The sequence below is a fragment of the Meles meles genome, chromosome 5 (genome assembly GCF_922984935.1).
Source record: "Meles meles chromosome 5, mMelMel3.1 paternal haplotype, whole genome shotgun sequence".
NCBI classification, from domain to species: domain Eukaryota; kingdom Metazoa; phylum Chordata; class Mammalia; order Carnivora; family Mustelidae; genus Meles; species Meles meles.
In genome coordinates, this window is record NC_060070.1 from 24,398,939 (window position 1) to 24,543,117 (window position 144,179).

General features: G+C 44.1%; 2 protein-coding genes and 1 non-coding gene across 3 annotated transcripts; 1 reads left to right on the forward strand and 2 right to left on the reverse strand.

Moving 5' to 3' along the window:
- Nucleotides 1–1,968: 1,968 nt before the first annotated feature.
- Nucleotides 1,969–45,610, forward strand: SNX3 (sorting nexin 3). The gene is made up of 4 exons (XM_046006186.1): nucleotides 1,969–2,406; nucleotides 37,295–37,390; nucleotides 43,995–44,119; nucleotides 45,462–45,610. The coding sequence occupies exons 1-4, from the start codon at nucleotides 2,245–2,247 to the stop codon at nucleotides 45,565–45,567; spliced, it is 489 nt and encodes a 162-aa protein (XP_045862142.1). The 5' UTR covers nucleotides 1,969–2,244; the 3' UTR covers nucleotides 45,568–45,610.
- LOC123942854 lies at nucleotides 7,481–7,584 on the reverse strand. The gene has a single exon (XR_006818491.1). It is a non-coding gene; the product is annotated as a U6 spliceosomal RNA (small nuclear RNA).
- An 18,522-nt stretch (nucleotides 45,611–64,132) lies between the features above and the next one.
- NR2E1 (nuclear receptor subfamily 2 group E member 1) lies at nucleotides 64,133–85,017 on the reverse strand. The gene is made up of 9 exons (XM_046005617.1): nucleotides 84,314–85,017; nucleotides 79,481–79,626; nucleotides 76,195–76,282; nucleotides 74,445–74,680; nucleotides 72,991–73,137; nucleotides 70,718–70,814; nucleotides 70,180–70,329; nucleotides 69,819–69,924; nucleotides 64,133–65,642 (listed from the first exon to the last, which is right to left on the reverse strand). The coding sequence occupies exons 1-9, from the start codon at nucleotides 84,336–84,338 to the stop codon at nucleotides 65,480–65,482; spliced, it is 1,158 nt and encodes a 385-aa protein (XP_045861573.1). The 5' UTR covers nucleotides 84,339–85,017; the 3' UTR covers nucleotides 64,133–65,479.
- Nucleotides 85,018–144,179: the final 59,162 nt, after the last annotated feature.

The following is a 144,179-nucleotide window of genomic DNA, read 5'->3' on the forward strand; positions in this document are numbered from 1 at the left end:
GGATCACTATGTTTGTATCTTTAGGGTAAATACCCAGTAGTGCAATTGCTGGGTCATAGGGTAGTTCTATTTTCAACATTTTGAGGAACCTCCATGTTGTTTTCCAGAGTGGTTGCACCAGCTTGCATTCCCACCAACAGTGGAGGAGGGTTCCCCTTTCTCCACATCCTCGCCAGCATCTGTCATTTCCTGACTTGTTAATTTTAGCCATTCTGACTGGTGTGAGGGGCTATCTCATTGTTGTTTTGATTTGTATTTCCCTGATGCCGAGTGATGTGGAGCACTTTTTCATGTGTCTGTTGGCCATCTGGATGTCTTCTTTGCAGAAATGTCTGTTCACATCCTCTGCCCATTTCTTGATTGGATTGTTTGTTCTTTGGGTGTTGAGTTTACTAAGTTCCTTATAGATTTTGGATACTAGCCCTTTATCTGATATGTCGTTTGCAAATATCTTCTCCCATTCTGTCAGTTGTCTTTTAGTTTTGTGAACTGTTTCCTTTGCTGTGCAAAAGCTTTTGATCTTGATGAAATCCCAATAGTTCATTTTTGCCCTTGCTTCCCTTGCCTTTGCCGATGTTCCTAGTAAGATGTTGCTGCGGCTGAGGTCGAAGAGGTTGCTGCCTGTGTTCTCCACAAGGATTTTGATTACCCTTACTCTTTGAAAGATACTCAAAGAAGGCTTCTTTGACCGCCCTGTCTAATGAGCTTGTCTCATTCTCTATCACATTATTCTAGCTTTATTTCCTTATAGCACCAATCATATTATTTATTGACTTACTATGTCTCCCCAAGGACTTGATAGCCGACCTGATTCAGAGAATTTCCATATCTTATTTTCCCTTAACTCACTAGTATCTACTCTTAACTCGCTAGTATCTACAGTTGAAAAATACCTACTAGACCTTCAACAAATATTTGTTGAATCAATGACTGTTGATTTTTCGGAAAATAGTCTATATCATATTTAAGAAATTAAATAAATTTCTTTATTCCAACTGTTCTTAGTGTTATTAGGAATGTTTTTTAATGACCTGGGCAATTTTTCAACTTAAGGGTCAGATTATTCAAAGTGAAATTTCTGAAACTCAATATACTTTTAAAAATGCAGACATAGTTGCAGAACTATGCCATAAACAGAGATAACCCTCTAAGCTGGGATAGAAACATCCGTCTACCTCAAAGTTCGAAATCTGCGTTTGCTACAGATGAACTACCATCCACTGGGTTTTTTCCAGGTCCCCCCCCCCCCCCCGCCAATTCTTAGAAAGTCTTATCTGAATTTAAAATGCTGTATAAATATGTTTACCACTTTTTTTTTTTAACTTACTGGAACTTTGTGGGAAATGAGGGGAGAAAGTTGCAGTTTACCCAAACATAGGTCATTAAGGGCAGGTTTCAGCCCACTTAACTACGTTATTTTGTTTTCGAGAGCCCAACAGTCTCCAAATGGTTTGACCGTAGTGCTGTGATCTGGCAAGGTCTTTGTCTGTATTCCACTCTCCTACTTAATCACCTTCCATTTATCAATCCAGATACGCTTCTGGTCAAACTGTCATGATGATGTCAAAATCGGAATGTGAGGCATGTTAATGGTTATCTAGAAAGGCGTTGTCCAGTGGTTCACGGTAAGAAGAGTGGTAGGTTGACACAGAGTTAGCAGCAGTTTCGTTTCGATGGCGGGAGTTTGGTTTCGACTGCGGGCAAATCCCCCAAACCTAGCCGTTTAACTTTTGTTCTCGCAGCCTCCTAGACCGCGAAGATCATTTCCGTGCTTCCTCCCACCGCTCCAGGCCCAGGCGGCTGCAGAGAAACAGGAAGCGTCCACCTCCCGACCTACCTAGGTCCGGCCGCACCTCGGCCGCAGCCAGGCAGCGACGCGCTCGCCCGGTGCATTGTGGGCACTGTAGTCTGGCCGGAACCAGTTCACGACTACAAGTCCCGTGACCGCCATTGCCCCGCGGCCGCCTAGCCTTCAGTACCCCCTCCGCGGCCTCTGTTGGGACTCCCCCGCCCAGGGCGCGGCGTCCCGGCGAGTCAGCTGTTTCTCGCCGGGAACAAGAGGCGGAAGCCGGAGAGACGCAGGGAGGAGCTTTGCGTGCGGGGTGAACGTCCGTCCTACGTGCTCGTTCGCTTCGCGACCGCTGTGCGCGAGCCCGGTGTCCCCGCGGCGGGCAGCAGCGGCGGCGTCGGTGGAACGCGAAGGGGGCGGAGGGAGTCCGCGGCGGCGGCTGCTGCAATAGAGAAATGGCGGAGACCGTGGCGGACACCCGGCGGCTGATCACCAAGCCGCAGAACCTGAATGATGCCTACGGGCCGCCCAGCAACTTCCTCGAGATCGATGTGAGCAACCCGCAGACGGTGGGGGTCGGCCGGGGCCGCTTCACCACCTACGAAATCAGGGTCAAGGTGAGGCTGTCTTTTTCCGCTTCGGAGAGACCCCTCCCGCCGTCCGTGGTCTCCCCTAGCCAACCCACGAGTGGTCCCCTCCAGTGGCTACAGCCGCCCAGGCCGGGAGCCCCGGGCTGACTCGGTCGGGCAGCCTTGTCCCCGGGCGGGGTCTTGGGCCAGGGCCCCGCTTCCTCTAGGGCTTAGAAGGGGTCTGCAGAGTGAGCTGAGCCCAGCCTTGGTATGTGGAGAAGGTGCTCGAAGAAGAGGGCGTGGGTTGAGCGCCGCTTGCCCCTCAAGCAGCTGATCTGGGAATGACATTTGAGTTGGAAAGGTGTAGATCTTTCGAGAACACAGTGTTTCATCGGGAGGGGAGCTAGATGTGACTGAGAGAGGGGGTTTGCGCAAAGTTGAAGTTTTCCCAGCCTTCTTGAGCTGGAGACTTTTCCTAAAGGTGGCCGAGCCAAGCTGGTTGGTTGTTCCAGGCCTTTCCCGAGCTACCAAACTGACCAGGTTGTACACTTCTCGGAGCAAAATCTAGTGGGTGTTCATAAAAGCCTGACGAATTTGGTAGGGTTGAGCCTGGAGAGAGCGGTGATAGACCTTAGCCTTCTGGGCCACCATCGTGCTAAAGGCTGAGGTGTGGCGAGTGTTGTCTACCTCACAATCCAAAACTACAACTGCTTTTAAGAAAGCCTATTCACTTAGGGATCTTGCTCTCTTAATTTCGAGATTTGCACTTAACTGAATGAAGGAATCAGCTGAAGTAGAGAAACACACTTATTTCGTAACTAGTATTTGATAGCAATAAGTAATTCAGATGATTTGAAAGATGTTAATTGAAAAGTGTTTCACTTTCACTGTAGTTCAGGATTAAAGAACTTTCTTATGTATGAAAGTATCTTTAAAGGTTAATGACATGAAATGAATCTAGCTGTTAAAAACGGCAACAAATTTTACTAAAAATTAAGTTTAAGAATTTCACTTTACAGTAATCGAAATTTACATAGCAAGTTACTATTAATATTTAAGTGGAGTAATTTCTCATTAACTTGTGCATTTTTTTGTGCATATGGTTAAAAAACAACCTATAATTTGCCATCTTCACCATTTTTAAGTGTACAGTTCAGTACTAAGTATATTCATATTGTGAAATTTGTGCATTTAAAAAATATGTGTTGCTAAAAGAACTTTAATAATCAGACTTTAAAATGCGAAACTAAAGTTTATGTTCCAAGTCACCCTAGGGTCCCTACGGATTTGTAAACTGTGAGCCATAAGCAGTTTTGTGAAAAAATCCAGGCTCCGGTATACTTTAAGGAAGTATTTTACCACACAAGCCTAGTGAAAGAGTAAGGCCCCCCCCCCTTTTTTTTTAACTTTTGGAATGATTTTAAAATATATGGCAGAATGTTCACTAAAAAGAACTTCCTCTTTTACCCTAATTCACCACCATTTTTCCTTTTTTGTGCTAAAACAGAAGTTGGTATTCCTGTTTCTAAACTTCCATAGCTAGTACTTCCTGTCATACAACTGAAGCAGAATCTTCTGCTTCCACTTCCTCCATTTAATAACTTCGTGTTTATCTTGCTGAGTGCATTGTATTAAATGCATTGTATTATAATTTGATTATTTAAAAAAACACATCTGATACTTGATTACTGCATAGCTGATGGGACACTTTAAAAATAGTGTTTATTGGGGCGCCTGGGTGGCTCAGTGGGTTAACGCCTCTGCCTTCGGCTCAGGTCATGATCCCAGGGTTCTGGGATCGAGCCCCGCATCGGGCTCTCTGCTCTGCGGACAGCCTGCTTCCTCCTCTCTCTCTCTGCCTGCCTCTCTGCCTACTTGTGATCTCTGTCTGTCAAATAAATAAATAAAATCTTTAAAAAAAAAAAAATAGTGTTTATGGTATGATCATTTACATTTTTAAGAATAATCCTTTTTAAGAGTGGTTAATAAGTTAGAGAATTAACAAAGAGTACACCTGCATTGGTTTGTATTATATAAAACAATTTTTTGTATGTGTTAATGATGTTATTAGTCATAAATGCAGGTATCCTAAAAAAATGTAATTGAGTTTCTAATGGTTGTGAAATGCCATTGGAGTTTTTCTTAATATGTGACGTGTTAACTTAAAATTCAGAACACCTTATAGTAAGACAGTAGGTCTTATTTAAGTAGTATATGATTTTTTAGAGTAATTACAGTCTTGTGTTAAAGTAAAATGGCCAGCAAGATGAATAGTTAAGTCATTTTGTAATTTAATTTATTACTACTTTCTAAACTGTTGCTTCTCTCCCTAGCCCCTGTTGCCTGCCCTTTGCTCCTGAATTGCCATGTGGAGTTTGGGACCTTAAACTATCTTATAGTTACTTTCTAATTCTGGTCTTGAGAAAAGTGTTCAATTTTATAGAATCTGATTGAAATTACTCTAATTCACAGAGTAATTTAATCTAGATAGTGGTACTTTAGAATGGAGGTTTCCCAGTCTCCATTTATCTTTCGGTTTGAGGGTAGTGTTTAAGACTATTAGGATCACTTGATTAGTATCTCTGGGCTTTTGAAAATAATTGGTACAGTGTTAATGTTTTTAAAAATTGTTCTAATGGGTAGGTACAGCAGAGAGCACCATAATGATGAAAGGTTTAGGAAAGCTCGGGGTTCTAAAGGTTTAGAACTATTTTGGCATATTAAAGAGAAGCTTAAAGGAGAAACTCAGTCACTAGTTTTGAAGTTTGTACCATAATGTCACCTTAACTTTCTGGGGGATTTTAAGTTAGTTCAGATCTACTGTTGTAACTAGAGACAGTTGTTTCAAACAAGAGGGAAGTTAAGGATCTTTCTTGAGCTCTGAGTTCAATGAGTAGATTATAAGCAGAGTAAGGTCCACAAACTAAACTCCATTTTCCTTCTGTAAAATAGGTATGCTAGCAATAGCATGCACTCATAAGACTAAATGAGATAATGTATGTAAATCTCTTTAGCATTGACTGGTACACATACTAAGCTTTCAAAAGTTACCTCTTTCTAAAAATAGATCGGTTCTAATTTAAAAGGCAGTGATCAACTAACTACACTTTCTGTGTTACTGTGCAGTTGAGTTACTAAAATTGTTAGATTTTCTTGGCATGGAAGTATACTTTCATTGCGGCAGATGTAGTATAAGAGAAGCCATCTTGTTCAAGGAGCTTTTTTGTTTGTTTGAAGTTTTTATTATTTTCTGTGATTCCATGTAGAAAGTAGTGATGTCGTTTGGAAGGTGGTAAATTTCATATTAAGCCCCGAAATATTTAATAGCATACTTCATATTTTAAGGTTGCACGTTTCCTGTGATTATAATAGTATTCTTACAGTTTTATTGAGATATGGTTGATATACAATGTATTAAAGCTGTACAGCAAAATGATTTTTTATGTGCATATATTTTGAAATGATTACCACAACAAGATTAGCTAACATTCAACTCCTCGCATAGTTACAGAAGTAGCCTTTTAAAATTGAGGCTTATTAAAATACAAAGCTGAATACTAAAGTTTAATCAACATTTTTTTTTTAAGATTTTATTTATTTATTTGCTGGAGAGAGAGAGCATGAGCAGGTGGAGGAGCAGAGGGAGAAAGGAAAGGGAGAAGCAGACTTTCTGCTGAGCAGAGAGCCGTATGTGGGACTTGATCCCAGGATCCTGGGATCATGACCAGAGTGAAAGGCAGACGCATAACAGACTGAGCCACCATGCCTTTTTTTTTTTTTTAAGATTTTATATATTTATTTTAGAGAGAGTGCATCGGGGGGCGGGGTGAGGGGCAGAGAGAGAAGAGAAACTCAGGTAGTCTCCACGCTTATTCTGGAGCCTGAATCAGGACCGGAGCCGAAACCAAGAGTGGATGCTTAACTGACTGCGCCACCCAGGCCCCGCAAGTCTGATAAACATTTGGACAAGAAAGATGGTTAGTAAAAATAGCATTTTAACAGTTTTCCATTCTAAACCTGTATTGGTGATTTTATTCTGTGTGAGTCCTCTCATTTTAAATTGGAAGTTATTAATATTGGGATTGGAAACTAAGAAATAAATTCTTAGGGGTGCCTGGGTGGCTCAGCGGGTTAAGGCCTCTGCCTTCGGCTCAGATCATGATCTCAGGGTCCTGGGATGGAGCCCCGCAACGGGCTCTCTGCTGGGCGGGGAGCCTGATTGCTCCTCTCTCTGTCTGCCTGCCTCTCTGCCTACTTGTGATTTCTCTCTCTGTCAAATAAATAAAATAATAAAATCTTAAAAAAAACACAAATTCTTAGACTTGCTATCAGTATTTATAAGAATGTTTTAGTAAAGGGCCCAGATATATTTTTTTAATGATATTTTAAACAATCAAGGTATTTTATGCCAAAGGACATCGGCAGAATCTCTGTAGCTTTATCAGCTGGCCGTGAGATGTCTGATACACATCTTTGCTGGTGGCTACGGCTGGCTTCCGGGGATCTCCATGAAGGATGGGCATGTCACTAGCTTTCAAGGTTCTTACCTAATCCATGCCTTAAGATGGGGGAAGGAGGCAGTGACAGTTAAAAAGTAGTCCTGCTATATTGGGCTACTAGGGACTGTTCTATATTGTTCATTTTAGTACTTTAGGGAACCAAAGCACAGACAGTTGTCTCTCACCCAAAGTAAATTATCTGACTAGTGTCACAGCCGGGGTTAGATTTGAAGTAGTCTGGTCCTGGTTCAGAATTGCTTCACAGCTGCAGTTCATTTAATTTAAAACAGGACATTAAAACCTTTGTTGTCTGCAGCCTCGTTTGGGGGCACCCTCGGGTGTCTGAACATGGAAAGGAAATCCCAGGGTTGGTACTCTTGAGACCTGAGTTGAGTCTTCAGTAATGCACAGCGGGTAAGACGCATCCAGGAGAGGCGAGCAGCTGCAGAGAGCTTGCTGTTAAATTCTGTGCTCTGATGAGACCTGGAGAGAACTCGTTGACTGGCTGGCCGGTGATGTTATAAAAGGCAAGCTTTTTTTTCTGTGTGTGTTGAAGCTGAAGAGGGGACTTAGCACTTCAGTGCTTCTTCTATTCAAGGCGCTGTGCTATATATATGTGTCTGTAAAATATGGAGCGTTTCATGAATTTGCGTGTCATCCTTGCGCAGGGGCCATGCTCGTCTCTGTATCGTTCCAATTTTAGTGTATGTGCCGCTGAAGCGAGCACTGCTGTATATATATCACACAGTCTTTGAGGTAACTGAAGAGACTAGGGAATATTCCTGTTTTGCTGATGTAAAAGCTGGGGTCCCTGTTGATCTGATCCTCATCTTTCGTCCCTTCCTCATTCTTGCTTTGTGTTCCAGGCCTGTTGAGCTGCTTGTACCTCCTGAATAAGCTGAATTCTCTCTTATCCAGGCCTCTTGTGTCTACATACTTCCTCCGCCATTAAAAGCCATCTTCCTGGGGCGCCCGGCTAGCTCGGTTGGTGAAGCGTGTGACTCTTGATCTTGGGGTTGTGAGTTTGAGCCCCACATTGGGTGTAGAGATTACTTTTAAAAATAAAGTTATTTATTTATCTTTAAAGATTTTTCTTTATTTGTCAGAGTGAGAGAGCACAAGCAGGGGGGAATGGCAGGCTGTACCATAGGCACAGGGGTAACTGGCCGACCCAGGTACCCCCTTGCTATCATCTTTTTGGAGATTTTGCTGATCCTTGGAATTTAGATGGGATTTCCTTCCTGGGTAACCTTGTAGCCCTATAAGGATTAAATTTATTTGCTTATTTGTGGCTTCCTTTAGTTCTTGTATCTTCCACCATAAGCTCCTAGAGGACAGGGACTGTCATAATCACCCTTATTCAACACCTGGCACTGCACTTCCACGTAGTGGACATTATGAATAATGACGTTTAGGAAGGTTAAGTAACTTGCCCAAAGTCATGGGTATTAAATGGCAAAACTGGGATTTGATCTACATTCTGACCTTCAGAGCCTGTATTGAACATTCTCCTGGGGAGCTTTTGAAACCATTGTCTTCTTTCATTGGGCAGAAGTGGGATTTGGGAGATGGTAGTTTCTTTATTTATTTTTAAGATTTTATTTATTTTATTTTGAGAGAATGAATGATGGAGAGAGCATGAGCCGGGGGAGAGGAAGAGGGAGAAGCATACTCCTCACTGAACAGGGAGCCCAGCTAGAGTGCTTCTTAAACTGTCATTTCCTGAGGTGCCTGGGTGGCTCAGTGGGTTAAGCTTCTGCCTTCTGCTCAGGTCATGATCCCAGGGTTCCCGAGATTGAGCCCTGTGTCAGGCTCCCTGCTCTGCAAGGAGTCTGCTTCTCCCTCTCCCTCTGCCTCTCTGCCTGGCTCTTGCTCTCTCCCTTCCACTCTCTCTCTCTTTGTCAAATAAATAAATAAAATCTTAAAAAAAAAAAAAAAGGCACCCTAGCAAGGACACTTTACTGATACACAGGAAGGCTCATTCCTGGTTGCACCATGTTCTCTGTCTCTGAGAAGTATGAAAAAAATATATGGAACCACAGTGGTTGGTTGGTAGATGTGATTTAGAAAGGCAAATTCTAAGTAAATAAATAGAAACAGGTCAACCAACCAGAACAAAAAAGCAGATCCTGATAGAGATCTGAGAGTGGAGAGGAAAACCAATGACATTTGCCAAAGATAGAAAACTTTTTGGAGGGCAGGCAATTTAGATACTAGCTGAAAGTGTAACAACCTATATAGCTTAGCTTTTTCAGAAGAAGGGGAGGTCTTGGCTGTATCCAGCCAAGACAGTTGTTTTTGCCACTTGTACTGTGTCCCCATGTAAGAATCAGGGAGGTAATCCAGGAGTTAGGAAAATATAAAATATATATCCATCTAAGAAAGAAATTATTATTATTATTATTATTATTTTGAGTGTGCACATGAGCCCAGGTGGGGAGGCAGAGAGACAGTCTTTTTTTTTTTTTTTTTAAGAATTTGTGTACTTATTTGTCACAGAGAGCACAAGTAGTGGGAGAGCCAGGGTCCTTGCCAAGCAAGGAGCTTGATGTGGAACTTGATCTCAGGGCTGTGGGACCATGATCCAAGCCGAAGGCAGATGCTTAACTGATTGAGCCACCCAGGTGTCCTGGGAGAGAGAGAATCTTAATTAAGCAGGCTCCATACCAGGGTGGAGCCCAATGTGGGGCTCATCTCACAACCCTGAGATCATGACCTGAGCTGAAATCTCCAGTTGGATACTTAACTGACTTAGCCACCCAGGTGCCCAAGAAAGAAATTCTTATATTTTGTTAGTATTGCCACACCGTACCTTTAAAGTAGAAAAGTTTAACTTTCAGCAGTTTTGGTGATTCTTTGCAATGGAAATTTTCCTGTCTTGACCTTCATAAACATGCTTACCAAAAAAGAAAAAAAAGTTTGAACTGTTATTTTTATGTACTTCGATGATTTACCATATTGTGCTGCTTTCATGTAAGCAGAACCAGCAATTTTTTGAACATCAGAAAAGAGAGATGGTGTCCAAGAAACGCAACACTATAATCTCAGTACGGCTATTTACTGATTTTATAGTTAATGACTTAATGCGTTCAACCAGAGTTTTACATTCTTAAAGAAATATTTAGAACCTGGGAATTTTGACATGGTAGTAAAATGTGACGGATGATGTAACTTTCAAGAAAGGTGGTATCAGGATACAGTTTGGGCTGTTCTCACAGAGTCTTCAACAATAGAGTGTTTATTTTTTCACATGACAGGTTTCAGAGGCAATCTTGAGCTGTTATCCTGGCTTGACTGTCAGCTCCCAGCATCACATCCATCTTCTAGCCAAGGGGAAAATGTATTCCTGCCTCATTGCCCTTTTCCTCAAAATGAAGCTGGGAATTTAGTCACATCTTCAGCCATGTGAAGAAAGGAAGAACAGACACTGTTCTTTCTTTGCTTTACCACAATAAAGAAGTAATTGGGATCAGCCCTTCTAGGGTGTGGCTTTAGCAACATTCTGATCATCTCTCTTAATTCTTTACTTTTTTGCTGATGTCTGATTTCAGAGTTTAGAGGAAGGTGGGTAAGAAAATTGAGTTCTCATTAGTTCTGACAATCTTTTTTTAAAAGATTTTTTGTTTATTTTATTAGCATGAGTGGGAGGGGCAGTGGGAGAGGGAGAAGCAGACTCCCCAATGAGCAGGAAGCCAGGGATCCCAGAACCCCAACCTGAGCCAAACGGAGATGCTTAACCAACTGAGCTACCCAGGTGCCCTAGTTTTGACAATCTTAAATGTGAATGAGTTTTGATTTCTTCCTGAGAATTTTGATAAGTTAAGAAAGACTATTGTAAAGACACGGCATATCTGATAAGAGGTATACCATGGGATTGTGGTTGGATTAGAGGTGTTGAAAATACATGATTAATCTTTTTTTGTTTTCCGTCCATGGCTCTTTAAAACTATGGGGGCAGTTTTACTTGGGACCAGCATTTTAGTTGATAGTATTGAATGATAGAGTATACAGTTTGAGGTACCAGAATAAGTGAGATCATTGTCTCTTATCAGAAAATCACAGTATAAGACTTGAGATAATTTTCATAAAATTATTTTGTGTCTAGCAGTATCAGAATGGGCACTTCCTTATTCTTTGCTCTCTAGACTTTGATTTTATCACTGATGTAACATCTCTGTTTGCTTGGATTTCCTTAAATTATTTCTACACTTGCCACCTATAGATTGCTTGCTTTCTGTTTTTTCCCCACTCCTGCCTTGGGGGATAGTAAATTTGGGAATTCTCTCCATACAGAGGAAGAGAGGAGTCTCAAAGCTCCTCTCCTTACATCCATTTCTTTGCATCTCACTCCTCTTTTGCCTTGACATTATTCATTATCTTGAAGTGGAAACAGAAGTAGATAAAAGTTTTGTTGGCTAGGCATATATTATGTATTGTCAGGCCTTTATTTAAGTTTATACTCAGGGGTGCCTGGGTAGCTCAGTTCATTGAGCATCTGACCCTTGGTTTCAGCTTAGGTTGTGGGATAGAGCTCTGTGTCTGCTCTGTGCTCAGCACAGTCTGCTGGAGATTTTCTCCCTCTCTCCCTTAAGCTTTCACTTGTGTGAGTGTGCACACACTGTCTCTTTCTCTTAAATAAATAAATGTATTTATAGCCAGAGATGCCTCCCATATTGTATAACTTGAGAACTTTTTTCTTAAGATTTATTTATTTATTTGGAAAGAGAGCACAGAGCAGGGCAAAGGGCAGAGGGAGAGAGAGAGAGACGAAAGAAAGACTTGGAGTCGACTCCCTACTGAGTGTGGAGCTGGACATGGGGCCTGCCCTGAGATCATGACCTGAGCTAAAATCAAGATTCAGAAGCCCAACCTATTGAGCCACCCAGGCACCCCACTGAGAACATTATTAAGACACTGGTAGATTTTTTTAAAAAGACACTAATAGATCTAGAGCAGGAGTGAGCAAGCTGTGGGCTTCCCTGTTTTTGTAGTTTTATTGGAAGCCTTCCATAACTTAAGGCAATAAATTTGTGTTTTGAGCTACTAAGTTTGTGATAATTTGTTACAGCAGCAATAGGATATTAATAAGAATGACCATACCCTTTTACTAAAAGTCATTTCCGAGGCACCTGAGTGGCTCAGGTGGTTGAATGTCTGCCTTTGGCTCAGGTCATGATCCCAAGGTCCTGGGATTGAGCTCCATATCCGGCTCCCTGCTCAGTGGGGAGTCTGCTTGTCCTCCTCCATGGTCTTCTGCTCTTGCTTGCTCTCTCTCTCTAAAATAAATCTTTTTTAAAAACTGGGTATAAGAGAAAGAACCATATAATCTTTGATAGGGTTGTTTATCCTTGCTGTTATCTGGTGCTCTTATATGAGAGAGGGCCAACTTCTGAGACTAGACAGATGTAAAATTATGAGTACTTTGTGATGAATACTGTGGATTATTGGCTCTTGGTTAAAATTTAGCTTAGAAAAGGTATAATTCTTTATAATTAGGCCTTTGACCCTCTATAATTCTAGGCAAGCTCTTGGAAGCAATAGTATCTTATATTCATTGCACACATTGGGCGAAAAATACTTTTGAGTTCTGCATCTTGTGATTCTAGGTCTCAAAGTCTAAAATACATTTAAGTATTTCAGGCAATAAATGTATAACTACACAATTTCTTCTGATGTTACAAATTTTTTTTTCCTTGGGTTTCTGTTTTGGAAATAAACCTGCACGTTAGCCTCAGGCATTTATTTATAATGAGCAGGAACAGGCTGTTCTTTTAAAATATCTAGATCCATTTGTGACAAGATAGATTTTAAAAATCCAACCTTACAAGGCTATGAGGTGTATAAACTATATGTATCAAATACGTAAGACACCCAGAATTTCTATATGAAGAAAGTTCAAGAATGTCAAAGCTAAGGAAGCATTGTAGAAGAAGGATTTTAACTATAAAATCTGGTAAAACATTCATAAAATTAAGGATTTATAGGTTGAAGTAGGCTATTAGTTATGAATACCGTTCAGTGGGAGTATGTTCTTTGATTTGCTTTTCTCTAGAACATTTGATAGGCGTTTGTCTAAAACTGTTCTAATACAGTAGCCATTAGCCATAAGAGGCTATTTAATAGATTGAGGCATTAGATAGAAGCTACCAGACATCTATTTCCTTGGAATTAAAGTTGACTCGTTTGACTTGTCTTTAGTTCATTACAAGTGATAATTGGATTTGAATATACAGTACGTGTCATATATATTTTTTATTATTTTTTTAAAGATTTTATTTATTTATTTGACAGAGAGAGATCACAAGTAGACAGAGAGGCAGGCAGAGAGAGAGAGAGGGAAGCAGACTCACCGCTGAGCAGAGAGCCCGATGTGGGACTCGATCCCAGGACCCCGAGACCATGACCTGAGCTGAAGGCAGCGGCTTAACCCACTGAGCCACCCAGGCGCCCAGTACGTGTCATATATAAAGGGACCATTGTATACAGGGCTTTTTCTCTTGAGTTTCTGTAACCTTTTTGCCCCATCTCCCTGTCGTTTCCAGTCATTGGTCACTCAGTCTGTTCACTGCTACCCCTGGGCCAAACTCCCCAGCATGCGCTGACACACACCCTGTTCTCTGCTGATGAAGGTAGAGAAAATTTCTTAATCCAGTCAAAGGTTAGAGACTTACTTTCTTTATAGGATAATTTTAATGTATTGGGAAATTGAGCACAAGTTTGTAAACTATAGTTAAACTGCAGCTTAACCAAAGAGAACTGGGATAAGAGTAAATGGTGCCTTTCAGAGTGTATAGAATCTTAACTTCTCTTCAGTGTTGTACAGGTATGTGTAAAGTAAGTGTGGTTTCAGTAGGTTTCAGTTACAGTTGCCTTCAGGTCTGTTGAGAGCACTGGGCCTTCCGGTGGTATTTAGCTCAGGCCCCTGAAGTAATTTCCTGTTCTCCACAGAAGTTGGATCTCTTACAGGTCTTGCTGTGGCCAGTAGAAGAGGAAATGCTTCCCCAAATCCCTTCCTGCCCCACTTCCTCAAGGGTTCTTAATAAAGGCCTCAGGAAAATCTGCTAGATTAAATGTTAACGACTAAATTCTCCTGTAGGCAAATGAAAAGCAACTCAGTGGAGGACATTAAATTCAGATTGTAAAGCACTTTGATAAATCTCATTTGGGATGCCTGAGTGGCCCAGTCAGTTAAGCGTCTGACTCTTGATCTCAGCTCAGGTCCTGATCTCAGTGTTCCTCAGGGTTCTTATCTTATTTATTTAATATTAGCTGTTGCTATTATTTAATTACTGAGTTGGCTTTAGCTTTCTGTTGCATTATCAAAGAAGAGAAAGAGGCGCCGGACTGGCTCAGTCGCTAGAGCATGTGACTCTTGATCTCAGGATTGTGAGTTTGAGCCCCACGTTGAGTGTAGAGATTACTCTAAAAAAAGAGAAAAGAAAGTACTGATTTTAGTAAAGGATTGGTTTTCTGACATACATGACCAGACTTGTATTTTTTTCTCCCAAACTCTCTAATATATCATTGAAATGTTCTTAAGGAAAAGTCAAAACTCTATAGAATCTCTTATACTATTGCAGAGTATATTATTTACATGTGACAATTGATGGTAGTGATGGTTGTACAACAGTGTGAATGTACTTAATGCTTCAGAATTCTGTACATTTAAAAATGTATACTCTGTGACATATAATGGTAAATTTTATGTGTGTTTTATCACATAAAAATAAAACATGAAAACGAGTGCCTGGGTGACTCTCAGTCGTTAAGTGTCTGGCCTTCAGCTCAGGTCATGATCCCAGGGTCCTGAGATTGAGCCCTGCATCGGACTCCCTGCTTGGTGGGGAGCCTGCTTCTCCCTCTCCCACTCCCCCTGCATGTTTCCTGCTCTTGCTGTCTCCCTCTCTATCAAATAAAGAAAGAAAGAAATCTTAAAAAAAAAAAAAAAAGGAAACAAATAGTGGAGGAGGAGCAGTTGTATAAGTTAATGTAGTGTTTTCTTTGAAGTTACCAAAGCAGGGAAGGAAAGCAGTTTTTCATGACCCCCCCCCTTTTTTTAAGATTTTATTTACTTATTTGACAGAGATCACATGAAGGCAGAGAGGCAGGCAGGCAGAGAAAGAGGGGGAAGCCAGGCTCCCCACTGAGCAGAGAGCCGGTGTGGGGTTCGGGGCTCAATCCCAGGACCCTGAGATCATGGCCTGAGCTGAAGGCAGAGGCCTTAACCCACTGAGCCACCCAGGTGCTCCTCTTCATGACCTTTTAACAAGAATCTTGGTCCTTACCCATTTATCTTGGCTTAAAATCTGTTTTAGAGGTGCTGGGGTGGCTCACTTGGTTAAGCAACTGACTCTTGGTTTCAGCTCAAGTCATGATCGCCAGGTCCTGTTCTATGCTCAGCACAGAGTCTGCTTCAATTCTCTCTCTGGCTTCCTCTTCTCTGCACTCCCCCCCCACCACCACCCCCCCGCCGCCACTGCCCCTGCTCCTTCCCCTACTCTCACAGGCCCTCTCTCGCTCTCTAAAGATAGATAAAATATTTAAAAAAAAAATTTAAGTCTATTTTGTTATTAATATAGTCATTCAAACTTTTTTGTGGTTATTTGCAGGCTATATCATTTTCCATCCTTCACTTTTAACCTGTTTTTGTTTTTGAATGTTAAATGTGTTTCTCGTGGACAGGATATAATGGTAATCTTTTTTTAAAAATCCAGACTGACAATCTCTGTCTTTTGATTGAAATATTTAATAGTTATATGTTTAATGAAACTATTGGAGTGATGGGTTTATTTCTGCCACTTGATACTTTTTTCTTTTTTAAAGCTTTTATTTTAATTCTGGTTAGTTAATGTATACCTTGTTAACGTTAGTTTCAGGTGTGCAATACTGTGATCCAGCAATTCCGTACATCACCCACTGCTCATCACAAGTGCACTTCTTCTTTATTTAATTTAATTTATTTATTTTTAAGATTTACTTATTTTACTACTTAATTTACTACTTAATTTACTACTTAATTAATTTAGAGAGCACGCACAAGAAGAAGGGGCATAGGAAGAGGGAGAAAGAATCTCAAGCAGACTCTGTGCTGAGTGCAGAACCCAACACACGGCTTGATTTCACAATGTGGAAGTCAAGACCTGAGCCAAAAGCAAGAGTCAGACTTTTAGCTGACTGTGCTGCCCAGGTGCCCCCTTTTTTTTATTTATTTATTTATTTATTTATTTATTTATTTATTTATTTTGAGAGAAAGCATGAGCTGGGTGGGAGGGACAGAGGGCAAGGGCAGAGAGAATCTCAGACAGGCTCCATGCCCAGCGCAGGAACAGGTCTTAGAACCCTGAGATCATCACCTGAGCCAAAATCAAGAGTCATATGCTTAACCAACTGAGCCACCCAGGTGCCCCACAAGTGTACTTCTCAATACTTATTTATTATATCTCATTGTTTTTCTGTTCCTCCTTTACCGCTTTTTTAATTAAATAGATGTTTTTAATATACCATTTTAATTCTAAGACCTTTTAAAATTCTTCTTTAAATTATTAGTGTTTGAGCTAGGAATTTACAATCACAGTGTGATTCGCTTTAATGCTAACTTAATTTCAGTAAAATATAGAAACTTTGCTCCAAATATAGCCAGTTCCTCCCCCTTTCTTTGTTTTATATTGTCATGTGTATTATATCTTGACTTAGTACAGGGGTAACAGTAGAGGTTTATAATTGTTTTATGCAGTTGTCTTTTTAATGATCTAAGAGAAGAGAAAAACACATTTATACATTTACTGTGGAATTACCTTTACTACTGCTCTTATTTCTTCATGTGGATCCCAGTAACCATCTGTTGTCATTTCTTTTGAGCCTGAAGGGCTTTCTTTTTTTTCTTAAAGATATTTATTTGAGAGAGAAAGAGATAGTGAGAGACAGCACAAGCAGGAAGGAGAGGGAGAAGCAGGCTGAGCGGGGAACCTGACATGGGGCTTGATCCAAGGATCCTGGGATCATGACCTGAGCCGAAGGTAGTTGCTTAACTGACTGAGCCATCCAAGCACCCCTGAAGGACTTTCTTTAGTGTTTCTTGTAAGGCAGATCTTACTATAAATTCTTGCAGTCTTTGTTCCTCTGGGAACAGTTTATTTCATATATATGTATGTATGTATTAAGTAGGCTCCATGCCCAGTCTGGAGCCCAGTGTGGGGCTTGAACTCACAACCCTAAGATTAAGACCTGAGCTGAGATCAAGAGTTGGACGCTTAACCGACTGAGCCCAAGGTACCCCTTCTCTTTATTTTTGAAGGATAGTTTTCTCTGGATATATTAGTTTTCTATTAGTGCATAAAAAATTATCGTAAATGGGGCGCCTGGGTGGCTCAGTGGGTTAAAGCCTCTGCCTTCGGCTCAGGTCATGATCCCAGGGTCCTGGAATCGAGCCCCACATGGGGCTCTCTGCTCAGCAGGGAGCCTGTTTCCCTTTCTCTCTGTCTGCCTACTTGTGATCTCTGTCAAATAAATAAATAAAATCTTTAAAGAAAAATTATTGTAAATGTAGCACCTTAAAGTACTACCTCACCAAATCTGGGCTTGGCTTAGCTGTGCCCTTTGCTCAGGTCTTAAGATCTACAGTCAAGGTTTGATCTGGGTTGTGGTCTCAGTGAGGTCTGGGATTCTTTCCATGCTTACATGGTGGTTGGGAGAATTCATTTTCTTGTAGCTATAAAATTTATAGTGGCCTTCCTCTTCAGGGCCAGTGGGGAAAAAATCTTGATTTCATGGGAACTGAAGTTCTCTTTTTAATCAGCTCACCTGATTAAGTCAAGTCGAGTCAAACTCTTGAGGAACTCAAAGATGGATTAGGGACTTTATCCGCAAAAGTGCTTCATCTTTGCCATACAGTGTAACTTAATCATGAAAGTGACATCCATCATATTTGTGGGTCTCACCCACACTCTCATGGGAGGTGTGTACCACTCATATGGGAGGGGTGGGAATTGGGACAGGTGCATGTCAGATTTCTGTCTACCACTGAATTTATAGACTTTGTTGTATTTTTTTTCAGCTTTATGGATATTCCAATGCTTCCTAGTTCTACTTAAGGGGAGAAGTCAGCCATTAATCTTGTGTGTCTCCCTATATGTGATGAGTCATTTTTCTGGTTGCCATTTTTAAGATTTCTAGTTGTCTTTGACTTATAATAGTTTGACCATGATGTGTGTAGCTATGGGTGTGTTTATGTTTCTCCTACTTGGAATTCATGGAGCTTCTTGGATGTGTAGTATAAAGATTTTCGTCAAATTTGGGAAGTCTTCAGTCATTATTTATTTATTTTTTCCTTTTATTGTCAGACTCTCATACTTGTGTGTTGGTACCTGTGACAGAGTCTCACAGGTTTCTAAGGCTCTGTTCTAGTTCTTTTTGTTCTTCAGAAGGAACAATTTCTATTGATCTGTCATTTGCTGATTTCTCTTGTCTGCCAGCTCAAATCTGTTGAGCCCCTCCAGTGAATTTTTCATTTCAGTTATTGCATTTTTCTCTCTTTCTTTTTTTATTTTTAAGATTTTACTTTTAAGTAATCTCCACACCCAGCCTGGGACTTGAACTCACAACCCTGAGGACAAGAAAGAGTTGCGAGGTCCACTGACTGAACCAGCCTGGTGCCCCAGTTTTTACACTTTCAACTTCAGAATTCCAACTTGGGTCTTCTTTTTTTTTTTTTAAAGATTTTATTTATTTATTTGACAGAAAGAGAGAGAGAGAGATCACAAGTAGGCAGAGAGAGAAGGCGAAGCAGGCTCCCTGCTGAGCAGAGAGCCTGATGTGGGGCTCGATCTCAGGACCCTGAGATCATGACCTGAGCCAAAGGCAGAGGCTTAACCATCTGAGCCACCCAGGCGCCCCAACTTGGGTCTTCTTTATAATCTTTTTTTGTTGAGGTACTCTGTTCCTTGAGTCATCATACTTTCCTTGAATCCTTTAAGCATGATTTCTTTTAGTTATTTGAGCATATTTATCATGATAGCTTTGAAATCCTTGGAATCCTTGTCAGCTAAGTCCAACAGCTGAGCCTCTTCAGAGTTACTTTCTATTGAAAACAATTTTTTCCCTGAATGTAGAATGCACTCTCTGTTTCTTTGCATGTTTCATAATACTTTTTTGTTAAGGGGAACCTTTTGTTTGAACATTTTAGACAATTTTTTTGGGTTGTTTTTAAATATTTGTGAGCATGAGCAAACACGAACAGAGGAGGGGCAGAGGGAGAAGAAGAAGCAGACTCCCCTCTGAGCACAGAGCCCAACATGGGGCTCAGTCCCAGGACCCTAAGATCATCACCCAAGCAGAAGTCAGACACTTAACCAACTGAACCACCCAGGCGCCCTTTAGATAATGTATTTTAAAGATTTTTTTTTTTTTAAAGATTTTTTTTTTATTTATTTATTTGACAGAGAGAGAGATCACAAGTAGGCAGAGAGGCAGGCAGAGAGAGAGGAGGAAGCAGGCTCCCCGCGGAGCAGAGAGCCCGACGCGGGGCTCCATCCCAGGACGATGAATTCTATCACCTTCTGCCTCTCCTACACAGGACAGGCTCTATTTCTGTATATTTTTTAAGGACATGCCTGCACAAAGTCTGTGGTGTGCTATAGCCATTATCTCTGATTTTTCCCCCCAGTTCTTGTTTTTTAAGCCTAGTTTCCTAAGGGTCACTCTTGGATTAGCATAGCTTAGTGGTTAGCCAGTGACTGAGTCAGAGGTTCTACGTAAGCATGTTGAGCCATTAAGGCCTCTGCCCTTTGACAGTGAATTTGTTTGTAGGTTGGGAATGAAATCAAAGCAAAAGCAATTTACAAGTTCCAGCTTCTGGTTCGTGCCAAGTCTTCTCATGACCATGACTCTTCCGTATCTGTGAAAGACCTTACAGCCAGGGATACATAGATGAGTAGGGTCCTTGCCAGTCTTTCCTAGGCCTGCATGCAGCAGCTTTGTGCAAGCACACAGCCTTTCAGACCACCAGGGATAATTTATTAAGGCCCATAGTGGTTGTGCCATTCTCAGGACATCTCTGCTGAGTTTCTGTCAGGTGTACCCATTTGTTTCTTGCCCTAGTCAGTCGTGGAACCATTGGCTGCGGCAGTTTTGGCCTTCTCCGTTGTTTGCAACCAAGGTCACTATTGTTCTCAACAGTACCCCCTGCATATGGAACTTTTCTGCCATTTTCTCTTAATCACTTACCCCCTCTAGCAGTGATGGCGCTGGTTTTGTCCCACACTGGTGAAACTACCAGTGACGGAGCTAGTGGGTGGTGGTTAAAACACCACAGACTTCCACTCTTATCTGAAGTTCACTGTTTTTTTCTTGAATAGATGCTTTTCGATTTGTTATGTCTTCAGCCAATTTTCAGAATCCTGATAGGGTGGTTTTTGACATGTTTGTCTAGTTTTATCATTGATTTGGGGCGAGGGAGTCAGAGATGTTTTACTTAGCTCTTCACCATTCCAGCAGCTCCCACCCTCACTGTTTTGCATTCTATCTTTTTTTGAGGTTTTCTATTTTGAAGAAGTCTTACTAATATTAGTAGCTTTTAGTAGTTAGCTTTTAATGTTAATTTCTATGTGCTCGGAGCACTCTGTGCAATGTTTAAATGTTTTTACAGGCCTCTTGATCAAATATTACTTAGCTTCTTGCACATAGTAGTTGTTTAGATATTAAGTGCTTAGTGGGGTTTTTAAAGCTTTATTTAACAGCTGCTTTGGGTCAGGTACTGTAACCATAATATGCCTTAGGATCATGAACTTTGAACTTGAAAAAAAAAACTCTCTCTCTCTCTCTCTCTCTCTGCCTATTTGTATGCATGTGACCCTAAGCAAGTTACCTCACTCTGCTTTTTGAGTTTCTTCAGCCATAAAATGAAACTTCAGAGGATAAAATGTGACATGTGGCTATACTGCCCAAAGCAGTCTACACATTAAGTGCAGTCCTTGTCAAAATACCACCAGCATTCTTTACAGAGCTGGAGCAGTTTGTATGGAAGAATTTGTATGGAACTGTGGAAGACTAAACAGCCAAAGCAGTCCCAAAAAAGATAAAACAAAACTGGAGGCATCATGATTCTGGACTTTAAGCTGTGTTACGGAGCTGTCATCATCAAGATAGTATGGTACTGGCACAAAAACAGGCATGTGGATTAGTGGAACAGAATAGAAAACCCAGAAATGAACCCACAGCTATATGGTCAACTAATCTTCGACAAAAGATAGAATATCCAGTGGAAAAAGACAATTCCTTAAACATATGCTGTTAGGAAAACTGGACAGCAACATACAGAAGAATGAAACTAGACCCACTTTCTTACATTAAAATAAATTCAAAATAGATGAAGGACCTAAATATGAGATAGGAAACCATCAAAATTGTGGCGAACACAGGCAGCAACCTCTGATGGCCACAGCGACTTCTTACTAGGCACATCTCCTATAGGGACTTCATCAAGATAGAAAGCTTTTGCACAGTGAAGGTATCAATCAAAACTAAAAGCTATGGGGCACCTGGGTGGCTCAGTGGGTTAAAACCTCTGCCTTCGGCTCAGGTCATGATCCCAGAGTTCTGGGATCGAGCCCCACATCGGGTTCTCTGCTCAGCAGGGAGCCTGCTTCCTCCTCTCTCTCTGCCTACTTGTGATCTCTGTCTGTCAAATAAATAAGATCTTTAAAAAAAATAAAATAAGAAAAACTAAAAGCTAGCCTCCATAGGGAGAAGATATTTGCAGATGACATATCTGATAAAGTATCCAAAATATATAAAGAACTTACCAAACTCAAAACCCCAAAAGACCCGGGACGCCTGGGTGGCTCAGTGGGTTAAGCCGCTGCCTTCGGCTCGGGTCATGATCCCAGGGTCCTGGGATCGAGTCCCGCATGGTCTCCTTGCTCGGCAGGGAGCCTGCTTCTCTCTCCACCTCTGCCTGCCTGTGTGCTCTCTCTCTCTCTCTTTCTCTCTGACAAATAAATAAAATTAAAAAAAAAAAAAACCCCAAAAGACCCAAATAATCCAGTTAAGAAATGGGCAGAAGACATGAGTAGACAGTTTTCCAAAGAAGACATCCTGATGGCTAACAAACATGTGAAAAAATGCTCAACATCATTCATCATCAGGGAAGTACAAATCAAAACCACATTGAGATACCACCTCACACCTGTCAGAATGGCTAAAATTAACAATACAGGAAACAGCTGGTGCTGGCAAAGATGTGAAGAAAGGGGAACCCTCCCGCGCTATTGGGGGGAAAGCAAACTGGTGCAGCCATTCTGGAGAATAGTATGGCGGTTCCTCAAAAGTTAAAAATAGAAACTACAATCTAGTAATTGCACTACTAGGTATTTACCCAAAGGATACAAAAATACTGATTTGAAGGGGTACGTGTACCCCAGTGTTTATAGCAGCATTATCTACAATAGCTAAACTATGGAGAGAGCCCAAATATCCATAGACTGATAAATGGATAGAGAAGTGGTATGCAAACACACACGTAAACATACATACACACTCAAACACATACAATGGAATATTACTTAGCCGTCAAAAAGAATGGACTCTTGCCATTTGCAGTTATGTGGATGGAGCAAGAGTGTATCATGCTAAGCAAAATAAGTCAGAAAAAGACATACTGTGTGATTTCACTCATGTAGAATTTAAAAAACAAAACAGATGAACATATGGGAAGGGGGACAAAAAAAAGAGAAGAAAACCATAGATACTCTAAAGGTAGAGAACAAACTGAGGGTTGATGGAGGGAGGTAGGAGGGGGATGGGCTAAAAGGCGATGGGCATTAAGGAGGGCACTTGTTATGATGAGCAGTAGGTGTTCTATGTAAATGATGAATCACTGATCTGCTCCTGAAACCAATATTGGACTGTATGTTACCTAACTAGAATTTATGTAAAAATTTGAAAAAAATGTGCCATGATATTTGTCCTATAGCCAATAAGTGATAATATGTTTGAAGTAATAAAAATTCCTCTTTAATTATTGAGGTAAATGACAATGTCTTCATTTTAAAGATGATGCAACTCAGAGAAGGAAGGTAACTTTTTTTTTTTTTTTAAGATTTTATTGATTTATTTGATAGAGACAAACACAGCAAGAGAGGGAACAAAAGCAGGGGGAGTGGGAGAAGGAGACGCAGGCTTCCCACTGGGCAGGGATCCCAACGCAGAGCTCGATCTGAGGACCCTGGAATCATGACCTGAGCCGAAGGATAGATGCTTAATGACTGAGCCACCCGGGTGCCCTAAAAGTAATGGATTTTTGTGTGTGTGTGTTTTTTTTTAAAGATTTACTTATTTATCTGAGAGAGAGAAAGAGAGAGAGCTGAGACAGGGCAGAGGAAGAGAAGTAGACTCCCCACTGAGCACAGAGCCTGATGTAGGGCTTGATCCCAGCACCCTGAGATTAGGACCTGAGCAGAAACCGAGAGTTGAAGGCTCAACCTACTGAGCCACCCTGGAGCCTCAGAAAAAATTTTAATGAGTCTTAAAGCCTCTAAGCCTAAAACGTTGTACATACATGTCTGTTACAATAATGCAGTCCCCAGTTTGCGTACCATCTTATAGAAATTTGCCCCATTGTGTTCTAGTATCCTTAATTTCTCTCTCGTTAACCTTGTCTATCCTTGTCTGTATAAAGTCTGCCAATCAGGGCCCATGTCCGTATATTTAGCCAGTGTTTGTGGTGGATTCCCAATTAATACTTTTATTCTGTATAGTTCTTAGCATTCTAAGTAACATCAGTGGCTTATGAGATTCATAATTAATATTTATAAGTGTCATGACTTAAAATATATTTACCACACTTCCAGATAGTTTGGGGGCTAGAGGTGAAGGATCTGGAATGATTTCCTTTTCTTAGAAACTTTACAACTCAGAGGAGAGGGGAAGGGAAGGGAAGTATGAGGAGAAAAGAGGCTAGACTAAGTACTCCGAAGTGAACTTAGATTATGAGGGACAGAACCCAGAATACACTGCTCTGCAGCCCCACCGCAAACACTTAATAGTTAAAGACAGTGTGCTGGCAAGAAATTTTTTAAATATTACTGACTTAATTATTAATGTATTGAAATCTTTGATGACAGGTTATAACTTGTGACCTGTGCTTTTTCCAGCGGTTTATTATGGGGGTTCTTAAGAGAGTTACTTACTGTGTCTAATAAAAGGATTTTGTGTGAGTGATTTGAGTACTTTTGGGTTATAGGAGCAATAATCACTCTTTGTGGGGCTTTATGGAAGGAATGAAGTATTTAAATACACTGCTGCCAGTCTCGTTCATATAGTATTTAATGTCATTGGTGGTCTTATTATAGCTAGTCACTCTCACAAGAAGAGAAGAGACATTATTAACAGAAGCATTACACAGGTCTTAAATAATTAAGACTTGGTAAGTACCCTCTTATTTTCACGTCCCAGGTACTATTTCATACTTTGAAGAAACACGTCGGTTTCATTCTTTTATAATGTAGGTGGCCAGTTATTGCATACTCTATTCTTAGAGATTTATCACGTTAGTGCAGAGAAAGCAACTTAAATTACAGCTTATTTTAAGACCTTGCTTTTGTTTAGAGTAGAAAATTTTCAGTTCATTTTATCACCTGCTTAAATTATGGAAAAACACTTCCATAATTAAATAATCCATAATCAATGAACTGTTTTAGATTTTCTGGGAACCTCGGCTGTTCAGAACATAGGAGGTAATAAGGAAGCAAAAGTCAAGAGCAAAGTGTTAAAAATAAAGAAGTCTATACGCTTACTAAGTACCATGTTTTTATATATGAAATGGTGTCCTCTCAGTGTGCTTTTTGTTGAGCATAATTCTACCAAAGTCAGGTTACTCATTCAGTTATCTGTTACTATGTAATAGACAACCCCAAAAGTTGGTGTCTTAAAACAACTAACATTCACTTTATCACAATTCAGCCGTCTGGTCAGGTCTTAAAAGGAACTGTTTATCTGTGTTTTCTTTGATATCTGCCGGAGCACCTTGACTGGGGCTGGAGGATTTATTTCCAAGATGATTCAGCCATATGGCTGGCTGGCTAGTTGGTGCTGGCACCAACTGGGAGTTCAGCTGGGGCTGTTGATCAGGTCCTGAGTTCTCCTTCATGTGAATAGCTAGACTTCTAACGGAATAGTGTCTGGGTTCCAAGAGAGAATGTCTTTTCATGAACAGATACTCCAAGAGGACAAACCTCAATTCACAAATACTTGGTAATGTACCATTCATCAAAGGTGCTTACATGGCCAAGTCGATAGGGGAAAGGATACAGAAAGCATGATTTACTGCAGGTATCCAAAGTAACCGCCTGCTCCAGTTCCAGACCCCCTCAGTCTAGTGAAGTAGCCTCCTTTGAGGCCATTGTGAAGCATTAGCATTCATAGCCTTTGGCTCAGTAATTTCACCTTCCGGGTTTGTCTTAAGGGAAGTATATAAATTCCCTGGATCTGTATTAATGCTTCATCTAACTCTCTCTTCCATAGCATTTTGCCAAGGGTGAGGTAGCTGGTTAATGCAGGAGTTGGGATTAAAACCAGATTGTCTGGTTCCCGAACTGTGTGCTTAATCATTGTATTGAACCACCTCTCATGTAGATAGCATCTGTCTATGATCCTGTTAATGATACAAATGAGACTCTCCTAACATTTAATAAAAATAGAAGTTGTATATATAGAAGTCTGAAAGGATATGTATCAAAATGAAATATATCTAGAAAGGAATGTATATTACTGTTCTAATTTTTTGAATTGTAAGGATACTTTATATGAGCCTATCATGCAAAGTTAACCTAATGTGTTTTTCATATGTATATATATTTTTTAAGATTTTTAAATTTTTGAGGAAGCTGCACCCAGCTTGGAGCTTGAACTCACCACCCCAGGATTTAGAGTTGCATGTTCCACACACTGAGCCAGCCAGGTGCCCCTTAGATGATTTTATTTCTACTCTACTTCTTTAATCCCTCCCACCCTCCAGCTTCATGCCATGCATAGTTCTTGATGGGGAGATCCTGTTTAGATCCCTGTAGTCCGCATGTGCCTGATACTGCGTATATAGAAGTTTAGAATACACTTACTGAGTAGGTTCTTAACTAATATTCTTCCGCTGGTTTCCCCGTTACAGTTTTACCTACAATGACTTTGCATCCCATTTCCAGTTAGTGTCATAAGAGTTAGTTACAAGTCACTATCCTTGAAGAGGTAAAATATCATGGCCTGTAATTATCTTGGCTAAAGACTAAAAGACTAAAGGCTAAAAGGCTAAATGACGGGGTCATCATGCAGATTCCTTAGCTCCCCTTCCCTGTCTCACAGTAGGTCTAGGGCAGGGGTTCTGGGGCAGTGATTCTCAACCCTGGCTGCCCCTTAAAATTGCTTAAAAACCCCGATGTTCGGGTTCCACCTCAGACTAACGCGAATGAGATTCCGTAGGTTGTGGCACTTGGGATATGTGGAAATGGGGGTGTTTACAAAGCTTGAGACAGTTCTCACCATGAGGCAAGTTAGGAAGATACAGAAAATAGTTTTGCACTTTTAAAATAGTTCACAAAAGGTCACAGACTATTAATAAGCAGTTTTCTTTCAGAAGCCTATATATGGGATGATATAAATGTTCATGAACTATTAGGAACCAGTTTTTCTTTTACAGTAGAATTATTACTGCGGTTTCCTTAAAGGCAAAAACTTTTCATGGGCTCACAAATGAGTCTTGTTGCCAATTCACAAATGAAGAATATGGTCAAAGTAGGAAAAGTATATGGAATTACTTGACTTACGCATTAAAGCAGTCTAGATAATTTCTTCTCCACTGTTTTGGATATTATGCTGTAAAGGATATTTCTTTCAGGTGGTACACCTGAAACTAATATCATACTGGATGTCAGCTATACTTCAATTAAAAAAAAAGGATACTTCTTTTAAAATAATGGGAAATTGTATCACTGGAAAGCCATGTCCTTTTTTTTTTTTAAAGAAAGAAACTAAACTAAATACCTTGGCTTACTGACAATCTACATTTCAAAGGTTCTCTGGACTAAAAAGCTTATTCTTCACTTAAATGACTTCTCCCCAGCCATATTTAGAGTTCATCTAGGTTATAAACCATATCTGCAGTTATTCATGCTGTTCCAGATGGGGTAAAACAAGTATCAAAAGTACTGACGGGGGAGGTAATAGCTTAAGCACGTCTCAGCTTATCCTTTATCTCTAGATGTAGATATTTGGAGAAATGCAGCCGTTTAATGAGAACAGGAGTGAGGCATCCATTTACATCTCTTAGGATTGGTTAAATAGAGTATGGTCTATTGAGTATACTTTTGATGTTGTTGCCAGTCTCTTTTCTCAAATGTATACATGACACTATCAGAAGAAATACTAGAAACACCTAGTAAACATTTTTCTAATATCTATTGTTAAGCTATATTCATGTGATCACATTTTGAGGCTTGGTTTTCTCTTCGGCGATCAGTGATCATCAGGTTACATATAGGGTATCTGTGAGCTGCTGACTTTAATAGGTCAGCCTGTGGAAGCGTGTCAGCCGCAGGTTTTTGGAGAAGTTTCAGTTCAGTTCAGTTCAGTTTTGGAGAAGTTTGGAGAAGTGACAGTTTCCTCTGCTTACATGTGAAGGGAGCACTTATTTTCTAAAATAGTGGTCTGTACCATGGTTTCAAAACTCTGCTCTATAGTGTGTAGTATCTGTTTGGATTTCTGACGATTTTACTCCGTGTCATTAGTAATACCTTCTGGGACATGGCTGGTTTCTCTTTTATATAAATGGTAGGGTTTAAAATTTTTTACATTTGCGTGCGGTTGCAGCAGTGTTGTGTTAGTTTCAGGTGTACGGCTTCATGACTGAGCGTGTCTGTAGGTTATGCCGTGCTCACCGCTAGATAGCAGTCGTGCAGTACAGGCGTACAGACATCACGTTTCATCCCTTCGGAGCTTTGTTTCTGGTATATTATTATAACATAAAAGACAATACTGAATAGCTTTCTTCAAGTTTTTAGTCTTACACTCTTTTCCGAGTTTTCTGAATATACCAGGTTCTTGTATAATTAGTCCGTTACCTTTTCATATGCTCTGCAAAATGCATTTTCCTCTTGCAATTGAAAAAACAAGATACACAGAAGCTTGAGAATCGCCCTGAATTTCTCCTGAGGCAAGTACAAATATTCTCTTGAGGCTTCATTTTAGCCAAATAGACTATCAGTCCTCTTCTGAATCTGATCACTAAGTCAAATTGTGAACCAAATGTCCTTAACATACCTGTATGTTGGCGCTATTGTTTGGTAGTCCAGTAAGCTCATCTCCTCATGGTTAAAGTCAGGCATATAACTTCACCTAAAAATGTGAATTTCTCCAAGAAGCAGAATTCATTTTATGCTCTGACAGTTCTTAAGCTTTAAATTTAGGTGGATAAATTCCAAATGGCACTAAATTTTATTATAACGGCAAGTACAAGAATAAGAAAAAGACTTACTGTAAAGAAGGGAAAAAGGTAACTTTACATTGGAGAAATCTGGCTAACTTAACCTTAATCAGGTGATCGAGTAACAGGACAAACTGACATCATGTCTTTCTGATGTGATGCGCTGAGACAGATTCAGCATCCCAGCCATTAGGAACATTCCTGCTGAAATGCAGGACATGCAGCTGGTTAAGAAGAAACAGACAAACTCGAATGTATAACGTATATCAAATATCTGGCCTTCAGTGTTTAAAATTGTCAGCGTCTTGAATGGCAAAACATCAGGAAGAGTGTTCTAAATTGAAGATCAAAGATACAACAAGGCAGAGCTTGATTCTTAATTGGATTCCAGTTTTTAAAAAGTCTTAAAGGGACGACTGTTAAAGTTGAATACGGACTGTACATCAGTGTTAATGTTCTGTATTTGGTCCTTGTTCTGTGGTAAAATAAGAGAATGTTCTTAGGGAATGCACACCAAAGTGCTTAGTGGTAACGGATTATGGTGTCTGCAGTTTACTCTCAAATGGTTCCGCAGAAATAACTGCTGCAGAAGATTAAGAAAGCAAATGTAGGGGCGCCTGGGTGGCTCAGAGGGTTAAAGCCTCTGCCTTCGGCTCAGGTCATGATCCCAGGGTTCTGGGATCGAGCCCCACATTGGGCTCTCTGCTTGGCGGGGAGCCTGCTTCCCCCCCTCTCTCTGCCTGCCTCTCTGCCTACTTGTGATCTCTGTCAAATAAATAAATAAAATCTTAAAAAAAAAAAAAAAGCAAATGTAACAGTAACAACAGTTGGTTAAAGGTAAAGGAGAGTATTGTAATAGTAGAACTTTTTGCTGATACAAAAGGGGTGATGTAAGAAAAGCAACTTAGACTTTGCAGTTGGGTGCTATGTATGGTTCTAGCATGTTTATATTTAATACCTCATTTCATCATTACAACAGCTCTACGAGATAGGGTTATAAGAACATGGCCTTCAAGAATCACATATCGAATTTATTTCAAAATATTTATCCCTTGAATGATTTCCCAAGCAGTAGAAAAGAAATTATCTGGGCTAGTTCAACTTCTAAATCATTTATTTTTATATACCCTCATACTGTTATCCTCAGTTTATAGACGAGCAAATTTAAAAAATAGATTAACTAGCCCAAGTCATACAGCTAAGTGACTGTGCTGGAATTTGAACCTAGACAGAGACTGAGCTCTTAACCACTGTTGTAATATAGAATATCATAAAGTATGTACTTTTATACTGAATGTGAGATACTGTGAGATTTGACAGACTGAGAAAGAGTAGGGTTACTGACTTTAATTTTCTTTGACTGCAGAAGGAATAGTATGAGTACTATAAAGTTTTGTAAAACAAAATATTAAAATCTTAAATTTGATTAAAATTTCATTTCTTTATTTGAAGCATTGAATGCTTTTATTTATTTTTTTTTAAGATTTTTATTTATTTGAGAGAGTGTGCAGAAGCGGGGTGAGGGCCAGAGGGAGAAGCCAACTCCCCGCTGAGCAGGGAGCCTGATGCAGGGCTTGATCCAAGGACCCTGGGATCATGACCCAAACCAAAAGCAGACGCTCAGCCACTGAGCCACCCAGGTGCCCCTGAATGCTTTTCATTATATTTTCTCTGTTTTTCTATTCTCTGTTTCATGTATTTCCACTCTGATCTTTATTATTTCCTTTCTTCTACTTGTTTTTAGTTTGTTCTTCTAGTTTCTTAAGGTGGAGGATTACTCATTTGAGATATTTCATCTTTTTTAATGTAGACATTTACAGCTGTGGATTTCCATCTGAGCACTGGTTTAGCTACTTGTTGGGTGATTATTTGAACCAGTCATACATGTTATAGTTAATAGTTTCTAAACTTGTGTACTAATCATCTGGGGAACCTTTTTAAAAGGCTCATTCCCAAGGCTCCTGGGTAGCTCAGTCAGTTCAGCATTGGTCTCTTGATTTCAGCTTAGATCATGATCTTGTGGTTGGGGAACCAAACCCTGTGTCCTGCTTCGGCACTCAGTGTGGAGTCTCCTTGTCCTTCTCCCTCCCCTCTGCCTCTCCTTGAACTTGCCCTCTCTCTTTTTCTCTAAAATAATTGAAATCGTGGGGCGCCTGGGTGGCTCAGTCAGTTAGGCATCTGCCTTCGGTGCCAGTCGTGATCCCAGGGCCTTGGGATCGAGCCCTGCATTGGGCTCCCTGCTTTCTGGGGAGCCTGCTTGTCCCTCTGCCTGCCGTTCACCCTGCTTGTGGTCGCATGCGCTCTCTCTGTGAAATAAATAAAATCTTTAAAAAAATAAGTTAAATCTTTGAAAGGTTCATTCCCCTAGAAACTGATCTAGTTGCTCTGAGGCAGGCTTCAAGACTGTTTTTGTTTGTTTGATTATAAAGACTGCCCAGATTGCTACCATCTGAAAACTTAACCAAGCTATACCCTGTTATTTGCTCATATGTTATACTTCCATTTAAGAAATTGTTTCAAGGTACCTAGGTAATTCTGAAGCATAACTGGGTTTAGGAACCACTGATATCTGGGCATATGGGTGGCTCAGTTGGCTAAACGTCTGCCTTCTGCTCAGGTCATGATCCTGGAGTCCCAGGATCGAGCCCCACATTGGGCTCCCTGCTCAGTGGGAGTCTCCCCACTCCCCCGTTCATGTTCTCTCTCTCTCTGTCTCTGAAATAAAAAAAAAAACTTAAAAAAAAAAAAAACTACTGATGTTGATTTTAATAGTGGTAAGATACAGAGTAGCGATTTTGGTTTGTCTCTTTTTCTCTGACTTCTTAACATTGCACCATTTATTTATTTATTTATCTGTCTATTTATTTATTTTAATTATTTTAGAGAGAGTGGTGGGGAGGAGCAGAGGGAGAGTTTTAAGAAAACTCTGCACTGAGCACTGAGCCCCACTAGGGGGCTTGATCTCATGACCGTGAGGTCTTGATCTGAGCTGAAACCAAGAGTTGGATGCTTAACCAACTGAGCCACCCAGGTGCCCCCCAAAAGTGTCAATAAGTAGTGCTGACACATTAACTAGTATTTGGGTTGTAATAATTAAAAAGGTATATTTTGGAATGGTGGGGTGTTGTTGTTGTTGTTGTTGTTTTTAGATTTTATTTATTTATTAGAGAGAGAGATCATGAACAGTGGCAGAGGGAGAAGGAGAAGCTGATTCCTTGCAGAGCAGGGAGCCTGACTCAGGGCTCAATCCCAGGATCCTGGAATCACGACCTGAGCTGAAGGCAGACGCTTAACCAACTGAGCCTCCCAAATTCCCTGATGTATAAAATTGTTTTTACAGACTTAATGAATTCCTGGCAACTTGCTTAGCTTTTAAAGAGGCAGATAATTATAATTCTTTGCTTTTTAAATGTAAAGTTTGGGCCATAGCCCTGACATAGCTTCAAATTATTATTAATACTGGGTTTCTTATATAGATGCTATAGGAATAGTTGATGTGTTTGTAGGAGCCTCTGTCTTTGCTTCAGATTTATAATGAAACAAGTTGTACAACTTTCACAGTTTCAGTAGCACAGGATGCTATTGAAAAGACCAAGGTTGGGTGCCTGGGTGGCTCAGTGGGTTAAGCCTCTGCCTTCAGCTCAGGTCATGATCTCAGGGTACTGGGATCGAGCCCCGCATCGGGCTCTCTGCTCAGCGGGGAGCCTGCTTCCCCCTCTCTCTTTCTCTGCCTGCCTCTCTGCCTACTTGTGATCTCTCTCTCTGTCAAATAAATTTAATTTAATTTAATTAAAAAAAAAGAAAGACCAAGGTTACTCAAACTTACCTTCAGCATTTACTAGTAATAAGTACCTATGCACATAAATGAAGATTATGGCTTAGTTTATGGTTCTTGCCTGATGATGGACTTTATTTTACTTGTCTCTGATGTTACATGTCTCTGATCACTGTTCCTACAAATAAAATACTGTGGTTTTATAGGTAAAATAATAGTAGCTGGCAGAAAATAGTGGCTTCTAGTTTATGCTCAGTCTGAGCACGTTAGAATAAGTATGGGGGAGATACGAATGTCAGGATGAGAGAACACTAAATGTTGCCTTTTGGAAGTTTCAGAGTTTTAGTCATTTAAATAAGTTAACCATATTGAAGTCTGATTTACATTTAATTTCAGAATTCACCACTTTATTTCTCTCTGGATAAGTCTGTAAAGCATTTTTAAATGAAATCTAAAGTAAAATCTACTAGGAACTTTTGCTTTAATTTGCCTCAGTAGTCTGGCTCTTGTGCATTTTCTTCAAGCCGGATAAACCTTAGAAGTGGCTAGAACAGCTGTTCTTTTTTGCTTGTTTGTTTAAGATATAATTGACATGGGGCACCTGCCTGGCTCAGTCAGAAGAGTTAGTGACTCGGTCTCAGAGTTGTTAGTTTGGGCCCCATGTTGGGTGGAAAGTTACCTAACTAAAGAAAACTAAAAAAAAAAATATATATAATAATAATTGACAATTACATTAGTTTCAGAAGTACAGCATAATGAATGATCCCATATTTGCATACTTTGTGAAATGATCACAGTAAGTCTAGTTAACATCTCCTACCATACATAGTCACAAAAAAATTTTCTTTCTTGTGATGAGAACAGAACCAACTTAGGATAGGCACCCGTTCTTAGGCCCCTCATGCACAAACATGGAGCTAATCTGTCCAGTTCTGTGGCAACTTCTCTCTTCTGTTTTTCTATTTCAGAGTTATTTTCCTGTTCAGAGATGTTTATTAAGTCCTGATGCTCACAGAGACACACCTTACTTAGCCAGATACTCAGGGCACAGTTTAACCTTTTCAGTTTTCCCATGACCTACGCTTTAGTGTACTCAGCATGTAGCTCACACTACTTAACTGTTTCCAAGGTCTTCGTACAGTGTGGCTTACTCCATGTGTTAAGAGAATATTGGCCAAATCAGTATCAATTCCCTTATGCTTTAATTACACAAATGGTATATCATAAAATGGTATCATACTGTATGGACTGTTAGGAAACTTTTTTTTAAAGATTTTACTTTTTCATGTAATCTCTGCCCCCAACATGGGACTTGAATTCATTACATTGAGATCAAGAGTCACATACTCAAAAAAAAAGAAAGAAAAAAAAAGGTCACATGCTCTTAAACTCTGTTCAATACATCTCAGGCTTTCTTTCTTTCTTTTTTTTAAGATTTTATTTATTTATTTGACAGACAGAGATCACAAGTAGACAGAGAGGCAGGCAGAGAGAGAGAGGAGGAAGCAGGCTCCCTGCTGAGCAGAGAACCTGATGTGGGGCTTGATCCCAGGACCCTGGGATCACGCCCCCAGCCGAAGGCAGAGGCTTCAACCCACTGAGCCACCCAGGCGCCCCCATCTCAGGCTTTCTGATCAGCCTGTGGCTGAATTTTAGTTTGTAAAAGCTGTATAATGTTTCATTTATGTTTGTAACAGTTTTATTAGATTTTGTTTATTATCACATGGACAATGCTTAAGTAAACTACTGAGATAGAGAATTATGATATAATACTGGTATCTTTTTATATATGTGGAAATATTTGTAGGATTAATTCCTAGTGGAACTGTTGGCTTAGAGGATTATTTTATTATTTTTAGTTTCAGGGGTAGAATTTAATAATTCATCGTTTGCATATAACACCCAGTGCTCATTCCATCAAGGGCCCTCCTTAATGCCCATCCCCCAGTTACCCCATAGTCAACCCTTCTCCCCTCCCGGAGCCCTCCCTCCTTTTGTTTCCTACAGTTAAGAGTCTCTTATGGTTTGCCTCCCTGTCTTCATCTTATTTTTAAGATCTATGCATTTGAAAGAGTGATAGATGTTACCAAAATGCCCTCCTTACAAGTTGCACCAGTCAGCCAGATTTTTCAGGTGTCTGTCCATCCGTCTGTCTCCTCACCATCACGAGGTATTAAAATGTAATACCTGCCAGTCTGATGAAAATGGGATCTTACTGTTTAAACTAGCATTTCTTGTGGGAGTGAAGTTGGTTGAACGTTATTGGCCTTTAGTCTTTCTATGTTCTGCCTCTTTTGTCAGCTTATTCATCTTTTCCTTAATTGTCTCTAAGTTCTTTACATTTTGATACAATTACCCTTTGTTTTATGTTGCAAATATTTATATACAATTTGTTCTTGGTCTTTCAGCTTTGTTTTTGTTTATGGTGTATGGTATTTTTAACCACATAAATTTAAATTTTTTGTATACTTATTCTTTAACCTCCCTAGTATAAGCTTCAAAGGGTTAGGGCTCCATCTCAGTCTTTACATTTCCTCAACTTACCTAGCACTAGCCCTTTTATAAATGTTCCCAAATTGTAAAAATAGTTGAATCCTCCTAAACCTGTAGTAAAAAAAAAAAAAAAAAAGTAATCACCCTCACTCTTCTCTATTTAGAAAAACAAAATGGAGCATTTTATGAGGGTTAAATAAGTTGAAAGTGACTGATCAAGAGTTTATAATCAACAGTGGTTTAACAAAAACACCTCCATGTTTTTTCATTTTTATTTTGATCAAGTTGTGTTGATCAGGAGGAAGTTAACAGGCAACCTTGCCACTCCAAATGTAATGGGTAAGTAATATTAAGAATTACATGATGTGGGGCGCCTGGGTGGCTCAGTGGGTTAAGCCGCTGCCTTCGGCTCAGGTCATGATCTCAGGGTCCTGGGATCGAGTCCCGCATCGGGCACTCTGCTCGGCAGGGAGCCTGCTTCCCTCTCTCTCTCTCTCTGCCTGCCTCTCTGCCTACTTGTGATCTCTCTCGCGCGCGCGCTGTCAAATAAATAAATAAAAAATCTTTAAAAAAAAAAAAAAAGAATTACATGATGTGACTTTATCAAAACTTTAAAGCAGTCCTCATGTAAAGAGAAAGCATAGCCAGCTGAGCAGACTAAATAGAAGAATTTTCTTTAACTGTGACCCCTTTTTATGTATAATCTAAAAATTTACTAGCTAATCGTAGAATGGAACGGACTTTTTCTCCTTCCCACTCCCCTTCTCTTAAAGTGAATCAGATATAATCATGATTGTGTCGAAAGTTCAGAAGGGAAAATGGAAGGTAAAATGAGCTGAATTGGCACTCTTCCCTCAACATTGTACCTGTAAGCTTGATATGTTGTTTCAGAGATTAACTTTATGGACTTCCGTACCCAGAAGTATGAAAATTCGCAGGGAACTCTTTTCACAAGCTTGATCTTAACGTATTGAATAAAGAGAGCAGCTAATCCCTTTTGTAAAGTAATTTGAGAGGAGGGAATTCAAAATGTAAAATCTCACCTGCAGAAAACACTCAATTCTATAAAAGCCTTTCTATCTTTAGACACTTACAAAGACTTAATATTTTAATGCGGAAGGGTGAACTTGGTTAAAAAGCCAATGGGTGAAATTAGAGAGAAATAATCCAGTGCTTTCTTTCTGGGAATTATCATCCTGCTCCCCAGGGGACCTAATTTTATTCCTTGTGGGGAATGAGAATACCCTTCTGTACACAGCAAGCCAGCATCTCTAAATATAAGCTTGACTTTTAGTATAATAAGAGTCTTGTTAGGTGCAGTTTTGCTCTTAGTCATTAATACAATGAACAAATGTTGTGGTTACCTGGGAAAGAAAATCCAAGTGCTTTTAAACCTCTTGTGAGATTTGGTTTCACGCTTGAAACCTATCCAGTGTTAGGCCCAGTGGCATCTGTAGAAGATTCCAAGCTGTAAGGTATACAGCATGGAGAAGTTAATACACTTTGGAAAAAGCTGAAATCTACTACAAAATGGGTTTGAGGCCCTGAATAAAAAACTTTTCTTGTGCTGAATGACAGTTATTTATCAGTGGCATTAAGTTTAACAAATGATCGACATTTTCTGAAGAGTAAGGTTTACATGATGGATGATGTCTCTTCTGGGGACACTTAACTTTTCTTTTCAGCTGTAAAATGGTTTGCTGTTCTACAAGTACAAAGATCAAATTAGAGACAAAGTATAACCCATGAGTATATAGTATTAAATAGCATTTTCAGTATGGTATGGCATTATTTTAGATCATTTCTGTCCCCTATAAACTTTGTGATATTATGTGCACTTTAAATTCTGTTCTTGCTAAAAAAGTCATGGTGGTATACTGCTTCTGCTAATAGTCCTTAATCATGAGTCATTTTAAAGTGGGTTTGGTGGTATATTTTCTCTTTTTCTAGGGATCAGTAAAAGATAATAGAAATCTTTCTTACTACTTTTAGAAGCAGACATAAGTGGTCCTTGCAGTCTTGTAAAGAGCAGTCTCCATTCCAGCGTAACCTCAGAGTTCTGGGCATTATGTTTTCAGTTCTTAAACTTGCCCTCAACCTATAAAGCTGTGGATCTATGAACTTGATCTAATGTGTGTGACTCCTGATTTCCTACTAGTAGTAATAGTGCAGACTTTGTACTCTTCCCCTGCTAGTTTCTCGCATTTTTTTAGAAGACCATTAAGCATTATCCTTTATTCATTTCTTTCATTGTGAAACATCTCATCCAGTCATCACAATAAAATACTTTGTATATCATGTCAAAGTAGTTAAGGTCTCTTCCCTCCTGTGAGCATTGTACGGTACAGTACTGTCTAAACTGGACAGCCATCGGAACGAGCTTTATCCCACCCCTGTCCACTTGACATTTCTACTGCTCACCAAAATAGGAAAAATGCCCTCTATTTATGTAACTGACCTCAGGCAGAATGACCTTCTAAAGCATATATGCAGACGTGCGTTTTTAAAAATTGTACTCCAGCGTAAATAATACACTTGTTTATGTTTAGCCAAGTTGTATTTTGTTAGAGGTAAAATGTCATCTTCATGATTTTCTTAAGGGCTTGCCATATTATCAGTTTGACAAACAGATTCCTCACCCCAGCTGTTTTTGAAGTCCCTATCCCATCCTTCAACTTAGGAATAATTTTTTTTTTTTAATTTCAGACAAATCTGCCCATTTTCAAGCTGAAGGAATCTACCGTTAGAAGAAGATACAGTGACTTTGAATGGCTGCGAAGTGAATTAGAAAGAGAGAGCAAGGTAAGAACTATTTGTAATGGGACTTTAAAGCCAAAGACTCTGAATTTTGATGTTTCAGAAAACTTACCTTGAATGAAGGGAGTAAAAGCAAGTATAATTTCTTTTTTTCTATTCAATTTCCTCTAATTTGTGGGAGATGGGGGAAGGCTGTAATTTTTCCTTAAAACTCATTCTTCCCTTGTCTACTTTAATGGCCCAGTTGAGGCCTTTACTGACTCACGCTTGGCCAACACTTACTTCTCAGAACTCTTGCTTTTACTTCCTTCCTTTCCCTCACCTTCCTCTTCAGTCTTGCCCCCCCCTTCCCTACACCTTCCTAAGTTTCTCTTCCTCAGTACATCTCATATATCGTTGTATTTGCAGTTCTTTTTCTTTTACTGATTCATAATACACTTTTTCTTTTTTTTTTTTTTAAAGACTTTATTTGTTATTTGTCAGAGAGAGAGAGCAAGCACAGGCACAGAACAGTGGGCAGAGAGAGAAGCAGGCTCCCTGCCGAGCAAGGAGCCAGATGTGGGACTCGATCTCCAGGACACTGGGATCATGACCTGAGCCAAAGGCAGCTGCTTAACCAACTGAGCCACCCAGGCGCCCCGTAATACACTTTTTCATCATCACACATGTACATATAGCCAGAGTTTTCATAAACCAGTACTTTCCTGTGATATGTGCTGATATTGTTCAGCTTAGCTTTTCAAATGATGGCCATGGTCTCATTGGTTGCTACATGCAATTTAAAAACACTGCTGTATACCTTGGTAAAGTTATCTTCTCTTAAAATTTAGTGGCTTTGGCTGCAAAAAAAATTAAGGCAAGGCAAGGTCTCATTCTAATGACCCTGATTTCAGCCCGGTGTCAGAAGGACATCAGAAGTTGGTGTGTTGGAGCCCTGAAGCAGGTGAAGGCTAGCTTGTGCTCATTTCTCAAGTGTGTAAGTTGAAATGGAAGGAAAACTTCCTTAACCAGTTACCTGTGGCTGGATAGAAGAGCGATATATTACACAAATCATAGCATTCTATCGAAATGTAAAGCAGAAACGTTGGCTCAAAAGAATATCAAAGAATAAAATATCTATGAATAAAACTAGAAATATAAGACCCATGTAAAGAAAACTTCAAAACTTTACTGAAAGACAAAAGCAGAACTTAATAAATAGGAATGCTACATTCTTGGTTTGGAATATTCACTTTTGAAGATTCATTTATTCTGTAAACATTTGAGAGCTATCCTGGATATCCCCTGACTTACAGATAGATCTGTGAACACTTTAAGTCCTTATAATCAGTTGGGGAAGTCGGGTGGCAATGATGGGAAAGCAGAAAAAATAGTAAGATATCTAGTATGTCAGATGCTCTAAAGAAAACAAAAACTGGGGCACCTGGGTGGCTCAGTGGGTTAAGCCTCTCCCTTGGGCTCAGGTCATGGTCTCAGGGTTCTGGGATCAAGCCCTGCATCCAGCTCGCTGCTCAGCAGGAAGCCTGCTTCCTCCCACCCCACCCCACCCTGCTTCTCTGCCTTCTTGTGATCTCTGTCTGTCAAATAAATAAATATAACCTGTAAAAAAAAAAAAAAAAAAAAGAAAACAAAAACCAAGGGAAGTCGGGAGTGCCAGGAGAGTACTGTTTTTAGAGTTGTCAAAGGAAGGCCTCACTTAGAGGTGACATTTTAGCAGTAGACCTGATCAAAGTAAAGCATTATCTTCTCTGATAGAAATCTTAGTGGGTTGTTTTTTTTTTTTAATAAACTTACAGATTTATATATAAGCTTTATTATCAAAGAGAACACCAAGAAGAGTCAAAAATTATTTTCAGCATGTACGGAGCACCTGCAGACGTCAGAGTTTGTCTTAAGGCTGTAGTAATTAAAACAGTTTGGTATTGCTTTAGAGATAAGCAGATAGATTAGCAGAATGTAATAGAACTTAGGGGCTGACTTGCATGTTTATTGGAAATTTAGTAACAAAAATAACATTGTCAATCAGTAGGGAAAATAATTTATATTCAGTAAATGGGGTTGAAACATTTTGGCTGTCTATTTAGGAATAAAAATTTATAACTCACTATATATAAATTATAGATGGTTTGAAGATCTAAATGTACAAAACAAGTTGGGAACATTTTGGGTAACAAGAAATTATTTATGACCACAGGGAAGAAGTCCCAGCTTTATTGAGATATAATTGACAACACTGTGTAAGCTTAAGGCATGCAACATAATGATTTGTTACATGTATATATTATGAAAGGATGATCACAGTAAGCTTAGTTAATATATCCATCACTTCACATAGTTGTTATTTTTTTTTATTATTATTAACACATAATGTATTATTTGCTTTAGGGGTAGAGGTCTGTGAATCATCACTCTTACACAATTCACAGCACTCACCATAGCACATACCCTCCCCAGTGTCCATAACCATAACCCAATCACCCTATCCCTCCCCCCCCGGGTTTTTTTTGGTGGCGATGAGAACATTTAAGATCTACTGTCTTAGCACCTTCTAAATGTACAGTACAGTATTGTTAACTATAATCACCATGCTCTACATTAGACCCCCAGAACATTTTATAACTGGAAGTTTGTACCCTTTGACCAGCAGCCTGGATTTCCCCCATCCCCCACCGCCTGGCAACCACTAATCTGCTACTCTCTGTTGCTAGGAGTCTGATTTTTTTTTTTTTAAAGATTTTATTTATTTATTTAACAGAGAGAGAGAGATCACAAGTAGGCAGAGAGGCAGGCAGAGAGAGAGGAGGAAGCAGGCTCCCTGCAGAGCAGAGCAGAGAGCCCGATGCGGGGCTCGATCCCAGGACCCTGAGATCATGACCTGAGCCGAAGGCAGCGGCTTAATCCACTGAGCCACCCAGGCGCCCCTAGGAGTCTGATTTTTTTTAGATTCCACACATAAGTGAAATGATGCAGTATTTGTCTGTCTTTGAATGATGGGAAGAAGTGTCTTGATAGGTTTGGGGCTTTGCTTAACATAGCGTGTGGTGCCCCGGAGTGTTTAATAAACATTTGGGGCATGTAGACCTCACTTCTGGAAAAAATAACGGCTTCAATGACATATAATTCACATGCCATGCAGTTCATCCATTTAAAGTAAAATTCATTGGTTCTTAGTATAGTCACAAAGTTGTACAACAATCTTTACGGTCAATTTTAGAACAACTTAGTCATTCCATAAAAGAAGCCCCATGCCCATTAGTAGTCACTACCAATTTCTCCCTCATCCCCTCCTCACCCAGGCCTGTACAACTGCTAATTGACTTTCTGTATGGACTAGCCTGTTCTGGACATTTCATATAAATAGCATAAAGTATGTAGTCTGATGTGTCTGGCTTCTTTCACTGAGGGTGTTTTTAACATTATTCACTCATTCTTTTTTTTTTTTTTCTAGTTCATTTCTTTTTGTTGCCAAATAATATTCTGTTGTATGTATATGCATTTTATTTATTTATTTAATTTATCCTTTCATCAGTTGGTAGACATTCGGGTTGTTTCTACTTTTGACTGTTGGAGATAACGCTGCTGTGAACATCTGGTACAGGGTTTTTTGGACATATGTTTCTGCTTCTCTTGAGTGTATACATACATAGGAGTGGATTTACTGGGTTCTGTGATAACTGTTTAACTCTGATGAACTCCCAGACTGTTTTCCAAAGCAGCTGTACCATTTTTACAGTCCCACCAATGTCTGAGAGTCCTGCTTTTCTCTCTGTTCTTACCAACACTTACCAGTATCTGTCTTTTTTTTCTTTTAAGACTTACTTGACAGAGAGCAAGTATGTGTGCACGCTTTGGGGGCAGGAGGAGAGGGAATCTCAAGCAGAGTTCTGCTGAGTGCAGAGCTCCATGCGGGGCTTAATCCCACAACCCTAAGATCGTGACCTGAGCCCACGGAGACGCCCAGGTGCCTCTACAGCTAGCTGCTTTATTATAGCTGTCCTAGCATGTGTGAGGTGCGGGGTCAGTGTGGTTTTGATTTTCATTTCCCTGAGGGCTGGTGATGTTAATCATCTTTCCGTGTACTTATTGGTCATTTATATATCTTCTGTGGAGAAATACTTTTTTCAGATCCTTTGCCCGCTTAATAGAATGTTTTGTCTTTTTATTATTGAGTTGTATCTAGAAGATATTTTAAAAGTCTTACAAGTTCCTTATCAGACATGTGATTTGCAAAAATCTCCCATTTTATGGATTGTTTTCATATAATTGCTGTCCTTTGAAGGTCAATACTTCACTTTTAGTAATAGGCCAGTTAAGTATCTGAAGGGTGTACTGTGAAAGTTGTACTTAAATTACAGTATTGCTAAAAACAGTTGTTTTCATTTATGTATTAGTACTTTGAACCAAAATGTGGTTTTTGAGGCCAGAAAGTAGGTGATGTTTAGTATACGTTCCTTTATTATGCTGTCCCAAGTATCTTCCTGTCCACTTCTCACCCCACACATACACAAATATCTTTGGATTAATGACTGTTAAATTGGTAAGAATTCTAACGAAATCATTTCAGACTGCTTGCGCAAAAATAATTTGATATTGAAGAGGATCTTTGGAATCTTAGCCAAACAAGCCACTCATGATTTTTGTAGATTATTAATCCTGTTACCTACAACCTCACCATCCATTTCAGTGACAGCTTTGAATATTATGTTAGGAAGAATATATCTCTGCAGATAACACATAGTAATCTTAAGTTTCATGCTAAATTATGCCCTAATTAATGGTAGTTATTTGTTTAGTCTAGTTCTGGCTTTTTTAAACAATAGCTTTATACATACAGGTGTTTTTCCCTGCCCATCAGATAGCCATCGTACTGGAGCTCAGTTAGTGGTCACGATCTCTGCTTCTCAGTTGTATGGTCCCTGCAGGTTTTAACACTCAACTTCACAAATGCTGATATAGGGAGAGAGATTTGAGAATGCTACAGCAGAGTTAGGAAGGTAAATCTTCAGACGTCTTAATCATTGGTCTTCTGGGGAAGAGAGTAGATGGATCTGGGAAGGAATTAGGAAGTTCATGTTGGGCATTTGGTTTTCTGTTCTCTTTTGCTTTTATTTTGTTCTTTGCTATTCTGTATGAAGTTATGTTGATCTTTTTTTTTAAGATTTTATTTACTTATTTGGCAGACAGAGATCACAAGTAGGCAGAGAGGCAGGCAGAGAGAGAGAGGGAAGCAGGCTCCCTGCTGAGCAGAGACCCCCCCCAATGCAGGGCTGGATCCCAGGACCCTGAGATCATGACCTGAGCCGAGGCAGAGGCTTTACCCACTGAGCCACCCAGGCGCCTTGTGTTGATCTTTCTTTTTTCACTCTAGTTCATTTCTTTTTGTTTTAGGATAGAAACTGCATCAAGGGTTTAAAATTTTTAGAATGCATATAATTTTATTACTGGTGTTTACTATTCATATTTCTTCTCGTCTGAATTGTTTCCTTACACCTTTCCTGTTTTGTGTAAGATACGGATCCAGCTAAATGGTTAATCATATAACAGGCCTTGGAGCCTCTGTTTTGTGCCCAGGCTTTCTTAAAATTTTAAGGCCTGAGACGGGATCGTTATTTGAAGGCATTAATAGCTTAAGTTGGTGGTTTTCCACCAAGGACAGTTTTGTCCCCTGGGAGACAGGTGACAATGTCTGAAGACAGCTTTTGTTGTCACAACAAGGGGGTGTTCCTGGGTGCTACCCAGTCTGGTGGGTAGAGGCCTGCGATGCTGTTAAGCATTCTGCAGTGTGCAAGAAAGCCGTCCCCTGCCCACCCCATCCCCAGAGAATGACCTGGTTCAAAATGTTAACAGTGCCATAGTTTGAGAAACCAAACTCACCTGTGAAATAGAGCTTTGTGCTGTTTAACTCAGACAAATATTTGAGCTCCAGGTAATTCCTAGAAGAGAGAGATCAGTATAAGTTGGTCCTAGAGGACAGTTAGGCTTTGAAGGGGAAAATTAGGATATTCCTATGTCAGAAGAAAGAAATGACAGGTCCTTGGGGCGAGAGAGGGTATTGGATGTGGGAGAAAGTTGACATGTTTCTTAGCCTAGAAAATGGTAGAGTGGTGACAGAATTGTTGAGTATTTTATTTTTTAAATGCTGCTCGAACACAAGTAGGAAAGACTATTTGCAGATGTTAGGAGGTGGAAGAAAGAGACCATGGAATTCTTACCTGCCCAGGCTGGAGAGAGTTTGTTACTATGGTAATTGAAAGTTGATTGTGATCTCTGCAGTTTCAACTGTAGGGAGCATTGTCTCCCCTAAGTGGCATCCGGACTGTCTGGAGGCATCACAGCCTTACTGTAGCATTGCTCGAGTGTTCTCTTTGTACACTTGTGCCTGGACAGGTTCAGGGAAAACGATAATTAAGCTACAGGCCATGCCATTGAGGAGCCGTAGTCTGATGGATTATTCTGGGTTTCGGTTATCTTGCCTCCAAACGTTGAATCTTTTTTCAGTGTGTTTTTTACTGATTTTCTTTTCTATTTAAACTGGTGTAACAGTGGAATGGCTGTCCTAGTGAACATATACTTGTCTTCATGTTGTGCTCTATACATTTTCACAACCCGGTCAGCATCTTCAAGAGCTTTCTTTCCTGTGTTTTTTCAGGTTGTAGTTCCCCCGCTCCCTGGAAAAGCGTTTTTGCGTCAGCTTCCTTTTAGAGGAGACGATGGAATATTTGATGATAATTTTATTGAAGAAAGGAAGCAAGGACTGGAGCAGTTTATAAACAAGTGAGTACTTTCTGTACCTCGAGGTTTAAGAGGGAATAGTGTTCTGAGACGACTTCAGGTGAATACTAGTAATTTAGGTATTAAGGTGAATGGTAACACTTCTTTTTGGCCATTTCCTAACTATTTGTGCCATTTGAATACAGTAGAAGTATGTAACAAGTTGAAGATCATGTGATAAATATTAACACACTTGAGTGATTAGAATGAGTAGCTTTGTGTTGACCTAAGTTTTGTATTTGTTTTTCATGGTTAATTTATGCAGATTACATTTAAAATTGCAGCATTTAAAAAATACAGTTTTACTTATGATTCTTTCTCATTTAAGGCATGTTCTAGCATGAACAATAAAACTTAGAGTGTACCTGCAGTCATTTTGTTTGATTGCAGATGGAGCGTGTCTTATGTAAAGGTACACATTTAAAATGTTCATGGCAGAATGTATTTTTTTCAAAATATAAGAACACCTGAGATTTTGGTTTTTAAACTAAAATTTCTAGCTTTTAATTTTACTCCTTTGGAAATACAGCGGTTTTTAAAAACCAAAGTAATAGAGTTATGCCAGGAAAGGGATCGCTGTAATTTTGCATTGGCCTGAAATTTGACCAAATAAAATCAAATGGTGAGGATTATGGTTGTGTGAGCTTACGTACTAACCAGCACTTCAGTTTTTACCTAGAAATAAAGATTGAAGATCTGTGAGTGGCTAAACAGGAGGGGGAGTTGTACAAAGCCTTCAACTTGGACTTAGCTGCTGTAGCATGTCACCTTTGTTGTCTTAGAACATGCTTTCCTTTAGGAGAAGGGAACGCCTGCTGAGGTGGTTTTGTAATTCAGAGATAGAAGTCTGGTCACCCATCTGTATCTTATGTGTAGTCTGCAATGGAAACCTTTAAAGCAAGCCAAAAAGAAAAAACTGGACACTTACGCCTCTTTCTTTGTATTTTGAGCTTTTAGTGAACTTCAGTATATTTCTAATTCTGATCCTGTATCTTTTCCTTCTTTAAAATGTGTTTGTAGAATTAATGACATGTTTTCACCTTTGACATTAAAATTCATTTAGGTTTCTTGTGAATATACCCAGTAACATATAAAGAAGTGAACTGGTTATGTGTTCCAAAAGCAGTGCAGAGCTGGTGATTAAATGTTTTCTAAGTGACCCCAGTGAGTCAAAGGAAAGGAAATATCAACCATTTGCTGAGAGAGCATAGCCTTGTGAGCAGTCCAGAATAACACGTATTATTACTAAATCGTACATGCTTTTTAACCTTAGAAAATGTGTGTTTGACCCCCCAGGCTCGCTTTTGAAAATTACTGGACTAAGTGTGTGTTTTTTAATTCCTAGGGTCGCTGGTCATCCTCTGGCACAGAATGAACGTTGTCTTCACATGTTTTTACAGGATGAAATTATAGATAAAAGCTATACTCCATCTAAAATAAGACATGCCTGAAATTTGGTGAGAAGGGGCAAAAAAAAAAAACCACACACACACACAAAAAACACACAAAAAAACACACCTCTCCGTGACTATTAATGGTTCACACGCACCAGTGAAGAAGTTCTAACTCTCAGCATGCCACACAAAAACTGGTATAACATGCCTTCGGTATACTAACATCCATATGCTCAGTTTGGTTTTGTTTTGTTTTGGCAGTTGACAAGAAGTTAATTTGCTTTAGTGAAAATCCCTCCTTCCAGCCTTTCTATATAAATAGCTCTTCCTTGCTATTTTAATGTGGTCCCCACGATCGCCTCGCAGACCTGTTACTCCAGTATAACCCGCAGTGTCCTAACTAAAGTTACTGACTTGGTCTTATCTGCACAGTTTTTGTGTCCTGTTTGCTTCTGGAATCTGACTAACTAGAATATTTCTCTTATCCTTTTTAATATGTGATGTCCCTTGACCTAATTTATGTGTAGAAGCACTACACCATTGGTTTCCAGTCCCCTGTGTGTAAGGTACACACTTGTGTGCAGAAAGTCTCCCTTCAGGCTTGTAATACCCTTCACGTGGAAGATCAATGAGGGAAATCTTTATATTCTGTATAAAAACAAAATCAAATTTATATACTAAAATCATTTGTCTAAAAATTTAAGTTGTTTTCAAATAAAAAATAAAAAAGCATTTCTGATATGCACTGATTGTGTTGCCTCCGGCTGCTTCCCCCCACTCCCCTTTGGCTTTCCTGCTTAACTCACTGTTGAGAGGGATTATTTACTAATTATATACTTCTCATTCCTGTAACTCCATTCCTCTTAAACAGTGGTGATATCAAATATGCTGCCACCCTTTGAATTGGGGTATTTTCTTTTTTACAACAAAAAAAGTGATGTACTAGAAAAAGCATTCCTCAAAGCTTACTGAGTTGTTATGAAGCACTTTGTGTATTTGAAAAATGCTTTATAATCTCAAGTCATTCTTCTTAAAAGGCCTTTTAAGATAAGTCAGTACTGTGCCTCCTAGTTTTCACAGGAATTTTTTTCCTAGTTTTCTGAGTGACTTGTTTAAACACACTTAGCAAGGGTATAATAACCCTTTTCTTGGTCAGCAGAGTCATGCTTTCTCTTTAATTTGGTTTGGGGTCGTGGCACATTTCATCCTCTTTGGCCAAGGCAGAAGGGCACAGTGTTCTAGCCTGACTTGTGTTAAGTGATAAGAAACCAGAAAGTGAAGGACTCCTTGCTCTCTAACTTGTGTTGTAGCCAGACCATTGCAGTCAGAATGTGGTCTCTAATTTGAGTCTGTACAACATCTGGTGGTTTGGGGGGACCCGTTGTGACCCAGAGTTAAACCCCAAGGTAAGGAAAGTTTGTCCTCCCACTCCAGAGCTGTCTCTGGAAACAGGTCAGTCCATTTGAGAGGAAACCAGCTTAGGTCTGGGCCAAACTAGGATGTCCACCAAGCAGACTGGAAGTCCTAGGAATTAGAGCTGCCCTCTAAGACCTTTTGTTGCTTAAATATATTTCACAATTCCATAAACTGGACATTTCACTTACTATAAGAAGGTACAAAGCTAAACAACAGGTGATTTCAGTGAGCTGGAGAGGTAACACCAAAGGCCGTCGAGTGTTGGTATGCAGAACGGAGCAGTGACAGCTCTGAATTCATTCCTTTCAATCAGGGATGGTTTTGCCCCCAAGGCACATGTCGCACTATCCCAAGACATCTTTGGTCATCACAACTGGGGACCGTTACCAACTGTAGTGGGCGGAAGTTAGAGACGCCGCTGAGCCTCCTACAATGCCCGGGGCGGGCTCCTACATCAGAAAACACCAGGAGTGCAGAGACTTCCACTCACTGGAATTCTTTTGATTTTGGTCATTTATAGGCAAGGAAATAACGTGGCTTCGGAGGGGTGGGACTGGCCTGCTTACTTTTAACCTCTACTATTGCCTAAGGGAGGGCATGCTCTTAGAAAGTTGAAGTTAGGTGAAAAGTTGCTTATTTCAGGTGATACATTTTTGCCTGATGTGGGAAAGTACTTCTCAGGGTTGTGTCAGAGAATTGAAACCATGGTCCCTATTAGAATAACACCTTTGAGTCGCCTAGGTGGCTCAGTTGGTTAGGTGTCCCACTCTTGATTTCAGTTCAGGTGATGGTCTCAGGGCCCTGGGATAGAGCCCCACTTCCAGGCCTCTAGCTCAGCGGGAGTCCGCTAATCCCTCTCCCTGTGCCCCGCCCCCGGCTCGTCATGCGTGCACGTGTGCGTGTCCGTGTGTGTGCGCGTGCACACTCAGTTCTCTGAAGAAAAAAATGAAGTGACACCCTCGAGCCTGTGAAGTAAAAATGCAGGTGCTGTTAACTCCAACCATACAGGAGGAGGTTCTAGAAACCCTTAAGGGTCTTCCTAGAAGTAGAAATTAACCTGGCAGTGAGTTGTGCTACAAGAGCCTCTCAGTAATTGCCTCGTCTCAGCTGTTAGTTGTGAAGCATCAGCATCAGTGATTAAAGCCTCCAGGAACTTACAGTGGTGGAGACCGGATGTAAAATCCTTAGCACAGCGGCATCTGGGACACGTAAAGACTTCGTTATCTGATGGCAGTGCTCGTCACTGAAGCCACCATTAAACCCACGGCTGTTCCTGCATAGGTTTATCCGGTATTTATTTGGCTTCCTTATTGGAGGTTCTGCCATCGTGCCCCTCAGTTGTGGTGATGACCTCTGAGGGGGGACGCAGGGGAGGATCTTTTTATTACATCGTGTGACTTTTGAGCCCCGCCCTCTTGTAGATGACAAGCCCTTGTCCCGCTGCTGCAGCCGGCTCTGTCAGTGTTCGGTTAGGGGAGTGAGGGTAAACACAGCCACTGGAGGGAGGAGGCTGCCGGCCTCTAGACCTTCACAGATACAGTGTGACATCTGGATGGACAGCGTGGCGCGCTGCCGGGCACGTGGGTGGGCTCCTTGGTGGATGCCGGCTGTGACGATTACAGTGTGCCAGTGCTGGGACTGAGAAGTGAGTGAGAAACCATTTTAGGAGGATGAAGTGTAAATTTTCCTTGGTACTTCCTTCGTGATCTCTGTCGGAGAGCATCACTCTCACACATGGGAAGACTGAGGCCGTGCAAGCCTAAGGGACACGCTCACGGTTACCCAGGACGCGATGGCTCTGGATGAAGACTGCAGGGACGTCTGACTCTAAAAGCCGTACGTCGGTGCACTTGCTGCTTTTGAACGGGGCCCGAGACCCGGCAACCAGCCTTCACTTGGTGCTCCGTACATTTACGGAATGAGTAAAAGCATGAGTTTTCAGTAACATTTCCTGTGTCTTCTAGACTGAACATGAATGAGGAATGGATGGGTTTTGTTTTGGTTTTTGGTTAGATTTTTTTAAGTATGGGTATAAAAAACACTTTTGGACATGAATAACTTGCTGATCAGGAGTTTCTTATTTTTCTACACTTAGCTGTGTACCATAATTGCTCCCTAAGACTAAGTCCAAGAATTTTTTTTTTTTTTTTAACTTGCTAGATAATTCTGAAACAGCTTGTTCAGACACTTAGCCAGAAGGCTCTTTGCCTAGAATTTGGTCAGATTCTTTCTTAACCTAGCTACTTAAGTCATTACAAAACAAAGTCAAGAAATCCAAAGAAAGACAAATACCATATGATTTCACTCATCTATGGAATTTAAGAAAACAAACAAAAGGGGAAAAAAAGAGGCAAACCAAGAAACAGACTCTGGACTATAGAGAACAAACTGATGGTTACCAGAGGGGAGGAGGGTGGGAGGATGGGTTAACTAGGGGATGGGGACTAAGGAGGGCACTTGTGATGAGCACCGGGTGTTGTGTGGAAGTGTTGAATCACTATATTGTACACCTGAAACTCCTATTACACTGTATGTTGACTAACTGGAATTGAGTCATTTATTTATTTATTTGGCTACACACCCAACAGGGGCCTTAATAAACTCAGTGACCCTGAGATTAAGCGTGGTGTGCTATATCAACTGAGCCAGCTAGGTGCCCCTAACTGGAATTTTAGTAAAAATTTAAAGAAATCAAAGGAGTCAGGGCTTACCAGATCTTGAGAAGTTACTTTTGTAACTCAATTCATAGTACGTGAAATTTGTGTTATTCCAACTTTGCTAAGAAAATAAGACCCTGGGGCGCCTGAGTGGCTCAGTGGGTTGGGCCTCTCCCTTTGGCTCAGGTCATGATCTCAGTGTCCTGGATCAAGCCCCATATAGGGCTCTCTGCTCAGCAGAGAGCCTGCTTGCCCCCCCCCCCCCCCCCCGCCGCCTGCCTCTCTGCCTACTTGTGATCTCTGTTAAATAAATAAGTAAAATCTTAAAAAAAAAAAAAAAAAAAGACCCTGTTAATTCATTCAACAGCACGAAAAGAAGTTTAGAGGGTGCTGGTTAAAACTCACCAGGTGCTTTCCCCTGTTAGAATGAAGGTCATAAATGGAAGCAATTCAGTAAAATCAAACAGCAACACCAGGCATTGTTTGTGTGCAAAGTGTTAACATAGGCAAGAGGCTAACCATGGCTCCTTTTCTGAAGAAACTCAGCCTTGTTAAGACATCATCATCAGGGGCACCTAGGTGGCTCAGTCGGTTAAGCGACTGCCTTCGGCTCAGGTCATGATCCCAGGGTCCTGGGATCGAGCCCCACATCAGGATCCCTGCTCAGTGGGGAGCCTGCTTGTGCTCTTTCACTCTCTCTGTCAAAATCTTTAAAAAAAAAAAAAATCATCATGAAAGGACTCACTAATAGTCCAGCCAGAGAGAAGATACAGCAAATGTGAGGACAAGAAGGGATCTAGGAGTTCAGATGGAGGCAAGGGAATGGCTATTCAAAATAAAGGGACTTCCGGTTCCAATTCTGATGTGTAAAGAGATGAAAGTTGGCACTCTTGTCCTTACAAGAAAAAGCTGGACAGGAAAGCTGGGGTGGCTCAGTTGGTTAGGCATCTAACTCTCGATTTTGGCTCAGGTCATGATCCCAGCATGGTGAGATCAAGTCCTGCATTGGGCTCTGCGCTGGGAGTGGAGCCTGCTTAAGATTCTCTCCCTCGGGGCACCTGGGTGGCTCAGTTGGTTACGCATCTGCCTTTGGCTCAGGTCATGACCCCAGGATCCTGGGGTGGAGTCCTGAGTCAGGCTTCCTGCTCAGTGGGAAGCCTGCTTCTCCCTCTCCCTCTGCCTGCTGCTCTCCCTCCTTGTGCTCTCTCTCTCCCCCTGTCAAATAAATAAAATACTAAAAAAAAAAAAAGATGGTCTCCCTCTCCCTCTGCCCACAGTGCCCCGCCCCACATGCACGTGTACACTCTTCTCTCTCAGAAAAGCTGGTCACACTGAAATTCCGTGTCTTTCCTTGGACCCACCCATCAGAATTGAGGTTGCAGGGCAAACCATCATCCCAAAATCTGAAGAAAGAGGCTCCTCTAGAATGGACAGTCAAAATCTGCTTACCTGGAGCAGACACGCTGAGCCATGAACTGGCAGGAACACTTAACAGGCCAATACTGGGTTGCGAGTTGAGTGTGGCCCAGCATGAGAGTGAGAAGTTCCTGGAGCCTGCAGTTTTGAGGGGCTTCTGGGCTTTTTACCTGCAGGCACCCCACCAGATACCACAGTGAAGCTCAAGAAGATCTCCTTATGGCTCTGGCAGGGAGAGGAGATGAATAATCGTTGTGAAGTACACCCAGAACCTTCTTTACTACGAAGTCCTACTCTCTGGGGCAAAAGACTTGGCCAGAGCCGGAATCCCTGTCGGGGGAAGGGTGCTCCTTGCCCACCAGCCCCTCTAGCCTTCTTCTCTTACCTAAGGCAGGAGAGATACATACAGTCAACTAGGTTGTCAAGACTTCAAGGAAACAGGTTGGGAATGGGGCTGTCAGAGAAGGGAGGAAGGGGCAGAGGGGCAAGGCTCTACCACTGCGGGCACACTGGTGAGGGTCACAGACCCACTACGACAGGGAGATTGAATCTGTGCCTAAGAACATGCATACACTCCCCCTACTTCACCACCACACCCCAGAGCTCCGGTAGAGCCCGAGTGAGTGCCGCTGACTGCTCTAAGACTATGAGAGTAATGAGGGAAACCCAAAGTTAAGAGAGAGACAAAAGCAGACCTAAAGGAATTTGAAGCCTCTGGTACCTAAAACCACAGCAAAAACCGAACACAACCACTCCCTAGCCGGATTACCATAAATCACAGAGGCCTGCTTACCTCACTTCCTGTTACCCAATGCAGCATGTCTGGCTTTCAGCAAAACTTCACAAGGCATGCCCAAAGGCAGGAAGTCTGGAGAGAGGGAGAGCAGGCATCAGAACCGGAGCCTGACATGGCACAGATTCTGGAACTGTCAGGCAGGGAATTTAAAATAACTATGTTATATTTAAAATAATTATATAATATGTGAAAGTTTTTTTTTTTTTAAGATTTTATTTATTTATTAGACAGAGATCACAAGTAGGCAGAGGCAGGCAGAGAGAGAGGAGGAAGCAGGCTCCCCACCAAGCAGAGAGCCCGATGCAGGGCTCGATCTCAGGAACCTGGGATCATGACCTGAGCGGAAGGCAGCGGCTTTAACCCACTGAGCCACCCAGGTGCCCCTATGTGAAAGGTTTTAATAGAAGAAGACCACATGCAAGAACAGAAGGGGAAACAGAACAGAGCCATAGTCGAGAACTTTCCAAAATTAAAAGATACCAAACCCCAGGTCCAGGAAGCTGAGAGGGTAGCAAGCGGGACCAATTCAAAACAAAACAACCCGTAGGCATATGATTTCCTAATTGCAGAAAATCCCAGACCAACAGGAAAATCTCAAGAGAAGCCTCAGAGTCAAAGGAAAGCTGGCCGGACGGTTTTGAATTGCTTTTCATCTGCAGTCTGGAGGCCAGAGGGGGCGTCGTGGTTTCATCTGGAGTCTGGGTTCGGATGGGGGGGGGGGGGTTGCATGTCTATACTCCGTGTTCTCTAACTGGGATTTAGCGTTTCTTCCCTTGTGAAGGTGGGAGCCAACCAGAGAAGTAGTAGAATACAAGTATGTATGTCCCATGTGTGGCTGCAGATCTTGAAATACACTGGTCACCACTTGAAAATGATTGCAGTTGTTAGACCTGCCCCTGAATCTTGTTCAATGTGTTATAGAGTGGCCCAGATGTTACCTTATCACACGTTTTAAAAAACATGTTAATGGGGCGCCTGGGTGGCTCAGTGAAGCGTTCAACTTTTGGTTTCGGCTCAGGTCCTGATGTCAGGGTCATGAAATGGAGCCCCGCATCTGGCTCCATGCCCACCCGGGAGTCTGCTGGAGATTCTCTCCCTCTGCCCCTCCCCCTGCTCGTGTGTGTGTGTGTGTGTGTGTGTGTGTGCATGAGTGCACACTCTAACAAATAAAAATAAAAATAAAAACCACTTTAATAAATGATTTCAACAAATTCGTTTTCTTCATAATCCGGTGTGTTTTATTTTATGCTTTTATAAACATCCGAGGAGGGAATGTTTGGCACAAATAGGGTCAGGAGGTGGTGATGTCACAACTCCTGACGGCTCCTGTCCCAGAGCAAGCCCTGGACGTGTCCTGAGTCTACACGGAGCCAGGCGACCTCCCTTGCTGGGCGTGTGTAGAGAGGACGAGGGAGATCAAAAGACACCTGACCTACTACTGTCTGTCGTGGGCTAAGGTTCCAGCCTGGGCTTTCATGTGTATTATCTCATTTAACCCGCAAAACAGCCTGTTGTGCGGGTTTTATCCTCATGTTACCAAAGAAGAGCTGAGGCGGTGTGATCGATCAGTCCAAGGTCACCCGGCCAGCAAAAAGTGAAACTGGCATAGAAACCCATGTCCTAATTCAGGGCCATGCTGATCCCGATACGGATTGCATGGGCTGTTGGCCACAAGGGTGGAACCCACGCTAAGCATCCGCCCTGACAGCCCCGGCCTCCAGATCCTGGGGTTGCCAGGGCCGTGGCCTCCACGGCATCCATGCCCTCTCCCCTCTCCAGTGCTCCAGAGTTGCTTTGATACCAGTGTTGTTAGCCCAGAGGCCAACGCAAGCAGAGACTCATTCTCTTGATCTAAAGGAAAGTTAAACAGTGAAGAGAACCCGGTTATAAAACTGGAATGTCCGTCCGCGCTTGGCACATACAAACGTTGCAGCTTTGTCGTTACTTAGCTTCCTCGGTACATTTCCTCTCCTTTCTAGCTAGATTAGACTCTAATCCAGTTGTTTTCATGTTCAGTAAATCCAAACCATGTTTAACCGGTTTATTCATTGGAGAATCTCTGAGGTGAAGAAAGTTTTGTCCTTTCATCTGCGCTGGGGATTTGCTGTCTTCTTTCTGTAAAGGGATTTTCCTGGACCTGTAATCTGAACATTCTGACCCATGGGGAGTTTTCCCCCCCAACTATGAGCAAGTTTGTGAGGCTTGACCCTTTGTGTGCCATGGAGCCGAGACAATGGCCTCTGTGAATGGCTTCTCCCGAGGACAGTGGTCATGGCCGTGAAGAATGTTAACCACCTGGCTGTCACTCCCCATAGCCTCGCTGCCCATGGCCACTAAGGCCACCCCCCACTCACCCTGGCTACATGCTTCAGAAGGGACCCACCATTCCGTGAGAGCGTTCTAGAGAGGTCTGCAGTCCGCAGGCTCTAGAGAGCTGGCAGTCTGACTTAAGCTGAGGTCACTTGGTCTCCCGGACACATCTGTGTTGGTGAAACGGCGGGGCCTCATACGTGTTGTGAGCCGGCAGGATGAACTAGCCCAAATTTCACGGAAGGCAACTTAGCAAGAAGAACACTGCGGGCCCAGGAATTCCACTCAGAGGAATTTATCTCACAGACGTACCTTCTGCTTTGAGAAATGGTATTTATACAATATGGGTATTTTCTTACATAATCTCTGAAAGATTATGAAAGAAAACAGGTACCATTGGCGGCCTGGATGGGGGGCAGACTGGGCAGCCCAAGGGCAGGGGTGAGAGGACAATGTCTCACTATATACTCAGACAAAACCAAACCACTTCTTATTTTGAAATCATTTAGATTTACTGAGTGTTGGTACAGATAACACAGAGTTCCCATATGCACCCTCCCCTGGTTGCCCTCATGTTGACATCTTCTATGACCATGGGATTTTTGCCAACTCTAAGAAACCAGGATTGGTACGTCACTCTTTACTAAACTCAAAACTTTGACTTCTACCAGCTTTTCCACTAATAATCCTCTTTCTGTCCCAGGATCCCATCCAGGAGACCACATGGCACTTAGTGGTCACATCTCTTTAGCCTCTCTGGTCTGTGACACGGATACCCTTTGGAAATTTTTGAGTCTCATGTGACTATTAACTATTCCAAAAAAATAAATACATTTTTTTTAAAAGAAAGAGACATATGGAGTTACAGGATGTTAAACCGGAAGGAATCTCAGGAACAATCCAATCCAAGCCTCTCATTATTCAGACACAGGAAAGGAGTTGTCCAAGGCCCTCTGCTAACAGCAGACCCAGAGCCCAGACCAGAAGGCAAAAGGTGGGGCCAGGAAGTAGTAGAAAGAGGATAAGCTTCAAAGTCACCCACGCTTGGGTTCAAGTCCCAGCTCTATGTCCTTGGACCAGGAGGTATCTTTAAAAAAAAAAAAATCATGTATCTGAGAGAGAGAGGCAGAAGTAGAGGGAGAGAGAGTCCTCAAACAGATTCCCCGATGAGCCCGGAGCCTAACTCGGGGCTCCATCCCAGGACCCTGAGATCATGACCTAAGCCAAAATCAAGAGTTGGGAGCTCATCCAACTGAGCCACCCAGGCGTCCTAGTACGTACTTTCCTGTCTGGATTCTTTCACTCAACATGTTTTCAGATTCAGCTATGTTGTTGCGTGTATCCATAATTTGCTTAAAAAGACCAAACAAATAAACAATAGCTCTTTGAGGAAGTAGTCGTGATTTCTAAGAACTTGTTGAGAAAAGAAAGTATTCTTGATCTCTACTTGTGCAGAAACGTGACACCACGGACCAAACTCTCTTGCCTTCCTGGAAACACTCAAGCACAGTGAGTGGTCAGGCCCCACGCTGCTGGAGGGGGAGCAGTGGGAGAGAACACTGGGTGTTGAGAGCGCCAGAGATACCGAGGGGTTGAGAAGAAATGAAGCTCCTCATAGAGGCTCTGAGTAGATGCATTCCATACTAAGAAGCAGGGAATTGGTCTTTTATATGGATTGCCAAATCCAGCTGGAGAAGCTGTGGAGAACCTGAGCCCTGGGGTCAGCCAGCTGCGGGACCATGGATATGTCGCCCCTGCCTGCTCCTGCATTAGAAGCAAGGGGAACAGAGAGCTCATCTCTAAACTCTGTCAGCTTCTCGCTGTTGCCTCTCTCACCACTCGCACCTCTCAGGGTCCATGCCCTTATGTTTCCTTGGCACTTGTCAAATGGATCAGTAGAACCTATCTCCTCAGGATAATTGACCCCATACGCTCTAGAGTAACACACTGAAGTCTTTATTCAGGACATAATGACTGCTTTCTAAGCACGGCACATGGAACTGGACGTCGCCGTCTAGTAGGGGACTGAAGGTGTGTACAGACCTAACAATTCAAGGCAGAAAATGATGCCTAAAGTAAGGTGTATACACCTTTCAGAATCTGATTCCAGTCTTGTTTCAAACATATCTCCTACCTTCAGCCCCTACCAACACATCCTCCAGCCTCTAAGGCTTTGAACTCAAAATGCCAGTCGAACGGGCATTTGCACACGCTGTTCCAGCTAAACTGCTGTTCCCAGCTGGTCAGCTCCTGATTCACCCCTGCTCATCATTCAGGAGTCAGCGTAACTGTCACCCACTCAGCGAAGGCTTACGTCCCAGGGAAGAGGTTCTTTGGCTCTCATGTCCCCTTAGCAAGGTGGCCATGTCTCCATTCATGATGGCTCTCGTCACTGCGTGTGTTTCCCTTACTAGACCACGGGTGAGCTCCTTGAGGCATGTGTCCCGGCCCTTCTGGTGTAACAGTAGACCCTCAATCAGCCTAACTGGCTGAAGAAATGAATGAGCAATGAATACCATAACCAGTGAGGTGATGGCAGGCATCCCGTTCCCCTCCGCCAATCAAAATTCTTCTTTCGGATGACGGCGCTGGAATGCCAGAGTTGGCCGGGAGTTTGGAGATCTAGTTTCACCTATTTCACAGTTCCAGTGATTCACCCAGTTCCTTAGAGCAAATGGAGGAAACCCAAATGAAACTCCCACTACAATTCAAATTGCAGAATATGCAATTTCTTTAGCTAATCTACAATTCACCTGGTCTTCACAAACTCACACCTGCTGCTTTGACATAAAAACTCACTTTTCAGCTTATCTTGTGGGGGTGATTTCCATAGCCCTTTGGGTGTTTTGCAGTCCTCCAGAGAATGACCCCTTCTCCCTACTTTTCTCCCCAAAAACGTGTCCGCATGTCATGGGGGCTAGTGCAGCAGAAATGTGCTCCCAGTGTCCGGAAGAACAGGGGTCCTTGGGTCAAGCGCCCCTGAACCACTGGTCTCTGGAGCGGTTGCTGCTGAGGGGTCGCCCACCCATGGGGATTTGCACAGAGCATTGCGGCAGCTCTAAGTCGTGGTCTGGGCTCCAGGTTTGGTCCCTGAAGGACAGGGCACCACTTCAGGTCTTGGTGGCTGCTGATCCCCCGGACCTCTGCCACGTTCTCCAGATAGTCGCAGACCCAGGGATCCACCCCGACCCTCCGTGGACTGGTCTGTCACTTTGCTCTGCCACGGCCAGCCCCTAGTTCTTGGGTTAGCTTCCACATAACAGGAAATCTGAGAGACACTGAAAGCTTGGGACCTTGCTTTTCTTTCCACGTGCTGGGGCCGGGTGTAATGGCCAGCCTAGGACGATCGTGGAAGCAGCCTCCGAGTACCAGGGCTCACCAGAATCCAGATGTGGACACAGAAAGCTCCTTCTTTTTTTTTTTTTTTATTTTTTATTTTTTTAAGATTTTTTTTTTTAATTATTTATTTATTTGACAGAGAGAGAGAGATCACAAGTAGGCAGAGAGGCAGGCAGAGAGAGAGGAGGAAGCAGTCTCCCTGCAGAGCAGAGAGCCCGATGCGGGGCTCGATCCCAGGACCCTGAGATCATGACCTGAGCCGAAGGCAGCGGCTTAAACCACTGAGCCACCCAGGCGCCCCACAGAAAGCTCCTTCTTCCCAGGAAGTTATCCTAACTTCTCCATGTCCCTCCCTAGCACCAGGCGAAAGGTCTGGAAGTTGGGACACAGACATGGGCCTGGTTCATTCTGCTTCACCCTCTGGTTTTCCTTCTCCCCTCAGACTCAAGAAACAGGAAGGAAGGAGCTTTTCTTTTAATTCCTCCCTCTACTTCAGCCATCAGGCAGCACGCCCCGTGGCTTGACTGTCATACACCAAAGCAGAGTTTTCTCTAGACCACAGAGCTCAGTAAACTCGGTTCTCTAGCTGCTGCCTTTGAAAAAGGAGAGAATGGGGCACCTGGGTAGCTCCGTCGGTCGTGTCTGACTTGATTTCGACTCAGGTCATGGTCTTAGGGTCATGAGATCGAACCCCATGTCAGGCTTTGCTGGGCGTGGAGCCTGCCTGGGAGTCTCTTTCTCCCTCTCCCTCTGCCCCTCCCCACCCTTCTCCCATGTGCTCTCCATCTCTCTGTCTAAAAAGAAAGAAAGAAAGAAAGAAAGAAAGAAAGAAAGAAAGAAAGAAAGAGAGGAAGGAAGGAAGGAAGGAAGAGAGGAAGGAAGGAAGAAAGAAAGAAAAGAGAAAAAGGAAAGAACGAAAGATTTGGAAAACTCAAAATAGTAAGCCTGGTTTGTTAGGTTATCGTATTGTTGTTTAAACTCATTTTTGAGGGCACCTGGGTGGCTCAGTCATTAAATGTCTGCCTTCAGCTCGGGTCCTGATCCCAGAGCCCTGGGATCGAGCCCCCACATCGGGCTCTCTGCTCAGCGGGAAGCCTGCTTCTCCCTCTCTCACTCTCACTGCTTGTGTTCCCTCTCTCACTGCGTCTCTCTCTGTCAAATAAATAAGTAAAATGTTAAAAAATAAAAATAAAATAAACATTTTTTCAGATCAGAAGCAGAATCCTCCCCCTCCTCCCCAACGTCCTCTCCGTTCATTCTTTTTAGAGCAAATCCCAGTATTTCTCTCAGCCTAATGGATATCTCAGCTAGACAAAGGCAAGGGTGACTTGCCCAGAAAGGTATGCAAACAATGTAGTAAGTCATTTTCAAAATGATTCAAATGCAGAGGTACATGGGTAGGAACCAGAAGAAATAGGCAAACATGGAAATAGTTGTCTAAGGGAGGTGGAATTATAGATGATTTTTGCCCCTCCAGATTTTCCTATATTATCATCTAATAAAAGAAAGTCACTTCCAATGTTGTTATAATGTTTTATTTAAAATAAAAATAACTGGGGCGCCTGGGCGGCTCAGTGGGTTAAAGCCTCTGCCTTCGGCTCAGGTCATGATCCCAGCGTCCTGGGATCAAGCCCCGCATCGGGCTCTCTGCTCAGCGGAGCACCTGCTTCCTCCTCTCTCAGCCTGCCTCTCTGCCGACTTGTGATCTCTGTCTGTCAAGTAAATAAGATCTTTAAATAAAATAAAATAAAAATAAGTGGGGTGCTGGACGCCTGGGTGGCTCAGTCTTTAAGCATCTGCTTTTGGCTCAGATCGTGACCCAGGGTCCTGGGATCGAGCCCCTCATCAGGCTCCCTGCTCAATGGGGAGTCTGGGGAATCTGCTTTTCCCTCTTCCCTCTGCTTGTGTTCCCTTTCTTGCTGTGTCTCTTTCTGTCAAATAAATAAATAAAATAAAATCTTTTTAAAAATAAAAATAAAATAAAATACCCCTGGGGCTAATAATACATTATATGTTAATATAAAAAATTTTTAAATGCAGACAAAAAATAATAAAATAAAATAAAACTAACTACCCTATCACCCCTGGCCCACAATGCACCTCCTGTGTACGTGTGAGATGATCCACCAGGCACTGTGTGCACTTGAAACCAAATCAGCCAAGCCAACTCTCCCAGGAGGGGGAAACGCAGCTACTATCCCCGGGCCACTCTGATCACAAGCCCCCAGCCTGGAGATACTCCAGGCTGGGGAAGGGGGCACAGGTTGTGCACTGCCCCCAGGCTTAGCTGCTGTCTATGGGGTTCCAGAGGATCTCTGAACAAAGGGATTAGGGAGGAGTGGTAGTCTTTAGGCCTGACAGCCTCAACAACCCACTTCTGAACTACAGATAATCTGGACCCACTGCCCTTGCCCAACGTGACTCTGAGTTGCCCGGTGTCTAAAGAATCCATTGCTGTCTCCTAGTCCCGAGTCCTGAAGAGAACCTGTTCCCCTTGCAGTATGGGGTGGGCAAGGGGGTAGCCTGAAGTGTTATGGGCAAGGGCTGGCTTCGTTCTTTTGACATGTAGGGCTGGTGAAGCCGGCGACTGGCCACAAAGAGCTTGGGGAGTCAGTTCAAGGGGGCACGGCCCCTCCCTGCACGCCAGGCCCTCCCCAGCTTCAGCCTCCCCACCGGCCCTGACACTCGCTCTGAATCACAGGCCGCTGCCAATTACAAAAGGACTCTTAACTCTGCTTCGCAGCCCCTTGATTGATAGCACTGGTGAGTGAAATTATAAGCCTTAATGATCACGTTAATTTCTGGGGAAAGGGAAGCGGTCAGAAGAGGTTCTCAATCACAAGCGCCACAATCAGCTGGGTGAGTTCAATGACAGGCCAGAGGAGAGAGGGGAAAGAATTAACTTTTTTTAAAGGTCATCAGCAAGGAGTGGGAGAGTAACCAGGCATCAGATGATCCTGGAGCCTGGACGCGAACCCCCGGCCCGGGGCTCCTGACTGAGGATGGGCCTCGCGACTTCCTCCTTAGCCTGACTCCCAGGCCAATGCCCGGGCCCTGCCCCCAGAGATTCTGCTGTCACCGTGCTTGGGACACGGCTCGGACGCTGACAGCTATGAGAGCGTCTCATGGGATCCTCTGAGCAGCCAAGATGGAGAACGACTTGTCTAAATGAAAGGATCTGGGGGCAAGTTGTTAGGATTGAGCGCATCTGGGGATCCACTTAACCTGACTGGTTCTTGTCACCGAGGGGACTTTCTTCTGCTGGTCTCCTGACCTCACCGGAGGACAAGAATGAGAATAAGTCCCCCGGCTCTCCTGAGAATCAAACCTAGGACTTCAGCCTCCTCAAAGCACTGACCCTACTCACAGTTTCCCAGGAGAGCATTGCAACACCGGGGTAGGTCAGACAGCTGCCCAGGCGATGTGGCAACATCCTGGTTACCACATTAGGAAGACTGCCCTGTGCACGCGGCCGGGGAGCCCAGCTCAGCAGTGGCGAAAATTCTGATGACCCTCCCTGCTGGTCTCTGTACTGGTCAGCAGTCTTCAGAGCAAACAGCTACTTCACATCCCAAAACGAGCTTCACAAATCTAAAAAGATGATTTATGGGGCACCTGGGTGACCCAGTTGGTGAAGCGTCTGCTTCAGCTCAGGTCATCATCCCAGGGTCCTAGGATTGAGTCCCGCATCCGGCTCCTTGCTCAGCAGAGAGCCTGCTTCTCCCCCTGCCTGCTGCTCCCCCTGCCTGTGCTCTCACTCTGACAAATAAACAAATAAAAATCTTAATAAAAAAATAAAAAGATGATTTACAAATACATACGAAATAAAATAAACCATGCGTCCTTTGTGCTAAAGGCACTGGGGTTCATCAAAGAGGGTCATTGTTCTTCAATTTTTCCTAAGTGATTATAAAAAATATTATTGTAAAATGAGTGGCTTGAGATTCTCAGAGCAGCATCTTAGCTCCAGAAAGTGGCTGCCAAGCTGCTTTTACATTATGTTTAAAAAAAAAAATCATTTATCTACTTTCTCTCAACAGGCCTCATGACATGGGTGCGCTCGAATGCTCACTGGAGAGGTCTGGACTGAAAAATCGGGGGACTTGAGCTGGATGGTGGACAGGCTGAGACCTCCTTGGCCAGCCAGGGAAGCAGCATGGCGGAGGCGTGTCCAGCACCAAAACACAGGCGGGCTCTGTATTTTTCTAACAGCTTCTGAAGTGTTCATCAAGCCCGTGTCTGATTAAGCACTTTTAAATTCGGAGCAGTGAAATGGGCCCTCTCGTACCCTCTTGGCAGGAGTACTCGCACATTGATCCAAACTTTTCGGAGAGCCGTTCGGTTGTATGTCCCCAAATTAAAAATGCATATAATCTTTGATGCAGAAAGGCCACTTCTAAGAATTTTTCCTACAGAAATACCCCAAGTCCGTGGATGTAGACATGGAAAGATGGTTCTTTACAGTTTATTATGGTGAAAAACAGCACGTAACTTAAAGTCTGTCAGTGAGGGGTTAGTTGGATCGACAAGTTAATCCATAAAATGGAATGTTAGGCAGATATTAAAAAGAATAAAACAGAACCATGTGTACCCCCACAAGAGAGAGACAAACACACCAGAATAATCTGCGGAAACGCAGAGGGTTTCCATTTTTAAAGATTAAGGACGGCGGGGGCGCCTGGGTGGCTCAGTGGGTCAAAGCCTCTGCCTTCGGCTCAGGTCATGATCTCAGGGTCCTGGGATCGAGCCCCGCATCGGGCTCTCTGCTCCGCGGGGAGCCTGCTTCCTCCTCTCTCTCTGCCTGCCTCTCTGCCTACTTGTGATCTCTCTCTCTGTCAAATAAATAAATAAAATCTTAAAAAAAAAAAAAAAAGATTAAGGACGGCAACCACAGTTCACATCTCTGGTCAAGGGGTTCGGTTTCTAGGCTCCTAAATTAGACTAAAAACCTAAATTCTAAGGGTTTGAAATAATTCGGGAGCCTTATTGATTGAGCTCCTGAACTCACCGGCTGTTCTTTCTCTTCCCTAACATCAAAGGACGACTAAAAGCAATTCGAACACAAAGGTAAGACTGTTCACCTAATTGTCACAGTAAGTAAATAATACTTTTGAAAAGCAACCCTCCCAGATGTAGAAAAACCATCGTTGAGAAAGAGCCCAGAAGACTGGTTTTTGGCTGCAGAAGTCACTTGGCTAGGCCCACCTCCTCTTGTTTGTGTATTCAAATCCCATATGTGGGAATGGTCTAACTTGAACTTGTATATCCGGGGGCCCCTGTGACACAGCCCCCAGCCCCCCAGCCCCCCAGCCCCAGCCCGCAGAGGATACTTGCCTTAAGATCCAGGCAAGCACTAAGGTTCTTAGAGCACCGAAGCCGCAGCCCCCAGAGATCCCCAAATCCCAGAAGAGAGTTTTTAACTCTGGGCTTTTTCAAACATTGAAAGCCAGCTTCGATTCATGCTTATGCCTCAAACAGGCAGTTCCAGTGGGAATGTGTTCTAGGGCAGATCCCACGAAACTTATTCCCTCTTAACTTTACGGAGACAGTTTTCAATGGATTGAAATAGATTCTGTGTTTGTGACGGATTTTAGTACAAGTCGGTGATACCCTTCTGCCCCCCTCCTCAGAAACATCTCAGAAACATTCTAGCATCTTCTTGGTACCTTTCACTAATGCCACACATTCCCAAAGGTAACCACTATTATGGAGTTAGTGTTTATCCTACTCATGTTTAAGTATTTATGATATATTTATATATCTATAAACATAATCTGGTCTTGTTCTGTAGGCTTTAAACTTTACATAAACACCAAGCTCTATGTCTCCTTTGTGATTCACTTCCCACCCACTCACACACTGTAGTTCACAACATGGACCCTTGCTGAATACATTGGTTCCAGTCTACTCGCTTTAAATGCACGCCTTCTATAGAATACTATATATACCGCAAGTTACCTGTTCTCCACTGGTGGACATTCTCCTCTTCAAACACGAGCAGTGTTACAAGGGACGTTCTTGCACATATCTTTAAGTACCTTGCTTTGCTCTAAGCCTCTCTTCTCCTCTCTGTGGACTCGGCACAGGAGTGCCCGGCTGGTTGAACTTCCACACATGCAATCTCTAGGATCAGTTTAGCCAAGAATTGACAGTCTGCTCCAGGCTCTCGCTGGAGCTGTTGCCCAGGGGGACCCCACAGCGCCCTTGGCCTTGGGCACCTCTGATTTCCGCCCCTCGCCACTTGCATTGGGGCCAGTGACCTGAGATTTGCTGAGAACATCTGAACCCACTTCCTACTGCTCCTTCTACATCTTACTCACCGATATAGACCTTCACACTCTATCTTTTTTGATCACTAAATGATTTCAAGTTCCTGGTCAGGACTGAAGAGAGTTAGAGGAATGAGTGAATGAAGACTCTGTTAATCGGCGTCTTTCTTCTTCACACAGCAATTTTTCTAACAGATGCAATTACATTTGAGAGCTGCAGAGAACGGAATCTTATGTTTTATTTCTTTATTCATCATTTTACAAATGGGATTCACTGTAAAAAGGAAATTGCCTTTGTGGTTCAGTTCTCCAGGCTGGGGTGCTCCGAGGTTTAATTTCTACACCAGCTGCCACGGTCACCTCGGAGCTGGGGGCAAGAACCAGCCAGGGAGGGAGGCTAAGAAATCAGGTAGCATTCCTTTAAATCCAATATATTTTTATTCTTTGTAAATACAATGAGTACAACCTTTTAACTTCACAAATCAGTTAATTCACTTTGTACAAGAAAAGTTTTACTCATCCTATGATAGTCCAAGTGCTGAATATTTTTCCTCAGTGCTAGTACCTAAGAAATCAAAATGTGAAAAGTACAGCAGCTATTTTAAAATGGTTGTTTCTACATTTCCATAAGTATAGATTCATACCAAAGGAGCAGCTTATAGTGTAGGACACTGTGTGTGTGTGTGTGTGTGTGTGCGTGTGTGTGTGCATGCGTGTGTTCAAGGCTTTACTAGAAACCGGTTTTCTGAAAGGCATTGAAGAGTCTCAGGCTGTTAGCCATGGATCAATCAAGAAACCTTTTAGCCTTCATCTCCACGTGGTTCCTTCTGGCGTCATGTCTCTGCTCAGCTACTCTCCTGTGACTCGCGGAAACACGAGTTTGGACCCCCATCGCCTTTGGTTTCAGCACTTTGATAACGGGACAGCGATCTCCTTCCGCCTTCACCTCCGCTTTATTTGGTTTTGCTGTTTCATCCATCCTCCGTCAACTTGCGTTCTTTTTAGTAAAGCTCTTCTATTTTTGAGATGTTATCCAAGCTCAAGTCCTGGTGTGAATCTCATTTTCGTCCACCAGTTCCCTGGACAAGGTTGCCCGGCCTATGGTATTGAAGAGAAGAAGGAGGAGGAGAAGGAGGGGAAGAAGAAGGAGAAGAACAAAAGAGAGAGAAAGGAGAGAAAACAAGTCTCACGGCATAAGCTACCTTTCACTTACTAACTCAGTCCTGAAGGCCACTTCATGATGTATTATGATAGAAGAAAAACTTTTGATAAAACTTTTGATTGAAAACCTAACCATTATTTTTAAAATAAATTCTCCAACGTAAAATAGTTCTGAAGGCTGCCGTATGATGTTATACACAGAGCTCTATTTGGTTACCCAACTTCATATGCTAAAAAAGAAAAGAAAGTTCTACGGATGGTTCAGCTTTTGAGAGTTCAGCCCGGTCTTCCAGGTAAGAGGCAGGATGGCATGGCCTGTAGCAACTCCCCCGATCTGGCCCCCCTCCCAGGGCACGGCACCAAGGAGTTCTCTCGGCTCCGGCTCCAGTGGTCCTGTGACGCCCCCTTTCCTTCCCTGCTGCCCTGCCCTGGGGGAGGCAGCAGGTCAAAGCGACTGGAACTGTTTTGCGTCCATTGGCATGTTTTTCTGAAGGCTACACATTCCCAGGTTTATGCTTCCTGAAGGGTCTGTTAGTTGAGGCTTGTTCTCCGTGGGTAGAAGTTGGTCAGACACTGTCCCATCCTGAAAAGCGGGGACTCGTAGCTTAGATATCACTGGATTTGTACATATCTGAAAGCAGTCTTGTAATGGGCACGTTGCCGATGGTTTTTTTGAAAAACACTTCTTCTATGGTTGATGGGCTAATAGAACGTAAAGCTGGCAAAAGCAACAGGAGTTTTCCAAAGCGACAGGGCTGCGTGGGGTATCTGGAAGAGGAGAAGCCATGAAAGCAAGGTAAGGTCCATTCCTTATGGAAATTCATATCCCATACTTGAAGGCACATCCTCTTCCTGGCTGGGCCTCTGCGCTACCCCACCCTCCCTGTAGCAGAGGCCCGCACAGGTGCTACTGGCCCTGCTCTGCAGGGTGAATAGCCAAGGCAAGAAGAGCCTAAATGACGCTGCCCAAATCACGTGGTGACTGTCTCTACATCAGGCAAAGGGCTTACATTTTGTTTGGAGGAAAAGTAATTTTAATTTTTAAAAAAGATTATATTTATTTGAGAGAGAGGGAGGTGAGAAAGAGAGAGAGAGAGCACAAGCAGGGTGAGGGGCAGAGAGAGAAAAACACGCTTCCCGCTGAGCAGGAATTCTGATGCGGGGCTCGATCCTGGGACCCTGGGATCATGACCTGAGCCAAAGGCAGACGCTTAACCTACTGAACCACCCAGGCACCCCGGAAAAATAATTTTAAGAAATGTGATACCGGGCGCCTGGGTGGCTCAGTGGGTTAAGCCGCTGCCTTCGGCTCAGGTCATGATCTCAGGGTCCTGGGATCGAGTCCCACATCAGGCTCTCTGCTCAGCAGGGAGCCTGCTTCCCTCTCTCTCTCTCTGCCTGCCTCCCTATCTACTTGTGATCTCTCTCTGTCAAATAAATAAATAAAATCTTTAAAAAAAAAAAAAAAGAAACGTGATACCAAGTTTACGTCAGATAATACACTGCAGTCTGCCAAGGCAGGAAATCGCCATGCTGCTGAGGATAAAGGGTAGCGCTAACATCCACATTTTCTGAGTCGCAAGGCTCCTTCCTCAGGCTCGTTTCCTCACATAAAATGGTTTCCTTTTCTAAGCCATTCTCCAAATTATTATTCAGGCATTACACTTAGTCACTCTCAGGAATAATTCCGTCCTTATTACACTGCAAATTAAAGACTAAGTTCTGTTGGGTGGTAGTGCCATCCAACTTTCATGTCAATGAAATTGGCATATAATTAAAGATGTGAGAAATTGCTTAACAATTTCCCCTCTTGATGTCCAACATACGTCTGTGCTCAGATGGGCAAGTTCAATTTTCTGCTGCCCTTAGATGCCTGGAACCTCGCCGTGGCCTGGATGCTTCCTCCGTTAATTGTTTGCAATCAGCTACCTATGTATTTCACAAGGAGGGCTCCCTCCTCCACGGCACACCCCCCAGAAGACTGAGCTCCAGGAGCACCGGTCAGTAACCAATCCAGGTTTAACCCGTCCCTGGCCACAGAGGGCTAGAAACTGATAGATAGCAAAATTCATTCATAGGAGCTAGGTAGCTGAACGCTGAGTTTAACTGACCCGTAATGTCAGCCTGCAAATAGAATCCAGGGGAGTCATGGTCCCTGTTGTCTCTTAGCTTTCGGCACCCGGAAATCCCTCTCTTCGACCTGATACTAGGCTGATAATTCTTCCTGGGCCTCTGAGGACCTCATTTGGCTGTTCGGCTGCCCAGCTTCATTATCGCCCATGGACAAGGAATGGAATGGAATGGAACCCCCAGATCCACATCTCCCTTCTACCTGACTCTCTTCAACAGCTCTGCTTCCCCTCCCGGGGTCAGGCCAAGGAGCAAGAACCCTACAGTGGGTGGGAGGCCATGGAAGGCCTAGACAGGCCTCCGCCATGTCTGCAGCCCTCACTCAACATGCTGGAATTTTCCCATGGTGAGGAACGACTGTGGGAAGTAGTAACTTCCAGAAAGGATGGATTTTGGAGAATCCATAGACCATTAAATTTTGACTTTCTGCATGGAGATTATCCACTCACCTACTCACCCGCTTCTTTTATTTCCTAGTTAGGAAGGGGCTGGTTAGTCAACAAAGATGAATTGTCTGTTATATATGGAGTCTTGTACTACCCAGAAACAGTAACAATGTGTGTGTGTGCGTGCACGTGCATGCGTGTGAGGCAGAGAGCGTGCCTAACCACTCAATATTATTTTTTAGAATATCTGTGTCCCTGAGCATAAATAACGGGAAGCTTCCTTTTCAGGCATAAGTGTTCTGTGTCTGTCACAGATCCGTGTGTTTGATCTTCAGTTATAACATAGTTTGTGTGAAATGCCAATTCCTCGCCTTTTCCTTATGTCCTAGATAATTAGAGAAGTGGCCTACAGAGCTGAGTTTGCAATTTTTAACAATTAATGTATAATTAGCTCAGTTTGCAATACTGACTTTTCATTTCAATTTCAGATTTCATTTTTCTAGACAGGAAAGTGCTAGAGGATAATGTTCTCTGGTTGAAGGAGCTAAGAAATGAGACATATGCAGTTTCGCCCTATGTATGACTCTAGGTATTAATATTAATTACAGGGGCGCCTGGGTGGCTCAGTCAGCGGAACATCTGACTCTTGGTTTCAGCTCAGGTCATGATCTCGGATGGAGTATGGGGCCTGCTTGGGATTCTCTCTCTCTCCCCCTCCCCCTTCTCTAAAAAAATTAATTATAGCTATAGCTCATATCATGAACTAAAAATTCCTTGTCAAAGCAAATGTGTTCCTTCAATGAATCATCTCCTTGTTGTGAGGCTGGGGAGAAGTAGTATATTTGCCATTTTCCTAAAGTAGACTTTTATTAATTTGTGGTTGAACTCTCTCAGGTCACCCTAGAAGAAACTTCTGGTGGGCCCTGCCCTTCAGACTCCCCTTCCTGGACTCTGGCACCTCCCACAGCACCTCTGCTGGCTCTCCTCGCAGCCCTTCTCCCCTGCTGAAGGCCTGCCATTCGAGGCTCAGCTTACATGTCGTCTTCTTTTCCTCACCGACTAGAATTCGTCTCTCCCACTGCCCACTTTGCTTTTTCTCTCTTCTCTGGTCTGAACTGAGGGAACACTTCTGTCTACTGCATGGAGGGATAAGTGGGAAGTGTCTTGTTCTTTCTGGTGTCCCACCATGCTCACCAGGAGCCCTGCATGGAGCGAGTACTCAGCAAAGGCTTGACTGAATCAGGAAGTGGATGTCACATTCTTGTCAGCGTGATGTTCTTTCCACCTTAATGACTCTAAATGTCGGAGTCAGTCATGATATACAAGTTAGTTTGTAGTGGGCAAAAAGTGCCCAAATTACGGACTGCTCCATTTTATAATTTTGAACAACGATGAAGTGTTTACCGTACATTCGGAAATTTAACACGTATTTATAATTTTTAAAAAACAGCACTTTAATTTGAAAGACATGTACCCAGGCACTGTCACTCAACAGAGTTTCAGGGATATTCCATGGACAGGAACAGGTTTATTCGTTAGTTTTCAAAGGAGGATTTATGACAGAAATAAGCAGCTTCGTAGCAGAAGCTCTGTTCCCCCCAGTGAATACAACTGACTTGGGATTTCTCCCACCCCTAGATGAGGAAGGCACGAACAGCCAGAGCCACTCAATTTATGACTCCCAGCACTGTGTCTGTGGGTGATGTTGAGATGCTGGAGAAGGTTTCCATGGGCTTCCTTTCAAGGTCAATCTAAGAAGAAACAACCATAAGCAACTCTATTCTATGCTATTCCTCAGATCTATCGCAATCCTAACTTACGAAGCTAGCAGTGTTCCACGACTCTTATTTAAAAGTCTTGCCTTTTTTCATTTGAAAATGAAATCAGAGTCTATACACCTCCTGGTGGACTTGTCCACTGGTGGGCCAGGAGGAGCCCCGCTGGAGCCCCAGTGGCCGAGAGTTTCTACAACGAGCCAAGGACAGCCTCTGCCAATGGGCTCTGCTCGGCCAAAAGTGACTCAAAGTAACTCAATGGATACCAGTCACCAAAGCCAAACAGCAGTCATGACGGAGTTACAGACGGCCTCTCAAGGATGATGCGACCACTCTCTAATAGATCAGCTAACAGATCATAACACTTTGACCTTCATTTTTGACCCTTCCCCTATCAGGGTCCATTCACCCAAATGTGTCCAAACGTTTTGATGGATCAACTTGTTCGGGGTCTGGCAATGTTTTCACTTGGATAATCTAATCTGACCACCTCCTCTCACCCACCCTGCGAGGTAAGTAAGGTTCTAACTATATTAGTGGGCGGGCAACAGGATAATTGGTCACAGGGTTTGAAGTGGCTGACTCCTGCCTGCTCACACATTCTCAATGGAAACGATTTTCTGAAGTCCCCGGCCAAGGCAAACGAGAGTCACCTGGTATGGATGTAGCTGTTGAGGGTTAGCTGGGCCTCATCTTGAAGGGCTGCAATGGCGGCAGCATTCCGGAAACTTCTCAGCTCAGAACCACTGTGTGTAGGAACTAGAAACGAAGATGGGAGAAGCTATGAAAAGCAGCGCAGGGAATGCAGATGGGAAAGCACCTCGCTGAAAATGGAGGGCCGGCCGGAGAACAGGTAGGGCCCCCACCACGGAAAATGGGGCCAGCCCTAGCTATCGGCTCCCTTCAAAAACCATCCCCTCTTTGTGCAAGGATCAGTCCGGACTCTGAGGTGGCTGAGTGAGGGAGGTGGCACACCCAGGGAAGGAGAAGTGGCGGGGGTCTGTGTCAGCTTACCAGCTTTGAAAGTGACGATGCATTTCAGACAGGCAAATTCGGTAGCATCTAACCGGAGTTGTCTAAATCGAGCCACAACCTCCTGTAAAGCTTGTATTTCGGATATGATCTTGTTCAGCTTCTGGGAATCTGTGTTGTCACCGTTCATGCCTAGAATAGAAATATGGAATAAATGCTCTAATATGAAGGCATTTTTCACGATTTAATATTGATTTTTGACAGAATTCTGCATATCAATATCTATTCAATTGTCACTCTAAGATATCTGATTCCATGTAAACCGGCTATATTGTATGAAAGTTAATATAAAATCTTCTCTTGGATGATAACAAACACAGTAATTTGCATTTAAATAACAATGCAAGCAGTCATGAATACAACAAAACAACATTATTTGCATTTAAATATAGATTTATAAATGACAGGTATACTCTATTGTTCAGCAGGAATTTGTTATTCTTTACATGTTGTTCTTTTTTCAGTAATGTATTTTTATGGTAATTTCTACAACAAAGTCATTAAATTGTGCAATTCTTACCAGATACAGCCAGTAGAGTGTTAGCATCAACCGGAATGGCCCATTGTGCTATTCCTAGAACAAACAGTTCTCTCCAAGCATCTTCCAAAAGCATCAGCTGTCATACAATAGATGTATAATATAATATAGTGTGTAATTTATAAATTTATAAACAATTTCAATATGTAAATTTCCATTATTTTAAAAAGTGTTTTAAATGCCTGTCTTGGTAAATTTTCCTCTGAATATTCCAGCTTTTCCTTTATTTCCCACATTTTGCCTTTTTGAAAAGGTGCCTATAGATAAGCACAGGCATCTGAGAGTCCAGCCATTCCAATGCCCCAAACTTAGCTTCCTTTGGAAAAGGGTTTACCCTTGTTGGCCTTGTAGCTATTCATTCCCGACCACCTAGAAACTTCTCCAGAGACCCAGGCTCTATGAAATGCCACTAGCAGCTCAGCAGGCAGATCCCCTTCATATAAAATGCTGATATTATCAGGATTGAGGATTACAGACTAAGCGTGCAGATCTGGGCCCCCATCTTCCTAGAGGGTTGGGGGGCTGGGCTGGGAGAGAGAGAGAGAAAGAGAGATCACTAATTCCCAAGAGGCATGCAGGGAAATCAGGGTGTAATTATGTTAATCGGGTTTTGCTGAGTTTACCTCATCTCACTGCCTGATTTTTCTGAGACTCATAAGTGGACAGCATCAAGGTGCTTGTCATTTTCACTCTAATAAAATGTGCTACTGAATATTTAAAATGAAAATCTGACTCCTTTTTCAAATTAATATACCGGATTCCACTTCATTGTAGTTTGCTTGTTGTTGAAGGGTTTCCACTGAAGGGTTGAGTGGCAGACAGTAAGTAAATTTTGTTTCTATTAACGAGTATACAAATACCTGTTTTCAGAGAAAGCAGCCAGTACACATACGCGTGGGCTTGTGCGTGCGCACACACACACACACACACACACGCACACACACACACACACACACACACACACCCAAATGGTTAGAGTCAACCCGCAACTCTGGTCAAAGATACAACCTAACTATTTTGAAAAAAAAAAGTCTGTTTTGAAAAAATCTCTCAAAAACCAGTCAATTCTTGATGATTTATGTGAAAGTATTTCCTTTTGGGAGCTAAGAGCTGAATTGTGAAGGCTTGTAACCAAAATCACAATCAGACCAAAAAGGTTTAATTTTGAAAATGCTTTATTTTTAGTTTTATTGCATTAGGTACAGAAAATAATACTTTAAAATGCAAGGTAAACAATATCTAATTCTCACCATGTCTGAAAGTCCAGGCTATGGATAAAAGAACATCCCATGCTAGAAGATTCAATGCTTTGAGCACATTCTAGGTCTCTCTGTAGGAAACATACTTCATATTAAAGGGCACCATTATGCTTTAATTAGGTATAAAATGAATTAAAGAAATAAGCCACTTGCTTTCAAAACTACTTATTAGCCTTTTGAGAAATTTGTCATTAATTTCCATGAATGTACTGGTAACGTCTAATGCTTATGAACACTTCATTTTCTTTCTTTCCCTTAAGATTAGAAAAATTCTGGCAGATGCAATCTCTGCGATTTCTAACAACAAAATTTCCGGCTTTTGGTAAGATGTAATTTTTAGCAGCATATACTTCTCTCTCTGACTGTCATTTACAACCACAGAATTATGCACAATGCCCATTTGTTTACAAAATCTCATAAAGGACTTCAAGAAGCAAGGAAGATCCTGGCCTGTGGGAGGTCTGCAAGGCAGCCCATACCCATACATGCTCATCAATTAGTGGTCAAGGCCATGAGTACCGCAGTGGAAAATATACAGCTGTGAACATAAAACAATGAGACTAGCTCTGAAAATCTTACAGGCGAATACAATCAACACTTACTTCTGCCAGGTCCAGTATTCTTAAGAAACATTGTTTTATTAGCAATTTTACTGTCATTAAGATCTTTTAAAAATTTGTGATTAAATTTGGTGTTTCAATTAAACTTGAAAAAAAGAGAGCTAATGTTCTTGTCTGTTTGTTTTTCATAGACCAGATCCAACTTTCCTGAAATAACATAATTATGTTTCTTAGTAAGGATTCCATAGCCAGATATTTTGAACCCATCTAGGAAGCTGATAAAAATCATTTCCTCTTTGCCGTTAAGAACGGACGCCTGGCCTTTGTGATTTATCCAGGTAACCTCCAGGTTCATGAGGCTGACCACTGTTGTTTTTTTGGTTTTGTTTCTCCCCCAGTCCCCTTCCGCAAGAGCTCAGTGCCCTCCTGGTCATACCTGGTCCTGCAAAGATAGCGTGGAGAAAGCTGGTACACTCTTAGCCCACTTGATGCTCATGAACAGAAGCCTGGCAGCTGATTCACACACGGACTCCGTGGCCACCTCGTACAGATACATCGGGGTCCCATTCACTTCGTGGGGATACTGAGCGGGGAAGAAAGAGAAACACCACAGAGTGAGGAAACCACAGCTTTGCAAGAAGAGCCAACCTTTTAATTTCCTAATTAGACTGGGGAAGTAGATAGGCATTTGGACGTTCTGCTTAAACACGCAGTTGCCATCGGTAGACAAAAAAAAAAAAACAAACATCTATATCTATAGAATTTGAGAAATAATAACCATTGGGAAAGGCCCATTTCCAGTCTCTGGGGGCCTGTTCTTCCAGAGGGGCATCTGGCTTTTCTATCCCCTGCAGCAAATTTTCCTCCAACTGAGCTAAGTGCCAGGCCTGTCTCCCAATTTAGACAAGAGCTGCTTGCATTTGTGTAAATAAAAATAGATGTGAAAAAAGTATAAATTAATAGGCATCCCAAACACAAATATGCATATGAGTATTTTTAGAAAGGATTAGTATATTATGGAAATATTTCAATTAGACATCTTAATCATTCACAGAGCATCCCCATTCATAACTGACAACATATTCATAACACTACTTTCCCAAGCTTATTATACACATCAAGGGTAAGAAAGCAATATTAAATATTGTGCTTGTGCGTGTGCCCAGGTGTTTGGCTTCCCTGCAGTTTGGGGCTGCAGCTGGCCCTCCCCTTCGAGGCCTGGAGTGGGTGCTTTGGGTAGGTACCAGCTGGAAGCCTGGAAGGTAGTCCCTAGGTGGCAGCCTTTTGAAGTGTTCAGGCTGTGGCCCTTCTCAAAAGAGACTCAATCCGAGTAGAAATACACGCATCTCAGAAGGGAGAGCGGAAGATGGAAGACGAAGCGAGCTTCCTCAAACCGTCCTAACTGGGTGAGCTCCCCTTGTTGTTGCCTCATTAGGGACCCTACAGCTTTGCCCCAGAAAAACAGATCCCTGCGATCTGCCACAGGGGACTCTTCTCTGCCAGCGGCAGCCAACTCCTTTTCCCTAAAAACAGAAGTGCTCTTCTGGTCTCCAGCAATACCTAGGTTGCCCCTCGGTTCAGCCAGGACTCCACCTCACGGCATTTTTTTTTTAAGGGGCAAATTCCTGGGTCCCACCCCAAACTTGCTGGAAGGGACTCTATGGGAAATGGGGCAGGGAGTTCACGTGTGTAGCCAGTCCACCAAAATCTGGACACTCTTGGCGTAGGCGGGGAGAGTGGGGGGCCCGACAGCTCCCGGCAGAGCCCGACCGAGCATCACGCGAGGTCGCTCCGTCTTTGGCTCCACCCATCCTAGCTCCGAAGACACGGGCGCCCCGCCCCCGCCCTCAGCTGCCACCGGGCTCCTTTGGGCCCAGCAAGGACACGGACCTTGGGCGTGGGCTGAGCCAGGCTCACGAGAGTCTGCCGCTCCGGGGTGGCGGACACGGCGGCCAGCTCCAAGCCGTGGGGTTCGAGCTGCGTGACTGCGGTGAAGAACGCGGGCGCGGGCAGCGCCGCCGAGGGGAAGTGCGCGGCCGCCCCGTTCTCCTCCTTGTGTCCGCGGAAGTAGAGGGCCACCTGCTTGCGAATGGTGGACGTCCGAGGCCCCCGCTCGTGCTGCACGGCTGCAGAGACACACAGATGGGCGAATGCCCAGGATCAGAGACTCGACCACACTTAGCCGCTGCAGGGCTCCGGGGGCCAAACGCCACGCCTGGGCAGGCGGGGTCACTCGAGAGGTGAAGAGAGGGAGGGACAGGGAATGTGCGGGCGGAGGACGCTCCGAGGTCGTCTGTCTCTTACACTGCAGGCACGAGAGGGCCCAGGCCGAGGGGAGAAGCCGGACCCCAAGTGTCACGATAATGGCCAAACCTCCAGCAAGACTAGGCCTGTTCTCTTGTCCGTTCAGGGCTCTGCCCCACCCAGAGGAGGTCGCAGAGAAACCAGAGACCCTGGGGGTGGGGAAGCGACAAAGGCGAGAAGGAGCCCTATGCCCAGCCAGGCACTGCCGTCCCTGCACAAGCATTTCCCGGTCAGCCCAATGGTGATTCCCCCCACCTCCACCCCCGGGGAAGTGGCGTTTAGCCTCCGAGGGCCTCAGGAGCACAGGACCCGAGGGAGAGCCCGTCTTGGAGTGTGCTGGAGGAAGGCAGGGAGATGTGACAATTACCGCCAACAGTTTAAACAAACAAATTAATTCAGGGCAATCTTCCGCTCGCAGAGCTTGACAACTTGTCAATACACGAGTTCAACAGGTTGGACGTTCCCTCCTGCTTCCTGCGCCGCTGAGGAAGGAGCTCTCCCCAGTGGGCTCTGTGCCTCCTGGAGCTGCCACCCGGCCCGGACTGTCGCCAAGGCAAACTCTCTCAGCATCCTATCCTAAGGCCCCATTCCTCCCTCCCGGCCATGACCCGGCCCCGGGGCCCGGGCCAGGCCTGGGGCGCCCTCGCCAGGCCACCACCGGGCTCGCACTCAGCCTGCGCTCTCCCCGCGGAAAGTATCTCAGGCTCTAGCTCTTGCTGCGCACTTTTAAGATCCTTCTGAAAGTCGGCTGTGCGAGGCACCCACGGGCGTCTCCCTGCCTCTCCAGCCCCTTTATGTAGAACCGAGAGAAAAAGCCCAGATCGCCACAATGGCCGTCCTGGTTTTGGAGTCTTGATGAATTAACAAACACGGGCTTGAATTTCCGTGAGCTTGTGTCTCTGCCCTCCCTCCTCCAACAGTCCCCTAGTCCCCACAGTCTCCAGCCTCGGAGACCATCCAGATTTCGAGATCCTGCGGAGTGCTAACAGGCTTAGGGCTGCAAGGAGAGGTGAGAGGAGGCATTAGGATCCAGGAAACCCGAAGGAGTGTCCAGCAGAGTGAGTTCCCCCAGAGTGCTGTCTTCATGGGGGTGGGGTGGTTGCGGGGTGCAAGTTCCCTATTTGGTTATGGGCCATACCTCTAGAGTTCAGTGGGATGGGGGTAGGGGCTCATGCAGAGAAACGGATAAGACTGAAAGTCGGAGGCCAATTCCCAGCATCTGGAAAGAAGTGCTCTAGAGATGATTTACATGCATTGGCGTGCCATGTATTTTCTGTACATATAATTTACTTACTAGTCAACCAACATTAGAGAAATAAAAAGCTGTACTGATTACCATCTTTGTTCATGTTGACTTCCAAACACTTCTTCAGCCGACACGCCCTACACTGGTTTCTGTGCGTCTTGTCCACCGGGCAGCCTCCCTGGAACAGAGCACAGGCGGTCAGTGGCCCCCATGGCCTTTAGACGGGAGATGCAAACAGGGGTTTGGGGAAAACGTGGAGGCGGGAATGGTCCCTGCCACCAATCTGGGAGCTGCAAGCCTGGGGTCCCAAAACTCGAAGGCCTTGGACATGAACAGGGCTAAGGTAGGGAGAGGACCAGGATTTTGGGGGCTACTTCAAAAGGAACAGCCCCCAACCTTGTGAAAGTGGACAAGGAGGAAGAGTCTTTCCCCAAACAGGCGAGGGGTCAAAGCGCCTGGTTTGCCTGACTTTGCAGCGTTGGGAGGCGAAGCTCTAGAGAGGAGCTTCTGCCAGGCTCCGAGGTGGTGGAACAGGGGCGAGACTTTTCAGGACCGAAGACAGCGACCAGACCCAGAGGACGAGGCTCATCAGCCAGGATCCCCACCACGCCCCCCTCCTGCCAACTATTCTATCCACCTTCAGGTTTCGAGTCTACCTCTTTCTGTCACTTTGAGGCGGGGGGACATTTGTTTGTCGGATACATGTTTCCCATTTAGTCCTCACTCTCCTGTTTCCTCATTCTTGGCTTTGTACTTGAAGCCATCCTTCTAACCAGCATGTTAAAGTTGTCTTAAAGACTGGCCTCAGCCCAGATTGACGGAAACACAGCCACTCCTGGAAGGTGAGGCAGAAGCCGGAGTGGTTAGCAGGGCAAGGCCTCCAGAGGTGAGGATGGGAAGGGAAGAGCCCAAGGCCTGGGCAAGATCTTGAAATGTTCACTGTGTAAATATGACCAAGAAGATAATGTGATGGACTGTCTGACAAAACGATAATATGGACTGAGAATATTAGCATGATACCTGGGGGGGGGGATGTGCGGAGAGCTAATTACTGCCTTAGAAATATTTATTTGAGAAGCACGAGAAAAAATGTTTTACCTAATGCAATTTTCTGGAAAATATATTGGCTATTACAAGAGGAAATTTACAGAGAAAGTTTCTTATGGGATTCATTCACTGTTAGGTGTTATTACTGAGGGAACATATACACATAGATACATAAAGAGTCATATCTACATATACACTTTACACACCGAAATATATATAAGTTTGGTGCTCTCCTGTATTTATATGACTTGCAACTGTTACAAGTACCGTGGGAATAAAGAGAATAAAATAAATGTATTTTTATTTTCCTTCATAATCTAAAAAACTCATATAGTGCGAATTGTGGGTAGGCACATTTTCTGAAATAGCCCTTAGGAAAAAATGACACATTTGAATACACTTTTTTTTTAAAATGAGATCCCACCCTTTTGATTTAAAATATGTTGAGGTATTTAAAATAAAGACAGCACAGAGGTTTGTAACAATTTCTATATGTCCTCATTACTGTTAATAACAAATTGGAATTTTATCTAATCTTAGAATACAAGAGATAAAGGAAATAATTTTTGCTTTCTAAATGAATTCTTCAGGGCATCTTTGCTGGCCAGTGTAATAGCTCAGTGTAAAGAGAGTTAAAGAACTTGTTATTAATTGCAATCGTATGTCTATCCTCAAATGTTATCTTCCTAGTATTCTGATAAACAAGCTAATGCAAAATGGAAGCCTTCACTTGTTCTTAGGAGCGTCTTCAAATCAGATCAAATGTGTATAAATATCTGAAGCTTGAGAGAAAGAGGAGTGCTTGAGCTCAGCCCATTTATTCTCTCTGCAAGGAGAGGACACCAAGCCTGATGAGTCTATTATCAGTCCTTTACAAGGACTTGGACTGACATCAATATGTTCGAATTGATAGCCAACCCCTTTGAAAATATCAAGCATTAACATCTGAGATTTTGATTTCCTAATTCTGTGCAGTGCATAAAATTAAAAGGTAATTTAAGTAGAAGCCTGCTCAAATCTGATAACCCAGAGTAATACCCCATTCCTGTGGGGCTATAGGGATACAGTCCTGCCTGAGTATAATGTGATATGTCCATATGGTGAGCCAGAGCTGTGTGACCAATTAAACGGGTACCAAGGTTGGAGTTCAAAATAACTTATCCAAATGTAAGTATCTTCTTGTTCTTGTTGATAATCCAAATCTATGTGAAATTGACATGAGCAGACATAGCTTTAGAAAAAGAATAATTCGCTAGCTCCAGACAATATGTGTGTGCATGTGTATATCATAAATATTAATTAGTGGAGGTGTTTTACCATTTGGGTTACCAAAGGATGACTTCTGACTAATACACTCTCCGGGGTCTTCTTGGGAGTCAAGGTGTTGGCTCTGTGCTGACGGTCTGCGTGCCTGGCTGAGGAGAAGGCAGTGTGGGACCAAAAGGCTGATCTCCCTCAAATGGACCTATTACTGAGCTAGAAACTGAGTCAGGGCGTCCTACTTGTTCTCTCTGGAAGCTCTGCCTCACTCGAAGCCCATGCTCTAACTCCCTTGTCTTTTCAAGGCAGTTCTGCCAGCTCCATACCAAAACACAACCAACCAGGCCCATCTTCTAAGCAGCCTTGGAGAGGATTCCAGTTACCCCTTCCTTGAGAACCTTCTCTTCTTGCTCACTCTGCCCTTTCCTGACAAGGCAGAGCTAAAGCCTCATGGAAGCTGCAGCCCCCTGCTCCCTTCCAGAGAGGTCCTGCTTCTCCCAAGTTGAAAAGACAAAGCCCTTCCCGTAGCAAGTCCTGTGTTCCAGGTGGCCACACTCCTCCCGGGGTGCCTGAGATGGATGCCTTCTGCCTTTTACTTCCACCATGGCAGGCAGTGGTCAGGGCACTGAGCTTGGGCTGCTGCTTGGGGGGGTAGGCTACAGGCAACATAGCACAGCCTTTTCTCCAGCTTGCAACGTGTGGTTTGGATTCTAAAGTTCCTTAGGTTCTCTGGGCTGGATTTAAAGCCACTGGGTGTGGGTCATACCCAGTGTCAAAGTGTGTGAGAGGATTACAAAAAGCGGGGTGGGTGTGTGTGCGCAGGGAGGAGCCCGGATTTCAGATTTGCCCCAGCAGACTCTTATATCTGCCCTTACCTCTTCCCGCCTTTCCCACGCGGATGGGCCTCTGAGAGCTGAGGCGGGAAGGAGGGGAGAGGAGGGGAGAGGAAGGGAGAGGTCAGGGCTCGGTCTCTCCTCAGCAGCTTGGAAACCCGGAGGAGGCCTTGGCACAAACAAAAGAGGGGGAGGCAGCCGAGGGGAAGCGGGCAGTGCAGCCCTGGCCGAGGTACCTGGTTTCCAGATTTGCAGACATACGTCCTATTCCGCCGGATACTCCGTTTGAAAAACCCCGAGCAGCCGTCGCAGGCGTAGACCCCGTAGTGTTTCCCCGAGCTGCGGTCGCCACACACTTTACAGGGGATATCTAAAATACGGCCTGAGATAGCAGGAAAGACAGGGAAGGGGGAAGGGACGAGAGGGAGAGGAGGGCGGAGAAGAGGGAGGCAAGGGGAGCCGGAGAGAGAGATGCTAAGCAATCTGACCTCTGAAGGGATTAGCACCGAAGCTGCGGTAAAAGCAAATAATGAAGTGATTTTATAGCCAAACTTTTTTTCCTTGAGCAAGTGTCAGTTTCCTACAATGAGCATTATTCATGCACCGCTACATGTATTTGGGTCTCTTCTAATCGCCGAGACCCATTTTGGAATAAAAGATTACAGCAGGCCCGGGCGGCAGCACGGCCCGCCGCTGCCTTTCTGCTCCGCGGAAAGTTTGGCCGCCTCCCTCCCCCGCTCTCGCATTTAACAGAGAAAGTTGTTAGCGCGCGAGGAGACAAACTTGAAATGTAAAAGGGGAAAGAAGAAAAACAAACACGGCTGGAACCGGGGATGGCAGCTGGAAGGCAATCGAGATTTCTCTGAGCTGCCGGGCGGTTGTTATTATTAGGATTATTATTGTAATGCTAATACTAGGATTATTAATGATAATAAGGGTAGTGGTAATTGCCCAACTTTCGCTTTACCTATTTTAAAAAATGCTTAGTGGATCGCTTTTGAGAAATTATTTCTTTTAGGGAAAAAACATTTTCCCCCCAAAGTAACTAGCACCAGGCTGGGCAAATGAGGGAGTGGCGCGTGCGCGGTTCGTCCCCAGGTTAGCGCGGGACAGCAACCCCTTCTCCCTCCGCTCCCCAAGTTCTAGCGCTGAGACCTGCTTCCTCACACTGGACCCCGGGTGGGTCCCTTCCTGCCTGTTTTTCCTCCGCCGTGGAAGGGTGATGCTTTAAAGGACCTAGCTGGTTTCTCTAGACTGCCCTCCACCCCTGGTGGCCTCGACGGTCGCCTGGCTCAAGAGAACTTTTCTTGGAATCCCCTCAAGCCGGGGGCGGCTACGGACGGACCTTGGAGGAACGTTCGGGAGAGGTGGTATTCCAGCATTCCGGGGGAGGGAACTCTTTTGCTCTAAGGTTCAAGAGTCCAACCAACCCGAAGCCATTCATAGGGGCTTAGGAATCTTTATTCTTGCAAACAAAGTATTAAAGTACCAACACTTTGATAAAAGTAATGACGGTGGTAATAATTAACTTATTTACATTGAATTTTCCCCTCGCGACTCCACCCAAGGCCTCCAGTCTGGGCCCGAGAGGCCTCCTCGGGGAACCTGGACAGTTGCTGCCCGGAGCACTCAGGTTGGGGAACGCTATCAGGCTGGGGTGCAGGGCGGCGAGTCAGACCACCGGGCCAGGGTAACAGGAAGAGAGGGTGCCACGGGGGGAGGGCCCGAGGTCTCAGAAGTGGAAACTTGCTCGTGGATTCCGAGGCGTCCTGGCGGGCATCCCTCCCTGAGCAAGGCCTTGGAGGAGCTGCTGGGGGCCGGGAAGGAGGGGGACATGGAGAGCCCAGCGGCCAGGGTGGGGGTGGGGGTTCGATAACGACCAAGCTCGGCCGGGGTAATTACAACCCCGCCATAGCACCTGCCTATAGAGCCACCAGTGACCCGTCAAAAAGAGTAGCATGGGAATTCAGACGGCGACAAAGGCCGGTGGGGGAGGCGCGCAGCGGAGCGACCACCAGCTCGGAGCCCCCTTTCCCGTAGGGTGGGAGGAGAGGCTGTGCTTGGTGGGGGGAGGAAGCGGCTGGAGAGAGCCAGGCGAAGCCACAACAGGGCTCGTCCCTCACCCCCTTGGGCCTGTCACTGCGCCCATGGGAACTCACAGGCGCCCAGCAGCCGGGGACGCGAGCTCTGCCGCATCGCACTCCCACTGGAAACAGCAAACTTGGTTTCCTTATTTTGCAACCATCCTTCCCAGCATGACACGCGCCCTCTGGCTGAGCTGGGGTCCATGTTTGGGATTCAGCAATCCTGTCGCCCCAGCTGTCCTCTTCCCAGTGGTACTTTGGATGATGCCAAGATGAGCGCGCAGGAGCAGCAGTTGTGGTATTTCTCCCCCTCTTCCGCACCCCCCCCTTCCCATCCAGACAGGAGGACAGGGACACACCACATCTCTGGAGAACCCCATGGGGCGCAGGGAGGACCGGTGCGGGGCGGGTGACCCCTCTCCAGCTGGGGGCGGGGGTCGGGGCTCCTCGACAGTCGCCGGGCAGGGCCACCACCGCTGCGGGTGGGTCCTGCCTCCGAGCAGACCTCTGGGCCTCGGCTCCCGGGGCAGATTAGAGGCAGGCAGACTGGCCCGGGGCGGGGCCCAGGAGGGAGAGCCTCGAAAATTCCGGGGCAGAGCGGGTCTGAGCCTCAGACTCCGCCACCCAGCCACGTTAAGGTGACTTGGGGTCACGAGACAAGCTGGTTGACCCCGTTGCAAAGCTCCTCTCATTTAGCAAACCGAGCGAGCTCCGACGTGAGGCAGGCGGGAGTTTCCTGAGGCTGGAAAACCGTTCTTAACTTCCCTCGCCAGGGGGTCCCCTCGGGGCTTTTTGTGTGTCATAATTGCCTAAAGATATATGGCAGCTTCGATTACTGTAATTACCATCAGAGGCTGTTGAAAGAAGTTAGTCTGGGCTGCAGGGGTGACTGGCCCGGGTCTTGTTACCACCCAGGCGGGGCTCCCGGGTGACATCGCTCTGCCCTCCAGCTGTGCGAAACCGAGCGAGGCTGGGGCTGCAGACCTCACGGCCCGGCTCGGTCCTGACCTCGCCCGCTGCGCGCCGACCTCCTCGCCGCCCGGGGCCGGAAGGCCTCAGTTTTCGGGCCTGGCTGCCGCCACCTGTCTGGAGAAGGCCGGGATGCAGCGGCGCTGCGGGCGGGGGCAGCCTTCCTGCCGGCCTGAGGAACTGCCACCACGGCGGCCGAAACCTGCGCCAGGTCTCAGGCTTCCGAGGCCGAACTCAGGCTCTTGGGGGAGTTGGGGAGCTCCCAAGTTTCCCCAGCATGTAATCCAGCCTTTTCTTCCTGAGTGCGGACGGCTGGCCTGAGTCCCCGTCCACCGCACGCGGGTGCGGCCCCCAGCGAACCGAGCTTCGCGCTGGGCCCTTCCCTCTCTTCCGAGGCCTCCTTTTTACAAGTACCCCCAACACACAGCAAACCCAGGGGCTCCGCACCCCAAGTGGGCAAAGGACTCCGCAGCTCCTTACTTCTAGGGAAGGAGGCGAGGGCCTGTCACGGGGAGGTAGCAAGAAGGCCTGCAAAAGGCCGCGGGCTCTGGTTTCTGCAACAGGGGTTTGGAATGCAGCAGGAAGGGTTTCCTTCTGCACCTCCTGGGAAGGACCTCACACGCGGGAACAGGGGCTGCAAAAAGCGAGCCCACCTCGCTTCCCAGAGACCAGAGCAGCAAGGGCCAGCGTAGGCCTGAGGCTATCTGGAACGCCAGGCCTCCTCAAGGGTTGGCTCCGATTTGGGCGGCCGCAAAGTTTCCCTCTCTCTTCCCTCTGCCCTACTTTTAACAGCTCTCCTTTCCTCTTTTTGGTTCATGTTCACTTTACTTGAATTTTAAAAATGGTAACACCCAAACCGGAGCAACCGTTTAAAGTGAATTGCTTCCCAATTAAGTGGGACCTCAGCATCAGTGCTCAGAAGTATCTTGGATTCTCCCAACTTTCAAAGACTCAGGACAATGAGGGCGAGTGAGGGGAGGGGATGTTTGAGGAAAGCACGGAGTGCCCAAAATGCTATAGGCGAAGGCAACAAGGGCGGTTAGAGAACTCCGGGCCTGGGGACTGTGACAGGGGCCACCCCCAGCCGTGGGCCCCGGAAAAGGCAGCCCCCGGCCACCGGAAGGCGGGAACTGAAATGCCCCCGGGGAGATCCAAGCCTTGCGGCAACGCCCGCCCAACGCCGGCTTGGGCCTCCACATTCTCGGGTTCGGCGGGCACTGGGCAGGCAGATGCCCTCGCGCGCACACTTAACCCCGCACTCCAGCGTCTAGGGACAGTTAGAGATCAACCGGGGCTCGGCATCCTCAAGGCGAGCCACCAGCTAGGCAAGTTGGAGGAAGGAGAGAAGCGCGCGAAGGGAACAGGCCGCACACTCCTGCCTCTGCCGAGCTCCGCTCGAAAAATCCTTGGGATTAGGGATTTGGTCCCCTCTTTGCTGGAGCGGTTCGCCATACTTTAAATTCCCCAGTTATGACCTACGCGGATTTAGGATTAAGGAAAATGTGACTTTTAAGTTGTTTCTGCTTCCCAGTTTGCAGGATTATTTGAAATAGCTAGAAACGGGGTGCAAAGCATTCCATTCAAATCCGCTTTGCGCAGAGTTGCTTTTGCGCGCTGGAGCTCGGAGTTTTGAGCGAGCGTGTTATTGTGCTGCCGCCTGGAGCTGCGGCCTAGTTCCCGCCCCCGTCGCCCCCCATTTCCCCGCACCTGGCTGCCAAGCGGAGACAACTCGCGCGACTGGTGGGCTGCTTGGGTCTCAACCTTCCTACCCTATCAGGGCGCGGGTGGGAGGTAGCAGGGGGAATCCAACAATCCAGAGGTAACGAAATTCTTCTTCCCTCACCACGAAACATCCCGACTCACGGTCTACAAGGAGCTGGGCCAAAGCGCAGACGCCGCCGGAGTCCCTTTCCCGGGCTCGGAGCTGCAGCTCTCGGAGCAGGACCTCCCCGGCCTCCCCTCCCGCCCACCCCAGGCAGCGCTCCTGAGCCCCGCGGCGGCCCCAAAGGTACCCACTTGTTGATCCGGCCGGCTTGCTCATGCTGGCTGTCCCGGGGCGGAGCGGTTGGTGGGCGCTGCCCGAGTCCCGGCCGGCAGCGCCCGCCTCGCCGCCGGGCGCCGCCGCTCTCCAGCCGCCCTCCAGCCTGCAGGCTCCCGGGCCGGACAGGTGGGTGTCGGTTGCGCGCTGCGCTGCTCCCTGGGCGCTCAGAATTCGTTCCACGGTGGGAATTTAAGCATCCTCAAGTTTCTTCCCGGCTCTTGCAAAACCGCAGCTGCTGGGAATGTTGCTTGGTAGGGACACGCGCATGGACAGACAAACGGAGAGACGGACAGGCAGATCGAGGAGGATGGGAGGAGGACAGCAAGAGAGGAATAGTGAAGGACAGAGATGGAGACACGAAGATGGTCTTCCTACGGAGCAAAATCCCTCTCTTTCCCCATTCCTGTCTCTCAGTCTTCAATTTCTCCTTCTACATTAGGCATGCGGAGTGTGGCCAGATCTCTACTGAGCGCTGCTCTTTTAAGGAAAGAAGGAAAACACAACCGCGGTCTCAGGCAGATGGGCTCCGCGCTGCCCAAACCCGAGAGCGGAGTGGGAAACTAGATTGCTGTGAAGTCTTCCGAGGGAACAGGCGGCCAGGTCCCGGTTTCCGGGGAGAGCCGCGCACAGAGCAGCAAAGGGTCCCCGAAGTTCATTACCCCGTGACTTTGTGCTTGTCGCTGCGGGCTGGGTCCCCTGTAATATCTCCAGAAGCGCTCTGACAGGCAGGCGCGGGGAGGGGAATAGGGCGTCCCTGGCCCACTTAGCTTTTCCCCCAACTCCTGGCGGGGTCTGACGTCAGCCATGTGCGGGGAGGGGATGGGAAGAGGGAGGGGGTTAAATGCTAATGATATTAATGAACCTCCAAGCGGCTCCCAAAGAAAATGCAGGCGCTGTCGGAGCTGACGAGTTAGAGTGTGAATATGGGAGTGCGGCTCTGTGCGTGCGTGATGGTGAGGACCGTGCTGCTCTTGTAATAAAAATGAATTATTATATTTCATGGCAAGGGGGAAGGGGAGGGGAGATGGAGCATTCTCAAAACGCTTTCCCCCCTTTCCTCCAGAGCGCCAGACAGATTCGTGGAAGAAACTGGGTGGCTGTGTGTTTGTGTGTGATTGTGCGCACCGGATATGGCCATGTGAGTTGGTTCATTCTTGGTCCCGTGCCCCTTCTGTTGGGTAAAAACTTGGATCTGGTCCGAGGTGAGTAATCATTCATTTTGCAACTATCTACGGAAAGTTGTAGCTCAGGACGCTGTGTGCGGACTTGGGGCCTGGGAGCCTGGGGGCCTGGGGTCTGCGGGAGGCTCCGCGTTCCTGCGGCCTTCGCGGAGTCGGCTTGGGCACCAGCTTCGGGGAGGGTGCCGCCCGCTCCCCAAAGCAAAGCCCATCTGGAGCAGAGCGAAGTCCCTGTCGCCTCCATTATCTGCACTGGAGCGACTGGAAGGCAGAACTTTCCCTTCTGTAGCTCATCCCCAGAGGGCTTCGTTGGCTCCCCCTCTCTAGGAAGGGTCCGGAATCTGCAGAGCTTACTCTGCCTTAGGCCCCCACTGCTCCCTCCAGCCTTCCCTCGATTCCTGTGCTCTCTCGCGCCCCGTCCCTGCACCGCGGTGGGAGAGCATACGCCCAGGGAGCGGTGATCCCCGATCTCTAAGAGATTAAATCTTATTTAAGCTCTCCCAGCAGCTTGAACTTGTCGAACAAGAGCTTGCCAGCCCGTCCTCCGGGCGTGGGCCGGCTAGAGGTCAGGGGTCACACCTCCTGCTCTCCTGCCCTCCGCAGCGCGTTTGGCGGGGAGGAGGAGTGGGGGGACGGGGACGGGGAGGAGAACTAAGACCCGCACTCCGCAATTCTACCCGCCCTCCCCTGGCCCCACTTTCTCCAGACGCAGGGTCAACCCGGGCTTTTTCCAGAGTTTGTATGTGCAAAGTGAGTGCTTGCGTCCCCCGAGCCCTCGGAGGACGCAGCAGCTCCTCCGCCCAGCGTCTCCCAGGCTCCGGCTGTGCGCTGGGGTAGGCGGCCTCAGCACGTGACCGCAACTTTCCGCAGCAGCCTCCGCAGGGCCTGGAGCCCTGGCCTGCGCACACCACGCGTTTGAGAGCCCCGCGTCCTCACCAGGGTCGTAGGGACATCCGGAAAAAAAGCAAAAAAGGGGACGACATTTCTCAAGTTAGCCCTCCTCTTTTTTTGTTTGTTTGTTTGGTTGGTTGGTTGTTTTTTGGTTTTGTTTTTGTTTTTGTTTTTGTTTTGTATTGGGACGAGACTGGGGAATTGTGGGACAAAACCCTAAACCTGAGGGTATTTTTTTAGGAGCCAAGACAAGAAATCAAAAATTTTGACAGCTAAGTTGGCCAGTGTATTGGCCGCGCACGCGAAATAGTACAAACTTGAACTCCGCGCCCAGAACGGGAGCTGATTTCCGGGGCGTCACTTGAGAAACAGAGATACTGTGCCAGGCTCGCTTTTGGAGCCTGGGGTTCTGGCTCCCGCCGCCGCCGCCGCCGCCGCCACCACCACCATCCCCATCAACATCACCATCACCATCACGTGGACGCGGAATGGAGCGCTTGGTTAAGAACAAAGAAGAAGATCCAAGTACAGTAATGTTTCTTGGGCAAAAATGAAAGCCAGTGTCAAAGACTAGACCTAGGCCTTGTCCCCAGGGGGAAAGTCTAGGAGTCTGTGGCAAGAAGGAGACTTAGAAGCCGCTTTTTGGGGGGTGGGGTGGGGCTTGGAGGTGAGACGACTATGGCTCTGTAGGGGTCCAAACTACCTCTTCCCCTATTCCCCGATATTTTCGCCCTGTTGGCTCATTTGTAGGCACCAAAACTTGTGGGAAATACTCCTGAACCTCTCCAAATTGTCTCAAAATCAAGATGGGAATGCCCCCCTTCTTTTTCCTAATGAAGCAGGGTATCCATCCAGAAGGGCACTGAATAGAAGCGCGCGAGCGCGCGCGCACACACACACACACACACACACCCATCCCCACCACCACACCATCCAGCCCTGGCAAAAGGCACAACACGCGCGCACACACCCGCAGCCTGTTCGTCCTGTGTTCTGCGCGCCCGGCTGTAATTATCCGCGCGCTTTGCATAAATCACAATGCAATTCTGAAATCATCATGATGACTTTCTGGCATGATTGGTTCGGTGGCAACGGCAGCTACAAGATCCAGGGTTGGCGGGAGGGGCTGGAGAGCAGCCGTCCACCAGGTCCAGGAGGAGCCTAGAGCCGAGCCTGCTGCCGGCCAGAGGGACCTCGGATCTAAGGTGTAGAAACGTGAGAATCTCAGTGGATTCAGCTCAGAGAAGAAAGCCTCCGCAAGACAGAGACTGTTACTTTCCATCTTCCTATCAATGCGTCGCATAGCTGAATCATAGCTGCATAAATGTGGGGTTAATAGAGGAGGGAAGTCTCCTGCAGAATTCCCAAGAAGCCCCCCACCCCAGGCACAATAAGGCCAACCACTGGAAGCCAGCAGGTGGGGGTTCAGGCTCTGGCCAACTAGCTGTGTAACCTTGGGCAAGAGATGACCTCTCTGGGCTCCAACCATCTGTAAATAATTCAACCTTAACTTTCAAATTTTTTTCCTGTGTGTCTGGGATGGGAAATAATTGCTAAGGGGCAAATGTCACCGATCTCAGAAATACCTTTTTTTTTTTTTTTTTCCTTAACAGAGACAAGTTCAAGGATACATTTATAGCAGTTGTCTTGGGGAGGGAGTGAAGCCATATCCCAGAGGTTCTGAAGTCCTTCTGCCCAGGTCTAAACACAGCCCTTAATTTCCTCTTTAGTCTTTTGTGATTATGGGACTCTCCACCAAACCAAAACCAAAACACAAGGAAGGCATCTTTTATTACGGGATGTTTATATTTTGGCCCAGGAGATAAGAAATAAAACCATGAGAAGGATCATGGACTCTAGGGGTCTCTCTGCCCATCCATCAATCATCATGCTCTTGATCACATACCGAGTACCCAATATGTGTCAAAGATTAATGACATGATCTCTTTCTCAAGGAGTCTACAGAGAGAGCAGACACATAAAAGGTGCTAAGTAAACTGGCTTGGACTAAAACACAGAGCATTCTGGAAAAATACACAAGGGGCCCTAAACCAGTGTAGGGCAGACTAGGCTGTCATGGGATGTCTGGAAAGCTGGTGTTATGTTAGGGGAATCTACTGCCTCTAAAAACAGTCTTATAGCTTACTCTCCCTGACTCCATTACTCTTTTGGTAAATTACCATATAATGTATTATTTGTTTCAGGGGTACAGGTCTGCGAATAAGAATCATCAGCCTTACACAATTTACAGCGTGCTCACCATAGCACACACCCTCCCCAATGTCCATCATCCAGTCCCCTTCTCCCTCCCACTCCGCCTCCCCTCCAGCAACCCTCAGTTTGTTTCCTGAGATTAAGAGTCTCTTATGGTCTGTCTCCCTCCCTATCCCATCTTGTTTCATTTTTTCCTCCCTTCGCCCCACGAACCCCCTCTCAAATTCCTTATGTCAGAAAGATCATTTACTCCATTACTCTTACTAATGCCCCTTCCCATCCATTTAAAAAAGGAAGTAGAGTCCTGCTAACTAAATGGTATAGGAGAGGCAGGGATGCAAGGCACCCCTCCAGCATCAGGTTATCTGGGTCTCACCCCTAGCTCTCTATTCACTAGCATCACCAAAAATGGTGCCATTTTCTCCATTAACAGCCCCCCCCCCCAACATTCTTCTACATTAAAACAGCGGAGGAGAAAAGAAAAAGCTTTTCCATCAGCAAAAAGAGCTGAAGTTGGTGTGGAACAGAGGGATGTCCTCCCCCACCAATGATCAACCCCCTCTCAGAGGCCATTCTACCTGTAGAGATTTATTCCTTTAAAATGCCCTTCACCTCACTGACAAGCAGAGGTGAGAAATACCCAGACCCAGAAAATGTCTGAGAAAACCTACCGGGTAAGCTTGGCTGAGGTTTGATATTCAGTCTCCAAAAGATGCTCAGACACAACTTTGTTTATTTATTTGTTTGTTTCCATGAGGAAAGAGCTGATTTTCGTTGCTTCCAAGCCATAAGTCAACCTGTGCTTGATTGTTGCTTTCCCAGTAGATGGAAAAGATTGTCTAGCACAAAGTATGTGCTCAGGGAGGGCTTGCTAAGTGACAGAATGAAAGAAACCATCTCATCAAGCTTGTTCCTGATTTTGCTTTGGGCCTCTCTACAAGTTGTTTAGGTCCTATCTAATTCTACTCGGAAAAGCACACTGAAAACAATCCAGAATAGAGACCCAGATGCTCTAGAACCCAGCGGGTGCTGAACCGGGGAGTTTTTTCCCTTGACGTTTTCCAGGACTGTGTTGGCTAAGAATTGTCCCTTACTCCCTACCAGATGGGAAGATGAACACTGTTCAGAGTAACCCAATTAAGACAATGTTCGGTGTGACCGGCTTCTCTTTTCTCCCCCTTCACAAATAACATTGTCTCTGCATTCATTCACATCCTCCCTCCCTTGGAGCCATAGCAGCTGAAGAAATTCAGGTCTAGAGACAGGCTGAGGATTAGAGGCTTCTGCTTCTGAGTCTCTCTGTACCTGGATATTCTTCTTGCCCCAAGAATAATCAAATAGAAACATCTTTCCCCCACCTCTTCTTTTATCTCCTACTTAAAATGTTTTATTCATTTATATCCTGTGCTGGTACCAGAAGAATTTATCATGGCTCTCTTGTCAAATTGCTTTAATTTGGGACCTGGGCTCCCTCCCCAAAAGAGGACTCAACTTGAGATGTATTTAAAACAAAAACAACCAAAGATCGTTAACAGAAACATAGGAGCAAGAAAATATTGTGGTCTCCTTCTCCTTGCCTGCGGAAGATGGGTCAACAGAGACAAAGCTGTCTGTTTCTTATTTCGTAAGGGCAAGAGTAAGAGGTTTAGAGGAGGCAGAAGAGATACCCAGCTCTCCAACAAGCCAGGGAGCTCCTTGAAGTAGAGACTATCTGCTTCATTTTTGGATTGCCAGTGCCCAGGCTCTGGTACATAGTGGTGCTTTATAAATGTGGACTGTGTAAGTGACCTTGCCTCACAGTACTTAAAATGAAAGGCGAGGATTGGGGTGGGGGGGTGAGGGGGGGAGGCTTGCCTTTGCTCTGCCCCAGCAACAGGGAGGGTAGGGAGCAGGGACAGGAACTCCAGACCTCCAAACCATGGGAAGCAATGCAGGTAATTTTTGGCTTTCTAAAACAAAAGAATGATGAGAGAGATGAGAAAGCCGATTACATCCAGGGAGAGACTGGCCACCAAGCCTTCTTCAACCTCTTAATTTCCTGTCAATTAACACAGTCTGACTTGGTTTCCATTTACCCCAAAATTACAGAGCACACAAGTCAGAAGGGACCTTGGAGATCAGTACTCATCTGATTCCATCATTTCACAGATGAGAAAACTGAGATCCTTGGAGACAAAGCTTGTCCTAGGTCACTCACCTATAGGCAGAGGCTATCACCAGAATGCAGATCTCTTGATGCTGAGTTTAATGCTCTTTGAAATATTAATTCCACTGCATTGAGCTACCTCCCGTTCCCAGAAGGGCTTCTAGAACCTCCAATTAAGGCAATTTCACTCACTTACAAGCGAAGTAATCAGAATTAAGAGAAGTGCTGTGTGCATCTTGAAGCAATGGCTCGGTATTTCTAGAACTTCAAACTTCTGCACTTTACAAGTTTTTCTTGCAATTCCTTCTCTGACAGTAAAATGTGCTATGTCCCAACGGAGAGCAAACTTGTGAGGTCTTTTTCTGTTTTGTAGAAGGAATGATATGAGCTATGAGAGGAACTACTTAGAGATACTAATTGTAGATGCTGAGAAAAAGTCAATGATTAGACTGAACAATTAATTACTAAATTTGATTGGTATGGATTGCCAATCTGGGCCTTTCAGATTTTCAAAACATCCCTCAATTCCCTCCACAGCAGGGACCTGCTTTATCAGGATTACTGTTTCAACACTAGTAGAAACAATTGTTATGTAAAATGGGGTAGCCTGTTTAAATGTGGCTAGCATATTTGAGAATAAGCTACGACTCTTTATTCTATGAATAAGTATATCAAGATCACATATTTGATCTCTGCCAATGCAGTGAAAAGCATCATACATTCTAGTATGCTTTGTTTCCAAATGATCTAGTTCACACAGTACCCTGTTGTCCTCCTATTCTAGTAAGTAATTTCAGAATTCACATCACTTACAAAGATGCCGAGTGGCTATTTAGGGAAGTCTGATTCAAAAAAAAAAAAAAAAAAAAACCTCCAAAACAAAACAAACCTCCCCCTCTCTTCTCCCTCCCCCAAACCCCACGCGCTTTGTGCAAGACGGAGTCAACCAGTGGGATTCACAGGAGGTCCCCAAGTCAAATGCTGCAGCTGCGTTTTTAAAAAGGGTTGGATAAACTACAGCCGTTAATAACATCTGTATCTATGCAAGCTAAGATGATGATAGGGGTAATCAGATCTCATGCTTCAGGGCATAAGATGATTGCCTGCTGGGAGGGGGAGGATTTGGCCTTTCAGGTAAAGCCGTTCACAACACTGGAGGTAGGTTGCAGACATTTCTCCCAGTTTCTAAAATTTCAGGTGTAATTGACATGATTTTGGAGTAGAAGAAACAGTGATTTGAAATCAGATCAGGACGTTGAATAATGAGATATTTGAAATACCCACATACATTTCCTAGGACATCTGTGTATCTTTCTATATAGATGAAATACAAATATTTAGATGCCTTTTTTTTTTCTCTTGAAGGCTGAGGTTCCTTGGTATGTTTTGGCCATCTTTTATGCAAAGTGGAAGCTTAATAAAATGTTAACAACAATGAAAACAGTGGAAGAAATTCAACTTTTGTCCATGCGTTTATGATTAGCTAAAATAATATATAATTACCCAAGTGTTCATAACTGCACCTATTTGGATTCCAAAATATATCTATTTCTAGTTGTATTAGCTACACAATGGAACTGAGTTGCATGTTTGGATTGTATGAGGAATGCATTCATTTTAATGTCCTGGTTGCTAAAGTAATTTTTAAAAACTTAGTATTTGTCTGGAAGTGAGAAGGGAATTAGGCAAGATAATCTTACCTTCTCTTTTGATTTCTTTAACATTTTCAAACCCCAGGAGGGGTACACTTTAGTACAGTTGCACAATTTAACCAATTTTGAAAACACTTCTGCAAGTGTGAGCAGGGTTAAAGAACTCCCTTTATTTAGACATGTCAACCCATACTGCACGGCATACAACATCAGACAGCTGTCCACATTTCAGAGAGGTGTAGAAGCTTTTGAAGGAGTAGGTTTCTAGCAGAGTGGTTAGAGTCCTTTTGGCATGAAAGACATTCTTGCTACTGCCTTCATCATTATTACTAAGCCATTCACTTCTGTTCTACACAGAGGGACTGTTCTGAAGGATATGGCTGTTAAATGCAATTTTTAAAATAATGCACATAAACAGTTTTAAAGGGGGGAAAATCCTGCAGCTGTTTGGCTGCAGACAGGCATGGGAAATTAGTCAGAAGCCCAAAGCATCATAGTTAATAACCATTATTCTGTTGTCTGGGATGTTTGTTTAAATACTATTGACACTGTGTATGTATTGTCATCTTCTCTAAATTGTAGCTCTTAGCCACTGAAATCTTGTTAAAGACCACCTAGGGTTTCCTCTGTATGATGCTGAATTGTGTATTCACCTGATGGATAAACAAAAACCAGATTTTTTGTTGTTGTTGTTGCAATTTTTCTCTCATGTGCAACTAGCAGGAAATTTTCTGGAGCAAAAAAGAGATTGCCTGAGTACGTGGAAATAGCCGCTGTGGGGTCCCAACCTTCGTATTTCTCCTCTAGTGATAGAAAATGAACAAACCCATCAACTGATTAATACAATTCAGTTCTGCTTAAAATTCACAGATCTGTTTGGTATGAGACTGTATTTTAAAAGACTCATACTTGCCATTAAGTGTGAAGAAATCAGTAACTATTCTTTTCATCAACAGCATGTTGGGCTTTTTTTTTCCCCCCCTCCCCATTTCGATTTTGCTTATTAAGTGAGGTCATTTGAGAGAAGAGCTGCTCTGGTGGTGGGTGGGAAAAAAAATCTAAGAGCCCGACTCCCAAGTTGAGAGCTCCGATCACGGGCCATTCAGTACAAAGCGTTTTATATCTTGACTTATGAGGGGACAATAGCCGGTCTTACAATGGCACCACCTGTGATTTAACACGGTTGACATCTTTGTTAAGGAGGAGCCGGAGGGCAGAAGAGAAAACAGCACGTGCACAATCCGGAGCTTGTTACCAAGACCCACCTTCAAGGCCGTTTCACAGCGTCGCCGAGGCCGCGTCACGTTTTTGTTTTTGTTTTTCCCTCAGATTTTTTTTTTTTTTTTTTTTTTTTTTTTTTAAGGAAATGGGGAGAGAGAAAGGAAATGAACGTTATCCACGCGAACTGACCCAAAGCTCTGCACTGAACCGGCTTGCCCGCGCCGAGCGGTCCCATTTTACAGATGGGTAAACGGAGGGCGGGTCGGCGGGGCATCTGGCTCAGCAGGTGCGGGGCGGGGGGAGGTCCTGGGGACCCGCCGGGCTTTGGGGCCGCCCGGCTCAGGGCGCGGAGGGCAGCGCGGCCGCGGGAGGGACGTCGAGGCCCCCGTCTTCGGCCCAACCTTCGGGCCGGTGGCTTTTTGCTTCCTTCCCGAAGGTCGTTTCTGACAAATCTATCTATTTGGGGCAAATTGTCAGTGAGAAACTTCCGCTCGAACTGCCCTGGACAAAACCGGCTGTTTGAAAAGGGTAAATCCCGCGGCCCGGCGAGGGGAACAATGGGCCGCTGGTGCTGCTGCGGCGGGGGCGGCCGGGCGGGCCGCACAAAGGGCGGATTAATTGGGGCCGCGGCTGAGCGGTTCGCGCTAGCTCCACTCAGCCCGCGCTGCGGGGCGCCCCATTGACTGGGCCCCGAGCCCCACTTTTCACAAACTCCAAACAAAAGTCAATTTCTTTTTTATAAGGCGGGGGAGGGGGCCGCAGCCAAGATTCTCCGCTCGCTCCTCCGCCACATTCTTGCAGCCCCGGGGTGAGGGGGTGCTGGAGGGAGAGGGGTGCAGGGGAGCGGAGGGGATTGGAAACGCGCGCGGGTGTGGCTACCGTGCGTCCACGTTCCCGCCTGCGCTGCCTCCCCACCCCGTCCGGACCCGAGTCGCGCCCTTGTGGTCGCACCTAAATTCCAGGCAGGAGCTTAGATCCGGGCGTGAGGCCGGGTAGCCCCCGAGACAGGAGGATGGGGTGGTGGCGAGGGCCCAGGTGAGGGCTGGGCCACCGAGCGGAGGGGGAAGGATAGGCAGGTGATTTAGGAGGAGGCGAAAGAGACGCCCTCTAGGTATTCTAGACCTTCGGAGGTGTGACCGGTCATCAGATATTTATTGAGCAACTATTTTGTTCCTAATGGGGGGGGGGGCGACAAAAGCGAGTTTGCCCTCAATTTACACACAATTGGGAAGGCCGACTCCCATATCAATTAGCAGGTGGGGGGGGGGGGCTTGCCAAGACGGGGCCCCAAAGGAAAGCGTCACCACCATCCTTCTATAAAGTTATGAAATGGACTTGTCCGTGTAACATTTGGAAAAAGATATCAAATTACTTTGCAGACACGCCCTAGTATGAGAAGTGGCGGTAATTAAAAATTGTGGAGTTAATATTGTGACGGTCTGACGACCAAGTATGGAGGGACCAGGAGTTCATCTCCTCTGTTTCTCTCCTTTCAAGATAGCAGAATGAGTGCAGAGGGCTCTTCAACTGACACTGAGAGGGGCAGGAAATTCCTTTAACAATAAAACTCGATGCATTCCCCAGCCTACAAGCCTCTGTTGTAAGCTGGGTAGGCAATGGTTGCATACCAGACACCCCAGTCCTTGTGCTTAGTGCAAAGGCCACATTCTTCTTGGAGGACCGGCTTTCCAAGCGAATCAACAGGGAGGAGGGACCACGTGCAGGTGTAAGGGAAGCCATTTGTTGATGGAGGGCTTGATTGAGCCTGTGCTAAAAGATTATATTACAAGGTTTTTATTTTATGGGAGATACTTCTGTTCTTGGATCAGCAGGCACTTGTGTGTTCTAAGGCTGGTGAATGGAAGTCTTCAACAGCTAGGCTTTTCCTGTAGAGACCCTCCAAAGGCATCAGGCCAGGGTATAGGCATGCCTCTAGGCGGGCACCGTAGAGGGGAGCTCTAATGGCAGGTACTGAATCTGTGGCAGGCTCAGTAAGAGGGGTGAAAACAAGCCTTCAAGGACAGGCTGAAATATGGCTGCAGGCAGAGAGGGCTAGGCATTGACCTCAGGAAGCAACAGCAGCAGAGGGACCTGCTGGCAGAATTCAACCTGGGCTCCTCTTTAACCGCGGTGTAAAGTTGTAGATTTAAAATGATCCTTTCTACATAAACAATGACTTCTGGAACACTGAAAAGAAATTTAAAAATAAATAAATATTAGAAAAAAACAAAACAAAACAAAACAAAACAAAACAAAACAAAACGATCCTTTCTGGGCCAGACCGTGAACTCTTCCAGATTTCTGTTGAGTTGGAGGCTGTGCAAATCAAGGGCAAATATTTATCTAAAGATGTCACAACTTTGTATCTCACTAATAATTTATCTGCTAATCTCTGATGGAAATCTAGAACAGCTGTTACTCCATTGTGTGTATTTCTCAAATTTCCAAAAGATAAATTGGGGGATCAACATTTTTTTCTTCCACCAATTCTCAATATGTTTGCTTTTAGTTTACTGACACTTTTGCAAGTTCAAAGCAAATAAATGATAGGGCCTTTTGCTTATTATGAAAGTTATTAAAGCCTACCAAAAATATATTTAATATTCAACATTTATTGGCAAGTGTGGCAGTGCTGAGTGGGTCCATGCCAGCGAAGGCTGAGTGAGCGTGGAAAGATTGAGATGTTGCATTATTAGGAAGAAACAAAGAAAATATAAGTATGAATCAGAGTGATGTAACTTCCAACATCAATGTGTGGGTTTAGACGGAACGGATGACAGACTCTAGTGTCTATTAATGGAAAGCTTATGACCCTAGCTTCTAGGAACCCCCAGCATGGTTACTCATCATTTCTGTTTTACAGAAGAAATTCTTCAGAGAGGGGGATACAAGGTGATTTTAATAAGGTCCACCCATGAAAGGGGTGACATACTGGCATCAGGCCGTTCCAACACTCAGGTTAGTGCTGAAGACTTTGAATTATTCTGTCTTTTGGAAGGAATTCTTTTGGAGTCATTTGATGTGAACATCATTAGAGAAAAAAAGCTCCTGGAGATCTGATTATAATTAAACCTCATATTTTTTTTTCCTCTTATACTTGCGGCTGAGCAAACACGGCTGGAAAGAAAAGATGATCTTGGTATCCCTAGTCTTAGGTTGCCAGAAAAGTATAGAAATCTGAGCTCTAATAATGGCAGAGAAGTGGCAAATACATGACTAGAGTATGGTAGTCATGAGCCAACAAGGGGCACTCAATCTGGGGACGGACTGGATTTAAATCCGTTCAAAGAACGGTGTTTTCCTTGAGGAGGTAAATGGCTCCAATGGCTTTTCCTTGAAGAGGGAAAACGAAGGAGACATAGTCGTTGAGCCTTGGTACGGTAGCCAAGATTCTGGAAATGAAAGAGCTAACATCTGATTGTGAAATGTATCATACATATAAAATACTACAAGAATGTATCTGTATAATTTCAGGAATGAATTAAAACAGATGTTCTTTTCCTAGCAGCTACATGTTAAAAATAGAATCTCACTAGTATGCCTGTAAGGAGACTCCTTGGTGCCCTCTCTGATTGCATGTCTTCCTCCCGCCGGTACGTACCAGAAGTCATCACCCCCTTGAACTGTGTTTTGCTCATTTGTTTACTTTCTTTATAAGTTCACTACTCAGGTATGTTATTCCTACATAATGTAGTGTGGAGTTTTTTCCTTTTTTAAAAACTTTATATAAAGAGAAGCGTACATTATATAGCCCGTAGTGAAGTGTTGTTTTTTTTTTTTTTTCCTCCCAACACTATGTTTAGTGTTCGCATTAAATTAGTTGTGGTACATTCATACAATGTGGTTTCTTCATTCTCTGTGTCATGTGGTAGTCCCCTGTGTGAGCTTGCCACAAGCGACTGGTCCTCACTGCCGTCAAGAGACATTTGGGTTCCTCCCTTCCTTTCCCTTTCTTTCTCTCTCTCCTTTCTTTCTTTTGTAATTATAACAGATGTTTCTAGGGATTTCTCTTGTGCATGCTTCCTGGTATGCACATAGGCCAGAGTTTCTCTAGTATATAAACCCAGGTATAGAATTGTACCCCCCCCCACTTTTTTTCAATTAGAGAGTGGGGGAGGGAGGGGCAGAGGGAGAGGGAGAGAGAGAGACACTCCAGCAGACTCCCTGCTGACCTTGGAGCCCAACAAAGGCCTCCATCCTGAGACCATGACCTGAGCCGAAGTCAAGTGTCTGGTTGCTTAACTGACTGAACCACCCAGGCACCCATAGAATTGCTTTCTTATTCAACTTTACTAGGTATTATCAAATTGTTTCCCTTAAGGATTGTATTAAATTACACCCCTACCAGGAAGTGATATGAATTATTGTTGTTTCCCATCCTTGTCAACACTTATTATTGACTTATTTTTAAATTTTTGTTATACATATGGGAGAAATATCTCTTTGTAGTTTTAATTTGCATTTCTCTGATTCCTAATAGAGTTGGGTATTTTTCAGGTGTCTGTGGGCCATTTTTATTTTCTCTTTTGTGAACTATGTTTGTGACTTTTCCTATTTTCCCATTAGGTTATTTTTCTCATAGGAGCTTTAAAAAATCTGTTTTGGCTAATAATCCTTTGTCTTGATTATATGTATGGCAAATATTTTTTTTACCTTTAGTGACTGTCTTTTCACTCTCCTTTTTTTTTCTTTTTTAGAGATTTTATTTATTTATTTATTTGACAGACAGATCACAAGTAGGCAGAGGCAGGCAGAGAGAGAGAGAGAGAGGGAGGCAGGCCCCCTGCTGAGCAGAGAGCCCGATGTGGGGCTCAATTCCAGGACCCTGGGATCTTGACCTGAGCTGAAGGCAGAGGCTTTAACCCACTGAGCCACCCAAGCACCGTTTCACTCTCCTTTTAATATCTTTGATGAACCACAGTTTTAATTTTATGTGGTAGAATTTATCAGTATTTCCCTTCATAAGTTGGTGATTCTTGTTTTAGAAAGTTTTTCCTATAGTGAGGTTGAAATGACATTCCCCTAAGTTGTTTTCTAGAAGTTTTATAATTTCGCCCTCTATGTCTAAGTCTTTAATCCAATTGGAATTGATTTTTGTGTATGGTGTGAGGTAGGGCTCCAATTCAGTTTTTTCCAAGTTGTTTAATACATTTTCCTAGTATCATTGACTGAATCTTCTATCTCTAGTGCCCATTACATTATAGAAATAAGTCTCCATATATGCACTGATTTGTTTCCCTATCATTGTAGATTGTTTCTCTATCATATTGCTTTGGCCCCTTTGGTTAGCCTTCTGCCAGTATTCCATTTTCTTACTATAGCTTACATACTAAATGTTGATATCTGGGAGGACAATTCTCCTTACCTTCTATTTTTTCCTTAGGGAGTCTTGACAATTTTGGACCCTTTCCTCTTTCATTTCAATTTTAGAATTAGTTTGTCAGGCTCCATAAAAAATATTAGTGGGGTTTTTCATTGGAATTGGATTTAGTCAACATGGGGAGAATTGACATGCTATTGGTGTTTCCTACTAACAACTTGATATTTCTCCATTTACTTAAATCTTTGTTAATTTTTTTTTTTTCAATAAGGTATGATTTGGGGCACCAGGGTGGCTCAGATCGTTAAGCGTTTGCCTTCAGCTTCAGTTGTAGGTCCTGGGATCAAGCTCTGAAGGGGGCTGCCTCCTCAATGGGGAGGGTGCTTCATTGGCTCCCTCTGCCTCTCCCTATCCCCCTCCCCTGCTCTTGTGTGAGCTTTCTCTCTCTCTCAAATGAATAAATTAAAAATCATTAAAAAATAAGGTACTCTTTTTTTCTGTAAATGAGGTACACAAATTTGATTAGATTTATGCATAGATTTATTATATATTTTTGCTCTTATAGTGGCATTCTCTTGAAATTATATTTTCTTATTGATTGTTTTTGCTCTATAGAAATCTATAGTGATTGGAAAAACTCTCTTATGAATTCCAATAATTTACCTATAGTTTCTTTTGAGTTCTCTATGTGGCCAATAATATCATGTGCACGTATGACAGCTTTTTTTTTTTGACTCTTTCTTTTTTCATCCTTAAATCTGTAATTTAGTTTCTATTTTCGTCATACTTGCATAGTTTAGGACCACAAATACAATATTGAATAGTTGTGGTGACAGTAACTTTGCATTTTCCCTGATATTCAAGAAAAGTATATGATTTTTGGTGCATAGGGGATATGAGTTTGGAATTGGTATATCTTCTGGTGAATTCAGTAGCAATTAATTTCATTTCTAGTAATGTTTTGGCTGTGGTCTATTTTCTTTGATATTAATTTAGACATACTAGGTTGCTTCTTTGACTTTCAACCTTTCTTGTATTATATTTTAAGTCTTTTCTAAATAGTATATAACTTTTTTTTTCAATTTGATAATCTTTGTCATTTAACTGGAAACTTTAGTATATTTATATTATTGTACATACTGATATACTTGGATTTATTACTACCATATTTTTGGTGTTTTGTATTTCTATTTTTCACTACTTTCCTTTTTGTTTCTTTTGTATCAGTTGAGGATTTTCCTCCTTAGTACATTTTCCTTCCATTCTTGTTTGGAAGTTATATTTTTTGAAAGTCTATTTTTTTAGTGGTTACCTAGCTATTCTAATATTTTCACTTAACACAGTTAATCATTATATTTCCACCTCTTGAACAATATGAGAACCTTAGAAATCTTTTCTTTTTAAAATTTTATTTATTTATTTGACACAGAGAGAGTGAATGAGAGAGAGCACAAACGGGGGCAGAGGGAGAGGGAGAAGGAGCCCCATGTGGGACTTGATCCCAGAACTAGGGGGATCATGACCTGAGCCAAAGGCAGATGCTTAACTGACCGAGCCACCCAGATGCCCGGAAATCTTTTCATCTTATCCTTTTCTAGTTTTGGGATCCCATTCCAGCTTAATCACTTTTCCCCTGCAGATTAGATATTATTGTTAATATAAACAAATTTATTTAGATTTACCCACATATTTACCTATATGTTTGCTGATTATTTCCTTCTTTCTGAAGTACATCCTTTATAATTTTATTTAGTGTAGGTCTGTCAGTGTTAAAAGTCTCTCAGTTTTTGGTTGACTAAAAAATATCTATATCTTACACTCATTCTTAGGTATTTCACTGTGGATATAATTCTTGATTCGAAGTTATATCAGCACACTGATGATGTGATTCAACTCTCTTTGGGGGGTTTTGTTTGTTTTTACTGCTGTTGAAAAGCATATTTTACAGATGATATTTCTTCTCTATTTTTAAAGTTTCCTTGCCTTTGGAGTTCTGTATTTTTACAGTCATAGTTCTACATGTTGATTTCTTTTATTTATTGCTTGGGATGCACTTGGCTTCCTGTAACTGAGCACTGCCATCTTTAACAAAATTCTCAGCTGTTACCACTTTGGAAATTGTCCTCTCCTTGCTCTATTATTTTCTTCATGAACTTTCATTAGGAATCATAAAACTCAACATTTCTTTCATAATTTTTGTCTCTTTCTGGCTTATATCTTGAAAAATGTGTTTAAATCCATTTTCCAGTTCAGTGATTCTCTTTTCTATTGCGTCTAAGCAGCTGTTTAGGCCCCTCATTTAAAAAGTAATCATTTTATTTTTCATTTCTCAAAGTTCTGTTTGGTTCCATTTCAGATCTGCTTGGATTTTACTCACTGTTTCTTGTTCCATGCTAATATTTACAAGCTTTTCTTTTACGTTTCATTAACCATATAAAATTTGTTATTTAGTCACTCATAATGTCAATATTCAATTTCTGTGAGGCACCGCTTTTGGTGTCTGCTGCTTGCTTTTTCTGGCTTTCCCTTCATGTTTCTTCCTAGGTTTGGGATGTTTTTCTCCTTTGAGCTTCTCAATGTCTTCACGCTTTCTTTCCGGGGATTCCTAGAGGCCAAAGTTGAAGATGAATTTGTGCAGGGAAGATTTGCATTTGCTCTTTCTAGTCAAGGCATCTGGTTGTACTACCAACTTGGGATCCCTTTATGTTGAAGTACTCTATTATTAGAGTTTAACATTTTTTTTTTTTTTTGACCACACAAATGGAATGACTCCAGATAGAAACCTGTGTGAGACCTAGCTGTGCTTCCTAATTCTTAGGGAAATTTTGTTTTCTTTCTGTCTTCTCAGTATCAACCATAAGATAGCAGATGTTCTTGCTGTGGCATCCCCCTTTGGATAAAATTTTAAAATTTATCTTTAAATATATAGCCCCTTGGGTTTTTAGTTTTATGCAAGGATTCTCCTAACAGGTTCCCCACCTTGGGCATTCCCTGAGCATTATCTTAGAGTTGAGAGATGCAAGATCTCCAGAGTCTGCCAGAAACTCTCAGGGTGAAAGCTGGCTTTGGAACTTGCTTGCTTAACCTACCAAGGTTCCTGTTTTCACTTACTTTTTGGGATCTGAAAATCCCTCCTGTTTGTGTTGGTTCACTGGTCCATTTAAAAAGATGAGGTTTTTTTTTTGTTTTAAATTTAAAAAATATATGTATTTAAAGAAATCTCTTTGCCCAAAGTGGGCACAACTCTTGAGATCGAGAGTCTCAGATCGCACTGACAGAGAAAGCCAGGTGGCTTTAAAAAGCTATTTTAAAATATTTTAATCAGGGGGCACCTGGCTGGCTCAGTCCATAGAGCACATGACTCTTGATCTCGGGGCCGTAAGTTTGAGCCCCATGTTGGGCCTAGAGATTACTTAAGGAAATAAAAGGAAGAAAGAAAAACTTCAAAAAACTTTATCAAGCATTTTAGTTATTTTAGTTGAGACTGTCATTCGGGGTTCTCCATATAAAGAGATTATATTATATGTAAGAGACAGAAAGAGAGAAAGGTTTTAAGGAATTGGCCCACAAGATTGGGGGGAGGGGCTGTAAATCCAAAATCCATGGAACAGGCTGGTGGGCTGGAAATTCCAGCGAGAGTTGATACTGCAGTCTGGAGTCCAAAGGCAAGTCTGAAGGCAGAATTCCTTCCTCCTGGGGAACCTCAGTCTTTTCTCTTAAGGCCTTCAACCGAGTGGATGAGGCCCACCCACATTTGGAGGGTAATCTGCTTTACTCAAAATCTGCTTTAACCACATCTAAGAAATACCTTCACAGCAACATCTAGACTGGTGTTTGACCAAACACTGAGCCCCATAGCCTAGTCAAGTTATCACATAAAATTAACCATAGCAGAATCCAATCTACCAAAGTGCTAGAAACAGAAACCAGAGGTATAATTTCTCATGACAGAAATGATAGCACAAGGAAGGGGCACAATTATGTCATGCTTAGAGGCTTCTATGCAAATAGGTCTAAGGCGACAGTGGGCATTTTCTTAGGAGGCTGACAGACTTCTGTCTTCACAGTTTAGTGCTTACTGTTGGCTTGCAATGCTCATTACGGGTTGTGGCAAATGTGCCCTTTCATATAAAATTACAGGAAAAGGAGGATACACTTAATTGCCTCAAGTTGTAGGTCATGATGATGCCATCTAGATTGGAAAAGTATACTGTTTACTCAAGCTTGCCAAAATTCAGTAAATATCTTATACAAATACAACGAAAGCCAAACCAAGGAGAATACTGCATTGCAGGGGGATCAGAATAAGGACCATCCCTGTTTTAGAATCTAAAAGGTGTTGTCAGGTGTTTAAAAAATTCTTTTTCTTCTTCTCCTCCTCCTTCTAGACATTCATGATTTCTTAGAAGCCTAGAAATAGATGACAATCAAAAATTTTAAATCCATAAATTACCTAGCTATCTACATACAGAATGTTGGTACTTTCTTCACAGTGAATAACAGTAGGCTCACATATAATGCTTTTAGGTTTAGAAAAGCTTTTTGTTGTTGTTGTGGTTGTTCTGTTTGATTTGGGGGAATGCCTCTGGGGAAGAAGATGTGGGGAAATAACATCAGGAGGAAGGGAGGCAAGATTCTCTTGGGTGCACCTGGGTGACTCAGTGGGTTAAAGCCTCTGCCTTTGACTCAGGTCATGTTTCCAGGGTCCTGGGATCGAGCCCGGCCTCGGGTTCTCTGCTTAGCAGGGCGCCTGCTTCCTTCCTCCTCTCTCTCTCTCTGCCTGCCTCTCTGCCTACTTGTGATCTCTATCTGTCAAATAAATAAATAAAATCTTTTAAAAAAGAGAGAGAGAGAGAGAGAGTCTTGCAGGATTTCTCCCCTTTTCCCCTCCCTGTCATGAAAAATTGAGCAATGCCTTAACATGAAGCATTATTGCATAAAACAGAACAGTAAATGTCTAAAAAAGGAATTTCAAAATAGACACATAGACTTGACAGAGACTGGAAGAAAATATGAACAGTGGTTATCTGGATGGTGGAATTATCAGTTATTGTTTTCTTTATATTCTTCCATATTTTTTCAAAGGTTCTACACCAAACATAACTTTACACCGAGAACATAAATTACTCTTATGTTTATTTTACAGAGCAAGAACCTAAAATATCTTGAGGATTGTTTTAGAGAAAAATGGGTTTCCCTTTGCACAGTGGATAAGACTAAGTTTTTATACAATATAAAACTTATATTTTATATAAGTGGGTGCACCTGGGTGGCTCAGTGGGTTAAAGCCTCTGCCTTCGGCTCAGGTCATGATCCCAGGGTCCTGGGATTGAGCCCCACATCGGGCTCTCTGCTCAGCAGGGAGCCTGCTTCCTCCTCTCTCTCTCTGCCTGCCTCTCTGCCTAGTTGTGATTTCTCTCTGTCAAATAAATAAAATATATATATATAAAAAAAAACCATTTCCAAATAACCATTCCAGTGTCAGGAAACTTGTTTTTGTGCTTGCAAAATCGAATCTCACCAAATGGTAACACATGAAGATCATTTGCTCATGTGTGTGAAAATTTCTCATATTTTAGATTCACCCTCAAGAATTTATGAATTTTTCATTTTATTAACAAATTTCAAAACTCTGCTTCACTAGAACTCAAATATTTTTTCCAACTTCTCAGTTAAGCTGGTATTTTGCTTTTGAAATACATAACTGTCTCTAGCACTGGTTACCTCTTTCAAATCCCTACAGTCTATATATAGGCTAACTGTAGTGTAGAACTCCAAATCATGAGGCGAGTTGATTTGTAAAAGCTATGATTCTTTGAGCTGTGTGATTATGGAAAGGCCAGAAAGATCAGTTTCGAGGCAGCGAGGTTCAAGGTAGTTCCTTCTGGGGAGCAGTCACATAAAACAGGAAATGTGTAAATCTGTGAACGCATACATTCTTAAGTTTCTCTGTAAAGGATAACTACTGACTGAATTAGAGAGGAATTAGTATTATTGGCAAGACCTCCTAGGACTTGACTGGCTTTTCTTGAAAGGAAAAAAAGAATACTAAAAGGTTAGGTTAAAAAAAAAAAGTTCTGTGCTGGCATTTCATTGTTCTTCTCTGGAAAGTTATAAGGGTGGTGCTCAGTGACCTCTCTGAAATGTCACAAAAAGCAGTGGCATCTGGATTAGTAAAGAAATTAACATGCAGAAGAGACTTCAAAGGCCGCTACACAGATCCAGAAAATTCTTTAATGTATCTGTATACATAAATGGCATGTGTACTATATTAAGCTCTATAAAATCTCTCCAGATAGACACAAGGCCGCCTTGTTTGGTGGGTGGACATGAGAAGGGATTCTGGACCACCTGTAGTTCTTAAAGTTAAACTGGTCTTTCACCCGTAAGGCAAAATTCAGAATGAAGACTTTAGAATTTCAGAATCCAGACTCTCTGGCTTTGCTGAAAAACATCAAATATACTAATTACAGATTCATGTGTTAAAAGAGAGGGGGAGGAGAGTTGAGGGAAATAAAATGGAGGTGCAAAACAGGAAGAGAGAAGGGAAGAGAATCAGAGAATGAGAAAGGGTGAAGGGGGACAGGAAAAGAAAACACGTAAACTGAATGAGGGGATTACATTGGGAGGAATGGGGAATAATCCATCTCCACAGGGTCCCTCTTCCCATGAACTTTTAAAATAGAGAACCCAACCCATAAACAAGATGTAACCTTTCAGCAGAGAAAACATCCAACTTTCTTAGGGGTTAGGAAGTCTCTTCACACTGGGAGGAAATCTTCCCCCTTGTGGGTGGGTCTCACTGATGTTGAGAACAAAGAAAAAGGAATTGATACTAGGGGTGGTGTACAAGGCTGAAGTTGCCATCCATTATTTCTGGCCCAGTTTGGTGATATCTAATCCTATTAATGCCTGGTATTAGAAGACTCTTTTATTTCTATCCTACCCTCTGTTCTCTCTGTTTCTGTGGGGCGAGGTGAGGCATAGTTAGGGAGTTGGCGTGAATACATAGAATTGATCCTAACGAGATTTTCTAATCTCTCTAGCAAATCACGGACTTGCTCATCTCCTCTCCACATTTCCCTGGCCCTTGTATTTTTCTCACAAGAGCGAACAGGAAGACTAAAGAAGCCTATTGATCTCATGGAAACTTGTGACCAGATACATGATCAAAACCTGGATCGAAACCTAGAAGAATGCCCTTGAAAACTGTGCGCTTGTCCTTTCCCCCATGCTTGTCCTTTATCATCATGTTTGATGTCTTGGCTAGTGGGAAATATTTTGCTGCTTGTCCATTGTTTGTCATGTGTTGTATGATGGAGGGGTCTTGTGTGTTGTAGCAGCAGAAAAAAAAAAAAAAAAGAGCAGCCTGTCCTGGGCTTTCCTTTCAAAGTCGGATGCTGGATAAATCACTTGACTAAGCTTTTCCCTGAAGATGGGAGATGGGAGAGCTGAAGTTTGGCCCCTAGCACAAGGCTACCTGCCCCTGAAACAACTGTTAGCTCAGTTTGTAGCCTGTCAATATCAATACATGTTGAACTTTAGGCAAAGTGAAAAATACTGCACTCAAATAAGGGTGTGTTATAAATTGGTAAGTGGCAAGAAGAGGTGAAGGAGATGATTAAAAAACTAACATAGGCTGAAAGCTGACCACTTAACTAAAAGGCCTTTGGTACTATAAACTTAATGGAGTAATTGAAAAAAAATAGTAGAAGTTTAGGGAAAAAATGATGTTTCAGTCTAAGCCATTTATAGGACTTTAAACCTATTATATTTTAGTAGATTTTTTTTTAAAGATTTTATTTATTTATTTGACAGATGGAAATCACAGAGAAGCAGGCAGAGAGAGAGGAGAAAGCAGGCTCCCTGCTGAGCAGAGAGCCCGATGTGGGGCTCGATCCCAGGACCCTGGGATCATGACCCGAGCCGAAGGCAGAGGCTTTAACCCACTGAGCCACCCAGGCGCCCCTATTTTAGTAGATTTTTTTCATGTACTCATAGTCTTGAAAAATTGTATGATTGCTGAATCTGAATTTTTTTAAAAAACATTTTATTTATTTGAGAGAGAGAGCTAGAGAGAGCACGAATGATGGGGAGGGGCAGATGGAGAGGGAGAAGCAGGCTCCCTGCTAAGCAGGGAGCCTGATGTGGGGCTCAATCCCAGGACCCCTAAGATCATGACCTGAGCTGAAGGCAGATGCTTAAGTGACTGAGCCACCAGGTGCCCCTGAATCTGAATTTCTGCTTATTTTTGTTTCAGAATCTGAAAGCTGCTAGTCCCGTCTTAATTTAATTTTGTAACAAGAGCAAAAACATATTTGAAACATAATTACTCAAGATTTTCTCATGCCAACTGGCAAGAAATTTCTACCTCTTGTGATGAATGGAAATAATGTCCCCAAATACAATCCCAGCAATAACAAGCACCACTACAACAAAACAGCAATATCTACCTGTTATTGACTCTTACTATATCCCAGGGACTTCACAAAATATTAGTTCTCTAATCTCATTTAATCCTCACATACATCCATAAGGTAGGTTCTAATTCAGCCTCATTTTGCAGATAAGTAAACAGAGGGCTATTTTAGGGATCAAACCCAGAACTGCTCATGAGAAAATGCACCATGATCCATTCATTCATTTATTCTGTAATATACATAGTTTATCTGAACATATGGTTGGTACTGAGGCACAGATGTGGACACTGGCCTCATAAAGTTTATAGTCTACTGGAAGAAAAAATCTCCACTCATTTTTCTAAAAGATTTTATTTATTTGTTTGATAGAGAGAGAGATCACAAGTAGGCAGACAGGCAGGCAGAGAGAGAGAGGGGGAAGCAGGCTCCCCACTGAGCAGAGAGCCCTACATGGGGCTCCATCCCAGGACCCTGAGACCATGACCTGAGCCAAAGGCAGAGGCTTGACCCACTGAGCCACCCAGGCGCCCCAAAATCTCCACTCATTTTTGTTTAAATGAATGCAGATCTAATTGATTAAAAATTATCTTTCTTTTAATAAATTGGCCATATGTATTTTTGAAGGCTGGCTTTTGGTTGTCTGGCAATCCTAAGATTTTTTTTTTTAATTCTAAAAATTCTAAAAGATCTAAAGATCTTTTAAAAACAATTATATTTATGGGAGCCATTTATTTTTTTTTAATTTTTCTTTTCTTTTTTTTTAAGAGTTTATTTATTTATTTGACAGGCAGAGATCATAAGGAGGCAGAGAGGCGGGCAGAGAGTGAGAGGGAAGCAGGCTCCCTGCTGAGCAGAGAGCCCAATGAGGGGCTCCATCCTAGGATCCTGAGATCATGACCCGAGCCGAAGGCAGATGTTTTAACCCACTGAGCCACCCAGGCGCCCCTTTTTTGATTTTTCATAACAATTTTATTGAGATATAACGGACATACCATTAAGTTCATCTTTTTGAAGTGTACAATTCAGTATTTTTTAGTATGTTCATAGAGTTGTGTGTCAATATTCTCAAATTTCAGAGCATTTTTGTCACCCCTAAAAAGAAAATGTATTTCCATTAGCAGTCACTTCCGATTTTCCCCTCCCACTTGTCCCCAGAAACCACTAATTTCGGTTCTGCCTCTTTGGTGCCTGTTCTGGACATTTCATATATAAGTGAAATCGTATGCTATGTAGCCTTTTGTGTCTGGCTTCTTTCACTTAGCATAATGTTTTCGTTTTCGGGTTCATCCTGTTGCAGCATGAATCGGGACTTCATTCCTTTTTTATTGCCAAACAATATTCCATTGTACGGATGTGCCACATTTTATTTATCCATTTATCAGCAGATAAACATCTGTGTCATTTCTACTTTTTGGTTATTATGGGTAACACTGCTATGAACATTGCTGTGTTTTTCTGTGTGGATGAATGTTTTCACTGCCCTTGTATATATGCCTAGAAGTGGAATCACTGGGTTATGTGGTAACTCTATGACTAACTTTTTGAGGAACTGCCAAACAGTTTTCCAAAGTGGCTGCAGCATTTTACATTATCATCAGCAATGCCTGAGGGTTCCAGTTTTTTATATCATCGCTAGCACTCATTATTATCCGTCTAATTGATTATAGCCATTCTAGTGGGTATGAAATTGTGGTTTTCATTTGCATTTCCCGGGGTGCCTGGGTGGCTCAGTGGGTTAAAGCCTCTGCCTTCAGCTCAGGTCATGATCCCAGGGTCCTGAGATGGAGCCCCATATCAGTATCTTTTCTCAGCGGGGAGCCTGCTTCCTCCTCTCTCTCTGCCTGCCTCTCTGCCTACTTGTGATCTTTGTCTGTCAAATAAATAAATAAAATCTTTTTTTAAAACTTCATTTGCATTTCCCTAATGACTAAAGACATTGAGGAGACATTTATTTTTATGATTTTAAATAATCTTGACTAGAGGAACACAACAGAACTATCTGAGGAGTTTTCCAAGACTGGGCTTCACATCACTCCAAGTGGTAAAAATATTTGCCAGGATGCCCTTCTGAATATTTGGAATGTAATAGAAAACCAATTGAAAAAGGCTTAAGCAATGAGGAAAATCATCATCACACACAACAAGAAGTACAGGTCAGGGGATTACAGAGCTGTTCTCTACACCCACTCTATCCCCAGTACTATCATTGGGATCCAGCTTCCTTCAGTTCTTCTACTGTGTGACCCCAGCATGTCCATTTAATCCGCATGCTTGCTGCCTTTGTAGTAAGAAGATGGTTGCTGGAATTCTGGGTGGGCTCTCTGGATGGGAAAATGTCCAATGGAAGAGAAATCTTTCTCAGGAGACTCTAGCTGTCCTTTCTTATATCGCATTGGCCTAGAACTGTATCACATGGTCCAATCCAAACCAATGACAGAGAAAAGAAATGGGGATTCCATGTATATGTTTTAGTTGAGGTGGGATTTACTCCCTTCCAAAATGGGAACTATATGGGAGTTCTGCTAACAGGGAAGAAAGGAGAAATGGTTGTTGGATGGGCAATTAACAATGTCTGTGTTATGTAGCTATACGCTACAACATCATGATGATGAAAAATATTAGGTTAAATCTTGAAATTGCTGCTATTGGATCATTGACAACACTAATTTTACATAGTTCAACCTAATCATTTCCAATGCCATTTGACAGATTGGGCCGAGGCGTGGGGAGAGGATAATATTGGCTCCAGGTTTTAGTTCAATCACTTAGAATGGCTCATAAAGCGTGAATCACTTAAATTGATTGGTACAAGTAAATCAGACTCTTGTGAGCAAAAAGATTTTGTGTAATACAAGTTCTTACTTGATTTCTTTATCTCTTTCTTGGCACATCTCAAATGTTGGGAAATCTGTCCATAATCCCAAAGCATTTGTCCTGATGCACATGCTGATGAGGTCTGTGAATGTTTTATTTATACACACTTAACGGTTTGCTGACTTTTAATTTAATTTTTATTTTTTTTAAGGTAAGAGAGTTTTTTTTTTAAAGATTTTTTATTTATTTATTTGACAGAGAGAGATCACAAGTAGATAGAGAGGCAGGCAGAGAGAGAGGGAAGCAGGCCCCTGCTGAGCAGAGAGCCCCATGCGGGACTCGATCCCAGGACCCTGAGATCATGACCTGAGCCGAAGGCAGCGGCTTAACCCACTGAGCCACCCAGGCGCCCCGTGACTTTTAATTTTAAACAATTAAATCACAGAATGCATTATTCTGTTTTCATTAAAAAACGTTTAAGGATTTCAAAGAGAAAGTGACTGTCTACCTTCCATTTTAGGGGTCTTTTAAACGAGGCCGACTTTGAGAAGTCTAAAATGAGCTATTTAGGATGTAGAAATAAACAGAAAGCTTTTAAGATGGGGCTACCCTTGAATTGCACAGAGATGCGCCCAGAGCAAATTAGAAAATGGCCACCTCTCCCTTTTTAAATTCTTAAATTCATGTATTTATTTATTTTTTGAATAGGCAACATATTCACACAGTATAAATTCAAAAGATACAAAAGTTCTAGTGATGGCTCCTTCCCACAACTGCTCCTTAGCCACTCAGTTCTCTCTTCCCAAGACAGCTGCCACCAGAAGAAAATTTTTAGGAGAATTCAAACCATGCCTTTCCCTCCATACAGCAGTATACTGTACACACTGTTGTGTCGCTTTTTGTTGTTTGTTGTTTACCTAACAGTCTATTTCAGAGACCATTGCAAAGTGGTACATAACGAGCGTCCTCATCTGTTTTTATGGCTGCGTAATACTCCACAGAATGGACCCTATTTCTTTAACCAGCCCCCAAGGGATGGACATTTAGATTGTTTTCAACTTATTATAAGCAGTGCTGCAAAGAATAACATTATACATATGTATTTTGCGTATGTGCAAGTATACCTTGGGGAAAGTTCCTACAGAGGAATCACTGTCTCAAAGGCTGTATGTGTTTGTAATTTTGAGAAATGTGATAAATTGCCCTTTTTTCCAGAGGGTTGCAACAATTTAAATTTCCACAGCAATGCATGAGGGCACTGGTTTTTCCCACAGGTGGCAGCCTTCCAGAAGAGAGGTCATAGAGATGCTCCCCGCACCTTCATTCTAGGTGTGTGGGCAGGACCCCAAAAGGATCTTGTTCCCATTTTTAATAACACAGACAAATGCTCAACGATATGCTATCAAAGGACCAAAAAAGGATACAAATCTGAACCACGTGAAAATTTGGGGGTGCACAGAAAAAAGAATGGGAAGACAGAATTGAAATATCGACAGTACTTAAAGTCTTTGTACTTTTCTACAGTCAGCTCTCATTCTGTTTATAAGCAGAAACAATGCTGAAGTCATGGCTGCTCTTGTCCTTGGGTTAGGAACCTCAGTCCCTTGCAGGATATCTCAAAGGAGTTCCCTTTCAGTAAAGCTCTCCCATAAAGGAGCCTCCAGCTTGGTTCCATTTTAGGCTGAACACCTACCCGCTCTTCCCTCAGTGTCTCCTCTGCTTGGTCAGAGATGCCAAGGAGCTGGAGCGGCAGCTACAGCTCATCTGCAGTCTGGAAAATCCACCAATGCTAGCATTCCAACAGATATATATCTTATTTAAAAAAAAAAAAAATTGTTCCGGTTTGTCAATTTCACTGATCGCGGTGGGGTTTCTTCTGGCTCTTGGGCTTTTCCACCACCATGATTTCCGTTTTCACTAAGATCATTAAAATATTTCTGAACCACCCCAAACCCCTTCTATCCAAGAAAGATCCCGTCATTTGCGAATAGAATAGTCGTTGGGTGCTCCGCGCCGCCATTCATCCCCCAGCCTGGGCAAGAGGATTTCCCGAGGGAGGTGGCTCAGAGCTATCTGAGCCCTGGCCCTGTTCTGCACTCATGCTGCATAAAGGCCCATAGCTGTTGCAGTTGCAATTTTCTCTCTAAACCCCACTCCTTTTGTTGACTTGCAGAGGCTTACATTCCAAAAAAGGTAATTTGAAAGTGCTGCTGAATTTAGATGCATTTTGCTAATTTGTTTTTATTATGCATAGAAATATTGGTATAAAAGGTGTTTCAATTATTTTCTAAGGGAGGGACCTATGCATTCTCTGCAGCCACAAAGCTTTTAAATGGAGTTATTTTTCTCGGCTTATAATCGTTCTCCCTTTTAAGTACCCCAGCAGAAAAAGTAAGTTTACTGCCCCTCGCACAATGGGCCTCTTCACTTTTTAGGTTTGGGAGACCTGGGTGACCTACGAAAGTTAATTAGAAGGTTAACAAAGACGAAGACAGAGTCGAATCCATCGCCTCTCCTTCAGCCAAAGATGTCATCCATTAATTAGGGAAATCGTTAAGGTGGCCTTTATAGAATCCATAGAAAATCTGCCGTTGGCGGTCGACAGTTTTGATCAGATTTTCCTCTCCCCAGTAATACTATGCTTAATAGTACGAAAAGCAGAGGGCTGGGGTGGGGAGAGGGGCGCGAGGAGGGGGTGGGAAGGATGTGTTTCAGCAACATTACATACAGTTAACCAGCCTCTGATTGGGACGGCTTTGATTCTCAGGCTGCCCCGCATACTTGCTCCATGATGTAATCCTTATTGAACCTGGAAGCCCGGCAAGCGGCAGGGAGGCGGGAGAAGCCGCCGCTCCCGCCTGGCAGCCGCAGGAGGCCCTGGGAGTTAGGAGCGCGGCCCCGGTGGCCAGACGCTCTCTCCTCTCTCCGCTGCGCGGGGTCTGCTGCGGCCCCGCTGGCTCCCGCCGCCCCGACGGCGAGGGCAGCCCGGGATCCGGGTGGCTGCTCCGGCTGGGGGCAGCTGTCCGGCCCCGGTTGGCAGCCGGCGTCTTTTCGTTGGTTGGAGGAGGAAGATTTCTCCCAGTCTCCCTCCCTTCGTGCTGCTTCTCGGCCACCAAAACACCAGCCCAGCTAAGGAAAGGCTTCAGTCTGACTAGCTCTTTGCTAGAACCACGCGGCTCTTAGAAAGTCTGGGTATTTGTTGGTGGCATAGACGCGACCTCCCTGCACCCCAGTTTCTTGCCTCCTCGCAAACGTGTTTGAGCCTAGAATTTCTGATATAGACAGTAGAACCATCAGGATTTTTGTTTGGGTGTTGCATATTTAAAGATGGTGTTAATTCTGAATCTGAACTACCTTTAATTTTTTTAAAAAGATTTTATTTATTTATTTGACAGAGAGAGATCACAAGTAGGCCAAGAGGCAGGCAGAGAGCGAGAGAGAGAGGAGGAAGCAGGCTCCCTGCCGAGCAGAGAGCCCTATGCGGGACTCGATCCCATGGGATCATGACCTGAGCCTAAGGCAGAGGCTTAAACCACTGAGCCACCCAGGCATCCCTGCCTTTAATTTTTAACGTAGAACTTTTTTTTTTCTTTTTCCCTAACACCATTTAAACCATTTTTAAATGTAGACCGTAGGGCATTAAGTACATGCGCATTGTTGTCTCCATCATCCAGTCCTCCTAAACTGAAATTCTGTCTGCATTGTGGGGCTTCTTCTGAAAGGGCATTGCAGGGCTGGTGCCATGGTTTTTCAAGTTATCAGTACATTCTCTTTCAGGGATTAGCATCTTTTAAGGAGTTTAAGAGTTTTTGTGTAGTTCTTCATGCCAAAAGCTGGAGCGATGTCATGCAGCCCTTGTTCACCATGCAAAACATTTCCATGTACTTTTGCCTCTTTCTGGATTGATACCGAGTAAGTGCTGCATGAAATCTCACCCAGACAGTCGTGAATGGCCATTTTGGTTTGCCTTATTAGCCCCAATGCAGAGTGAGAAAGAATCGCTGTCCTTGAGAGAAGAGCGAAGTGTCACTCAGGTCCTCGCATTGCGGGGGGGAAAGGCCCAGAGCTACTATGAACCTAGAGAATCACAGCTGATGACCACCCAGGCCTCAGTCTCTCCTTCAGCGGTTCCCTGACCAGCCTCGGCGCCTCTTCCTCCTCCCCACCCACCTCACAGGAGGCCAAACTCCAGGGCACAGACCAGGCTGCTGGGACAGCAGCTGCCACTGCAGGCCCCGTTAGCAGGCCTTTTAGTCAAGTCATCCGTCCACAGCCCTGGGGAAAAATAAGGGTGATGTGCCCCCAACTTCCCAGAAGAAAAAAGTAGTGTTTATGAAAAATCAACTAAATGATAAAAGTGCATGGAATCAAAAGCCCATAAGTTATGAAACATAAGCCATAGCTCTTTTTGTCACCAACACCAAAGCTTAAAACGAAAGCCCACCATTCCCGTATCTAGAGCATCTCTGTTTTCCCCCAAATGCTTTGATCTCCGTTCGACCTTGTGTGTACTTAGCATCTATATTGTCAAATCGCTTGCTATTCCTTTGCTGTTACAGCTAGCAGTGCTTAAAGGCCCTCAACTAACTGAATCAGAGACTCTTAGTTGTTAGTTGGTGGTGGTTATAGGCTGAGTCACATAAAGTGGCTGTTCTGCTCCACTACGTTTGCTGACCGAAGGATAGATATCTGGTCACCTTGATTGCATGTTGGAGTGCCCCAGCAGCGCTTAAAACTCCCAAGACGGAGCACCTGGGTGGATCAGTCTGCTGGGCTTGGGTCATGATCTCAGGGTCCTGGGATCAAGCCCTACACCCAGCTCCCTGCTCAGGGGGGACCCAGCTTCTCCTTCTCCCCCTGCCCTTCCCCCTGCTTGTGCTCTCTTTCTCTCTCTCAATAAATAAGTAAAACCCTAAATAAATAAATAAAACTCCCAAGATAAGAGCTGCACCTCAGACCAACTGCATAAGAATTTCTGGGGGGTGGGATTAGGGTACGGTATGTTTTTCAAGCTCCCCAGGGCATTTCGATTTTCACTTATGAATCCGAGGCCATCAGTGAGGTTGAGAGCTGTGATGGTTTGTGTGTCAACTTGCCTGGGCCACAGGGTGCCCAGACATTTGGTCAGACATTATCTTGGATGTGTCTGGGAGGTGAACATTTGAACTGGCAGACTGAGTAAAGCAGATTGCCCTCCCTAATGTGAGGCTCATGAATCACTTAAAGGACTGAATACAATGTAAAAAGCTGAGTAAGAGGGAACTCCTCTTACCTGGCTGTGTTTGAGCTGAGACATCAGTTGTTTCCTGCTGTTGGGTTTAATCACTGATTAAACAGTGATCCTTCTTGGAGCTTGAGCCCACCAGTGGTTGACCAGAAGTACATCACTGACTCTCCTGGGTCCGGCTTGCTGACTGAAGATCGTGGGACTTGTCAGCCCCCATAATCGTTTGAACCAATACCTTATAATAAATCTGGTTTTGTATAGATATGCATCTTATTGGTTCTGATAGTTTGGGGAACCCTGACAAATACAGATTTGGGTAGCAGGAAGTGGGGTGCTGCTGTAACAGATACTTAAAAAATGTGGCAGTGGCTTCGGAACTAGTGGGGGCTGGAGGAGTCTGAGGTGCGTGCTAGAAAGATGGATGTTAAAGGCAGTTCTAGTGACTGCTGAGAAAGAAAAGAGGAGAGGGCGCCTGGGTGGCTCAGTCGGTTAGACATCTGCCTTTGGCTCAGGTCACGATCCCAGGGTTTTGGGATTTAGTCATGTGTTGGGCATGTGCTTTTCTCTCTGCCCCTCACCCCTGCTCCTGTGTGCTCTCTCTCTCTCAAATACATAAATAAATTAAAAAAAAATTTTTTAAGAGGAGAGCTGGAGAGAAAGTTTCGGTCTTTTTTGGGAACACATCAATGATCGTGAACAGAATGGTGGTAGAAATGTAGATGTTAAAGGACATTCTGGAAGGTCTCAAGGAAAAATTACGAACAGGTTATTGGAAACTGAAGGAAAGATGATGCTTGTGACAAAGTGGCAAAGAACTTGGCTCCACTGTGTTCTCCTGTTTTGTGGAAAGTTGAACTTGTGAGTAGTGAAGCTGGATATATAGCAGAGGAGACTTCTAAGCAAAGTACTGAAGGTGAGAGGAGAGAAATGTGTTGAAGAAGGAATTCTTAAGCAAAAATAAAACCAGAACTTAAAGATTTGGAAAATCCTGAGCCTACCCACACTGAAAAATGAGGAAGGTGTATTGACAAGAACCCTATGGGTGTGGCCCTTATCCTTTGATAAGGAGATTAATGTGGCATGATCCAGGGATCTCATCAGCCATCTCCGCAGAAGCCACAAACAGAGATGGGGTTATACCATCCGAAACACTGACAGCTTCAAGAAAACAAGACAGACTGTTAACATGGCTTAACATTCAAGAAAAGGGAAGAATAACCCCAAAGGTGATTTGTAGTTCCCTAGGCCTACTATTTCCATCACAGGGCCAGGAGGCAAGGCTATTTCATCTCTGGTTTCAGAGGGTGGGGTCCTTGAAACCAGTCATGGTGGGGACCCTCAGGGGAGAGCTGAAAGGGTGGGGCTCCCCACAGAGACTTGAGGGTGACACGGTCACCCCAGCGACCCTGGAGGGCAGTGCATCAAACCAAAGAGGATTATTCTTAAACCTTAAGAGCTAATGGAATTTGTCTTGCTAGGTTTTAGGCTTACTTTCAGGAGACTCACCACTCTTACCTTCTTTCCTGGTTCTTTCTTTTGGAACGAGAATGTCTGTTCTACACCTGTCTCACCACTGCATTTTGGAATCACATAACTTGTCTGGTTTCACAGATTCACATCTGGAGAAGAAGGTTCAAGTGCCACTTATCTCTGATTTAGATGCTATTTAGATGACATTTTGGACTTTGGACTTTGGAGTTGATGCTGGAATGAGTTAAGACTTTGAGGGCTGTTGGAATAGAGTGCATGTATTTGCATGTCAGAAAGACATGAATTTTGGGGGGCCAGGAGTGGAATGTTATAGACTAAATATTTGTGTCCCCCTCCATTCTTGTGTTCAACCTCAAACCCCCAATGTGGCTATATTTGGAGACAGGGCAGGTGAAGGGATAATAAAAGTTAAACGAGGTCATGAAGGTGGGTCGCTATTTCAATGGGGCTGATGTCCTTATAAAAATAGGAAGACACACCAGAGCTTTCTCTTTTTAATGTGAGAGGGCACAGAGAGAAGGCAGTCATCTTTAAGCCAGAAAGAGAGCTCTCACCAGAAACCAAATTGATCAGCACCTTGAACTTGGGCTTGGCAGCTTCCACAACTACGAGAAAACGAATTTCTCTTGTTTAAGCTACATGGTCTGTGGCATTTTGTTATGGTAGTCAGAGAAGATTAATAAAAGAACCATATAAAGGAGATACCAGTCACTCCCATAATCCATATTCTGCTCTAAAATTTCTGCTGTAGGATACCTGGCTGATTCAGTTGGTATAGTATGCAACTCTTTTTTTTCTTTTTTTTAAGTAGGCTGGAGCTCTGCATGGGGCTTCAACTCAAGGTCTGAGATCAAGTGTTAGACGCTTAACCAACCAAGCCACCCAGGTGCCCCTAGAGTATGCAACTCTTGATCTTGGGGTCATGAATTTGAGCCTTAACCGTGGATGTAAAGATTACTTAAAAAATAAAATTTTCCCCCATAGCTTGCCCTGTGGGCCATATGCTCTCCTGTCCTCTGCTTATTGGCTAGGGGTGAGCACATGACCCAGGATATTCCATTCATGGGCTCCTGAAATATTTCTGGCATAAAACCCACAAATCAGAGTTTTGTTTGGTTCATAAGATCTTCTTTTGAATTCTCTGGGGATAACTCAAGTTAGAGTGAGTTAGCTTGGTCAGATAATCTTAATACCTACCAGAGAAGCTTGAGGCACTTTTCAAAAAGGATAGGCCTAAGAAGAGTATAGCAGTTAGAACTTTTCAGAAGCCAAGGTCACTGTGGGAATGGAGGCCACCCGTGGGAGTGGCGGGATTGGCTAAGGAGTAGGTGAAGGTGGAGGGATTGAAGGCTGCTAGACACACATGGCTTGCATGGCTGTTTCCCCCAGGACTTCTGATTATACAGATTCTCCACCCTTTCCCAACCAATTCGTCTTGAGGGCAGCCTTTGTTATAATTGTCTTAATCAAAGTAAATTTGATTGTAAGGATAAAAGCCCCGTTCAAACTTACTTATGCTGGGGGAGGGGTGATGGTTATTGGATGGATACAAGAAAAGTGTAGCTGGACTTCTTCGGAAACTGTAGCTATTCCCCATTCATTCTCTCTGTCTCTGTCTCTCTCTGAGGCCTGGTGGCTTCTTGAGCTAATTCCCCATGAAGTATGGCCCACCACCCCCTATGTGACTACAAGGTGGGATGGGCATGGCGGGTGTGTAAGTCATCAAGCTTCTACTGAGGCAATGAGTGCTGAAAATTTCTCTTCAGATCATTAGAAATATTCAAAAATGCCTTATTTTTTCTATTTTAAATCTTAGATAATTACATTTGAATTTGGATTAATGGGTAGATTGGGGAGTAAAGTGTTCTGACTCATTTTCTGATAAAACCTTTGTGTTAGCCAGAAAATGCTTTTATAAAAAAACAAACAAAACACCACCAACAAAACTTCACTGGATGGTATTTCTAAAAGGCTTACTTTGCTCTCTTTATAAGATCATGACAATATTTGCTCCTTCTTGGTAACGTGTGAGTTTCAATAGCAGTTCCTGTGGAAGAGATCCCAAGGAGAAATGGAAATGGTACTGCACTTAGGGGGTCCAAACACCTCCCTCCATCCCCACTGTATCAACAGGGGACCCTCAGGCACATCACAAGCCTCTCTGAGCCCGAATTCCCTCGTATGAGAAAGAGAAGATGGAGGTGGTAATACTTGTCGTTTCTTTTAATCTTGGGGTAATCGTTTTAAATTTGTATGTGAAATTCATTAGTAAATTAAAAGCATAAATAATGATTTCTGTCTTTGGCATATCGGACTTGCTCTATAAACATTGGCTGAATGACTTCTATGTGAACAATCTCCATGTATGAGGTATAGGAAATTGGCTCAATCTGGGCAAGTCCCAGATCATATTCTGAAAAAATATTAGTTTTTTAAAAAGATTTTATTTATTTATTTGACACACACACAGAGTGAGAGATCACAAGTAGGCAGAGAGGCAGGCAGGGGCAGGGGGGAAGCAGGCTCCCCACTGGGCAGAGAGCCTGATAAGAGGCTCGATCCCAGGACCCTGGGATCATGACCTAAGCCAAAGGCAGAGGCTTTAACCCAATAAGCCACCCAGGCACCCCAAAATTGTCAGTTTTTTTAAATATACTAAATTCCTCATAGGAATTAGTTCTATTAGCTTTTTCTTTTATAAAGTAAGATGTAGGGCACCTCATACCTATCAGAGCAGCCAGAATAAAAAAGACGACGTAACAGTGTTGGCGAGGATGTGAAGTAAAAGGAACCCTTGTGCACTGTTACATTGCACTGTTGATGCAATGGGAAGTGGGGCAGCCACTGCGGAAACAGTATGGAGTTCCTCAAAAAATTAAAAATAGAAATGCCATATGATCCAGTAGTTCCAAACCTGGGTTTTTACCCAAAGAAAAAGAAAATACTCATTTGAAAAGATATATGCACCCCTAGGTTCACTGCAGCATTATTTAAAATGGTTAAGATATGGAATCAACCCTAGGGTCTATCAATAGATGAAAGGAGAGAGAAGATGTGGTGTGTATATACAATGGAATATTACTCAGCCATGAAAAAGGATGAGATCTTGCCTTTTGTGACAACATGGATGGACTTCGAGGGTCTAACGCTAAGTGAAATAAGTCAGACAGAGAAAGACAAATACCATATGATTTCATTTATGTATAGAATCTAAAAAACAAAAGAAATGAATAAACAAACAAAACCAGAATCAGACCCATGAATACAGAGAACAAATTAATGATTGAGGAGAGGGGTGGGGGGATGGGCAAAATAGGTGAAGAGAGTGGGAGATATAGGCTCCCAGTTATGAAATGAATAAGTCCCATGGTTAAGAGGTACAGCACAGGGAATATATATTATATATATTACATATGTAATTACATACATATTATATATTACAATATCAATGATATTATAATAGCATTTTATGGTGACTGATGGTAGCTACACTTGTGGTGAGCATAGAATGATGTTTAGAGAGGTTGAATCACTGTGTTGTACACCTGAAACTGAGGTAACATTGTGTGTCAACTATACTCACATTAAAAAAAAAAGCAAGATGTAGGAAAAAAATCAGATGAATTGCAGGTTCTAGTCACTGAGTTCAGGTTCAACTAAACTGCTACTGTACAGGAAAGTCCTTAATAATATATTTTGAAAGCTTATCCAACAAATATTAACTGAGGACCCTGGGAATATACTGTTGAACAGAAACAGACAAGAACCCTGCCCTCAGGGAGCTGATGATCTGGTACTCAAAACACACACACACACACACACACACGACACTGGGGAGATGCTCTACCTCGCCCGGCTAGTTTTCTCAGTCGCTGCAAAAGTTACTTTTGACCAAGGTCTAGGACAAAGTGGAGGAAACAGATCAAACACACCAAGGTCCAGTGGACCAGCAGAGGACTGGGGCCCGAACATAAATCCCAGATTAAGACTTTTAGATTACTGCCTTCAGCTAGGGAAGGGAGGGGGGAGATTTTTTTCCACTGGGTCTGGAACACCCTCAAGTGACTCTGTATATAACAGTATCCAAATGTCACGTCTTGGCTCAACTTCAATTTGACAACAGCCAATACTTCTGGAGAGCCTCTCAAAGGTCAGGCACTGAGCTGGACCCTTTCCAGGTTGTCTTTAATCCTCATACCCCTCTAGCTGGGTAGATACTATGATCACTCTCAATTTGCTTATGAGGGACACAGGCAAGGTCACAGTAGTTGGTCTCTATCTTACTTGAGTGCCTTCCCTCTTCCTGCCAAACCACACAAGGTCTTTACTCCCTTCTAAACAGAATAGTGGGAACCTTGTGTTTCTACACTTTACCACAATGAAGAAAAAGTACATGCTTATCAACATATAAAGGATAATGGTAACAATAGCCAATATTAATTAAACAATTACAATATGCCAGATGGAATTCTGAGCTTTTTATGTGTATTAATTCATTTAATCCTCACAAACCTATGATGTGGTTACTCTTGTTATGTAATGTTATTTATCTGTTACGTTATAGATGAGGAATTGAGACACAGAGAGGTTAAATAATCTATCCAAAGAGACTCAGCTTGTGTATGGCAGAGGCAGAGTTTAGACCCAAGTTTTCTGGGTCTAGACCTTATGTTATGTCATTTCATCCCTAAACAACACACTATTTTCAACATCTTTTGCAGTTTTCTTAAGTTGGTGAAATAAAGATCACAAGCCATGGGAGGGAATCCCTTGCTAAATGCTTCCGGCCATCACTCTGTCCCTCCATCATTGTGCAGTATACATCCTATGTAACTGCACCAAACCTGCATTCCACCCACCATGAAATGACACATGACACCGAAAAGAAAAAAAAGTGCACCATGTTTTCGAAATCTGAGCTTTCTCTCTAGTTTATGTTCCCAAATGCATAACATTTCCTGTAGATATGAGAATTCTCTCAAAGAGTTAACAGCAGTTCTCGAGAAGAGGAATTGAAGAAACCTAGGAGCATTTTTTTTACCAGCTCAGGCAAGTGACCAAAAAGTCAAAACTAAATTTTACAAAAAATATCAGGCTTTGGATCCTCACTCCCACTGACAGACTATTTGAGTAAATTGGACAGTGGTATCACAGACTGGGCACCAACCTTGCTTTCTCAGCTTGGGGCAAAAGGCGGAGGCAGAAGGTAGCAGGAAATGTTGGGGCATCCTGGTGAATTCTAACCTCATTCTACTAAGAACACTCTCCCACTTTCTCTATCATAGAGACACACATGAGAGATCTCTGAAGCAGGCTGATATCTTCAGATATAAACCATTTAGGATGCTTGATAACTACTAATTACATGAATTAGGTACATAATATATAATTACCAGTGCTCTACATTCCCCTGTCTTTGCTGCACCGCAGGAAAAAGTTTCCACAGCACTTGGTTTGTATAAGCAAAAGCCAAAATTAAATTAAGAGGTCACACGCCAGTAGCAAAGACAAAATCAGGAAAACATTTTCTAATCAGAAACTGCAAAGAAATTGGGGCTTTTATATAATAGCAAAATTAGGGTTTGGATGGTGGTATTCTTTCAACCAACTTTTTACAAATATTTTCTGGAACAGGCCCAAGGACTCCATCCTAATTTAGCCCATTCTTGTTCAGATGTAATTGAATTCACTTGTTTAGGTTTCTGCCTCCCCCACCTTCCATCCAGTGGCAAGGGGAGTGCTGCTCAGCTTTCTCACGAAGCACCGGTAAGTCTGCAGACCCTGTTTGGAGGAAGGTCCTCCAGGGATAGGAGCCTCCTCTTTCCTTCCCCCACAGCTACTCTCTTCCCCCACTACCTTTCCCCAAGAGGAAATCACCCTCTACGTTTTGGTCTCTTGGTACCACTTACCAATTTCCCCCTCTGCTGCCCTTTACCTCCCAGCCCTCAAAGTTACTCTCCTCCGAAAAGAACGACTCCATCAGCAGGGAGGAGTTCATCTGAAAAATATCCTCTTGGAGGGGTCCACTGCATAAAAATATTCAGGTCTAGAATCCTTGACTCAAGTCTCTTAGGGTTGGCAGAGCTGACACTGAGCTGAGAAGCACGCATTCCTTGTGGCTGAGGGATTCCTGCATCAGCAAAAGAGGAAAGATAGCTTTTGTTGTCATTCAGGGCTGGGGAGAGGATTTAGCTGTACACCCATCAGGCTGGAGTGACAAGTCGCTAAGGATGCATTGGTGCCCACGTTAGCTCCCATGATCGCAGGCCCCTGCTTTGGCATACACTTAGGCTGAAGACAGGAAAGCCATCTCCACGGGGAGGACATGACTTGCCAAATGATTCCCACCACCCGCCTGCACTACCCCCTCATGCTCCTGGAGTTCTCCCTGGCAGGTTGACTGCTTGACTTGGCTTCAGAGCTTAACAAATATTAGCTTCTATGCCTACTCCTCCAGGTTCAGAAACGTTCAGATGAAGGCACAACAGCGAGAGGTAAGAAGCCGGTGTCTCTTTCTGTTCTTAAATGCAAGTTCAGGGGCAGGATTTTTTTTTTTTTAATTTTAAATTTAATACTTAAGACCTCCCCTTTCGTCTTTGGAGATTCTTTTTCCACTATGTCTGGCAGAAGCTAATTCTGATGATTTGGAACACACACACTCACACATAGGCACACCCCAGCATGCGGGCAGTCTCTGCACATCTCATACCCAAGGCTGTGCGGGCCTCCAGGATAAGAACTCCACAGTAAGTGGGCAGTAGAGTGTGGTGAGCACCCAGGAGGCTGGTGGGCCCTATCTGCTCTTACCACCAGTGGTTCTGGGGCCTGCATTAGCAGGAATGAGAGTCTGCGTGATTTCTGCCATGGCATCCCAGAATCCACTTGCCTCCATCTCCAAGGGCAGCCTTCTACATGCAACAAGGGAATTCAGGCTTCTGTGAAACAGGCTTCACACCCCTGGGGGAAGATGTGGAAGCTGTTGGGCTCCGAGCTGCGAGCTGCGCTGCGTGTCAGAGGAGTTCTCCTGGGATCCTGCTTGCTCCTGGACCACCTTTTGTCATTTTAAAGTGGTGTCTACACCCCTGGTCTTGCTCTGGCCCCAGGGCACACACTGATTTTCATTCATTAGTGTATCTCATCACAGTCAAGTTATTCTCGTACAAAGGGTATTGTAGCATTGTTCCCATGTTACTGATGAAGAAACCAAGGCTTCAGAGTGGTTTAAGCAATGTGCACCCCAAGGAGGTAAGGCGATAAATACCAGCAAAGACAAGTCTCAGACCTCCTGATTTTCTGTTCTTTGCTTTGCACACCTTAGACAATGGGCAAGTATGTACTGTATTGCTAGCATGGAGCTAGTATCATTTAGGTTCTGTGGAGAATTCAAAGACATTATGACTTGGTCCCTACTATCCTAGCACTTGTAAGCTGGTTAGCCAGGATTAAGAGATAAGGAAGGGCTGGATGGTATGCACTTAATGAGTTATTAGTTTATTGACACACTTAGCACAGAATTCTTTTTTTTAAATAAAGGTTTTTATTTATTTGACACAGAGATAGTACAAGTAGACAGAGGAGCAGGCAGAGGGAGAGGGAGAAGCAGGCTCCCCGCTGAGCAGGGAGTCTGATGCAGGGCTGATCCCAGGACCCTGAGATCATGACCGTGACCAGAGCTGAGCCGAAGGCAGCCGTTCAACCCACTGAGCCACCCAGGTGCCCCTAGCAAAGAGTTCTTGAGGATTATGTGCCAGACACTGGGATAGGAGTAGAGGGACACAGAGAGGAAAAGAACACCATCTCTAATTCTCAAGAAGTTCAGTCTAGACAAGGGACCTTCACTACTCAAAACCATTCTGCGCTTGCCACTGCTTCTGGGCCACAATCCATAAGCCCTAACATGGCCCACGAGGCCCTAGGAGATGTGTGACCTTTGTGCCTCTCTCCAGCCTCACTCTCTTCCACGATGGGCTTCAAAGAGCTCCATCATCAAGCTAAGCCTCCTTCCTTCCTTCCTTGGGATCTTTGCACCCTGGGATGGCTTCAGAGAAGTGTCCTTTGAGCAGGGTCTTGAAGCCTGCTTAGGAGATTTCCAGGCTGAAAGTGATGGGGACTGGTGGAATTCCATATAGAGGAATTTGAGTGAGGAAGGGACTTAGTGAAGAAGAGAGGTGGGGGTGGGGGGGTGGGGAAGAAAGGTTCATAGAAAAAGCAAAGCGTTCTTTGTATGCAACTGATATTCGGTAAAAATCTGTTGAATGGAGCGGGGTTGGGAAGGCTGGGGCTGGGCAGAAAGTGGCAGGATGGGGAGCAGGGCACTGAGAGCAGGAACACATGGGCAAAGCCTCAGGAGCTGGGGTTGCCTGAGCTTGAGGGAGGGCGGAGAAGTCCTCTCAGATCTCGTTTGGGGAGGGGGGTGATTGTGTGGGAGAGCAGGTGTTTTATGGGGTGGGATGGGATGAGAGATCTGAACTCTAGCGGCAGCTCAGCTATATGCTCTGTGACCTTGGACAAGTTAGTTCTCTGGGCCTCAGAATTCGTGAGGAAGATGAAGTAGGTAATCTCTAAACCTCTCCTTTCCAGGTGACATGTGCTTTTAAATTTTCCGGTGATGATAGAGAACTGCAAAAGCCAGGTTGGATGCAGACACTGGAAAAGAGGAGGGAAGCCCAAGAGGATAGAGAGAGCAGAGTGCTGGCCTCAGGGGCGTCTGCAGCTTGCTGGGCTAAGAGGGGAAGCCAGGGCTGAGCGCCCTGTCAGAGGAGGGATGTGCCAGGCTGGCTGCAGCCTGGGACTCATCACTGTCCCACTAGGACCAGATCAGATCTTGACGGGGTTTTCTAAGACAACCCAACTTTTCTTCACTGCTCCCCTGATCTCAAGTCTAATGTGGGGGGACGAGGCCCACCCTCAGGGGAGAAGACAGCTGTGGCCAGTAAAACGGAGTGCGGATTCAAAGGAGTAGTGAAGGAGGGGAAGAATTGAAGGGGATTTTTGGACAGTCCAAAGGACAGGACAAGCCCCTCCCTGGTTTTTTTGTTTTTTTCCTCTAGTGACCCCATTCTGCCCCATGGATGTCACTTTTCTCTCTTTCTCTCCCTCTCTCTCTCCCCCCCTTCTTTTTTTTTGGAGGTTTTGGGGAGGGGAAGCAAGCTGAGGGAGGTGGGAAGAGACTTTTTTTCACATGAGTCCTCAGAATTACAGTTCACAAACTATTCAGTAAACTGACCGGCCTCAACCTCCCCTTCAACGGCCTAATCTAAGGGGTGGATCTATGTGTTTTGTTGCTTGTCAGAAACAATCGCTGAGCGGCCCATTACATTTACAGCACGTCGCCCTTTAATTGGTGTAACACGCTGAGGCCTGAAAGGAGGAGAGGCCCACAAAAGCGCCCGTGAATGAGCCTTGACTCACACAAAAACACTCTGCAGAAGTTCAGAGCTGGCCACTAACAAGGAGGTAGGGAGTTAGTTTGAAAAGGGGGTGAAGTTCAGAAATGTGTCACCTTGAGGAGCCTCCCATCAAAGCAATGGTCGCATTGACAAGCTGCAAAGAAAAAAAGTTAAACCTTCAGGGCTGTGGACTTGCCTGCTGGATTTATTCTTTTTAAACTTGAGGAGGGGGTAGGAGAGGGGAGAGTCTTTCTTTTTCTTCTTCTCTTCCCCACCCTTGTCTCTCTGCTCCCTTATTTACTTCAGAGAGCCTTAAAGAAGTCGGTTTGAAAAAACATACCTCCCACCCCCCTGCTAAGATACACTATTAAAAAAAATAAATGTATAAAAAGTCAGACTGAATGCGGCTGCCTTAGGCCGCTGCAGCTGATTTCAACCTCGGTGAGAATGGCGTTTTGTCTCTGCGCTTTCCTCCCCTCCCCCTATTTTCTAAGGCGACTCCCCGAGTCCTGGGGCTGGGAGGCTGCGGCCTACCCCTGGGCACAGTGCGGGCCTGGGGGCTGTGCCCTCGGATTCTGTGAGAGCTACGGCGTCGGTTCGGATTCCACTATGTCAGAAGGGACTGGTGTGGGCTGGGCCAAAGTGTGTGGGAGTAGGGATCAGAGCCCTCGGGGATCCAGCTCTGTGGGGTTCTGCTCGAGGCCATCCTGCCCGCCATCCAGAGGAGGAGACCCAGCTTTCCCTCCTCCTGCCGGGAACCCCTGGGTAAGATCCTATCTACCCTAGCCGAGCGGGTCTCCACGCTACGGTTTCTGATTGCAAAATAAGGCGTCCCTAAAAGAAGATACCAGCCTGCACAGGTCCGCAGTGGAGGGAGAGGAACCAGCCCGCACCTTCAGATCCTCCGCCCCACGGTCACCTACTAGGTCCTTCTCGAGCACTTTCCTCGTTCCTGATGCCTGGAATCTACCCAGTGGCCGTCATGGGGCCGACCTCTCTAGACACCTTCCCCAGCACCCTGTCCCTCGCGTTCCTCGTAGGGGGAGGGCTCTCTGCCACACCTGCGCCGGGTTGACAACACCTCGTTCGGATCCCGGGTGCGCGCCGGAGAGCTCGGAGGCACCCTACAAGACCTGCCCCCTCCCGCCTTTGTCTGGTGACGGGGACCCCCGCCCCTTGCGCTGCTCCTGTGAACCGGCTGCCCCGTGCGAAGGCGGGGGCGCTTTTCAATGCGGCGCCGCAGCTCCCTCCAGATTTGTAATCCGCCAAAAAGCCGCTGATTGCTGCAATCGTTACTTTTCATTAAAAAAACTTAGAAGCAATTTGGGAGAACCCTTCTCAATGAATACATTTACCCCCGAAAGGTCTTTATTCTCCGCCTCCACTTGATGAGTTTCTCTGGCACGAATCCGTTCTTACAGGCACAGAATGGGCAATCCCTTGATCCCCGTCAATTGTCATCCCGAGTCGGGGCCACTTTGACCGCCAATAGTGGGGAAGTCAGAGCTAATCCTCAGAAGGAATCACGGGAAAAGAAAAGCAACAATAACCAAGTCAAGCGTAAAAAGTGAAAGAGAAATCTCTATTATCACTCACTACATTTCCCAGCTATGTACTGAAAAAATCAGCTCGCTTGTCATTCGAGTCAGACACCCGCACAAGAATATGGGGTCGTGGTGGGTTGGTAGACTCACACGACGTTAAGGAGCGATATTTGAGAGCGAAAGGCCTCTCTTCTGCCTCTGCCAAATCCCCCTCACACCCGCCATAACCATTAAATACAGACTGACTTTATTCTGTATGGGGAGGCCCAGGGGTGGGTGGTGAGGGAGCCCCCAGCTGTGCACAGATACAAAAAGTCCCCGGGGGGGGGGGCGGGGTGTCGATGCTAAAGAAACGAGCCCTTCGCGGGCACCTCGGATTTTGGTCCCGGCGGGCGCGAGGCCTCGGCGGCTCCGGCCGGCGCGGGCGCAGGTGCGCGGCGCACGCGCGCGCAGGGTCCGTGGGCCGCCTGCTCCGCGCAGCCCCAGTCCGGGTAGGCAGCGGCTGCCCCCGCGCCGTGGGCAGGGGGCGGGGCGTGAGAGGCCCGCGGAGCTGCGGGAGCAGACGCAGCGAGACCTGGGAGAGTGTGCAAACACTGCCACTTTCCACGCTGACACCTACAATTATCTGACATAGGCCTTGATTCTTTTATGCCGCAGCCAAGTGAGGGGCAAAGTTAGTTCTAAAGAGGCCGATGTAAAGCGCGATGCCGGGCCGGATTCCAGGCCCTGCCGCGGCCTCTCCGGGAGTGGTTGCCCCAGCAGCGGCGCGCCTCCCTTTCCCTCCCTCCTCGAGAAGGAACGTTGAGAGCTGGGACTGCCCCAGGGCGCGTGGGTTTGGGATCGACAGCCCGAGTCTCCCGCAGCACTGGGGTGGGAGGCCCGCAGAGGACGTGAATGCCAAACTACCTTGGGCCGAGAACCGACTGGGGCCTGGGTGTGAACGCGCAGCCGTAGCTCGTCCAGCGGCCTCTCTGCGTCCACTTCTCGCATTACGTTACAAAACCTATCTTGGGGTGCCTTTTTGTCTAGTTTCATTTCCCACGGGTGGGTCGAGGGAACCTCCCGCGGCCGACAGGTGAAGCTGCTTTTCCTGATCGCTCGAGGAGCGAGGAGCGGTGAGGGAGGGCCTAGTGAGGCATGAAGGCGTGTTCTCTTCTCGCCTCCAAGGGGCCTCAGAGGCGCCCCGGTCTCCGGTGATTCCTGCTCCTGCCCCTGCCTCACGCCCATCTCCCGCAGCGCTCAACTCCCACTTTATCCCTAGGCATCCAAACCACTGAAGTCTGTTGCGCTTTTCTCTCTGGGGGAACCTCTCCAGGTTGTCACTCCCGCCCCCACCCCATTTGCGCCACACACACATTACACACTATATACACAATATCACATATGTACACATGACAACACTGTATACGGGACGTTCTCACTTGTGTAGGAACATGCTGGAAAAAACGTTCACACCGCAACAAGCTTCTGGAACACATTCGCATTTACACAAGACCTGGACTCACCTGCATACACATAATCACACAGACATGCACACATGCCTGAGCATCCAGGCACACAACGCACATGCACGCACTCCCCATTGGTCTCACAGTGTGCAACACGCGCCCTTGGGCGCCCACAGACTGGCTTGGACTGGTATGGTGGGTCAAGCAGAGGTGACTAGAGTTAGCCATCATCGACTTTGGTCCTGAGACACGGTACCTCCTTTGGGGATCCTTGCCCGGGGAAATGTCCCGAGCTTCCCGCCGGGTCTGTGCTCTGGACCTGTTTCGGACCACCCCTCACCTCGCGGGCGCTGCACCAGAGCTGGGTCTTCTTCAGGCCGCCGCTCCAGCCAGGCCGCAGTCCGCGGCGAAGACTAGGCAGCGGGATTTGCTCACTGCGTAACCACTCGCCCAACTGCCTCCTTAAAGGAGAGGACAAGCTGCCGTCCGGGGTCCGCGGGGGTAGGGAGTGGGCTGGGCAGCGAAGGAGAGGATCTGATCTGACTGACCCTTATCCCCACCCGGGTCTGGCAGCCCGGAGGGTGGTGTGGAGAGCCGGGCTGATAATCGCCATCTATAACGAGTGAGAGAATTCTGCCCTGCCCCAGATTTGCATAAACGTGGATCCTGCTTGGTCCGCGATCTGGAAAGGGTGCTTGTAGAGAGGGCGACATTCTGCAATCCTAATTAGTGATTTTTGTCCTCTTGTTACTGGGCTCAGCATCTCATGCAAATGAACTCTTCATTTCAGCCACATTACCCCAGCTCCAGAATTAACTGACTCTTATCTTTAATGATATGCTGCTGAAGTTCTCCAAGCCCGGCTAGCTTTTTATCTTGATTACGCTAATCAATAAGAAATGATAGAGTAGAATTATAAACTCTATTGGCTTTTAAATGTTGCCGACAAGCCCTCTAGATGCCATTCCGGTTCATTGTTATTTATTAAAATGATCCTCAGCCTAACAGCGATTGCAAATAGAGAGGCGAACAAGAATTAGCCTTGGGACTCATCCCAGTCCGCTGCAGACACCTTCACCCTCCATTCCCCAGGGAAGATTCATCAATTTGGGGGCTTGAAACAGTGGAAACATTAAAAGGAGAAGAAAACGCTAAAAGAAAATTGCTCTTTTGGAGGCGCAAAAGAGCCAAAACAAAACAAAACAGCCCTAGAATGGTGACACCAGATTCCCCACCCCAGCCAGACAGTCTTAAACGAGGAAGCTTTGAAAAAGGCACCTTGAGCCACAGAGCCTCCTGCTCTAGGAATGAATCAGATCTGTAACATATGTACACACCCTCCACCTCACTGACCCCGGCTCCCATCTCCCATACTTTTGCGTATCAGTATCTGTAGACTTCTATGTATGTGTATATAAATTTTCAGACAGTTACAACTTGAGAAATGCAATTTCTCCTGCTTAGTTCTGTTGGGAGGAGAATGGAGCTTGAATCCCTTCTTATCTGCCCACGATAGCTTTCCAGTCTAGGTGGATAGCGGATGGTTATTGGCCCACATGTCAAAACACCTGCAATGGGCAGCTTTGGGTTCCCTAGACGTCCAGAGCCAGATGGGCTGAGACCACCGGGAGCCCATTCCTTCGGCCTCAGGCAGCCCATCGCCCACACCCATCCGAAGTCCAGGACCCAACGACCCTCGGAATCACACCTCCCTCACAAGTCCAATTTGTGCAGCACTGTTTCCCAAGAAGCCGACAACAAAAACAAAAAAGAGCATAGGACATATGGGACATTTGTTTCTTTCCTTTGGCTCACCGAGAATGTAAAGTCTCTATGTGCTGTACGTGAAAAACATCCCTTCTCATCCTGGATCCACGTATCAACCCTCTTTTCACTCCCATCCTCTGCTCTAAGTTTGGTCCTGGGTGGTGTGGGAGCCGCCTGGGCGCTCCAGGAGGGCCACCGGCGGTAGTCACTCAACCGAATCATGTATATCATGTATTGATATACCAACTTTCATTTAGATCCAGTAAAAACGTATTAGGAGCCTACTCTGCTTTAGGCACTTTGTCAGGAGCCCGACCCCAGCTCTGAGGCGTGGGGAGCCTTTCCCTAGCTCGCTTGACCCTCCGCCCCCTCAGCGCTTTGGTTGGGTTCTCAAGATTCGTGGCATTCAAAGCTCCAAAGGCGCGCGAGCCGGAGGCACACACACGCAAACGCACACGCGCCACAACTCGGCCTGCCTTGCCCAGCAAAACCTGCGGGGCGCGCCGCGACTGCATGCGTTTACGCACAGCCCTACTCGCCCACAGCTTGGCAACCGGTCCCCAAACAGCCGCGAGGCTCCTCCAACCCCTGGAGCTGTGAATTCTGTCCTTTTCCTCCCCGCCCTTCACCCCCAGCACAGTCCCCCAGCGCGGCACGGCGCTCTGACCCCGCCAGGAGGGGGAAGCTGCGCACACCGTCTGGAGAAGGCGCACCCAGCAGCTGAGCGGGGAAGCAGCAACCCGCAACCGCGGGCGCACGGGTGTGGGGCTGCGCGTGGGGAGCGAAAGGGGCCGCATGACAAACTGAAGTCCGCCAAGGCCGCGGTGTATCCGTGGAAGGAGTTGGAAATCGCAGGCAGGCTAAGCCTTTTTTTTTTTTTTTTTTAATGACACATGGGGGAAGGGCTGAATGTATCAAAATCATGTAAAATTTCTGTTCTTAGCAACATCCTTGTTATTAGGAATGATGACTAAACCGCCAGGATTATTCTGGACTGTAAGTTATCAAGAGCCCACTAATTTCACATTAAAGCCCATTGACTGCAACGTCGTGATTGAAGGGTTTTTAACAATTAACATAATCAGAAAATGAGCTGAGATAATTTTTATTCAACTCATTACTTTTTAATCATGTATTTCTTTTAATTAATATCTTCTCCGTGAACATAACACAAAGCGGAGCCCCAGTGCTGGCCCAAGCCAGCCTTCGGGACTGAATTTGACACAGCTAAACATTTCACCAGCCGCATTCATTGTATCTCTATTGTGGTGTGGGTGAAACAGAAAAATTTTGTCCAAAAGTCACCATGTTGTTTTGAAACACAATTTAAGGGGTGGGGATGGGGGAGAGATGGGAGCAAACAGCCATTCGTTTTTAATTCGACTTGACTTTTATATTTGGGCGTCTCTCTTGGTTTGCAGCCAGAGGGATACAAATCCTTAGGAAGAAACAGGAGGAAGAACAACAAGAAGAAAAGGCTTTTGTAGATGAATATTCCATCCTGGATTCAAAGAGAAAGGGGCTTCGGCGGCTCATGCCTACTACCCAGGCCAAATGGGGAGACATTAGAAGGCACAGAGCTTGCCGGCAGCACGCCTCCCCTTCGCCGCCAAGTCTCAGTCCCGGCGAAGGGGCGCTCAGCCCCCAGTCCCTACGTCCCTCCGCCACGGTCTCCCCCCCCCCCCCCCCCCCCCCCCCCCCCCCCCCCCCGCCACACGCTGGCCCACAGGGGACTAAGTCCCTCCGCTCCTTTGGCCCAACGGGAAGTGGGCGGTGACCTGCGGGCCTTTCTTTGGCCAGGATCCCACCGCAGCCACCGTGCGCACAGCTCCAGGCGGACTTGGTGCCTGACCCCACCTTGTCCCCCAATACTTCCTGGTATTCCCAACCCCAGAGACTTGATCCAACTCAAATGCCTCAAACGGGACGGAGAAAGGGCATTTTGGGTGGTGGAGAGGACTACGGCCTCCCCCTTCGCGAGCTCGCTCCTCACTAGAGTAAGTGCAACCCAGGGGCGCATCTCGCCTGTAGCCTGATCTCGGTGTCTCCGACACCTCCGAAAGAAGGGGACTGTTTTTGGATTAAGATCTCTCGCGCAGTAGGAGCCGCATCGGCTTCAGAAAAAAAAAAAAAAAGAAACAAAGCCGACCCCTGGTGGAAGAAAATGAAAGTTTAAGAATAAATATAAGAAAGGTTTGGGAGAGCCTCCTGCCCAACTGTCTAACACTGGAGAGGGAGGGAGAGAGAGGGAGAAGGATGGGAGAGAGGGCGACAGAGGATATATAGGAAAAGGAATATCAGAAGAGGCAGAAAACAGGAGAGATCACATAGCAGCGGGCGGAATTCAGGTGGAGAGAGCTAGGAAGGATGAAACTCAGAGGGCAGATGCTTTTAAGCCCCTCAATCAAGTATGCATCCTCAGTGCTGGTGGCCTGGGCAGTGTCAGGGGGCACGCGGGGGTGGGGTGGGCGGTGGAGATGGTGGCCTGGCTTCTCTCTCTCTCTTTCTCTCTTAAAGTAGCTCTAGGCCTAACGTGGGGCTTGAACTCAACCTCAAGATCAAGAATCCCATGCTCTACCAACTGAGCCAGCCAGGTATTCCTCTTTTCTTTCTCCTTTAGTGGAGGTTTCATGTTCTGTGGCTACAGAGGGCAGATGGAGGGTTTCTGTTGGACACTGGCAGCCATTGCCTGCCTGCCCCAGAGAGCATTCAGGTTCCAGAATCTTCCTTCTCTTTCCTCTAAACAAACCTGTCTCCCACCATCCCAACCTTTCAGCATGAGCAAGGTGATCATAACTAAGGCAAAAATCTAACTTATCAAGGAGGAAAACAGCTTAGTATGCAAGACCCACTCCTCTGGTATTTATTTGTTCCTGAATTTTAATGGGGGAACATCTGGGGCACAAGGTTTGTGCCCAAGGGATGGTTCTATTTCAGGCACTAGAGCAAAAGTGAAGGGAGAACTACTGTTCTGAAGTCTATGCTGACATCAAGGGCGAAAACAGTTAAAAATGAAAGAAGAAAGGACATCAAAGATAAAGCTCTGCCAGATGAGCAAGTCACTTGGGGTGAGCACCCCAGGTTAATGAAGGATGTGCAAAGGGTGGCATTTGTGTCTTTCAGCTCTTTTTGAAAGCCTTTCTTGAATCCACTGTCAAGATGTGCTTCCATATTGCTTCCTCCTCATCTTCCTACCTTACCTTCCATACACTTCTATATGTTCTGATATCATACAGGGATTTCTTTCACACACCCTACCTGTCCTACACCTAGGACATGCCGGAATCATTTTCTTCTCCCCAACCTCCACCACCATCTATTGATCTAGAACTTTGCCCTGGGTGAGTTTTCAGGAAATTTGCTGAATTGTTGACAATCCTATGAGAGTCAAAGTTTGGGCTTATAAACCATGTCTAGAAGGAGGGTGGTTCTGGGCTCGTCTTTCTGGAATCTAGTGTGAACAGACTCACAGCACTCCTTGGCAGCTGAGAACAACCCTTGCCAAGGAGTGTGATGAGGATATTACTGGAGGCTATGTCTGAGTATGTAACAGGAAGGAAAACCCATATGCTGTGTTTGTGACTCTCTAATGAAAGTATCAAACAGTGCGGGGAGAGCAGATATGCAGAGAGCTCAGTTGTTCTGAAATCTGCTTTGAGAGCAGCAGTCAGAAGGATCAGGTCGGTGTCCTGGATGGAGGGTAGTCTCTCTTGACAGAAACGGATGAAATAGTTGTAGCACATCTGCGGGAAATACTAGTAAGAGGTGAATCCATGTTCCATGTTCCAGTGAGAATAGATAGTACCATTTCCCTCAACTTTTGTCAGTGACGATTTATACTTCCTTTGGAGTTTCTCCACTTTGCCTTCTGGCTCCAGTAGAGCCTTCAGCCAAATCTGACCCAAATGATAACATAGGCTTGAAACGAGGGATCCTAAGTCAACCAAGGGAGCCCTGGCAAATGAATCATAATTCCTGTGGCCCCTGTCCGAGCCAGAGGCAGAGTGTGGTGAACCCACTTTGGCACAGGGCATTCTCCCCAGACCACCCCAACTCATCTTTAAAGCTTTCATGAACTCTCAGCTGTGTCCTCTTCAGTCTTTCCTGTTTATCGGAGTATCATGACCCCACACGGTTCATCTTAGTATTGTAACCAATGTCCTGAAAACAGCTGGAATGTCTCATGGCTGCCTAGCCAATTTCAATTTGGACCAAGTCTAAATGGTAGAAAGCAAATAGAAGAATGTACAATTATTAAAGCGTTTTAAGTTTTGGGCTAGCCAAACTGCACAATTCAGGTTAGAATATACTTGTAAGACTAAATTATCTGAATTGTGTACCCTACTCGCTGCCATCACATGATTATATGTTTTTTTATATTTTATATATTATATTTTATATTTAATTTTGCTTTACTTTGTGCTCTGTAGACACAAGCTTGCTCTTTAGAAGACGCTTCTTGGGCATTCTCAGGGTTTGTGAATAAAGAGCTTAATGCTTTGAATGGTTTGTTGGGACTCCATCATCCCTTTGGTACAGATTTGAAAATTAACTTATACTATGTATTTTTTTGAGAGGGATGGAGGGAGGGGAAGAAAGGGAAAGGGAGGGAGGGGAGAGAGAGAAAGAGAAGGAAAGAGAGAAGGGGTGAGGGGTAGAGGGAGAGAGAGAATCTTAAGCAGGCTCCACACTCAGCACAGAGCCTGAGGTGGGGCTTGATCTCACAACCCAGAGATCATGATCTGAGATCAAGAGTCGGGCGTTTAAGCGACTGAGCCAAACAGGCAACCCTATATTATAGCTAAATAAAAAGAAAAACAAATACAAATTAGCATTTAGTGGAAAATACCAAGCCTGAATAAATCACATTCTATATCATGTCATAGTTTTTAATAGCTTTTATTGTGAAAATTTCCCACTGTACACCAATGTCCAGTATAATAATCCTCCATGAATCCATCACCTAACTCCAATAAGCATCACATTTTGCCTTCTTGTTTCCTATCTCCCTCTTGGTTTGGCTAGGATATTTTAAAGTGGGTCCTAGGCATTAAATATCATTTCATCCCTAAATACTTCATTATACATCTCAAAAATGGCATTCCATAGTCACAATGGCAATGTCACACCTAATGAAAAACAATTCTCTAATATAACATCTAGCCCATATTAAAATTTCTCTTCTTTTTTTTTTTTTTTTTTTTTTTACAGTTAATGCGTTTGAATCAGGCTCCAAATAAGATACACTTGTATTTGGTTGTACAGCTCTTAAATCTCTCTCTCTTTTTTTTTGGTATGGCTCTTAAATCTTTAAAAAAAAATTGTTGTTTTTGTTATGGCTTTTAAGTCTTTTAAGATCTTCTACTATAGTCTCTCTTTTCTCTCCTTCTTTCTTTTTACATGTTGTCCTGAGGAATGTTCCACATGCTGGATTTGCTTGTTTCTTCATGGTATCATTTAGCAGAGATTTCATGTGTCAGTGAGCAGAGATTTGACTTGTTTTTCTTCCTCCTACATTTCCAGAAGACTAGCAGCAAGGTCTAAAGATTTGAATAACTCCAGGTTCTTCTGTGTTGTTTTGTTTTGTATTTTGGGGGCAAGAATACATCAGAGGTAATTTTCATATTGCACCAAATCAGGAGGTCCACAATGTCTTGTCCTGTTTCGGGTGAAACTCAGATTGATTAATCAGTGGGTTCAAATGATGTCCACCCACTTCTTCATTATAAAGTTCCCATCACCCCCTGACCATTGTTTGAATCAGGTATTTCTTTAGGAGATAACATATCATCCTTTTCTTTCTTTTTTTTTTTTAATATTTTATTTATTTGACAGAGAGAAATCACAACCAGGTAGAGAGGCAGGCAGAGAGAGAGGAGGAAGCAGGATCCCTGCGGAGCGGAGAGCCCAATGTGGGGCTCGATCCCAGGACCCTGAGATGATGACCTGAGCCGAAGGCAGAGGCTTTAACCCACTGAGCCACCCAGGTGCCCCCATATCATCCTTTTCAAAGCAGATCTTCATTAACATTTCTTTTTACCAGTGATACTTAATTGTGTAGAAGAGTAATAGAGAAGTCACGCAGGGGATCACACAGTGACTTGGGGCCAATGCGTAACTGAAATTCGAGTCTGCTGAATTTCTTGAGTTCAAATTCTTTTCTATGGCAGGAAACGTGATAGGTGATAATGCTTCCTGGTATCTTGCCATTTGGAATCCAGAGGAATATTTTAAAACAGAGCTCAAAGGTTCAAAGTCTTTTGACTTAAAATTCTTAATTGAGAATTAATCAGTTTGGGTTTCTTTGGTTTGGATACCAGATATAAAAAATTTCATTTGCTTGGTTACAAACATCTAAAAGCCCAAACCATCTTCATTTTTTTTTTTTAATTTTTTCAGTAGGCTCCATGCCGAATGTGGGGCTTGAACTCAAGACTCGGAGACCAAGAATCACATGCTCCACCAATTGAGACTGCCAGGCGCCCCACATCTTCACCGTCTGAGCCAACATTTCATTTTCATGACTTTGGCCAGATAAACCAAAGAGGACGCTTCTCTCACTCAGGAATATTCTGATCCCTAGCACTGGGCTGTTTACAGTAACAGTTATGTTCAGTTCAAAGTATCAGAAATGCCAGTTTCAGGGGCTTAACTATTAGGATTTCATTTTTCACATAACAAGAAGACCTGAGGTTAGCAGTTCCTGGCTTTGCTTTAGTAGTTTGATGCTGACATGCAGATGTTATGTCTTAGTCTTTTCCCTTTGGTCTCAAGATGGCTCCTGCATTTCCAGTGTTCCTGTCTGTATTCAAGGCAGAAGAAGATGACTCAAGAAAAGGTTTATGTCAGCCCCATCTATCAATAAGGAAAACATATGCTTTATCCAAATCCCCCTAGCAGTATTCTCTTGGGTCAGAACTGGGACATTATGGCATCCTGAATGACTAAAGATCTGGGAAAGCAGTATTTGGCTTTCAAACCTCTATAGTATCACTAGCAAAGGAGATGGGGGTTGGGCATAAATGAAATGTTAATCCACCTGCACCAGCTCCATCCTTCTTTGCTCTCTCGCACATCATCTTCAATACTTCCATAAAACCGAGTTCCTCAGGGGGCACCTGGGTGGCTCAGTGGGTTAAAGCCTCTGCCTTCGGCTCAGGTCATGATCCCAGGGTCCTGGGATCGAGCTCCGTATCGGGCTCTCTGCTCTGCAGGGAGCCTGCTTCCTCCTTTCTCTCTGCCTGCCTCTCTGCCTAGTTGTGATTTCTCTCTGTCAAATAAATAAATTATTAAAAAAAAAAAAACCGAGTTCCTCAGACATTCATTTTGAGGGACAAATGGTAAGGAGTAAGCATTCCACAAATCCCTTTGACCAGAAGGGATGGTAACCAGACAAAGACTGGCTCCAACTTCCAGGAGGGAATGAGTAACTTGGGGGGGTCACTAATGTTAATGAAGCTGAATTTTACTAATCTGTGAGTTCCACGGTTGGTATAAAGGTATTAGAGGATATAAGGCTATTAAACTGGGATTGGAATGAGAGTGAGAAGTAGGGAAAGATCTGCAGGACACAAAATGTGAGCTAGGGTACTATGAGTCAGAAAGCAGCCCTGACATCAGGAGGCTTCCACCACAGACAGATTTCTAGTTACCTCTCTCCAAAAATGTCTGCAGCACATGATTTGTCAATGCTTGAAAATTCCTTTAACAGTGGACAAAATCTGTATCACACTTAGTGATAATATTAAGATTCAAATAGTTCTGGAAAGGCAACATTAACTTACTTTTTTTCTTTTTTCTTTTTTTAAAAAAGATTTTATTTATTTATTTGACAGACGGAGATCACAAGTAGACAGAGAAGCAGGCAGAGAGAGAGGAGGAAGCAGGTTCCCTTCTGAGCAGAGAGCCCGACGGGGCTCGATCCCAGGACCCTGAGATCATGACCTGAGCCGAAGGCAGAGGCTTTAACCCACTAAGCCACCCAGGCGCCCCTTACATTTTTTTTTTTTTTTTCAAAATATTGAGGGCCTCCAGGAAAAATGATGTCTTTCTTATTTAATTAAAGTCCAGATTCTTCACCTCCAGGGGCCAAGAGTGAGAAATCAATCCTCTTAATTCCCAATAGCACAGCAGAGAGCTTGTTAGAACATTAAAAAAGACTACTCAAGGCTGTATAGCAAAAGGGAAGGTAAAAAGGAAATAAGCACAGTTTCTGAGACACAGCTTGCTCATGTCACTGGTCAGAAAATTCAGGAAAAGAGATCTTTTGAAGGTTATCCTCCCTCCACATGGTGGATGCTGTTTTGACCTCCAGGAGCCAAGCCACTTAGTGCTATTTAAAGACTCAGGAAGCTACACTGAGAAGAGGGACTGGGTCTCCCTCCTTAGATTCTGACCAGAGTCCTAGTTTCCTGTCTGAACACTCATACTCACTCAAATGACTCATCCCCCAAATGATCTCCCTCTTCAGGTGAGAAGTGTATTCGTAAGATTGGGCTCTGGCCCTAACCTTTGCAGGCTCCAGCAGGATATTCATATTAGAATAGAAGATATCAGCCCCACAGCACCAACATTCATACATACAGAACTGGGAAAACAGAATCATGGCAGCGTGGGGGGTGGTACAGTGGAAATGTATTCCCATAGAAGGGCCAGTACTAGCTCTTCTGAATGGAGGATTATCTAAAGAAGCAAGGGGGAACTCCAAAACGTGGAAATGCGCAGAAGGATAAGCCTAGGGTCAGAAAAATATAACTCATGTTTTCCAATCAGGTAGTAAGAAGTGTATCACAATAATGGCCAGTCACCATTTCATCGAAAGAGCTCCAGGCCCTCTGCCTCTGAAAGACACCATGGAATATTTCATGTTGCCCCTAGAACTGGTCCTGGGGCCATCCTGGGGTATTGAGCCTTTCCCTCTGATGCACTCTGGCAGTGTATCCCATGGCCTCCTGCCAAAGTCTCCACTACTAGCCTCCGTACCAGCTTGGCTGTGCAAGGTCCCTGGTGCCATCACTAGGACATACTCCTGGCCCATCTGTCACTGGCAAGTCCCTGATGCTGCCTGTAGAGTCACTGATGTCTGTGTCTCAGGGGACTCATGCCCTGAACTTCTCAAAGACAGCATAACTTTAAAAACAAAACTACAGGGCACCTGAGTGGCTCAGTCAGTTGAGCATCTTAGGTCTTGATCTCAGGGTCCTGGGATTGAGTCCCTTGTTGGGCTCCCTGCTCCTCAAGGAGTCTGCTTCCCTTTCTGTTCCTCCCCCCACTTATTTCTCTCACTCTCTCTCAAATAAATAAATAAAATATTTTAAAAACTCTTTAAAAACAAAACTATATCTTTTAATTTTTTCTGGTTTAGTTCTTGCAGCCCTTTTGCTCCGAAGATGAGGAGTATAAGGGGCTGGACTAGGCAAGGGAGTCCACTCTAGGCTTATAAAGCATGGTACACTCCACCAAATCTTTTCACACAGAAAGTACTGACAGTTATAAAAGCTTTACTATATGTTGTGTAATCCAGCCTGAATAAAAATACTGTGAGACCTGGGATGCCTGGGTGGCTCATTTGGTTGAGCATCCAATTCTTTTTTTTCTTTTAAAGATTTTATTTATTTATTTGACAGAGAGACGATGAGAGAGGGAACACAAGCAGGGGAGTGGAAGAGGGAGAAGCAGGCTTCCCACCGAGCCGAGAGTCTGATGCAGGGCTTGATCCCAGGACCCTGGGATCATGACCTGAGCCGAAGGCAGGTGCTTAATGACTGAGCCACCCAGGCACCCCTGAGCACGCAACTCTTGATTTTGGATCAGGTCATGATCTCAGGGTCATGAGATCGAGCCCCACTATGATATGCTCCACGCTCAGAGGGGAGCTTGAGATTCACTTTCTCCCTTTCCCCCCCTGCTTGTATTTTTTCTCTCTCAATAAATAAAACCTTTAAAAATTATTTATTTATTTATTTGATAGAGAGAGAGAGAGCAGGAGCAGGGCTGAGGGAAAAAGAGACTCCCTGCTGAGCTGGGAGCCTGACATGGGGCTCCTGGGATCATGACCTGAGCTGAAGGCAGATGTTTGACTGAGCCACCCAGGCACCCCAGGACTAGTGCTCTTATAAAAAAGTCCCAAAGAGGGGCGCCTGGGTGGCTCAGTGGGTTAAAGCCTCTGCCTTCGGCTCAGGTCCTGGTCTCAGGGTCCTGGGATCGAGCCCCATATCGGGCTCTCTGCTCAGCGGGGAGCCTGCTTCCCCCTCTCTCTCTCTACCTCTCTGCCAACTTGTGATTTCTGTCTGTAAATAAATAAATAAATAAAATCTTTAAAAAAAAAAAAAAAGTCCCAAAGAGCCCCTTAGCCCCTTTCACCATGTTAGGATACAAGGAGTCTGTCTGTGACTGAGAAGAGGGCCCTCACTTGACCATGCTGGAACCCTAACTGGGACTTCCAGGTTTCTGTTGCTGATAAACTACCCAACCTGTGGTATTTTGTTAGAGCGGCCGGAATGGACTAAGACAGTAAAACAACTGGTTTCTGCATTATCCCTGAGCAATCTCAACAGTATGTGAAAATACAGCCTAATAATCTTTAGGCCTACAGGTTATCAGCTCTTCAAATAAACCCAAGTAGAAATAATCTATTCTGTCCTCTTTGTTTATAAGCAAGGAACCTGAGACAAAGAGAAATTAAGCAACTTGTTTGTGATCTCACCACGAATCAGCAGCAGACCCAAAAACAAAACCCAGGTAACCTCAGTCCAAGAGTGCTATTCACAACACCAAGCTACATATGTGAGCAAAAAAGATGAGTATCAGAAGCTAAAGAAGGTTTTTTCTCACTTAATGGTCATAATTTCATTTGCCCATGAAATGATACTATGAAGTTTATTTAATAAAGTAGGTTTAGATAATATTAAGAAATACTTGTTAATTTTATTAACTGTGAGAAAGACACTGAGGTCATAAAAATGGTCCTTAATTTTTAGGGATGTACACTGCAGGAAAATATATGAAGCAAATATGGCCAAATATCAGCAACTATAATATATAAGTGATAGAGATATGGGCGTTCATTAAATTATTTTCCCTAGCCCTTGTTTTATTTTTAAAAATACTTTATTTTAAAATTTTTTATTATTTATTTATTTATTTTAGAGAGAGAAAGCAGGGGAAGCATCTACCATAGCATCTACCATAGTCATAAACATTATTTTTTTACGCCATAATTTTTAAATTAGTTTCAGAGGTAGAATTTAGTGATTCATCAGTTGCACATAACACCCAGAGCACATTACATCATGTGCCCTCCTTAATGTCCATCACCCAGTTACTCCATCCCCCACCTACCTTCTCTCCAGCAATCCTGTTTGTTTCCTGGAGTTCAGTGTCCTTACAGTTTGCCTCTCTCTCAATTTTCATCTTATTTTATTTTTCCTTCCCTTCCTCTATGTTCTCTCTGTGAAAGATGTTGGTGGTATTTTGATAAGGATTGCACTGAATGTGTAGATTGCTCTGGGTAGCACAGATATTTTAATGATATTTGTTCTTCCAATCCACAAGCATGGACTGTTTTTCCATTTCTTTGTGTCTTTCTCAATTCCTTTCATGAGTGTTTTAGAGTTTTCAGAGTAAAGATCCTTTACCTCTTTGGTTAGGTTTATTCCTAGGTATCTTGTGGTTTTTGATGCAATTGTAAATGGGATTCATTCATTCTATATACTAACAATTCATTGTTAGTGAATTGTTAGTATATAGAACAATTATACTAATACAATACTAATGAATTGTTAGTATATAGAAATGCAACTGATTTCTGTGCATTAATTTTATATCCTGCCACTTTGCTGAATTCTGTATGAGTTCTAGCAATTTTGGGGTGGAGTCTTTTGGGTTTTCAACATGGACTATAATGTCATCTGTGAAGAGAGAGAGTTTGACTTCTTTGACAATTTGGATGCTTTTTATTTGTTTTTGTGTCTGACCACGGAGGCTAGAGTTTCTAGTACTGTGTTGAACAGTGGTGAGAGTGGACATCTCTGTCATGTTTCTGACCTTAGCAGAAAAGTTTTTCCCCATTGAGAATGACATCCTCTGTGGGCTTTTTGTATATGGCTTTTATGATATTGAGGTATGTTCTATCCCTACACTGTGGAGAATTTTAATTAAGAAAGGATGTTGTATTTTGTCAAATGCTTTTCCTGTCTCTATTGATAGGATTGCATGGTTCTTATCCTTTCTTTTATTAATGTGGTGTATCGTATTGATTGATTTGCAGATGTTGAACCACCCTTGTAGCCCAGGAATAAATCTCACTCAGTCCTGGTGAATAATCCTTTTACTGTACTGTTGGATTCTATTGGCTAGTATTTTGGATTTTTTGCAGCCATGTTCATTGGGGATATTGGTCTGTAATTCTCTTTTTTCGGTGGGGTCTTTGTCTGGTTTTGGGATCAAGGTAATGCTGGCCTCATAGAATGAGTTTGGAAGTTTTTCTTCCATTTCTATTTTTTGAAACAGCTTCAGAAGAATAAGTATTAATTCTTCTTTAAATGTTTGGTAGAATTCCACTGGAAGGCCATCTGGTCCTAGACTCTTGTTTGTTGGGAGATTTTTTGATTCTGATGAAGACAGTAATCTTAAAGGCACAGGTAGCTTTCATGGAATAACATTAACAAACAGGACTCTTGAAGGTAGGAACATAGGTCCAGAACTGAGAGTTTATATGCAGGGACACTGGATACTGAATGAGGGCAAGCCTCTCCACATGGGATCCTAGCTACATGACAGTTACATCACAATATAACAGAAAGGAACTCATGCTCTTTGCTGGTCATTTACTCTCAAAAGGAAGAGAAGAGCTGAGCCAAATATTCTTAGTTCTTAGAAGAATTCAGAATCCTTCTAAAATTTACCAATCAAATAAGTCTCTTTGCTTGTCTTGCAGTGCAGTAAGGGTAGACAGAGTTCAGAAGTATTACACTGAGTTCTTTCAGCATGGAAGGAAATTTGGGGAGTGGAGAATTTATTTGAAAAAAAGAAAAACTGAAAATAAATGAACTAAGCATTCAATTCTAGAAGCTACAAAAATCCACAGGAAGTAGAGTAAAAGGAAAAAATACAAAATCA

Coding starts and splice junctions, on each gene's coding strand:
- SNX3 (XM_046006186.1), top strand. CDS start 2,245: ATGGCGGAGACCGTGGCGGACACCCGGCGGCTGATCACCAAGCCGCAG. Junction 37,391..43,994: donor AATTAGAAAGAGAGAGCAAG/GTAAGAACTATT, acceptor GTGTTTTTTCAG/GTTGTAGTTCCCCCGCTCCC. Junction 44,120..45,461: donor CTGGAGCAGTTTATAAACAA/GTGAGTACTTTC, acceptor TTTAATTCCTAG/GGTCGCTGGTCATCCTCTGG.
- NR2E1 (XM_046005617.1), bottom strand. CDS start 84,338: ATGAGCAAGCCGGCCGGATCAACAA. Junction 73,138..74,444: donor TGGCTCAGCCCACGCCCAAG/GTCCGTGTCCTT, acceptor TTCCCCGCTCAG/TATCCCCACGAAGTGAATGG. Junction 69,925..70,179: donor CATCGTCACTTTCAAAGCTG/GTAAGCTGACAC, acceptor CTTCGTTTCTAG/TTCCTACACACAGTGGTTCT.